This window comes from Suncus etruscus, chromosome 16 (assembly GCF_024139225.1).
Source record: "Suncus etruscus isolate mSunEtr1 chromosome 16, mSunEtr1.pri.cur, whole genome shotgun sequence".
NCBI classification, from domain to species: domain Eukaryota; kingdom Metazoa; phylum Chordata; class Mammalia; order Eulipotyphla; family Soricidae; genus Suncus; species Suncus etruscus.
The window spans coordinates 33,110,411-33,232,306 of record NC_064863.1 but is presented as its reverse complement, the minus strand read 5'-3'; the positions used below and the strand labels follow the sequence as shown (position 1 = coordinate 33,232,306).

The window sequence follows — 121,896 nt, the reverse complement described above, 5'->3', positions numbered from 1 at the left end:
TTTTTTTCTGCTCAGAGAGCCAACAGGCAAGACTTCTTGCAGTTGAAGGGGTGCTGATTGTACTCTGAAACAGGATTGTTCAATAGAAACTCCTCTGGAATAAGTGCAGAAAGCACAGGCGTGCCCACTGGCAAAGCTTCTGGTGGCTGCAGGTTCTTCTCTACAAGCTGTCCCGGATCAATGCACCAGTGAAATCATCCAGCTGTTGAGTCTGCATGGTGCAATAACAGCCACAGTGTGATATGCCACTAGCAAGTGTGATTCCTGTTCAGCTCAACACTATAGACCGAAAATACAGTCCAGGATGTGCTGACCTTCCCTATCTGAATTTATCTGAATTACATGCTCTGTAATTATGCAATGATGTACTATGAAGGTCACCGAGGTTCTATTTTTCATCTGCTTTGCCTACTGCTATAGTTGTGGATGCTACACTTTGTGATGCTCAGGGGCCACTAGGATGCTGGTGATGGGAGAGGGTGGATTATATATTGTGCTAGTGGTGAAACTCGGGGCCTTGGCACATGCAATGTCTGTGCTCATCCACTTGAACTACTCTCTTTCCAGTTTGAACTTTCAACTAGAGTTTCACCCCATATCATAAGTTTGGGGTTCAAACAAAAAACAGTACAAGGCATACAGAAAAAAGACAACACAGGGTCAGAGATAGTATAGAAGTTTGGGGACAGGCTGAGCATGGAGCCAACCTAGGTTCTATCCCCAGTACCATTGGGTTGCAGTAGCTGCACTGGATGCCATCTCTGTGGTGTTCTCAGCATTCCAGCACTGCAGGGCCAAGTATCACTGCACCCTCAGGCTTTTGCACTGAACCACCATTCCAGCTGGCTGAAACTTGCCAATGCATCCCCAATCCCCTGCCAGCCTCCTGAATACCACTTGGGATGCCAGGCTCCCCCTCAAAGCAAATGACAATCTACTGAATCATTCATTGAATGGCAGAACATTTAAGAAGTTACCAGTTTACTTCGTTCTTCAAAACTGTGAAGGTTTAGAATAACCGCAAAGATTTTAAGCATATTAAGAAATAGAAATTGTCTTTTACAATATCTGTCATAATTGGGGTGCAGTCATGTTTCTCAACTATGAGCACAGGAAATCCTCAATACATGCTTGTTTTAAGAAGAAATGAGTACAGACACTTAGATTTATCCTTTACCATAACAAGAAGAACCTGTAAGTAGTGTTATTTATTTTGGGGGGAAGCACACCCCATAGTGTGCTCAGGCTTTGCACTCAGGAATCACTTTGGAAGCCATATGGGGTGCCGGGGATCGAATTTAGGGGGCCATGTACAAGGACTCTAACCAGTGTACTATTTCTCAATCCCAGTAGTGTTATCTTTTGCTCATGACAAGGATGTAACAAAATTAAGTTCAGGATAAAATGATGTGCTAGAAGAACAAGAACATTGAAGGTGAATATTTAAAGGATTAAAATTCAAATATCTGGGGTCTGCATATGAATTTCTAAAATTAGCAGGCTTGGCTGGCAAAATAAAAAAGAAAAAATGACTTTCAGATGACAGGGAAATATCACCAAGTGGTGAACATTTAAATTAACACAAAGGGACACAATCATGTGTGAAAACAACCATCCTTGCTGAAGTGGAAAGATGGACTTGTTACAGTCTGGTGCAAAAGAGCTCAGAGTTTCTCCCATGGTGTGGATAGCATGCCTTCAGGGAAGGATCAGAGCTGTAGGGCCTTTCCCAGATCATGGATGGGTTCTGGAGCTGTTGTGAAGGTGGGAAAACTGCAGCACGGGCAGCAGCAGCTGGAGGGCGTCCTGGATGTAGGTGGTGCTGTTGCAGCCCTGCACCAGAAGACAAGGGGCCATGGTTAGTTCCTAGCTCAGTCTCATCATGACCACTATTGCCTGGGCTTCCCTTCCTTGGCCTCAAGCTCTACTGAAGACCTTGCATGTTCCTCTTGTCCTGTGGGTGTTGAGGGCAAGTGTCTTGCTCTTCACTTCCTTTGCTCACAAGAGGGATGTCATTCAAGCTAGGGAAGAATTTCCTTAGACTTAGGGTGCACAGGGTGGGTGTGTCCTTCTCACCCATCCATCTGTTCTATCTTTGCTTTTTGTTTTGGGGTCTCACCTGCAGTGCTCAAAGCTTACTTCTAGTTCTGCACTCAGGGATCACTCCTGGAGATGCTCAGGGGACCATATGAGGTACCAGGGATTGAACCCAGGCCAGCTGCATACAAGGCACATATCCTACCTGCTGTACCATTAATCTAGCTCTATCTAACTGTCCTGCTTTATCGACCCTCCAATAGAGTTCAGGCTCTACTGCCCTGAACACAAAAGTACAGTCCAAAGACCAAGACTTGCTTTAGCCCATAACAGCAGAAGTATAAGGGCCCATCTCTAGCTATGTAAGGAAGTGACAATGCAATTGAAATTACCCCAAGAATCTGGTCATTCTTCCATGCATGTGGGCTCCTTATACTTGGGCTGGATATTGTTATTTCTGCTCTGTGAAGTATACTAATAGCACTGGAAAGGTCATTTAAATTTTAGGGTGACCAAAACATGAGAAAACATCTATTGAGAGACTGAATAAGCATGTAACCTCTTTATGCTTGAGCTGGTGCCTGAGAATAGCAGAAAGGATATTTTCTTGAGATGGGTTCAGTACAGTGGCTTAAACTGCTTGTCTTGCACACAGCTGACCCAGGTTTGATTCTTGGCACAACACACCTTCACAACAGCTCTGTGTCCCACAGAGCCAGGACTATACGCTTGGATCACCTTAGGATGTGACCCCTAAATAAAGCAAAACCAAAAATATTTTCTTTGTTCTTTTTTTTTTTTTAAGACTCCTCCCTGTGGTGCTCAGGGACCAGCCTTGACTCAGTTCTTGGAAGTCGCTCCAGTTATGCAAGGGGACTATGTGTGTAGGAAATGGATCTAGGCCCTCTCTGGGCAAAATCTGCATTAGCCCACTGCCCCTACTCCTGGGCTCAGAAGAGATGTTTCCCATTCCATATCCTGCCCAACAGCTCTGATCCCTTCCCATTAGCCCTCTCCCACAGTGAGCTCTTCCCAAACATGAATGCTGGCTGCCACCATTTGCCATTTGGGTAGTTTTCCTTCATAGTTATTCTAAAACACACTGTCTGAGTGGCGTGAGCAATAGCACAGCAGATAGGGCTTTTACCTGCACACAGCCCTGTGGTTGGATCCCCAGCATCCCAGATGGTCCACCCAAGCCTGCCAGGAGAAATTTCTGAGTGCATAGCTAGGAGTAACTTCTGAGTGCCACTGGCTATGGTCCTCAAACAAACAACAACAATAACAGAAAGAAAGAAAGAAAGAAAAAAAGAAAGAAAGAAAGAAAGAAAGAAAGAAAGAAAGAGAGAGAGAGAGAGAGAGAGGGAGGGTGGGAGGGTGGGAGGGAGGGAGGGAGGGAGGGAGGAAGGAAGGAAGGAAGGAAGGAAGGGGAGAGAGAGAGGGAGGGAGGGAGGAAGGAAGAAAATAAAAAATACTTTACAAAACAAACACATAAAACCAAATAAACACTGCCTGGGAGATACAGGCACTTCACTACTGGGAACTTGGCTGAGTTCTAGCTGACTGTTCATAAAGTAAACCAGGAACATTCATAGAGTGCTGTGTTCTAACTCACTTCTCAGCACGCAGGGGCTTAGCTGGGTGCCCTGATGGCACAAAGCTTCTAGGAAAGGTTTACTTCACCCACATCTCCTGAGTTCTTTGACATTTTTGCTCTAGTTGCCCACTGTGGAGGTGGGCAGCTTCCGAGACAGAGGGCCACACCCTGGCGAGCAGACCCCAGGCACCTACAATGAGCACAAATTGGACATTCTTCTGGTCATTTCTGCCACTGGGAGCAGAAAACAGAAATTCCTATGAAACCAGAGATTCCTATGAATGGACAAGTGTGCTCACTTTCACAAAAGTCCCCACTCGGAACAAATCCCTTGTGGTAGCCAATAATGACAACATTAAATCTAGTGTCTCACTTACAGCAGGATCAGCTCCTGCTGAGGAAACAGTGACAGAAATAATATGCACGCTCAGTATTTCTCTTTAAAATTAAAGTAAAAATTAAGTATTTTTACTTGATTCCAAGGTTTATAGCTGGCTAAGAGACACAAAGGACTCAAAATAAGGGAGGGAAATGTGGTGTATAAGACTTAGCATTGCTAAAACACGCACACACACACACACACACACACAATTATACACATTTGCTTTGTTTCAGAAGCATTTCTATGGGGGCAGCACTTACCTCTGTGAGCACACTACTGATCATAGGGTTAAGGACCTCGGCCTTCTTGTTACTCTGTGGAATCAAAGGGATGAGATTAGCAGATTAGATGCTTAGATAACAGTTAAGGCTTGCCACAGGAAACTGAATCCTCTAGTTTTACGGAGCACGTGCTAAGAGGACTGTGTTCTGAAGGGCTCTGCAGCTGGTGTGTTAAGTTAAAACAATACCATTATGACCAGTGTAAGGCTGGGAGTGGGTTGGGGGTGGTAGAAGGCACAAAGGGGCGGACAAGTAATAGTTGCCTCAGCACCCAAGTTCTTATTGGGGAAGTGGAAAAACCTCCAGCATTTTGGGAAGATCATATCTGGCAATGCTTAGGAACTATTCTTGGCTTTGTACTTTGAATTACTTGTTAATGCTTGGGGGACCATGTGGGATTCCAGGGCTCAAACCTAGTTCTGTTGCATGCAAGGCAAACACCCTAACTATTGTACTATTGCTCTATCCCCCCATAAGCGTTTTTGATTAAAATTACAGCTCCAATGTACTCTACCAGAAGGAAAGTCATGGAATTTATTGCTTAGGATCCAGAACATGAATGGGAGGGGAGCCAGGGCCCAGGGCCCAAGGGCAAACAGGGAAGAGTGCAGGTATCAAGCCCCTGGTCTGTTTATGAATGCTCAGTTCCTTGTAGTTCTTGTATTAATTTTAATTTTTGAACCTAGGGCCTCAAACATGCCTCTCACAACTGTCTTCACAGGTACTTAGAGAAAGCATAGAAGGTACTTGTGGTGGCAACCCTATCTTGGGTCCTTTCTAAATGTCTAGACTGAGTATGAGTGGGTCAGTTTATACTATAAGATGCTCAGGTAGCAACTCAACATAGCTATTTCTTCATCACATGGAAGAAAAGTAGAATGTTGACTGTAGACTCTGCTTTTAATTTGGTGCTCCACATTTATTTGATCTCAGTTCATTGGAAATAAATCCTAGAGGGAGGTAGATACCATGATACCCAGTTTAAAAATAAAAAAGCAGGGTTTAGAAAGGTTGAGTTCCAGGTTTAAGGCTACATAGCAAAAAATTTGTGTTCAGACCTTTAATGAACAATTTGAAACTTGTAGAATGAAACTTGTGCTTTGTAATGCCATACACAAAACTTAACTAAAAATGAACTATGGACCTGAATAAAATATATGAAACTACAAAAGACATAGAAGAAAATCAAGGCAATAAGTTTTCTGACATTAACCTGAGTAACAACTCTAGGACTTAATTGCAAACAGAAGGGAAACAAAAGTGAACATAAACACATGATACTATGTCAAACAAAAAGTTTCTTCCCAGTGGAAAAAAATCATCTCTTAAAGTAAAAGACAACTATTGAGTTGGAGAATATTTGCAATTGTATACTGAACACAAGATTAACCTTCAAATGATATAAACAACTTGGACAACAGCAAGAAGAAACAATCAAAAATGGGTAAAAGATATAAAAAAAGGCAATTGACCCCACAAGACATATAGATGACCAACAAGCACATGGAAAGATGAAATATCACATATAATTTGGGAAATGGCAATCAAATAATCAAATCCACAGTGAGATGTCATCTACACTTATGAGAATGATTATTATATATAAAGATAAGCAATGAATCCAGGAAGATATGAGAGAAAAGGTGGATATCATGTGCATGAGGTGGATATTAACTGGGACAGCCAATCTGGAAAACAGTATAGACATTTCTAAAAATATTGAAGAATAGATACCTGATGATCCAGTGATTCTACTTCTGGGCATTTATCCTAATATAAAAATAATAATGTGAAAAGCTACATACACCCCTGTGTACACTGAGTCATTACAGTAGCCAAGAGATACAATATGAAGAGCCATCAAATGCCGTCTAGTCCAGCCTTATGGAAAACAATATGGAGATTCCAAAAAAACCCCAGGAAATTGAGCTCCCATATAACCCAGCTCTACCACGCCTAGGGATATGCCCTAGGTACACAAAAACACAATACAAAAATGCTTTCTGCACACCTATATTCATTGCAGTGCTATTTACAATAGGCAGACTCTGGAAACAACCCAGAAGCCCAACAACAGATGAATGGCTAAAGAAACTGTGCTACATATACACAATGGAATACTATGCAGCCATCAGAAAAAATGAAGTCCTGAAATTTTCCTATACATGGAAACTATTATGCTGAGTGAAGTCAGAAAGAGAGACAGACACAGAATAGTCTCACTCATCTATGGGTTTTAAGAAAAATAAAAAACATTATTGTAATAATACAGAGACAATAGAGATGAGGGCTGGAAGGACCGGCTCATGATACAAAGCTTACCACAAGAATGGTGAGTTCAATTAGAGCAATAACTACAGTGATAACTATCATGACAATGGTAATGAGTGAGAGAAATAGAATGTCTGTCTCGAATACAGGCAAGGGAGGGGTAAGGAGGGAGATAGGGGGCATTGGTGGTAGGAAGGTTGCACTGGTGAAGGGGTGTGTTCTTTTTTGTAACTGAAACTCAACTACAAACATGTTTGTAATCATGGAGTTGAAATAAAGATAGTAATTTTTAAAAAAGGGCCTATCAAAGGATGAGCAAATAACAAAAATGTAGATTATTCATGGTCAGCTATATGGAGTTTTGAATGTTGGCTTAGGGAGATGGCTCAAAGAACTGGGGTGCCTACTGTGGACACAGGAACCTAATTTCAATCCCTGGTAGCACATGGCCTCCAGAGCACTAATGGAAATGATTCACCCTTAAAAAAACTAATAAATCCTATCATTTTTAACTATTTAGATGGACCTTCAGGGCATTATACTTAGTCAAATAAGTGAGAAGGAGAAATGATAAATACTGCACAGGTTCACACAGATATAAAATAAGGAACAAAACAAACAAACCTTTGGGTTCTGGGAACAAAATGTGGTTACTAGAGGGGGCAGGGAGCAAGGTGAGGGGGCATAAATCAAGTAAAGGGGATGAAGTGTATGGTGGATAGAAACCAGATGTTCAATTTCTCTATATACTGTAGTATACAGAGATGATAAGAATAGAAAGCGGTATACCCAAACAACCACCATATTTATCAAATTCAGTTTATAAGAACAAAATGGTGGTTCTCAAAGGTGAAAAAGACTTGGACAAATTGGGCTAGGGGGTGATAATTTTCTGGTGGGATTGACTATACCTTTGGTGGAGAACACCATGCATCATACAGATGTTGAACTCTAGGGATGCACAGCTAAAACTATGCACTAGTATAAACAGTATAAACTATATGCTAGTATAAACAAGTTACTTCAATAGACACTTAAAATAATTATAAAGCTTATTGCAAGTGTGGGACTAGGGAGAAGTGGGTGAGGCAGAGTTGTACAAGATCAGTTTCAATCTTTACTCACCATTGAGAGAGAGAGAGAGAGAGAGAGAGAGAGAGAGAGAGAGAGAGAGAGAGAGAGAGAGAGAAGAAAAATGCATGTCACAGAGGAAGGTACAGGGGTGAGGGCGAGGGAAACTGGGAGGCATTGGTGGCAGGAAATGTGCATTGATGAAGTGTGTTGTACACTGTATGACTGAAACTCAATAATGAATAACTTTGTAACTGTGTATCTCAATTATTTATAAAAATAAATGAAGTACATTTCTATGAATAGGTGAATTGTGACCAGATTCTGCTCACCCACGTGTCTGTTTCTCTCTCTCTCTCATTCTCTCTCTCCCTCTCCCGCTCCCTCTCTCTCTCTCCCTCCCTCCCTCTCTGTCTCTGTCTCTGTCTGTCTCTGTCTCTCTGTCTCTGTCTCTGTCTCTCTCTGTCTCTCTCTGTCTCTCTCTCTCTCTCTCTCTCTCCCCCTCCAGAGCCTATTTATGAAGATTCTTTACCTTTAAAATTTAATGAAAATTGCTCTTTTCTTATTCATGAGAGTCAAAGGTAAAAGAAACCCTTTAAACAAGGAAAGAATTTCTTACATACTGTAACACTGATGATCATTGAGGACATTAGGATAAGTGAAATAAGTTTCCAGCCTCCACCGTCCCAATTAAACGAACAAGTACTGCCTGATTTCATTTATCTGAGATGCCTAGAATAGGTGAATTCATTGCAGCAGACAAGAGAAGGATGGCTGCTGGGGTGGAGGAAGGAAAGCACAGAGCAGCTGTTAAATGACTTCTGTGTTCCCAGTTGGGAAGATGAAAAGCCTAAAGAGTCGATATGTCAATATGTGAATATATATAATATACAGACCATTACTAAATTGCATATTTTAAAATGGCTAAGGGGCTAACTTTAATATTATGCATCTTTTACCAAAATAAAAACAAGGTTAAAAACTTATACTAAAAACCCCTGAGTGCCGCCAGGTGTGGCCCAAAAAACAAACAAACAAACAAACAAAAATTACACTAAAAAGAATCTATCTATGAGCCAGAGAGATGGTTCAGAGGGCTGAAGTGCGTGTTTACATATGTGAACTTGGGTTTAATCCCTGGCACCACTTCTAAGAGTTTCTGGGAGTGTTTTCCAAATTTATCAAAATGAAGAAAGTTCTTAGTATTTTTTGAGGGTTATGATTGAAAGTTTGCAGATGAGTTAGTAGGTATCTTACTTGTCTACTTTAGTTTCAGCCCACATCTTTAGTTTTGTTGTTGTTTTTACTTTTTCTTTCAAAGGCAAACTAGATACTTGGTTATAAGGTTTACCTTTAGATTAGTAGTAGAATGAAAACATGCTTCCTGGATTGCAAAACATGAATAAAATAAAGCACAGACTAGAGAGTCAATATAATATGGGTGCTTCAAAAGTGAGAGATAGTGTTAGGGGTGCTATTATGATGATTTGTACCACTGGTCTGTGAATCAATAGCCTTCTCTGTCTATAATGTTTAGACTTAGACCAGGGATGTGAATCAAGTGGAAAAACACATGCTTTGGATGTGTGAGGCCCTGGGTTTCATCACTAACACCTCATAGCCCCTTCCTACCACTACCCCAAGTACAGCACCCCTGGGAGTGGTCCTCATGACTCTCTGTGCACCACTACACTGAGTAGCACCACACCAACAAAAATGGTATTAGGTAATAAAATATGGGCTGGAGCTATAATACAGTGGGCAATGAGCTTGCCTTGCATGCAGCTGACTTGGGTTCAATCACCAGTATTTCAAAGGTCCCCGCAAGCCCCACCAGGAGTAATTCCTGAGCATAGAGTAGCTAGGAGTATGCACAGTGCACCAGAGTGTAAGCCCAAAAACAAACAAACGAAATCGAGGCTTGAGAGAGGAGTCTTGTAAGTGGTCAACCCCAGTTCCATCTCTAGTACAACATGGTTCCCTAAGCATTACCTGGTTACTATGGAAACCCTCAACATTGTTGGCATGACCTGGGCCATCCCAGTTCTATGAGGCATGAGAAGCATCATATCCTTGGCCATTATACTGAGCAACCAATCCAGCTGGCTCAGAATTTCTGGGAAGAGCCTCCACCAAATAAAATAAAAATAAAATGTTCAATCTATGAGTAGATTGAACATAAATCTATGAGTAGGGAGAACTGATAAATAATGAAAAGAACTGGAGAGTGGGCAATCTAGTTTCCCTCACTGTACCCAGAAGGCTTTATGGGAAACACAGCACATAAATGAAATACATCTTCACAGACAGCTTACTTTCATCGACATTATTCCACTGAGACCCACGTAATATCTTGCTATGGGAAACCATAATGGAGTCTTGGGGAAAAGCTCTTTAAAAACCCAGTCATTTTAGTAAGTAACCAGAAAATCCATTATGGTATTTGCTTTCATGTTTATTTGATTATCAATAAACCTCTAAAATATAATCAAAATGAGGGCAATAAAATGACATTGGTTTTCAGAATCAATGAGATGTGCAAGCAATTTAAATAGAGTCTGGAGAGCAATATACATTCATTAACTTCAAGTTATGAATAATGGCTGTTTTGGAGAACAGAAAATAATGACTTGATGTAAATGATTTATCATAGCACAAGATAAGGGCTATTGTGGTGGGGAGGTGACATTTAGTAAACTACTTAGAGTGAACCTTCTCTTTTATTTTTTTTTAAAAAAAAGTAATGTGGCTTAATTTTGTGAATGCAAACATTGGTATAGGTCTACAAAACAATGCATGTACATACATATTCTATATAATATATAGTCTATAAATTCAAAGGCACAGCCATTATGCTAAAACCTTACTTCGTAAATGTAGGTTGTGAGATGCAAGAAAGATAGTCAGGGGTTAAGGCACTTGCCTTGCATGTGGCCAACCTCAATTCAATCCCTGATATCTCATATGGTCCTGTAAGCATAGCCACAAATGACCCCTGAGCAAAGAGCCAAGAGTAAGCCCTGAGCACCACTGAGTAGGTCCAATTCCCCCAGATTCCCAAAATATATGTAGACTGCAGGCAGGAGGTAGCTCAAAAGGGCAGGAGCACATGCTTTTCATATGGGAATCCTAGATTTGATTCCTGGTACATGACTCTCTAGGCACTGTTGAGAGTGACCTACTGGGAATGGTCTCTGAGCATCACCTGGTATGATTCTAAAGCCAAATTTTTCCAAAATGTAGACTACAGATCAGAATATTGTTATCACCTGTAAGCTTAAATCTGAGCAATGCAGAATCTGAGTCAACCCAGATTTGCTAAATCAAAACTTGTATTTTTACAAGTTCTCCAGGCAATGATCTGAGAAGCACCATGCTCATGTGCAATATTTTAAGAATAAACAGAAAATAATAGGACTGTTGATGAATACAAGCCAAGGCTTACCATGTCTACTTACCAAGTCTACTGTTCATATACCTAAATGTGTCAGACCTAAATGATAAAGAACCAGAGAACCAAACTTTCAGCTCTCTTTCCATGGGATCTGATAGCATCTAGCTGATAGCTGGAATGAAAGGATGAGTGAAAAGTTTGTTCCTCCCCAAGGGAACCATACGAATATAGTGTGGGATAATCTTGGGAAGGTATATTACTGAGACAATCCATACCCTCTGATTATTACCTGGTTCCTCTGCACAAACTGGGGACTACAACAAAGATCCTGGGCATCAAGTCCCTTAGATAACATCAATGATATCAAGTGACTAATAATGGGTTATTCCCATCAATGGTCCCTCCCTACTCACTTTCTCTTTGCACAGAGTTCCTCTCATATTGTAGGTAGAAAAATGAGTCCTTTATATATTAAAAAAGAAAGAAGTCACAAGCAGAGTTTTGCACAGAATGACTATGAGATATGCAGCCCCCACTCCCTTTATTAACAATATCCACTACAGAAGCACAAGACATGCAAGAGATGTCTCTAGGCAGCATAGTAAGGTATCAAATAAATATTTTCTTTTTTTTTGGATGGGGGTGGCATACCTGGCAGTGTTCATGGGTTACTCCTGGCTCTGTGCTCAGAAATTGCTCCTGGCAGGCTCGAGGGACCATGTGGGATGCTGGGAATTGAATCTGGGTCCATCCCAGGTCGGCTACATGCAAGGCAAATGCCCTACCGCTGCGCAATTGCTCTGGCCTTAAATATTTTCTACTTGCTCCACCTTCCTACCAAGGTGAAGGTGTGTAATGTGTAATGTGACTGATTTCTAAGGAAAGAACCAGAAGTTACACTTTCAAAGGAACACTGAATCTTTCATAGCTAAGAATAGAAACACGCCAACTGGTAACATTTTTCTTTTGGTTAAAGATGAAGTGTGCTTTTGTATAGTATAAGAAAGTCATTATAATGAAAAGACATCCTACTGAATGGGAAAAAAATATTTGCACAACATCCATCTTACAAAGAGCTAATATTCAAGGCATATTAGGAACTTGAAAAACTCAACCATTAGAACAAAAACAATCTGGAAGTTGGTAGGTTTGAGGACACACGTCTACCATCTTCCAACCTGCTGACTGATGCCAATAAAGCTCTTTCTTGGCCATAAAAACAAAAATAGTGATAAATTATTTAATTAAAAAAATGGCAGAAGATATGAAAAAGCACTTCTCCAATGAAGATATACAGATGGCCAACAGGCCCATAAAAAAATAATCATCACCACGTTCTGTTAGGGAAATGCAAATCAAATATAATGAGCTATCATTTCACACCTGTGAGAATAGCCAGAAATGAGGGGCTGGTGAGGGTGTGAAGAGAAGAAACATTCTTGGCATGTAAACTCCTTCTGTCTCTAGGGAATGTAGCATGGAGAATTCTCAAAGTATTAGAAACAGATTGACCATTTGATCCAGCAATTTCACTCATAGATATCTAACTAAAGAATTAAAAAAAAACACTTTTGATTGGAAAAGATAAATGCATCATGATGTCAACTACAAATTTAATTAAAATAAATGTCTGGAACTAATTAACATGCTTAATTTCAGGTGATTAAATACAGATGTGTATAAACAGTGAAACAGTATACAATTATATAAAAAAGATGAGGTGTTTCCCTTTGCTACAGATGCATGGAATTGGAGGAGGTCATGCTAAGTAAAATAAGTCAGAAGGAGAAAGAGAATAAACATGAATAACCTCACTTGTGTGAAACAAAAAAAGCAAACCAGAGGAACAGATAAAATCAAAACAAGACAAACCGTTGTTCTCTGCATATGGAAGTTGCTCGAAGTGGATAAATGAGATCGGGAACAAAGGAAACACAACACAGTCTGTGGACGTGGAGAAGGGTGTTGATACTCAGGTAGAGGGCATGTGGTATGCCAACAGGCAATTGAAAAAGTGTGAATAAGTAAGTGTTCATAAAACATAGAGAATTATAGATACATGGTATTTTGATAAGGAAAACAGATCAATAGATGAAAAGCTAAGAGTATGATGAGCTGAAAGAACTTGGTATGTTTCAGAACATAAAGTAATTTTTCTATTTTTATCAGAGAAAATAAAGTCTAACCATAGAGCACAGAAACCTTGTGTAGATTATATAACAGTCTGTAAAGGCAACCGTGAATTCAAGTCTTGAAAAGAAATGATTTTAATAGAGGTTGTTGAATTACATAGTATAGATAACTAAGTAATATAAGGAACCTTTATTTGACACTTTCCAGTCAACATTTCCAGTCTGAGATGACTAGAATCTGGTCAGAGAAGAGACTTAAGTTTCCTGAAGTTGGAAAAATGCTCTTGACTTGGATTTGGTTATTAGCTACCAAAGAAGGTGTTGTATTCCCCCACTCCCCATTGTGTGTCACAACTCAGCTCCTCAGTTCCCCTACAAAGGTGAAACAAGGTGTGGAAGAAGAGCCTCAGTAGCAGAGCACATACCTTGCAGGCACAAGGCACTAAATCCCATGGCCGGAGCACTGAACCATCAAGCCCACACAACTGTGCCAAGTATCCCTAGGAACTGCCCTTGGACCCTCAAGCAATACAGAGAGCTTCCCTTCCTTGCCCCACCCACAAAAAAGTGAAAGGCTGGAGAGATAGTATAGCAGGTACAATGGCTGCCTTGTGTGTTGACAATGTGGGTTTGATCTTTGACATCTCATGTGGTCCCCTGAATCCCACTAGGAGTGAACCTTGAGTGCAGAGCCAAAAGTAACCTCTGAGCTTCGCTGTTGTTCCCCCCTCAAAAAAAGAAATTAAAGGGGGGGGGGGAAGAAGTGGAAAAAAAGAAGCTTTATCATCTCACCCCAACAGTGGTTAAACAATTCGTAAACTTCTTGGATAAGGAAGCAACTTCTTTGCACATTGCAGTAGTTAACCTGAAAGAAGAAATTTGGGGATTTTCAATAAAGTAATTCACTACCAATATTGACACGCCTATTAAATGTGGAAGAACAGCTTTCAAGTTTGAAGGCGCTCTGTTGGAATTTTTTTCTTCATAGTCTTCCATGATTCCTAGTTATTGTTCAAATGTAATTTTTTTTCTGCCTGCTTAATTAAAGAATAACCATTGAACTCATCTCGCCTCTTTTCTAGAATCAGAACAGGCAGGAAAATACCAGACTTGAGTGTCATGTATATCAATTCTTGCCAAGTGTTTTATTTCTCCTCTTTCAGCCACCTGCCTCCATACTCTGTCAAAGTTTCCTAAAAATTTATTATATCTGCTACCTACTTCTTTCCTAGGACTTTTAAGTACATTATTACATTTAACCCTCAGAGTGGCCTCATGGGTTTTATTATATTTTAGAGATAAAGAAACTAATATTTCATAAGGTTAAATAATTTGTTTAGAATATGAATTTTACATTGATGGTTGGATTGGGATATGAATGGCAGAATGTATTATGAGCAACTCTGTAGTATATGGCCTTTAAATAAAGTAATTTATTTTTTAAAATGATATATAGTACTGATAGTTCTAGGTTCAAAATCAGGTATCTCTTGATCTTTGGATTAACTTGACATATGCCTCAGAATAAAGGTCCTATAGGATATGTAATTAAGACATGGACATTCCACATTTTTTTCCATTTATGATTCCATTTCCAGTTATTCTACCCCAGAAAACAACCTAAGATCAGACACAGATATTTCACCAGTACAATTTTGCTTGTAACTAAACTATGATGGTGTCCAAATCTGAAAACCATCCAATAAGCAAAGAGTAGTTGTTAACAAAATTGAAAGAGCATGTTGAGACTTAGGCATCTTCTTATCTATCTATCTATCTATCTATCTATCTATCTATCTATCTATCTATCTATCTATCTATCTATCTATCTATCTTAATTTCTGAACCACAGACGGCAGTGAGCCAGCATTCCTTGCTCAGGGGACTATGGGATGCCAAGGATGGGACTAGGGTCAGCTGCATGCAAAGCAAATGTCTTAACCCCTCTCCTATCTCTCCAGACCAGAGACCATAAGATATAATATACATATGTCTGTATAATAAGGTATTTGAATCTGTCTTAATTTCCTATGCTTTAAAAAACAGGCAGCTATATAAAAGTTAATGGCTTTGTTTCTTTTATTTTTCTTTGTTTTTACTTTGTTGTTTAATTTGGGCCATACTCAGTGGTGCTCAGGGTTTACTCCTGCTCTACACTCAGTCATCACTTCTGAGGGGTTCAGAACCTGCAAGACAAGTGCTCCACCCACTGTACTATCACTCTGGCTCCTAATAGCTTATTTTCTGGCTCCATACCATTTATTTTCATGTATAAAAAGTTATCCACATGCACATTTTAATTCCAATCAATTACCTATTAATAATAGCTAGTATTTATTGAAGAACAAGTGACAGTAATTATGCATGCAAAGTCATCCTAGTGAAGAGGATTGCATTCATGACCATCATCCCCAGAATTTTGAACATACAGAGCTGTGTAATTCTCTAGAAAGTGTAGAGATGTAGGCATATTTTTGTTAAGCTGGCTGAGACAATGTATTAAGCGGTCCTTTTCCCACTCATGTGGTATGTTGACAATATAATTACCCTCAAAGGATGTACTTTCCAAGACAGGTCTCTTAAAATAAACATTCATTTAACTCTGAATGATTTAGGGTTGCTTTCCTTAAATCTCTTTATAAATAATTCCTGGGATGTCTAGTTAATTAATAATCTCACCAACATGGTTGATTTCTTGAGAAGAATTTCTTAAGATGATCAAAGAGGAATGGAATTACTTAATTTGAAGCCTCATTTTAAAATATTTTAAATTTAATTAAAGACCATGACTTACAAAGTTATTAATAGTTGACTTTTCAGCATGTCAGATTTCAACACCAATCCCAACACCAGTGTCAACTCCAATTACCAATGTTCCCAATCTGTAGCACCACACTTCCCACCCCCTGCCTGCCACCTTGGCAAGTACATTACAAAGTTTGGTGGTTGTAGCTTAGATCTCATGTTTTCAATGTTGTTGAGTTTGCTTTGGATGTATAGCTATAGCACTCTCCCATATCACCATAAAATAGAAGCCATTGACCTCTGTTCCCCCTTATTTCTCTTTCACATCTTCTTCCTTCTTGCCTTGATTTTTTTCCTTTTCTGTCATCCTCTCTCCTCTTTAAGCTATGGGATTAGGAGAGATCTAGATTCCACCCTTTTACTACATTACATTTCCTCATCCATTTATTTTATATGCCACAGATAAGTGAGATCATCCTATGTTTGACTTTCTTCTCGCTTACTTCACTTAATATGATATCTTCCAGTTCCAACCAAGTTGAGCAAATTATATGATTTCATTGTTCTGTGCAACTGCATAGTATTCCACTGTGTGTATTCACTATATCTACATAATCCATTCATCTGTTAGTTGAAAACCTAAGATGATTTCCATATTTAGCTATTATACTAAGTGCAACAATGAATAATGGTGTGCATTATTCATATTCATATTATACATCTTTTTGAATAAATGTTTATAACTTCTTGAGTGTTTATAATTTCAAAAAGTGGAATTGCTGGGTCATATGGCTACTCAATTCTAAGTTTACTGAGTACTCCATACTATTTCCCACAAGGGTTGAACCAAAGAACATTCCTACCAGCCATGGATGAGAGTTCCTTCTTCACCGGATGCCAACCAAATAGATTATTCCTATGATTTCAATATGTACCATTCTCACTGGTGTGAGATGATATCTCATTATTGTTTGATTTGTATTTCCCTAGTAAGTGATGCTGAACACTTTTTTCATGCGTCTAGTAATGTCTAAAAAAGCTTATGCCTAGTTTCTAGTAGCATAGTGAGTGCATGTGTACGTGTGCATGCATGTAAGTATCTAACTTACATTTATATGACATATAAACATAAAGCTGAAAAATAAGGATCAGAGAGATGATCAAGTGGGAAGGCTGCTTGCTCTGCACTCAGCTGACCTGGATTTGCTCCCTGGTACTGCATATTGTTCCCTCAGTACTACCAGGAGTGATTACTGGGTAAAGAGTATATCTTGAGTACTGCTGAATATAGTGCAAAAACTTTTTAAAATTTGGAAAAAAATTAAGAATTATAGTAATACTTACTTGATTAGAATTTTTGCTTGATCCTGAGCTGACTTTTCCTCCTCTTGTCCATGGAGAATTAATTCTGCTACTTTATGGAGCTGTTCAATACAGCGTGCAGTTACTTCTGCCAGACTCTCAATGGACCTATTGCAGACTTCCTAAAAGAAAGAAATATAATTCTTCACTGGACAGACATTTAAAGATATTTCAAAACACTAGATTAAACTATGTGACAACATTTCCACATCAAGGTAAAAAAAAATGTATCCATCACCTCCAAAGTTTTTAGAAGGTGCTCAAAAAATACTCTGTGATTTTTAAAAACGTATGTAATTCATGTAAAACCAAGACCTCAAAAACAAAAGATCCCAACCCAAAAACTATCTAAAACTTAACTGAAGCCAATGGCACATCTAAGATTTTTTGAATGGAAATGTGACTATAAAGTGAGGTGCCAGCTGAGCAATGCTCTCCACACAACAGGCAGTTCTCAAGAATGTGTGTAGAAGGCAAGTGAATGAATAGACTTCAATGGTCATTATTTTTCAGAGTGACCTAATTTTAAAAAGTTACTTTATCTAGGGGCTGGGTGATGGCGCTAGAGGTAAGGTGATCCCCCAGCATCCCATATGGTCCCCCAAGCCAGGAGCAACTTCTGAATGCATAGCCAGGAGTAATCCCTGAGCGTTACTGGGTGTGGCCCAAACCCCCCCCCCCAAAAAAAAGTTACTTTATCTAAAACTGAAATTCAAGTCAGTTCATATCAGATGAGCTAACACAAACTCATTCTTGAAAGTTTATAAATTATACACAGGAAATATATTAAACTACAGCATAAAAGCTGCAGCAATGAAAAAAAATTTTAAATAAACTTCAATTATCTCATTGGTTAAGGGGCATAAAAGACTTTTTATAGTTACAAATTTGCATACAAGATGGGAATTTTAGTCTAAAGATAAATCAACTCTGTTCTTAAAGATCCTTTCTTTTCTTTTAAATTTTAATTACAAGGCTATGGAGAAAAGCGATAATATCTATGCTAAGTCATAAATTGTCTTGGCATAGAGAAATGTTAGTGCATTAATACAGATTTATTTTTTTCTTGCTTATTTTGGGTAGTGGTTTGGGTTATCCCCAGAAGTGATCACTCCTGATTCTGTGCTTAGGGATCACTCCTGAGTGTTTGGGGGACTAGATGGGGTGTCAAGGTTCAAACCAGAGTCAGCCTTGTACAAGACAAGAACCTTATCTGCTGTATATCTCTAGCACTCAAATTTGTGTTTCACTTTGGTTTTTTTTTTTTTTTTTGGAAAACACACTCAGAAGTATTGGAAGGACTACTCTTAACACAGTACCCAGGGGACCAAGTGATATCTGGGGTTGAATTCAGGGCTTCTGCATGCAAGCATACAGTCTAGCTGACCTTTGATTCATCTTCCTGGCACTAATACCATATTTTTATAAAGTAGAACAGAGTACAAATGAAACCAAAATGCCTCCTGTCACTTAAAATTAGGTTGCTAACAACTACTAAGTCTCTTAGAGTGAGCCATCTACACATCTACATTTACCTCAATTGTCTTTGTTCTTTCTTCTTTTTTGCCTTCTTCTTTGGAGTTTTCAGATTTCTCTTCTGTTTCTTCCTTCTCAGTTTTTTCCTCTGATTCATCTGTCAAATTTATAGACCCAATGCATTGGTCTTCTTCTACCCACTCATGAGCTTTCTTCATGGCCTGCAGAGACACCCAAGACCCCAACCAAAGCTATGTATTTAGTAAACAAATAAGCAATGGGGAACTGAAACCCAAGGGACAGCTCAGTGGCAAAAGCACCTGTCCGTGAGTGTGAGGCCATGAGTTTAAATCTGGGGTTGCCTGCTAGTGCTGGGCACAATATCAGCAGCTTTGTTGTCCAGAGTCTCTGACCCTACTCTAAACTGTTACTAAAGTGTGTGATCATCATTGGACACCATAACTAAAAGGTGTGCAAGTATTGGTATCAGGGGTGTGACCCCAAGCAGTACCTATGTGCGCAGCCAGGGCCCCCTATCAAGCACCACAGCCAGAATGTGGGCTAGCACCACAATGAAAAGTGTCTGTCCATGGTAGGCAGCACAAACAAGTGTTGTGTGATGCCCATCTTCATAACAAGGAGGGAAGGGATGAGATAGGAAGAGAGTACAGTGGGTGGGGCACTTGCCTTGCATGTGGCCTATCCAGGTTCAATTCCCAGCACTCATATGGTCCCTTGAGCCTGCTAGGAGTATAAATCCCTGAAAGGCCCCACTTTAAAAAAAAGCAGCAGGGGAATTTCAATTTCAGAATTAGGATCAAGTTGACATAAACTTGAAACATGGCTCTTTATGCTCAAAGAGGGAGAATAATTCCTTCACTTCCTTCAAAAACTGTTGCAGGTGGGGTGGGAGGGAAACTGGGACGTTGGCAGAGAGAAGTTGACAATGGTGTTGGAACACTCTTTGCTTGAAACTGAACTCTGGGGCTGGAGTGAGGGCACAGCAGTAGGGCATTTGCCTTGCATGTGACTGACCTGGGTTCGATTCCTGGCATCCTATATGGTCCCCCGAGATTGCCAGGAGTGATTTCTGAGCACAGAGCTAGTAGTAGCCCCTGAGCACTGCTGGGTGTGGCCCAAAACCACACACACACACACACACACACACACACACACACACACACATACACACACACAATAAAGAAAAAGAAACTAAACTCTGAACATCAATTGTAAATTGCAGTGCCCTAATAAAAAATTAAAATGAAGAATAAAATTTCTTTTTGAGGATGGAGAGATAGAACAATAAATAGGGTGTTTGCTTTGCATGCAGCTGACCTGGGTTCAACCCCAGCATCACCCAAGATTCCCTGAACCCACCAGGAGTGAGTGATCTGTCCATTAGAGCCAAGAGTAAGCCCTGAGTATCACTGGATGTGGTCCTATCCCTGTTTTGTCCACTCACCCACCTTGTTGCTGAGCCTGAAGATGACTCACAGAGCTTTGCACTGTGCTCCGGGTTCATTCCCCAGTATTACATGGTCCCTTTAGCACTTCCAGGTGTGTCCTCCCAATGCCCCCAACAACAGAAGAATACCTGGCTGTAAATTTCTGGTAAATATAAAGAAAGAAAAGGGGAGAGACAGAGAAAGAGAAAACCAGAGCACTGAAGATCTGAAGGACATCTCAGAACCTAGGGTCTACAGAAATGAGTTTGTTTCTTGCTGAGGAGGAGAGATGGCAGTGGGGGAGTTGTAATAGGAGGAATTTCAGGGAGGAGGACCCTGAGACAATGGTGGGAGGAATTAGAAAGCTTGGTGGAGCATGTAGGGTTGGAAGATTGCATGCATGAAACCCTAATATTAACAGTCTTGTAAATATGGTAACTAAGAAGTCATTTTGAGGGGCCGGAGTGATGGTGCAAGCAGTAGGGCATTTGCCTTGCATGTGGCTAGCCCAGAACAGACCGGTTCGATCCCCCCAGCGTCCCATATGGTCCCCCAAGCCAGGAGCAATTTCTGAGCGCATAGCAAGGAGCAACAACCCCTGAGCATCACCAGGTGTGCCCCCCCAAAAAAACCCCAAAATAAACAAAACCATTTTGAAAAATGTACACTAAACTTCGATTCAGGTAGCAATCAAAACAAGTCACCTTCAAAGATCAATAGTCAAATTTTACTTTTCCTTGGCAGCTATAAACTAATAATGGGATTTGAGGCTAGAACTTAGGTAAGGCTGTAGGTGAGAAGCAGAAACAATAAAGAAAATACATTCTGATACAGCTCATGTACCTCTTAATGCTTCTCATGGATCTGAAGGAAGGCTGTGCTTTTTCTTAGCTCAAGGGGGAAGAGGGGAAGAGATGTTGGAAAGATCTGGAATGGCCCCTTGACTTGTTTAATTCACCCAAGTAAGGTTTGAGGGGAAGAGATGTTGGAAAGATCTGGAATGGCCCCTTGACTTGTTTAATTCACCCAAGTAAGGTTTGAGTTGTCTAAGAGAGAAAAAAAACCTCTGGCTCCACTGAATGAGCAGCCATCACCTTCTCAATTGGTTATTCTCAGACTTTGGCAAGGACAGACTTGCCTCATTTTATATACGAGCTCAAGAGCTGGTTTAAGAGATAGTTGTTTCTGCTCTTAATTCTCATGTTAAAGCTTTAATCTTGAAAGTTTCATGCATCAGGGAATTGATACCTTAGTTCAAAGGAGGAAGATTTGGGGAGACCAAACTCTCAGGGCGTCTCCTCTTTTCAGGACAAAGGTCTCCCTGACTAGAACATAAACTCAGAGGCAGCCTCCCTCACAGTGAAAGGAGCTGCTTGGAGATGAATGAGGCAATTTCCCTTTGTGCTCAACTCACTGACCTCCTGGAACGGGCGACCTCTAACTGAGATAAAGAAATTTCTCATCTGTCCACCTCACTGCCTCCTCCTGCCTGTCCCTTTCCCACCTTGATAAGTGAGGGTCAGGGTCAACTACAGCTGGCTAAGAAGAAAGGAAAAAAACAAAGGATAGGCAAGATTACATACTTTTAGTTTAATGACCAGTGTTCTTTTTTTAGCAACTCTACAACAAGACCTTCTATTCATTTGCAGAATATGAGGGCATCATCAAGGGGAGACACATCCCAGTTGAAAGTGGAATGTTTTTCTTTTCTTTTTTTTTTTATGATAATAGTTCACTTTAATTTTTGCTTTTGGAGGAAACAGATTTTATTTACTTTTGATTTTCAGGCCACGCCTGGTGGTGTTCAGAGATTACTCCTGACTCTGTGCTTAGTAACTACTCTCACTTTTGGTAGGACTTGGGGGGGGGCATAGAGATTCTGAGGACTGAAACAGAGTCAGCTGCTTGGAAGGCAGCTGCCCTACCTGCTGTGTTATCTCTCCAATACTGGAATGTTTTTAAATGTTAGTATTCTAGGTAGGAGGAAGGGACATCTGGTTAAATTGGCTGCAAGGGCTTCTGTCTAATTCTTATGAGATATTTTCACAGAAAGGGGAGATGGTATTTGGAAAAAAACACTGGGTAATTCTGCACCCCATGTTACTCCCCTAGGCTGAAGAAAACCACAGTTCTGACATAAAATTCAACTTTAAGAAGAAATGACTTCATCAAGGTATTTTAAAGTGTAGGTGTTGTGACAGAGGTGTATTTTTTGAAGGGAGCATCCCTGGTGGTGCTTGGGGACTACTCCCAACCCCAAGTAAAGTGCTTGGAGGAACCATGTGGTGCTGGGAATGGAACCCAGGCCTCCTACATGCAATACCAATGAACTATTTCCCTGGTCCCTCACGAGAGTTTTGCATATACTCGCATTTCATTAGGTTGCCTCCCTGAGTCTTAATTACTGAACTTCTACTCCCTCCCACTCCTGCTGTGCCATTTGAGCTTCAGGGCTTTTCCATTTCCAGAAGAGTGCTGGCATTTTAACTAGGTTTTTTTTTTCTTAAATAAATACAACGACGACGACGATGAAGAAGAAGTTGACAGACTCAGAGGGTGTTGAGACTCAGCTGACCTTATTGAGTTTGTCAGGTGTGGCCGCCACATGTAATTCGAAGAGAAGCTCTGTTAGCATGCTAGCAAATTCTTCTCCCTTTTCTTCTAGGCCTAGAAATGGGAAATGACAGAAGGAAAAAGCTAATTTAGCTTGCGTCTTTCAGAAAGTGGCGGCTCCCCTTACCTTACACCCAACCTGGTAGGGGTTTGTTCTCACAGAAGCACAGCTGTGGGACAGCTGGCTGCCATAGGTGAGGGTGACAGGAGCCCCACCATTCAAAGATGTAGTGATGATTCCCCCAGGCTGGCCAGAAGGCCAGATAAGAACAGAGAAGGGCTCTATTATGCTGACCAATGGCTTTTTGTTGAAAGAATAAGTGAATGGGTCCAGTCTTTCTGAAAAACAATATGGATATTCCTAAATAATCTAGGAATTGAGCTTCCACTTGACCCAGAAACTCTACTTCTTGGAATATAGCTCAAGGGTCCCAAAAAATGGAGAAAAGACATTTGTACCCCTGTTTTTCTATTTTCCTATTCAAGTGTCCATGAATAGATCAGGAAACTATAGTGTATATGGTGCATATACAAATGGAATATTACTCGGCCATTATAAAAGATAGAGTTGGGCCCGGAGAGATAGCACAGTGGTGTTTGCCATGCAAGCAGCTGATCCAGGACCAAAGGTGGTTGGTTCGAATCCTGGTGTCCCATATGGTCCCCTGCCAGGAGCTATTTCTGAGCAGACAGCCAGGAGTAACCCCTGAGCATCGCCGGGTGTGGCCCAAAACCCCCCCCCAAAAAAATAGAGTTAGGTAATTTACTGCTACATGTAGTGTCATATTGAGTGAAGTTAGTTAAAGGGAAAGAGGCCAACTCAGAATGATCTCTCTCATGTACAGGATATGCAGAAACACAATGGTGAAATTATTATTAAAGTCATGAGTGGGCTCTAACAGGAGAGATCATTAAATATGACCACCTTTTGTTACTTTATCTCTGATCTGAAGCCATGCTAAGTTTCGGATAGGTTCTAAATAACTGAGTACTATCAGATTCATTGAAGGTGATGGATGGAACTAAAAAAAAACAAAAATATCAACATTGTTGGGGAAACTGGTGGTGGGAAATGGACACTGGTGAAATGGACACTGGCACTGGAATATTGTATGACTGAAACTCAACCATCAACAACTTTTTAGCTCTATATGTCATTGCGATTCAAATTTGTTTTTTTTAAATCATGAATGGGGCCTTATCACATCTCATCCCTCCTCATCCCCCCTTAGTTCCCGGCCATCATCTTAGTTCTTGACTATAAGGGCAAGTGAAGGTGACCTTGGGGAAGGTTGGGGCTGAGTGAGACAGTGGCTACACTCATGGGCACACACACTTTTCTTCTTTATGGGGCAAAGCAGGGCAGCAGCCACCAGAGCAGAGAGTCGGGCCACTTAGGCTTTGTTCAAACCTTTCAACTTATCAGTTTATCATCCTGGAGAACTCCTATGTTTTCAGAGACAAATGGAGAAAGGAAATAGCAGTAAAGCAACCATGCCAGGTTTTATGGAGGCAGGAAGGAAGAGGAACAGGCACTCACAGGGGTGGAAGTTTCCAATAGGCCAGAAGCTGAGAGGTGACCTGTGAGTAATGCCTTGAACTGTTCTCGACAGGGTCAGGAGAGCAGCACAAAGTTCAGGAGGGACTGGGTTTATCGGTAGGGTGACCAGAGGGGGCAGGAAGGTGTGGTTGTGTATGTGTGTGGAAGTGAGAAAGAGAGAGAGACAAACAGAAACACAGAGAGAAAGGGACAGAGACAGACAGAAAAAGAGAAGACTTTATTCAAAATAATGCCAATGCCCACGGAGACAAGTGCACTGATTGAGGATTCAGCCACACTAATCCAGACCTCGGGTAGCATTCAAAGGATTTCTTGGAGGAGGTGATGTGTGAAGCATGCCTTCAGAAATAAGGAGGCATTAACTATTAATCACATGCACCGAGGGAGGAGCTGGTGTGAAGTGGGGGAGAGAGAGAGATGGACAGACAGAGAGACAGAGAGAGACAGAGACAAAGACAGAAACAGAGAGAGAGAAAAGAGAGAATTAGTTGTGATTTTTCTCTTCTCTCAGCAAAGATCTCACTTTCATCAGTAAGAGGGATCAGGGTTTCATTCCCAAGCTGCTTGACCTGCTACCATTTGAGGCTATTGTTACAAGAAAACCCCTGTACCGAGATGTGGAAAATGTGGTTCTAATTCAGCTCCTGCATTTAGTGGTTCTGCAACTTGGGGCCTGTTATAGCATGTCTTTGCTTCCATTTCTTGAAGTACAGGGTAAGAAGATCCACCTGTCCTTCTTTAGCAGTATTGTGGGAGTAAAGTAATACAGCAAATGTGAAAGCATTCTGTCAGTGCTCAAGCTTTAAGTCACTATTAGTATGTACTGCAAAGATGCAACAGAACGATTGAACACGTTAGGGAGTAGTCAACACTAAATTAGAACACAAGTACTTTGGGCAGCATCAGCTTCGAGATGTTCATTTGCTCTCCAAAGCAGGAAAACATACCAATAACTTCTGGCAAATGTGTTTTGAGAAAAGAATAAGAGTGAAAGAGAGAAGTACAAGGAAATGGATTATAAAGAATGTTGCAACCAAAAATATCTATTACTACAACTCTTAGTCTGTCCCTACGGCCAAGAAGATCTTCAACCAGGCAATAAAAATAGAAAACAGCCTTTTAAATTCTCTCCACAACAGTGGTAAACCACATCAGAGACCCATAGCAGCGTGATAAAATCACACTCTGTGGGAAAGATCAACATGCAAATCATTAACAAACACTGCTAAAGGCAGAGGAGCTCGCTCTTAAATTTATCTGAAAATGACGTTTTATTACATTTTCAGAGACAATCAAATAAATTATTTAAGTATTAGGGAGCATTTAGAAATGTGTGTGCTTGTGAGAAAGCACATTGAGGAAAATGCTCTGGTTTCTCCACAGTGTTCTGTTTTTGGATAGTGCTCATCTCCATGGATAAAATTCCTCTCGACATCTCTAACAGTTCATCATGAGGAGAACGACAGAACAGCAGCCTCAACAATTCTTTTCTCCCATTTCTTCTTTGAAGTGTTTGGATGACATTAATTTATCAAATAAAGTTAATGAAAATGAAGTGCTTGGATTATCTAGAGTGGCCCTTTGAGAAAATAGATCTATTGGGAGAGAGACAGAGTAATGCTGCAAGAAGAGAAAATCATCATTCCTTAAGCAGGGTCTTCATAACCTCATTTTGGTGTTGGCGGTGGTGAGTCCTATATCTCTATTCACAGAAACAACAGTGAGACTGGACTATCTCACAGTAGTAATATGTTCTGTTTAGCTCTATTAAATGTCCTCTGTAAGGACAAGCACCAGTTGGGGTACAATGCTATCCTAACATGTACTTGAGATGGGCTCAGTCTCTTTGATGGAAGAGGGAGTGAGGACTGGTCTCTCCTCTCCTCTTTTCTCTTCTCCTTTCCTCTCCTTTCCTCCCCCCTCTCTCTTTCTTTTTCTCTTGCATTTTTTGGGGCATACTTAATGATGCTCAGAGGTTATTCCTGGCTCTGTACTCAGGAATTACCCCGGTAGTGCTCTGGGTACCATAGGGAATGCCAAGGATTGAACCTGGGCTGGCTACATACAATGCAAACATCCTATTCATTGTTCTTTCTATCTGACCCATCTGCATCCTTTCTGAATGACAGACACTCCCACTGAGATCAAGGGCTAGCTCCGACATCATGAAATTGAGGAGAAAGAGCCTTGGTGATTATTAGTTTGGAAAGAGGCATTTATGTTAGTTGATCTTGGAACCACAACACTTCTGCATCATTTCTGACAGTGAATGTCTTACTTTCTTCCATCTTCAAACAAAGGCAAGGCTGTCATCTGGGATGATCCGGAGAATTCTACAAATGCTCTGAAGGAACATTATTCCCAACTATCTCTGGGGAGATTGACCTCTTTTTATGCTGCTGTATAATTTATTCTTCTATTTAGATGCAATGAGCATAAATCTTACTAAGCTGAGCACATAAAAGGTCAGGGTGTGGGAAGAGAGTGAAAGCAAGAGTGAGAGAGAGATGGTATTTAAATGACAGTTTGTAAATGCTTATAATTTTGCTCTGAGCATCCAGGCTGAATCCTTTGAGCTCATGGGTTCAGTTTTGATGAAAGGTATGTAACATGCCTGGGCACAAAGCTTTCAGTGACTTGATGGCAGGGGTGCACATTATCACCACTCTGGTGGGCATTAATACATGTAACCTTACATTACAGTTTTACCTTTATTATTTTTCAGGCATGTGTTAGAACCTTAAATAATAATGGCAGCCAATATCTTCAAGCAATTCTGCATGCCTAGTTGTGTTACAGATCTTTATATATACACATTCAGAAATTATTATAGGCATAATCTACTTTGATCTCACAACATCTATTAAAAATATGTATTACTGTTTCTATTTTACAGGGGCAGATACTGAACTTCAGAAATACAATAAGTTGAGTGGCAAAAGATGCTCCTGAAGAGACCAGTCAGATGGTACTGAAAAATGCCTGCTTTGTGTATCCATGTATAATTTCCAGGAAACAATTGAGGTTATTAGACTAACAACATCAATTAGAAATTGCTTTCCAAGAACTGAGCCAATGTGTCACTCATTCAATTCTGCTCCCACATGGCCATTTCCAAGTCATCACTGAGGAGATATGTTTTAATATGCTTTTTCCCCCTCTTAAATAAGTCTTGTTTCTGAACACAAAATTGGTCCTAGTGTCCCTGCAGTCACCTGGTGATGATCAGGAGCATATGCCTGGGCCAGATCAGTGAATGACAGCCTGATACATCACACCCACTGTGGAAAAATGGTCCAAACTTTTGCTGAAGTGTAAGATTTAGGTAGAATGTGGACCACTTGGGCATACACCCTAATTCCTAAAAACTGACATGAAAGGGAAGACAAATAGGAAAAGAAACCCACTGAATCTCCCAACCAACATCTGCATCAATCATATTAAACAACTTCCACATGCACATAAACAACTAGATGTTAGTGCAGATGCTTTAGTCGTCAGAACCCTATTCAGAGCACTGGATTCTGTCTTTCTTTGATCGAGCCCATTTTGGCATATCTTTGATGTGCTGGGGGACCCGGCAGGACCAGAGAGTAAAGAAACAGCCAGGAGTTCCCGCCAAGTAAAAGAGAGGATTATGAATCAATAGAACCCGCCCCACCATGTCAATCCCAATAGAATATTCAAGAAATAGAGAAACAGGGTGCCTAAGAAATGGGAGAGACATGCTTGAATTAAAAATACCCTCCCCTCCCCTGTTCAAAGGGCTATACTCACAGCCAAGTCATAAGGATTATATAAACAAGTTTGTCTTGCTATCTAATGAATGCATTATTTTCCTTTACCTTGTTCTTCTTGCTTCTCTTCATTCTCTAATTCTTTGGCTGCAAAGATGTCTTTAATGGAAATTAGGTCATGTTTTAAGAGCTCCAGTTTCTCTCCATTAAGTGAAGCTAAAAATGACTGAACCTGAAAAAAGAAATAGGTCAGCATAACTGTCATCTCTCCTCCTTGTTACTAATAAGTGTGTAGGTAAATTCAGATCCCACGGTACTCCCAAGACTAAGTGGTTGTGGAGAAAGCTAGGGGCCATGCTAGAGTTACTGCAATACTGGGTGACTTACAAAAGCAACCTAGGATTCAGTTTTTCTTATTTTTTGTTTTAGGTTTTGTTTGGGGATTATATCTGGCAGTGCTCAGGGGTTAGTCCTGGCTCTGCTCAGAAATTATTCCTGGCAGCCTTGGGGGGCCATATGGGATGCTGGGGGTTGAACCCGGATCAGTCCTGGGTTGGCTACGTGCAAGGCAAATGCCTTACTCGCTGTGCTATTGCTCTGGCACTAGTTTTTCTTTTTTTAAAGGGAGATCCACACCACTCCATGATCCTTTATGAGATAAGCAAAATACAGTGTATGATGTACACTACATGGTAGCACAGCATGTACTCCATAAATAGCAGCAATAATTCTTCTGTCTCTGATTTACAACACACTTGGGTGTTAACCTGTGATTCAAATATCACTTCCCCTGACACTAAGTGGAATAAGTCAGAAGGAGAAAGACAAGTACTGGATGATCTCACTGATAAGAGGAATATAATAAACCAAAACAAGGGAACAGATTGCCCCAACAAAGGCAGACTTTGGGATTCAGACAGCAGAAGTGGGGTTACTAAAGGAAAAGGTGTGAGAGCTGGAGGGGGCCTGATGGACAGTGTTGGAGAGTTACTGGTATTTGGGTGTCCAGTGTAGCTTGGCAACTCAGACTTTGAAGAGGTGTGGACCTTGATTTCTAAAGCATACAGTCTTATGAAACAATATTATTTTAACAAACAATAATAGCTATCACCTCCTTGCCTGTTGACATAGTCTTAAGTAATTTATTCAACATGTCTCTGTCTCAGTTTTCTTTTTCTTTGGTTTTCATTGGTTTTTGTTTTTGAGCCACATTGATGCTCAAAGATTACTCCTGGCTCAACACTCAAGAATTACTCCATGGGGCCGAAGAGATAGCATGGAGGTAAGGCGTTTGCCTTTCATACAGAAGGTCATTGGTTCGAATCCCGGCATCCTATATGGTCCCCCGTGCCTGCCAGGAGCGATTTCTGAGTGTGGAGCCAGGAGTAACCCCTGAGTGATGCCGGGTGTGACCCCCAAAAAAACCAAAAACAAACAAAATAAAAAGAATTACTCCATGGAGCCAGAGCAGTGGTGCAAGGGGTAACACATCTGCTTTGCCTGTGCTAGCCTGGGATGGACCACGGTTAGATCCCCCGGGTCCCATATGATCCCCCAATCCAGGAGCAATTTCTGAGTGCACAGCAAGAAATAACCCCTGACTGGCACAGAGTGTAGCCCCAAAAAAAACAAAAAACAAAAACAAAACAACAAAAAGAATTACTCCTGGTAGAAATTGAACCCAGGTTGGCCATGTGTAAGGCCAGAACCCTATCCAGCTCCCCTTTCTTTGTTTTTTTGAGCCACGTCTGGAGTTGCTCAGGAACTATTCCCATTTATGTGTGCAGGAGTGCTCCTGGCAGTGCTCAGGGGACCATGTGATGACAGAGATAAATCTGGGTCTCCTGCAGGCTAAGCATGAGCAGTAAGCACCAACAGGCCTACAGGATAGTTGCCCTTTTCCTGCCCTGACCATCTCTGAGTCTGTATTTCGGCTCCAATGCTCACATTCAGGCCTCAGGCTCGATGTGCATAGACCATTCCCTGTTCATCAGATCTGTTTCCTAAGCAGCAGTTGTCTAAGAGGTGAACAAATGCAATCACTGGACACATGGGTCAGAGTACAGCATGGTGAATACACACACACACATAACATTTTTGTTTCCTTATGGTTTTTACAGTGCAACCATTCTCTGAGGTTTTCATGCTTTGTTATCTGGGGAAAGTTTTTTGTTTTTGTTTTTGTTTTTGATTTTTTTTGCAGAGAGTGGGTTGTGCACATGGCCGTACTTAGGGTTTACTCCTGGCTCTGTGCCCAAGAATCACAGCTGGAGGAACTAAGGCACAGTTTGGAATGTTAGGGATTGATCCTCGTCAGAATACAAGCCATAACCCTGCACTGTCTCTCTTCTTGCCCCAAAGGGTTTTTCAGTGGTGTTCAGACATGTTCTTCAGTGGTTTTTCAGTGGTTTCAGAAAACAGAGTCACTGCTAGTGCGGTCCATGGAGTCAAATGGTGCCAGGGATGAAATCCTTCTCTCCTATAAGAGATGTGCTCTATCACTTGAGCTATATCCCTAGCCGCCATGATTTCACTTTTCAGAAAAATATCATCTAACTATGAACCACATAAAAGTCATGAATAGGGACTGAAGCAAGTGGGGTAGCTCTTTTGCCTTGCCTGCAGCTGGCCAAGATTCAATTCCTAGCACCCCATATGACCCCTCAGCACTGCTAGGAGTGATCCCTAAGTGCAGAATCAGAAGTAAGCCCTGAGCATTTCTGGGTGTTGCCCAAAACAAAAACAAACAAACAAACAACAAAAATAAGTGTACAGGAGCAAAATAAATAAACGGAGCAAAAAAATAAATGGACAGGAGCAAAAGTACAGCAGGTGAGGAGCTTGTTTGTATGTGACTGACCTGGGTTTGATTCCTAATATCCTTTATGAACCCCTGAACAAATTGCTAGGAGTGATCTCTGAGTACAGAGCCTAAACATAACCAAGTGTGCACCCCAAACAAACAATCTAAAAAAATTAAAAATATAAATGAAGATAAAATGTCATGGATAGCTCATGGACAATAAAAGATAAAAACAAAAGAAAAAAGAAAAAAGTTGCAGCAACATACAACATGCAACAATGATCTTCAGGAAGTGGTGAGATAACCCCAGCCTTTTTGGCTCTTGGTTACCTATTCTAAGGCACAGCTAACCCTCTCTGCTCATATGAGCATCAGGAATCTCTCAACTCCCTGAGAGGCCAATATGAGTCTAGAGAGTCAAACCACTTCTCCAGGCTAAGGTTCAAGTCCCTGTTCAGCTGTCCTAGGACTTGCCTATACTCCAGTGAATGTTGCTGGCATGGTCCACAGTCCCTCACAGGTGGTTGCTATGCTGGGCAAACTCCTCAGTGTACAGTCAGCCTGACTTTCACTACTACAAAGAGTCACAGGTATGCAGTGAAAAGAGTCAACCTAGGTGCCAGGTATTTGCTAGATAAGGCACACACATCTATCCATCTTTTTCTTTCTCCTTCCTTCCTTCCTTCCTTCCTTCCTTCCTTCCTTCCTTCCTTCCTTCCTTCCTTCCTTCCTTCCTTCCTTCCTTCCTTCCTTCCTTCCTTCCTTCCTTCCTTCCTTCCTTCCTTCCTTCCTTCCTTCCTCCCTCCCTCCCTCCCTCCCTCCCTCCCTCCCTCCCTCCCTCCCTCCTTTTTTTTCTTCTTTTCCACCCTCTCTCCCTTCCTTCTTTATTTTTTAATATTTTTTATTTAAACACCTTGGTTACAAACATGATTGTGGTTGGGTTTCAGTCATATCAGATGACACCCCCCCCCCATCACCAGTGCAACATCCCCTTCACCAATGACCCAAATATCCCTCCTCCCCTCCCCACCCCTACCTGTACTCTAGACAGGCTTTCCACTTCCCTCACATATTCTCATTGTTAGGATAGTTCGCAATGTGGTTATTTCTCTAACTAAACTCATCACTCTTTATGGTGAGATTCATGAGGTCGGCTGTAACGTCCAACCCTCCTCTCTTATGTCTCTGAAAATTGTTGAGAAATGTCTTTGAAAAACAATTTCATTAAACTTGCTGATGTCTGATATCCAGGTTTCCTTTTGGAATCCCAGTTGGTGTGTGGTGGTAGGGGGCATGAATGGGTAGGCCACCCCAGGTTTCTGTTTGGAAACATTTCCAAATAGAACTTTAACCCAAGATGGGATGGAGAGGATGTTCCCTACCATCAGAAGCCCAGGAGTTCTAGTAAGTGGGTGAATACATAATGTTTTAACCCATAAAATGAAATATCTTTTTTTTTTTGTTTTGTTTTTGGGTCACTCCTGGCGGTGCTCAGGGGTTACTCCTGGCTGTCTGCTCAGAAATAGCTCCTGGCAGGCATGGGGGACCATATGGGACACCGGGATTCTAACCAACCACCTTAGGTCCTGGATCGGCTGCTTGCAAGGCAAACGCCGCTGTGCTATCTCTCCGGGCCCAAAATGAAATATCTTAAAACCTGCAGTTTTTTCAATGCTGCTCTTACACTTTTATTTTGACAGGGTGACTTTTTTTTTTTTTTATCTTTCGATGTTCCTCCCAATGGTGCAAAAATGGTACAAGAGCCTTACAATTTTACAGACATTTGCTATTTAACATAGATGTCTTAACACCACCATTTTATTTATCACACATGAAAAAAAATCTCTGAAGAAAAAAAATGCCAGTGGCATCTACCAATGACTAAGATACGAAGTAATTGAGTTGCTCCTGTTTTACATGGCATATAAATAACTTTCATCTAGCTGTCTCAGAACTGCATATATTATAGTTGACATATAATTGACAGGAATAATTCTCTTCTCTTTGTTATTTAAAAAAAATCAAAGAAACTGTCTGAGCTACTATGATTTACAATCCTGCTAATGATGGTTTCTTGTGAACATAATACCAACAGGACACCCAGCCCCAGTATACACACCTCCCTCCCCTCAGCCCCCCACACTTTATCCCTTTCAAATCCTCCCCCACTCAACTTGATTGTGTAGATCAGTTCTCCCATTGTGTTGCCTCTGGCCCTTTGTTGCTACCTTGCTGTGTATGTTTAAATCCCCAGTAGGAGTGAGATCATTCTGTACCTATCCCCTGGCACACAGTGACTTCCCTCAGCACGAGACTTTCTAATTCTATCCATGTTGCTACAAATTGTATGATTTTTTCAGACCTGCAGTTTGGGAGAAACATGGGCTGCTTGATTTCCCTTGGGAAGCATGAGGACAAGGCCCTGGTGGGCATCTATGATGCTGCATCACCAAAAGGAGGAATGGAGGAGCCTCCCAACCTGAGATTCTCCACAGGCTTCCACACTGTGAAGTATGGGTGAAGGTGAGATCCACCTTCCTGGAGCTGGTCAGTGAGACAGCTTGATACTGGGCAGAAAGGAATTGATATGGATCAAGAGGGGTCATCAGGCTTCTCAGGATGTGTGACCTGGTACAAGCACATACAATGAGGGTCTAAAAACATGAGGTATTTGGGACCTAGTGCCACAGATTGGGCACTTTTCTTGCATGGGGCCAGCCTGGGTTTGATTTCTGGTGCCAATATGGTCTTGTGAGCCTTGTGAGGAGAGATCCCTAAGCACAGAGCCAGGAGTAAACTCTGAGCACTGCTGGATGTGATTCCCAAACCAAAATAAGTCAATAAATGAATAATTAGATATTTGGGGGGCCAGGCAAGCACAGTGGCTTAGAAAATCTGCTCTGCAAACATAAGGTAGTGAGTTCAATCCCTGGTCCTGCAACATGCACCCTATGAGCCAAGCAGCTCCTAGAAGCTCAGCTGTCTGTGGACCCAATGCTGCAGGAGATTCCACAGCCAGAGGTATAAGCAGCACAGTGATCCTCAGAGAGTGTCCCAGCCAATAAATCTGTGCAAGGGCCACAACCTGATGAAACTGGTGAGCACTGTAAGCAGGGGCACCAAACTCCATGGCCAGGCATGTGTGTGACCCCCACTCCCACAGTTATAGCAACAATAACAAGAGCAGTGACTAAGTGACTAGGGTGGATTTTAAAAATATGAAGCTGTCTAGGTAACACTATATCTTAAAATGTAAAGAAATCCAGTCTTGTAAACCAATCTTATTTTGATGGGAAAGAAGTTGAAAATATTTGAAAGGCTTGGACTGGCAAGATAGCACAGTGGTAGAGCATTTGCCTTGTAAGTGGCCGACCCAGGACAGATCTGGTTTTGATTCCTGGCATCCCATATGGTCCCCCAAACCTGCCAGGAGTGATTTCTGAGCGCAGAGCCAGGAGTAACCCCTGAGCACCACTGGGTGTGGCCCCAAAACCTAATAAATAAATAAATAAAGTTTAAAAAAATTTTGAAAGGCAGTGTCTTATATTATTTACTTTTTTTGGTTTGGGGGGCATACCTAGTGGTGCTCAGGTGTAACTCATGGCTCTGAGCTTAGAAATCACTCCTGGTTGGTTTGGGGAAAGTATATAGGATGTTGGAAATTGAATATGGGTTGGTTGTGTACAAAACAAACGCCCTACCTTCTGTACTATCTCTCTGTTCCTGAAAGAGTATTTTAGCGATGGATTTACAGTGACTTTCATGTTTTAGAAAACTCACACACAAATAGGTTATTTCAAAATGACAGGCTTTCATACCTTGCTTTCACTTTCATTGGACAGAATTTCCAGGGCTTCCAAGTGTGACAAACCTTGATACTCATCAAATAGCAGCCCGTAGTGCACAGTTCTCTCATCTGGGAGCTGCTGGGCCAGTCGCTGCTTTTCCTTTTCTTTGGCTTCCCTTATCAGCTGCAAAAAAAAAGACAGATTTGTAAACTTGAAAGATGCTTCTGAGCCTCATCTCACAATATGATATAGGGGGTGGAAGTACTGGAGACATAGTATAAAGGTCAGGGGCTTACGTAATTGAACCCAATTCAATTCCTTGTATTGTGTATGGTTTTCTGAGTCCCTCCAAAAGTGGGCCCTGAGCATTGACGAGTATGGCTCTCTCCCCCCATCTCCACCATATAAAAAAAGACAGGAAGCTGAGATAAATTCTCTATTTGGAATTCCTTCAAGCATGACTTTTTAAAAATTATTGGTGATTTTTTTCTTATAATATTGCATTTTGAATTGTGTATGTTCATTATGTACATGACAAAAACAAGGAAAAAAAATTCTACACTTGGGAATAGCATTGCAAAAATAGCTTCACAGTGCCTTGCAATGATGTACTTTCCATGTATGTGAAGAAACATCTTATTTTCTAAACTGCTCACTTTTCTTCAAAGCACACAGTTTATGTACAGTGGCAAGTCGAAACTACAGAGTGAGGTTTGACTTGCAATTTCTACACCAAGGCAGACTTCAAAGCAGAATTAAGCGGGCTTGATTTTATCTGAGTTTTATAATTTAAAAATCTGAGCCTGTATACTTACTAAACAGCTTTAATGAAAATATTAATAAAATATAAACTCATCACGTAATCCTAACCAGATACTCACTATCATGTTAGCTGATCAATTCTTAGATTAGTCTCCAGAACTGGGACTGTAAACTGAATTTCTATTCATGTTGATAATTTTTCCAGTTATTTTTGCAGGTTGAAAAATAAAAATAACAGAATGAACACAAATATGTCAGTCATTTCCAGTATCTTGTACTGTTTTCTTGATTTTGATCATCTTAAATTCACTTGACTATCAACTTATAGGGTTCTGTAGTGTCTGTGGAGAGTACAAGAAACAGATTGGCCACCCATTGGCCATAAGGAAAGCATGGAATAATAGATTTTTATTGTGTATTTTTATTGTGTCATTTTATTGTGTTTTAGTGTTTTTTATTGTTTTATTATATCATAAGACTGCCTCATTCTCTTTTTGGTACTTGAGGTCATTATATAAAAACCCATGGGTTTACAGGCCTATACTGGGTAAGGCACTTTCTTTACATGTGGCTAACACAGGTTCTGTTCCTGGCATTACATATGGACCTATGTCCCATAAGGAGTAATATGTAAGTGCAGGGTCAGGACTAATCCCTGAGCACACCTCAGTGATGCCACCCCAAAATCAAGAAAGTTAAAAGCTAATATTTATCTAATTTCCAAAGATAAAACTCTAGTTTTGAATTTGCTCTTCCAGGTGTCATATGCCCAACTCATACCCCTATCCTCTTTCTCTTTAAGAAAACTGATATACGGGCTGGAGAGATAGCATGGAGGTAAGGCGTTTGCATTTCAAGCAAAAGGATGGTGGTTCGAATCTCGGCATCCCATATGGTCCCCCAAGCCTGCCAGGAGCGATTTCTGAGCATAGAGCCAGGAGTAACCCCTGAGAGATGCCGGGTGTGACCCAAAAACCAAAACCAAAACAAACCAACCAAAAAAGAAATCTGATATACTAGGTCTCATTCCCATATTGAAATCAGGAGAGCTGTTGTCATATTTGAAACAGAACCTAGTGCAAGGCAAGCTCCCTACTTGCTATACTATTCTCCTAATTTTTTTGACTATTGTGAGTAAACAAAATATAGACAAAGTCCTCCACTTTCTTTCAAGTCCTCATTTCTTTCAAGAAGAGAAGAAAATTTTAGAGCTAAAAGTGTGAAATGAAGCTCATTCTTAAGATGTAGCTAAGAGAGTGTAGCATAAAGAAGCAGGGAGGGAAGGAACATGGAAGGGAGGAAGACAGGCAGGACATTATTTCATATATGAAGAAAATTGCAAACAGAAAAGTCAGACACTATTTTCCAACAAATGGTTACGTAATAATGACAGCACCTAACATTCCTGTGAGCTTAAGTACAAGTTGGATTTTATTCTAACTTATTTACTCTATACAACAAGGCTACCAGTTTCCTCCCAGTATACGGATAAGGAAACAGCAATACAGAGGGTTAAGTAACTGGCTTATTACTGTCCAGTGAGAAAATGGTAGAACTAAGTGGAATACTCACTAAAGACTAAATGTTTATAACCTCCCTTCCTCAAACTCAGACGTTAAAACCTACTCCCCAATGGAATATAGTTTTTTTGTTTTGTTTTGTTTTTGGGGCACACCTGGCGGTGCTCAGGGGTTACTCCTGGCTGTCTGCTCAGAAATAGCTTCTGGCAGGCACGGGGACCATGTGGGACACCGGGAATCGAACCAACCACCTTTGGTCCTGGATCGGCTGCTTGCAAGGCAAACGCCGCTGTGCTATCTCTCCGGGCCCGGGATATAGTTTTTAAACGTGATCATGTAACAAAGGTAGAGGTCCCCTCTCCCCTTGAACCATATCTGTGTCATTATACAGAGAATCAGAGGTCCTTTCATCCCTTCCAGCCAAGTGAAGACACAGAAAGAATAAAGATGTGTCTGAGAGGGCCCGGAGAGATAGCACAGCGGCGTTTGCCTTGCAAGCAGCCGATCCAGGACGTAAGGTGGTTGGTTTGAATCCCGGTGTCCCATATGGTCCCCCATGCCTGCCAGGAGCTATTTCTGAGCAGACAGCCAGGAGTAACCCCTGAGCATCGCCGGGTGTGGCCCAAAAACCAAAAAAAAAAAAAAAAAAAAAAAGATGTGTCTGAGAAAGATGGGGTCCTTACCAGGCACTGACACAGAATTCCCTGCCTCAAGAGCCATGAGAAATTCATGCTGCTAGCAAGTCACAAAGGCTATGGTAGTCTGTAAGGCAGCCTAGTTGGATCAAGTCAATATAAATAGACCATCTTTAAGAAATTACCCAAAGTCACTATGGACAAAAACTGAGTGCTGAAAGTCATGATAGGCATGATATCCCTCAGTAACAATATTGCAAATTACAGCATCTAAAAGGGAGGAGAACAAAGAAAAGGAGAGATAGTGAGTGAGCGGGAGAGAGAGAAAAAGAGGGAGAGAAGCAAAAGATTGGTCCCATAGGTGGGCAGGAGTAGGGTGGAAGGGAAACTGGGGACATTGGTTGTAGGAAATGTACAAAGGTGAAAGGTGTTGCACACTGTATGACTGAAACTTAATCATAAATAACTTTGTGCCTGTGAAAAATATCAACTGTATTATGTACAGCCTTATAACAACAAATAAAGTAAATTTAAAGTGTTTAAATAATGTAATTAATAGAATTTTTAAAAATACAATAAAAATAAAAAAATTACCCAGGAATTAAAAGAAACAAAGGTAGGAAATTTGGCTAGCATGCTACCATTTGGCTGAAAATATATAATATGTATGTGTTTATACTCTATACATCCATCTCTCCTCCTATATTTATATCCTGATGGTCTCCATAAGAAACCTATAACACTAATTATCCTCCATGAAGAATAAAGGGGCAAGGGAAGAGAGTGTATTGTTGAAACTCAATTTTCACTCTAGAACTTGCTATCAGTTGGATTTGAACCATGTACTTTCAACTGTCTATAAAAAAATACAATAAATATATTTATTTTACTGACTGGAAGGAAAAACTGCAGAAGTTTGCTATCAAACCTGAGATAAGGAAACAGTTCTCTCCATGAGGGTCTTGGTCCGTTTGAAGCCTGGGTCACTTTCTGCGAGGACATTCATGGTTTTCTTGCCAATAAATTCCAGAGCACCAAGGCCTCCTGTTAAGACACTTTTACCCTGTAGAGAAGATCACTGCATAAGGTTTGAGGTGCACCTTTGCTGTTTTCTGGAGCAGCAAATTCTTGATGGAAGGATTTCGAGTAGGAAAATCAATATAAAATCACAGTTTTTCCTCACTGGAAGTCATCATGCATTGGATCCCATATTATTCTCTCAGAAGAGCATTTATCATCATAGATTTTTGTAAGGCTTAAAATGCTATTTTCTTTTTTTTTTTTTTTTTTTTTGGTTTTTGGGCCACACCCTGTGAAGCTCAGGGGTTACTCCTGGCTATGCGCTCAGAAGTTGCTCCTGGCTTCTTGGGGGACCATATGGGACGCCGGGGGATCGAACCGCGGTCCGTCCTAGGTTAGCGCAGGCAAGGCAGGCACCTTACCTCCAGCGCCACCGCCCGGCCCCCTAAAATGCTATTTTCAAATGATGTTTAGAAAAATTCAAAGAGGACCAGAACAATAACACAGCAGTAGGGCATCTGTTTTGCATGCTGCCAACCTGGTAGGGACCAGGGTTTGATTCCTAACATCCCATATGGTCCCCTGAGCCTGCCATGAATGATTTCTGAATGTAGAGCCAGGAGTAACCCCTGAGCACGCCAGGTGTGGCCCAAAAATGAAAACAAAAACAATTCAAAGAATGTTTGGGATTAATTCACTGGTTCTTTGTTATGAATTAATCTGTATCAAAGACAAAAAAATGAAGAGGTGTCTCAGATGCTATCTTTACTTGAAGAAAAAAATTCTTTTTGTTTTTGGGCCATACCTGGCAATGCTCATAGCTTACAGCTAGCTCTGGACTCAGGGATTATTCCTGGTGGTGCTCAAAAGACCATATGTGAATTCAGGTTGAGACTGAATTCAGGTTGGCTGAAAGCAAGGAAAGTACTATACCCACTTTAATATCGCTCTGGACTTTGAAGAAATTCTTAACTAAGTAATAGATTTATTTGTATAATATATTCAAATGTCAAATATTCTTGCCAATTTAGAGAATTCTTTAATCTAGGGCCCTGATGTGTATGTAGATTCTGCAGTCTATTTCAGAAGGCTCATGCATACTTTCAGAAACTAACAAAACCACCTATAATTAGTTTTTTTCAGAAAACAAGACAGGTTGAGTTCCACAAACTACTGAATTTAGAGACGATTCTATCATACATTATCTCCCTGAAAATCCCTCTGTCAGTTATTATTTTCCTTTAAAAAAAAAAGATTCAAACCACCAAGACTTATATAGGTTGATCATATAAACAGAATTGCTTAATCTGTGTGGTTTATCTTGTACTACAACCACACAACTGCATGCATCTCTCCCTTCTAACTTACTGGAATTTTGAAACATTAAATTTTATTACCATATGCATATTCCAATCTCTGTAACGAGCACTTCAATCCCCACATTTGAATTCTCTGAATGAATCTGGTTCATTAGTTACTGTCACTTTGGACACTCAGAGTTTTTAGAGGCTCTAAAACAGGTCTTTTATTATAATTAATAATTGGTTTGGAGTCACAACTGGCAGTGTTAAGGGATTACTACTGACTCTATGCTCAGGAATCATTCCTTGTAGAGCTCAGGACCTCATATGGGGTACCAATGATTGAATTCTTGTTGGCTGCATGTAAGGCAAGAGCCTTACTTTCTGGAACATTTCTCCAGCCATATATACCAACCATCCATCTCACCATCATCCACCTCCATCCAGGACTCAATAATTAATATGTTTTTCAACAATTTATATATGTGCAATGTATGTATCTATATCTATATCTATCTATCTATCTATCTATCTATCTATCTATCTATCTATCTATCTATCTATCTATCTATCTATCTATAACTTTGTTCAGTTCAGTTACTGTGGTTTACAGATTTATTATTCGTAGGCTTTCATACATAAAACATTCCAGCACCATAACCTCCACCATACTGTCCACTTTCCCTCTACCTCTGTTCAAGTATGTCCCCCATCCCTCTGTGCTTACCAACATATTAGATTTTTTGGAATAGCTTTATTATTACTCAGGCTGAAGGTTACAGGACACAGATTATCTTAGAGGTTGGACAGATGGCTGTTGCAGCTCTATAAAAGCTTTCTCCTGTCCCCATCCAAGTCCTCCCTATCTCAGCTAGAAAGCATATTATATCTCTATCTCAGACTGGAAAAGGATCCTTCTCAGCAGTGCCTCTCTTTTCAACATAAAATATAATTCGTTGTGTTGAAAGCCTTTATTATATTGGTTGCAGGGTTACGCCTACTCTGCAGGAGAAAGGACAACAAAACCATCATCCAAAGTTATGATCTAGGCCATCTTTTCTTTGTTGTATCGAGGTCACCAGATAAACAGAGATGTGGAAAGAAGGCACTGGGAAGGCGAAGGAAGCTGCTCATGGCTTACTGTGTTTTGGACCGCGTTGGTGATGGCTGACAGCATGCCCCGAGACCCAGCTGAAGGGGAAGTGGGCAGGCTATCCACAGGGTTCTGAGTTGGTGCCGCATCTGCTGCAAAACATATAAACTGCTCTTCAGATCTCGTTTTGCTGCTGTGAACTTGAAAATCAAATTGTGCACACGGTGTACTAAAGACATCCAACTCCAAATACAAATACATAGCCCCTAAGAGCATCTCTGGTCCCCATAAAAATATTCATGACTCACTTTGAGAGACACGTTCAGCCTCAGGTTCAGTCCCCTCGGAGGAGCCAGCAGGGACAGTATGGGCCCCCAGGGTGGCCCCTGCCTTTTCCTTGACTGCTGAAAATCCATGACCTGTCAAGAAGTACAAATATGATGCATTGTTACCAGAGCAATAGTATAGTGGGTAGGGCATTTTCCTTGCACACTGTAGACCAGGGTTAGATCTTTGGTATCTTATATGGTCCCCAAAGCACGACAGGTGTAATTCTTGAATGCATAGTCAGGAGTATCCCTTGAGTACTGCCAGTTATAGCCTAAACCCCCCCCCCCCACACACACACACAAAACCCACACCAAAATAATACAATCCAGGGTCTGCAAATTCCAGCCTTGGGGATTTTGTTTTTCAGGTAATTTTTTTTTCTATGTTGAGGTCACACTTGCCTGTGCTCAAGAGGCAACTTTCAGTTCAGGAGTCACTTTAGGTGGTGTACACAGGGGATAATGTAATAACAGGGATTGAATCTAGAGCTCCTGTGTGGAAGACATACACCCTTGTTCTTTAAGTTATCTCCCTAGCCCATGCAAATTCCAGCCTGACCTTCAGATATAGTGTAAGCTTTAGATGTACCCAATCTATTAGAAAGACATTGTTGCAGGGGATTGAATGGTCCACAATCCTTCAGGTGAGGCTCCAATTGGTACCATTATCCCTGCTGCCTTTGCAGAAACTCCCAACCTCCGGTGATGTCACTGTTCACTAGGTGGCTAAGAGCACTAAGAGCACATGAGGTGCTTGTAGGGGTTACTTTTGGTCTCTCCTTATCTCTTTCACTTGTGAGTTCCAATCTAAGGCATCATCGGGAAATAGTGTCCCATTTTATTTTCTTTAGTCTTTCCTAAGCAACTCAAGATAGTACATATCATTAACTTTTCTGATTCCTTGCAGGTCTGACCTGTGGCAGATACTCAATTAATAGTTTCTTAAATCAATGGGACCTCAGTACACTCTTTCAAAGGTCCCAGCACTCCTGTAGTATACAAATTTCAGGGTCAGGAGTGAAGCTGTCAAACTCGAGAGGCTATGGTGAAAACCAGATGAGAGCTAGATGATCTGAGGGTTAGTTGTCTTATGCAGTCTTGGGGAATGCACCAGCTAAACCATGGTCAGCAGGAAAGAAGGGCAATTGGCTTACTGCATCTTAGGCAGGCAAGTCTTTATACTCAGAACCTACACTGTGACTAGTCCAAAACTCTTTGGAAAATCAGAACTGAGCTTCCTCTCTCTACTCTATCCACCTAATCACCCTGCACTTGATAGAGAAATAGTCTTGTGTACACTTTATTCTTCGTTTCTTCATAGAGGCCCTAAATGGTGGCTGGTGTCCTGCAGACCAATTCCCAATGGGAATGTGGGTAGAATGCCCACCCAAGAGGGCCACTGGGTGTGGCCCCAAAACAAAAAGAAGCATATATTTCCCACCTACATTTCTCATCTAGATTTCTATGAACTGAGATCAAAGAATTTTCTTTTTTCTTTGTGCTTGAGAAAGCTGGGCTACACCATCCACTCCATCTTCTTTGCTTGAAGTCACATAAGAAAAATGATCCACATCCTATAGAGACCATTTGTGGTGTATTGAATCTTATTATATCCTTTTTTCCTCATCTTGACCCCCTCATACATTAGGTCCTTGTCTGTACCTCCCAAGGGAAAGTGCTTTTTCCATTTCAAAACACAAATGATCACTGACTTGTTTTCCTAAACTGCCTCTAGAAAAATCACTTTGCCTATAGAAGAAACCCCCCCCTTTTTAATATTCCTGTAAATAGGGGGGGTATTTATCTTAAAGATAAGACAATCAACTATTCCTAACACACGCACGCACGCACATGCACGCGAACACACACACACGTGCGCGCATGCACAAAGGCACACACACAGTTTTACTGAGGTCTGTAATAGATATGAAAGAATTACATATGGGGCATGGAGGTAAGGCGTTTGCCTTGCATGCAGAAGGACGGTGGTTCGAATCCCGGCATCCCATATGGTCCCCCGAGCCTGCCAGGAGTGATTTCTGAGCATAGAGCCAGGAGTAACCCCTGACGGCAGCTGGGTGTGACCCAAAACAAACAAACAAAAAAGAATTACATATACTTAAAACTCTTCCTATTATATATTTTAATTTAAAAGTTTTTCCTTGAACTTTTTTGTTAATAAAAGTACATTTCTGCTGCATTCCATTAAAAGTATGCAGCTGTGATTTTTCATAAAAAATTTTTCATAAAATGCCATTCCTTGCTTTGAAGAAACTTCTAAAACTTTACTTAGTCTGACATCTAGTGCCCAAAGCAAGGAAGTTGCAACACAGAGTCATTGTTATTTTTCTGACCTGGAGCAATTTATTCCCAGAGATTAACAGGGACATACCAATAAAAGAGCAAAAACGACCAACATACACATTAATATAAAATATAGTTCATGAATTATTTTCTCCATATAAATGAAAAATCCTAAGAATTCTCAAAGAAATGAAACCCTCCAAACCACTCTCTTAAAACCAAGTTTATTCTAAAAATGGGCTATTCTTTATCCTTGATTTATTGCAGTAAAATGAAGGTAAAGAACTTCAAAAAAGCAGGGGCTGGGGACAGAGTACAATGGGTAGAGCACCTGCCTTGCATGCAACCGACCTGGGTTCAATCTCTGGCATCCCATATGGTTCCCTGAGCAATTCCCTGAGCAGTTTCAGGAGCAATTCCTGAGTGCAGAGCCAGGAATTGGCTGAACACCACCAAGAGGGAACACTTCCCATCAAAACAAAAACAAAAGCAAAAAACCTAAAACAAAAGAAATGGCAAAGAAGCTAAAAATGCTTAAATATGGTATACTGTGTGATTTATATCAGTACAAATGTGAAATAATTAGCTGGTGTTTATCACTTATTCTAGTGAAAATCATCCTAAAGCTAGCAGACAGGAAGAACTTGGTTCCATCAGTTACTAGCTGTGGGGACTTGGTGAGTTACTTCAACTCTCTGAATTTCTGATGTGTCTTCTCTGAGCTTGGGATTACTATACCCAACTTTAGGGATCTGTAAGATCTTTATGGAGAAATACATAAAACGTTTGGTATGGTAATACTCACTGAATACTTAATAAGTCCTGGGTACTGAACTGAGTATTTCTAGTAAATTAACTCATTTAGTTTTTTTCAACAACTTTGGAAGACAACAGTCTATTCCATTTTACAAATGAAAAATGGAGACCTAGTGACAGAAACATCTTGTTCATAGTCCCAAAGACATCATAGGGCAAAGATAAGACCTGAACCCAGTCCTTTCTTTTTTCTTTTATTTTTGGTTGTTGGTTTTTGGGCTACACCTGGCTAGGAATCAGTCCTGGAAGGCTTGGGGGACCATATGGGATACTGGGAATCAAGCCTGGGTCTGCAAGGTAAATGCTCTTCCCACTGTGCTATCACTCCACATACCCCCAGTCCTCTTTTAATGAAAGTACATGCTCAATCACTGTGTAATATCCAATCATTGTGCAATAACCAGAGGGTTTTGTATGTCACTTAGAGCTGATTAAATTTAATGTTCATTGCAGCGCTATTTACAACAGCCAGAACTTGGAGATAACCCAGATGCCGGACAACAGATGACTGGTTAAAGAAACTGTAGTACTGGGGCTGGAGAGATAGCACAGTGGTAGGGCATTTCATGTGGTTGACCTGGGAGGGACCCTGCTCGATTCCTGGCATCCTATATGGTCTCCCAGCCTATCAGGGGTGATTTCTGAGTGCAGTGCCATGAGTAACCCCTGAGTGCTGCTGGGTGTGGCCCAGAAACCAATCAATCAATCAATCAATAAAAGTTAAAGAAATTTTAAAAAAGAAACTGGTACATTTATATAATGAAATATTATCAGAATACTGTCAGAAAAAAAATAAAGTCATGAAATTTTCCTATACATGGATAGACATGGAAACTATTATGCTTAGTGAAATAAGTCAGAGAGAGAGAGAGAGAGAGAGAGAGAGAGAGAGAGAGAGAGAGAGAGAGAGAGAGAGATGACAGACACAGAATAGTCCCACTCATTTAGAGATTTTTTTTTTTGGTTTTTGGGCCACACCCGTTTGACGCTCAGGGGTTACTCCTGGCTATGTGCTCAGAAATCGCCCCTAGCTTGGGGGGACCATATGGGACGCCGGGGGATCGAACCGCGGTCCTTCCTTGGCTAGCGCTTGCAAGGCAGACACCTTACCTCCAGCGCCACCTACTCGGCCCCTCATTTAGAGATTTTAAGAAAAATAAAAGACATTATTGTAATGTTACCCAGAGACAATAGAGATGAGAGCTGAAAGGACCAGCTCATGCTATGAAGCATACCACAAAGGGTGGTGAGTGCAGTTAAAGATATAACTACATTAAAACTATCATAACAAGGATCTGGAGAGATAACACAAGGGACTGGAGAGATAGCATGGAGATAAGGTGTTTGTCTTGCAGAAGGTCGGTGGTTCAAATCCCTGCATCCCATATGGTCCCCTGAGCCTGCCAGGAGCAATATCTGAGCATAGAACCAGAAGTAACCTCTGAGCACTGCCAGGTGTAACCCAAAAACCAAAAACCAAAAAAAAAAAAAAACAACAACAACCAAAACCTATCATAACAATGGTAATGAGTGAGAGAAGTACAATACCTGTCTTGAATATAAGCAGAGGGTTGGGAAGGAAAAAGATGGGGGGCATTGGTGGTGGGAATGTTGCACAGGTCAAGGGGGATGTTCTTTTTATGACTGAGGCCCAATTGCAAACATGTTTGTAATTTTGAAGAATGAAGTATTATTAAATTATAAAAAGTATAAAAATATTAAATATTATTAGGTCAATAAAAGTTTTTATTATATGACAGTCTGAATCTAGCAAAATGACTGTCATTAAAATAAAGATAAAAGGGTGGAAAGAAATTTTCATGTTAGTTCTTTTCTATAATGCCTTAGAAACCAGCTGCTTTATCAAGAGCTTTCTCATTTTAAAAATAATGGTTTATTTATTTGGACTGACCTCAGCTTGACCAAATAGCTAGATGAAGGACATCTCTGATATGGAGCTTGTTCCCTAATATGCCCCTAGCCAGCTTGGGTCAGCATAGCTTGAATGCTTTTAGAATCCTCCCTCTTCTTTCCAGGCAGCTATCCTAATATACCACATACTACTATTTCCGTTCCCTTGGCTGGGGACCCCGGAATTGTGGGTGGTCAGCACTGGGAATTAAGCTCCCAACATCACTTGTCTTTTTTTTTTCTTTCTTAAGTTTTGTTTTTTGGGCAACACCCGGCAGAAGTTACTCCTAGCTCTACACTCAGAAATCGCTCCTGGCAGGTTTGGGAGACCATATGTGCCAGGCAAGTGCTTTCAGTCATCGACCTATCTTCCGGAACTGTATATGATACTTTTTATACCCCAATTATCTTTTTTCAGAAATCATTGAAATTTCACAAAGGTCAAAACATCACTAAATGATGGTTGCCCTGATCTCAAGATAATGAAAGAGGTTTGCTGGTGGTGCTTGATCCTTTCTTACCAAATTATGTCTCAGGGGAGCAATAACAAACAGTTCTATGGGAAACCCCTGGACAACTGAGTTGCTCAAGGGGTACCTTCTGTTTCAAGGTCCCTCCCATATGCTAACAGGTGTGGCAAACAAGAAAAAGAGCCAAAATTTTAAACTGTGAGAGTCAGAGAGCCACACCACACAGTGACCTGCCAAAACAGACAAAACACTCACACAAAAGCATTTAATTTTAACAATAATCTATTAAACACATATTGCATTTTGCCATTTTGAGTGAGGGTCAAAATCCTGCAGTGATGGTGAGGGTGTGCTGCGTCCTCCACACTAAGAACTAACGGCCAGATGTGACCCAACGTGTGACACACGGGTCCCCCCACTCGCTGGCCCGAGCAGTTGTTTCCGTCGGACGGGAGACAGGAGGACGCAGCCTGGGGGTGGGACTCCGCACTCGGAGATCTCTCCTCAGAGGTCCCTCCTCAGAAGCAGCAGAACCAAATCCAAACTTGGCAAGGAGCCACAGTGTACAAAATAGTGATAAGAGGCAAAGAGCCGCATTCATTGCATTCATTTTGGCCGGGAGCCGCATGTGGCTCGAGAGCCGCGTGTTTGCCACCCTGTGCTAAAGGATCCCACAACAGAGCACTGGTGAACTCATTCTAAGGACCTTCTTCTCCCTTGATGACTTGAACTTTAAAGATATTTGAGTATTCTAATTTACAAGTCTCACCACCAAGGTACCCACTTCCCTCCACCTACGTTCCAAATACCCCTCTGGCTCCAATCCCCCACCAGACCCATAAGCTAAGTTCTGTGGACCAACTCTCCAGTTCAGCTGCCTTTGATCACTGTTTTGTCCCTTACTATATGTCTTTAGGTTCCAAATATGAATAGTCCAACAGATATGTCTATCCCCTTTCTTTTGACTTATTTCACACATGATGTCCACTAGTTCTACCCTTGCCACAGAAAATCACATGCTTTTAGTCTGTTCTATTCTTTGTTATATATTAACACAATTTCTAGATCCATGCATCTGTTGTTGAGCATTTAGGTTGTTTCCATATTTGACTATTATATTAAGTACTACAATAGACATAGGTGTACATAAATTCTATCAAATTCATTTTTGTGTTTGGGAGATAGATGCCAAGAAGTGGTATCATAGTGTCATGTGGCTCTATTTCTACATTTTTGAAAAATTCCATATTGTTTTTCATTAAGGCTGAACTAAATGGTATTTCCACCAGAAGTGAAAGAGGGTTCCTTTCTCACCACAACCCCACGAACACTGGCTGTTTCCAGACCTGTTGATATATGACATTCTCAGTGCTGTGAGAAACCATTTCCCTAATCGAAAGTAATAATGAGCAATTTTTTTTTTTTGCTCCTGCCTATGCACTCAGAAATCGCTCCTGGATTGGAGGACCATATGAGATGCCAGGGAGCGAACCCAGGTCTGTCCTGGGTCAGCCATGTGCAAAGAAAATGCTCTTCCAGTGCGCTATTGCTTAGGCTCCAGATGAGCAATTTTTAATAATGCCTATTGGCCATCAGTATGTCTTCTTTGGGGAAGTGTTTATTCATCTCTCCCCATTTTGGGGTGGGATTGTATGACTACTTGTCATTGAGCTTAGTGGGTGTTTTGAAGATGTTTGTAGCCCTTTATCTGAGGTACTGTGTGAAAAATTGTTTTTTAATTTAGTGTCTTTTCATTTTATCTAGAGTTTCTTTTGGTGTGAAGATAATTTTTAGTTTGATGTACTCACATTTTTTTGTTTTTGAGTTACACCCTGCAGCTTAGGGGTTACTCCTGGCTCTATGCTCAGAAACCGCTCCTGGCAGGCTCGGGGGACCATATGGGATGCCGGGATTCGAACCACCGACCTTCTGCATGCAAAACAAATGCCTTACCTCCATGCTATCTCTCCAGCCCCCGAATTACTCACATTTTTTATTCTATTCTGTTGTCTTTGTTTCTAAGATCATCTCTGGTTGATTATACCTCTGAGGTCTGTTTCCTGGAGAGTTCTGCCAATGTTTCCTTCAATATATTTTATGGACTCTAGTTTAACCTCAAGGTCTTTAATTCACTTTGTATTTATTTTTGTGAGTGGTATGAGTTACAGTACAGTTTCATTTTATTACACGTAGATATCCAATTTTCTCAGCACCATTTGCTGAGAAGACCTTCTTTTATCTGCTTCATGTATTTAAGTCATTTGTTGTAGATTAACTGCCTATAAACTTGATGTTTAACTTAGGACTCTCAATTCTGTTCCACTGGTTTGTGAGCCTTTATTATAGCACCATGCAGTTTTGATTATTATAACTTTGCAGTACAATTTACAGCTGGGAAACAATAGCTTTCATTTTCTTTTTTTTTTTTTTTTTAGTATTACTTTGGCTATTTGGGATTTTTATCATTCTAATAAAATTTTAGTAGACTTTGTTGTGAAGAATATCTTTAGAATTATAATGTATCACCCTGAATCTCTATAATACTCTGGGTAGGAAGGCTATTTTAACAATAACAATTCTTCCAACCCATTAGTTGTGAATATATTTCTATTTCCTCAAGTCATCTTCTGGTTACTTTTTTAGCAATGATTTTTAGTTTTCACTGATTAGGTCTTTTACCTCCTTTGTTAGCTTAATTCTTAGATACACAATGCCTTTGGACACCATTTTAAAATGAGCTGTCTTTTAAATTTCTTTTTCTTCCAGTTTATTATTAATATACAGAAATACCACACTTTTAAAATTAATTTTAGAACCTGCTACCTTACTCTACTCAGGGGTCTCAAACTCAATTTACCTGGGGGCCGCAGGAGGCAAAGTCAGGGTGATCCTTGAGTGCAAAGTCAGTAGTAAGCCTTGAACATTGGGGGATGTGGCCCAAACAACTAAAACAAAACAAAACAAAACAAAAAAAGATTTCTCTAGGGCAGGGCCACAAAATGTTGTACAAGAGCTGCAAACAGCCTGCAGGCCTCGAGTTTGAGACCCCTGCTCTACTGGTTTGTTAACTGAGATTTTGATTTTTTTTCTTTTTTTTTATATCTTTATTTAAGCACCTTGATTACAGACATAATTGTAGTTGGGTTCCAGTCATATAAAGAACAACCCCCTTCACAAGTGCAACATTCCCATCACCAATGCCCCCCATCTCTCTCCTTTCCCTCCCAGAGCAAAGAACAACTTCCAGTGGGCAGATCCCTTCTAAGGATCTCTGGGTTTTTGGGGGAAGGGGTTTCTACCAAGTGCTCATATTTTTAACACATACCTCTTCTCATCATCCTCTTTGCTCAACTATCCTTACCTCAACATTTTTTTAAAACTTTAACCTAATCCCATAGTAATCACCAAATAAAATCTATAATAGAGATATGAAGCATAAAAAAGGAGAAACAGAGAAAAATCACATAGAAACCTTTCAAAACAAAATGACAGATCAAAACATCAGGAGAAGGAAGCAAAGGAACGAATAACCAGAAAACAAAAGCTTAAGTGGTAACAGCCAGCCCTCATATATCAATAATCATCTTGAATAAAACTGGAAATAATCAAAAGATACAAAATGGTAGGAAAGATGAAAACACAAAAATCAACTGCTACCTACAGGAAAATCATGCCATAGAGACCAAAAGACTTAAAGTAAAGGGTAGAAAATGGTCTTTAAAGCCAATGGGAAACTAAATATTTTACACTATACTCTCACCCTCCTTATCTTGTTCCACATAAATTTTACATGAACTCGCCTCTGTGTGATCACTTCTATATGATCCTTCTATTCACAACAGGTCTGACTTGTTGGCACTCTCTTCTTAAGCTCCAAGCATTAACCCTGCTGTTTTCTATACTGATGATCCTTGAGACATTTCACACATCAGCTATGCTGCTTTCAGGAATGAGTGTAGCAGCTAAGCTGACTAGGGCCAGGATTCATGTCCCCTGTTCAATACTTTGTCTAATTGCCTTGATGGTGTCTGCCTGATAAGAATTTGCAGAGTGAATTCTATATTTTGAACATCTCAATACAAATATATAAGTAGGGCCCAGAGAGATAGCACAGCGGCGTTTGCCTTGCAAGCAGCCAATCCAGGACCAAAGGTGGTTGGTTCGAATCCTGGTGTCCCATATGGTCCCCCGTGCCTGCCAGGAGCTATTTCTGAGCAGACAGCCAGGAGTAACCCCTGAGCACCGCCGGGTGTGGCCCAAAAACCAAAAAAAAAAAAAAAAACAAAAAACAAACAAACAAAAAAAACCAAACAAATATATAAGTAAACTTTTGCAAAAGTTCAACAATTACTTGACTAGACAACACAAGTAATTAAAATTTTTTACAGAGATTGCTAATGGCACTTTTCAATTTGCTACCAATTCACACTCTTATTTGAGTAAAATTTGAGAACATAAGACAGATGAAAAATACTGACTGCCTTTTAGAGAGTTTTCTACCAATGAATACAAGAGATAAAAAGGGTTAAGATACAAAAACAAAACAAAAGGGCCGGAGAAATAGCATGAAGGTAGGGCGTTTGTCATGCATGCAGAAGGATGATGGTTTGAATCCTGGCATCCCATATGGTCCTCCCAGGCTTGCCAGGAGCGATTTCTGAGCCTGAAGCCAGGAGTAACCCCTGAGCACTATCGGGTGTGACCCAAAAGCAAAAAAACAAAAAAACCAAACAAAACCATAAAAGAGGTTAAGATAGAGGGCTGGGCAATTATACAGCTGTTAGGGTGCTTGCCTAGCACACAGCTAACCAAGGTTTGATCCCTTGTTACCATATATGGTAGCTTGAATCCTTTCAGGAGTAATTCCTGAGTGCAGAATTAAAAGCTCTGTATACTGCTGGTATGGCAACCAAACAAACAAAATAGTAGTTAAGAGCAGTTGTTGATGATGTTGTTGTTCCCCACCACCAGTGAAAGTATAATGCAGAGCACCAAAAATAGAAAAAAAAATCCACCTTTATTTTATAAAACTCTTCCTTCTCTGTAACAAAAGTTGGTGTCCTGTCTGCAGCCAGACACTCTCATTTCTTTAAATTGCTAAGAATTGCTATTCAACTGACAGAAGTTCCCTAGCTCTGAGGTCTAGGTAAGGCATTAATCTTTCTCTTAGCCAACCTGGGTTTGATTTATAGCACCCCGTATGGTCCCCCAATATAATCCCTGAATGTAGAGCCAGGAGTAAGATCTGAGCACTGCCAGGTATGGCCCCAAAACAAAAGCAATTTGCTGACCTATTATGGATTTCATTAACCCTCTGTGTGTGCCTTACACATTTTTGTTGTTATTTTTTAATTAATAATTTTTAAATGGAATCACTGTGAGATGCAGTTGCAAAGATGATAGTTTCAGTTATATGTTATCAATCCTTCACCCAGTGCACATTTGCCACCACCAATATCCCAGTTTCCCTCCTGCTTCCCACCCCTCCAAGCCTGCCTCTCTGTCAAACATTTTTCTTCTTTCTTCCTTTTTTCCTTTTTTACATGAAGTTTTAAGGACTGTGGACAAGCTCCCAGCATTAACCCTGCTATTTTCTATACTGATGATCCTTGAGACATTTCACACATCAGCAATGCTGCTTTCAGGAATGAATGTATGTGATAATTGATTGTGATTTATACTGTTAATAATTCTCACTATAGTGTCATTTTGACAGGTCTGACAGTCTCCATAATCAACACTGTCATTATTTCTGACAGGGCTGCTATATGAGTTTTATTAAAATGTGCAGAAGGAAAAAACTGTGTTACTAAGAGAAGATGGGGAATGGAGAACAATTGCAGATGGTAGATAAAGATAAACATATAGCTCAGATAAATCTAACCTTCTTAGAAACTGCTAGAGTAAGTGTTTGGGTTTATAACACTGTCAAAACTAAAAGAGTAAAATACTTTTGTTGTGTCTACAAATAAGTTGCTCTGTTTATCTATGAATCTTTTCGTTGGTGACTTTACTTTGTAAATGTACAAATTGGCTATTGTCTTCTACTTTTACCTTAGCGATATATTACAGAAAAACATCAGGCTAAGATAATATAAAATATCATATCTGGTTCTCACAACATCACTTTGAAAATAATATAAAATAATATCCCATACACTTTCCTTAAATAATAACTGTTTTTACTGCATTTTATGAACTCATCAAGACTTGGTGACAGATTGGATCTTCTTAAAATGTGATGCTAATGTAACTCCCAATGAAGCAACACAAGAGACTATGGTTTTTCCAAAATGAATAGTTGACTGAGAAACATCTAATGTCACATTGAGAAAGTCACTTTTTTTTTTCATTTTATCTCAACCTCTCAATCTCCATTAAAGCAGAAAGACAAAAGATATAACAGGAAGAAAACAGAGCAGCAAAGGGTCAATAAATATTATGTACATTTCTATATAGCACAATTAGTTACAACCCTTTTTTCCTCATATTCCCTGACTATGGAGCATCACATTGGAATTGCTTTCAAAAGGCAGTGCATGGGGGCTACACGCGTGTCGTGCTTGGGGGACAATGCATGCCTTGGGAAAAGATTTGGGTGGAGTCTGCAGAGTCATCTTTCTGGCCTTAGAAAGCTGGAATTTCTCATAATATCCCACTCTCACTTTTCCAAATTAAATTTGTATTTAGGGGCTGGAGAGATAGCATGGAGGTAGGGCATTTGCCTTGCATTCAGAAGGATGGTGGTTCGAATCCCAGCATCCCGTATGGTCCACTGAGCCTATCAGGAGTGATTTCTGAGCATAGAGCCAAGAGTAATCCCTGAGTGCTGCTAGGTGTGACCCAAAAAACAAAACAAAACAAAAAAGTGCTTGGTTAAATTTGTATTTAAACTCTTACTTAGGAAACCAGAGGAGATAGGGTGTTTGCTTGCATGTGGCCAACCCTGAGTCAATCGTTGGCACTGCATATAGTTCCCTGGGTATTTCCAGAAGTAATCCCTGTGCACAGAGCAAGGAGTAGTCTCTGACTACTACTACTACTACTACTACTACTACTACTACTACTACTACTACTACTACTACTACTACTACTAGACACACACACACACACACACACACACACACACACACACACACACACACACACACACCCCACAGTGAGAAAACAAATGTTTTGTCTAACATGAACCTTCTGGAGCACTAACTTTATTATAAATTAAAGCAGTTTGGGGCTCTAGGCAATATATCTTAATTATAACTGGAAGTATCCAAAATACTTGGCTATTTTACTCACATAAAAAGAGCTTCCTGATTTGGGCGCCTATATTCTTTTTTGTTTGTTTGTTTGGTAACTGTTGCTGATGTTCAGGCTCTTTGCTCAAAGATTAATCCTGTCTCAGGGGGTGATGAAAATTGAACCTAGACTAGCTGTATGCAAGGCAAGTGTCCTACCCACTGTACTATCTCTCTAATCCCAAATTTTGATGACTGCATTCTTTGCCTTATTTTAACTTTGTAACTTTAGGGTCTGCATTTTTAGTTCAGAAAGCTTAACAGTCTTTCATACAGACCAATGAAAGAGTCTCTCAAAAAACTCGAAAGATTTTTTCCTAGGAATTAGAGTGTCTGCAGGTATTGATCAGAAAACGTTGGGGGCCAGGGCAATGGCACAGTGATAGAGCACTTGCCTTGCATGTGGCTGACATAGGTTCGATTCCTGGCATCTCATATGGTCCCAAGCCTACCAGGAACAATTCCTGAGTATGAGCCAGGAATAACTTCTGAAGGCTACAGCTAGGTGTGGCCTCAAACACAAACACAAAAACAAAACAAAAACAGACCATAACAGATTCCTCTGTATCCTTCTCACCTGCAGGTGTGTTCTCCACCACAAAACTGACCCGTTAAATGCAATGAAAAAGATTCACTTTGTAGGCTTTCATTAGAGAGGTCAGAATTTATATGGCCACCATCTACTTCCTGACAGTTAACTCCTGATATTTGACAGACAGGGAATTAGGATTCCTATCCTTCTAATATTAACCCTATTTAATTATACAGCTGGTTCTTAAAATTCAAGAGGTCATGATCTATTGAAATAGGGAAGTAAAGGCCTTCTTATGTGTCTGGTTTTGACAATGGCTGGGACCAATATATGACTTATCACAAGATTCTCATGGACAAAACACTGTAGCTAAACATAGAAAAACTATATTACTATGGTTCCCTTGTCCTGATCCTCATCTTTCTCCACCTTCAAGATAAAATGGCTTTGCAAAATTAGGCATTTTGAGGTTAAGAAATAATACAGTAATACAGTGGTTAAACATCAGTCTATTTTATTCATACCAGTCTATTTTATTCAATCTAGGAGATAAGATTTAGGAATAAACTTTGGCCTTTTTGTAATTCTGCTTTCTTATCTCTAAAGTGGAGAAAATAAGAATATCCCCTTAGGGTACTGGGGTTATTCTGAGGAATAAATGTGTTAATATATATGAATGTAGCACTTAGAAAAGGAAGCACTAAAAGTGATTTGCTTTAATTATCTTATGAGCTATGTTCAACTATCAGCAGATGATATGATCAAATGTCTTATCCTATCAGGCTTCTGAACTTTATCCAGATGCAGAATGCTTACCTACTGTGGCAGATGCTGAAGAGAGCAGAGATTTGCCCCAGGAGCCCCACCCAGTCCATTTTCCACCATGTGAAGTAGAATCGGAAGCCTGTAGAAAAATAAATTAGCTAAAGGTCAGAAATGTTGTATAATCCTAAGGGGGGGGGACACTCATTGGTTTGAAACAAAGAAAAGACTTTTTAAAAAAACAATCACCAGCAAGCATATCTTATGAACTTTTAGTTTATAAGGCCCATAAAAGATGCTACCAACCTACAGTGCAACAACCATGTACTTTGGAACCAAATTGGTTAGTGTTAGTTTGTAAGAGTTTAGCTTCAAGTTAGAGGAGTTTACTGTGAAACAAGACCCAAATCTCCCATTATTTGGAGAACAGAAACAAAGACTGGAAGGAAAGGAGTTAATAAATTAAGATAACACCAGTGACTTGAAAAGGTTGACTAAAGATAATTTTTATTTTTATTTATTTATTGTATTTATTTTTATTTATTTATTGTGTTTATTTTTATTTATTTATTGTATTTATCTCTGATGAAGCACAATAATTTTTACTGAAACTTAAGAGAGATGTGAGGGAAGAGAAAGAGAGGAAATATGTGAAAACACAGACTTGAAGAGCAAGCCTCAGGAAATTTTTAGAGGACTAAACATGTGCTTCAACCCTGTCTGGGTACTGTCAGGTCACTGTCTAGAGAGCTTTCAAATTCTTGGAGTAGTAGGAGAGAATATGGGTCTGGAGGATAGTCAGAATGTCTAGGAAAACACTGTAAGTCAAGAGATAGTAACAGCAACCAGGGACTGCTGCTGAAGTAGACACCTTTTATAACCACCCACGCCATTTCCAGTAACTCCTGTAACTCTCTTTTCCTATCTCCAGGCTCAGTAGATTCAACACTGTTTGTGTAGGTATTTAGACTGGTTCTGAGAGATTTTGATTCAGCCTAAGCTGGTCGGGTATTAACTGGTGGCCATATTCTACCCACTGACTTGACTGATCATTAGGATGAAGCTAGTGATGAGGGAACAGAGATGCTACATCAGAAAATCTGTGTGCAGTCTTGATAACTTCTCAGCCCTGCTTCCTCTTTAGGGTTCTACTGCCTTCCTTTCTTTGGGCTTCATGAAACTTTATGTTTCATGAAATTGTTGCATAAACCTGTGTGTCTCTTTATCTTAAATGCTTTTCTCACAGATAACCATGACCTGGAGCAGTATGTGGCACAGAATAAAGACTTGAGATAATTTCTTTATAGAACAAATGACTGAAATTCATTAATTTGGGGCCGGAGAGATAGCATGGAAGTAAGGCATTTGCCTTTCATGCTGAAGGATGGTGGTTCGAATCCCGGCATCCATATGGTCCCCTGTGCCTGCCAGGGGCAATTTCTGAGCATAGAGCCAGGAGTAACCTCTGAGCACTGGCGGGTGTGACCCAAAAACAAAAACAAAAACAAAAGAAATTCATTAATTTGTTCTAGGTGTGCCATAGTTCTTGTTACTTGCAGCCAATGCTTCCTGATTCAATGACTGGAACCCTTCCTTTACAATTTATACAAAGAATTTAGGAAATACATTTTACAAAGTAAGACCTGAAGACTCATGGAGAGGGTGGTGCTGGGAGAAAGAGAAAGAAGTATTGGTAAGGAAAAAGTATATTTCAACAAGTTTATATACTCTCAAAACTGTAGAGAACCTATCTCCATTAATCACCCTCAACTTCCTTTAGCTTGCTATCCATGTTGATAAGGGTAGCCATTTGAAATAATTTTTATTAATGAGGTATAACTAGGAAAGTTTTTTCTTTTGTGATTGATTATAAACTATGGTTTGGTCCAACTCTTTGCTGAATCCTTTTCCCTGTGCCTAAATGACATTATGCTTGAAACTGAAGTTAGCCCCTTTTGCTGCCATGGGGAAAAGGCCAGATCAGCAGCAGTGGTTTGGACACTTGTGAGCTGCAAACCAATGGATGCATATTCCTATTGTCATTATTTCCGTTCAGTTTATTACATGCTGAGCTGTAGTACAGTGAGTAGGGAGGATGCTTGCTAGCACATGACTGACCTGGTTTCAATTGCTGGCACCACATATAGTTAGTTCCCTGAACCTGCCAGGAGTAAACCCTGAGCACTGCTGGGTATGCTTGCACCCCCCCCCAAATTTTTATTACATAAATTTAGTAAACATGAAACTCTATCAATGGATATTTATTACTGATCAAAGGAAGAAGTTATGGGATTAAATTGCTTGAGTTTGACTTAAGCTCTGTCATTTGTGCAACAAGTTACTCAACTTTTTAAACCACTTATTCATTACAAAATGCAAGTTATGGGTGGTGATGGGATAGTTCAGTGGGCTGGTGAGCATGATTTGCATGCTGGAGGCCTGGGTTTGATACTTGATATCACATGAATCCTTGAGCATCAACAGGAATGATCCTGAGCACTAAAACTGAGAGTAGTGCCATTGCATGTGGGCACTAAAAGAAAAAAAGAAACAAGACGCAAACTATGGTAGAATTATAATAAATAGCTTATGGGGTTAGTGTAATGATTAGTATAATGCTTTATAAATCTGTTAACACAGTCCTGGCACACAATCAATACTCCATAAATGTTAATGATAATATTATTAATAATAATAAACTGTATTTAAAATACCAAAAGCAAAAAGCTTTGAAAATTGGTTGCTCTTTTTTACTGTCTGGGAAAAATAAGAAGCTTGTTAACATGAATGGAAATACTCATAATTCATGACTGTCTGCTTTCATTTTTGGTGTCTACATTGATTTACTTCACTTTGGAAATGGAAGCCAGTGGCAATTTTATACCATCATGCAGACAGATGTAAGTTGGTGATTAATATCATTCTTTCAGAGGACAAATCACTACCTATAGTGATTAGAGAAAGTTAATACACTTAGGGGTGACAGCTTCTGACTCAAATTTACAATACTTAATATGCTCTGACAGCTGGTAATTGACTAGCAAATGGAAATAAATGTTAAATGAGTTTAGAACTTTTGCAGGGTAATGAATGACTCCTTCATTCGCTTTATGAATAAGGCTCCTTTGACATTGAGCTGTGACCTCATCATCTGCAAAGTATATTTGTTATCAGAGGCATATACTCAAATGACTAAATGCACACATTTAACATAAAAATCATACTAGCTCCAATTTCAACATGAATTATATAAATATATTTCATCATGACTCTTTTTTTATGTTTTTGTTTTTTCGGGCCACACCCAGCACTCAGAAATTGCCCCTGGCTTGGGGAGACCATATGGGACGCCGGGGAATCGAACTGTGGTCCTTCCTTGGCAAGCGCTTGCAAGGCAGACACCTTACCTCTAGCGCCACCTCGCCGGCCCCTCATCATGACTCTCGTACTCATTTGTAATGGCTTTTACATCACACAGATATGCAGCTACAAAGTAGGCAGCCTGAATCAACTCAGATCTTCCACGATCAAATGTGATCATTTAAGGCTTGCTCTCTTTTCCTCACCCCACATAACTTCTACTTCCTTACTATAGAAATTGACATCCTAATTCGGATAGAAAACAGAAACCATTGGAGAACTCTCAACTTCCTGGTTCTCTCCTTGGACTCTCAAGGGTAATGACCTCATCTTGTTTGCTATAAACAGCAAACCAGACTCAGCTTGATCAAAAAGATATCAAAAGTGCAACTGAAGAACAAATCTTGGAAGGCACACTAAGCCAATGAAACTCCCAGCCAGGTACACTGGCTGGATTGAAAACTCTGGTGCCTTGTCAGTATGTGAATGGACAGCCTCCAAATTCCATAATCCTGGCAGCCCAGTAGGAGCACAGCAAATTAGATGGGGAAAAAAAGCATAGAAACCCACTAAGCTCAAGGAGTGAAAACAGTAACAGAGAATATTCAACTCACATCAGCTCAACAAATCCTCAGGCAAGGACAAATACCACTATCATAATATAACAATTTTCATAAATTGTCTTTTACTGAATTTGATAATTCCAATTACCATTTGGATGTAGCAATAGAAGAAATACAAAATAAATTATTTTGTGCTGGCTTAGAGGGTGGGTAGGAAACTGGGAACAATGATGGAAGGAAGATCAACCTGGTGGATGAATTGTTGCTGGAATACTGAATGCCTGAATAAATAATATTAAGGCAAAATTAACTAATTTTGTAAACCATAATGTTTAAGTAAAGCTAGGAAAATAATAACCTCAACTGCTGATCACATCAACAGCTATAACTGTATGGTTCTCTGCATAGGAAAGAGCAACATTCCATCAAGTTTAAATTTCTTAAAATAGAACTTTTAAGAACAATTTCAAATTCTTTAAAATAGAATATATTTGCATGTCTGATATGCCATTTAAGGAATTAAATAGGAGATATGTCTATTTTAGGCTAGAGCAAGCAAAGGCATTATGCGACAGAAATTTTCTATTACAGAAGATTTTAATACTTAGAAAAAGTATTCATACTTATAAAAATCAAAGATGAAGCTGGTTGTCCTATTTACTTGAGTAGATCAAGAATCAGATACTGGGGCCGGCGAGGTAGTGCTAGAGGTAAGGCCTTGCAAGTGCTAGCCAAGGAAAGACCGCGGTTCAATCCCCCAGCATCCCATATGGTCCCCCCCAAGCCAGGTGCAATTTCTGAGTGCTTAGCCAGGAGTAACCCCTGAGCATCAAATGGGTGTGGCCTCAAAAACCAAAAAAAAAAAAAAAAGAATCAGATACTATGTACGAAGTTCATTTAGAGACATGAATGATGGAACTGGAAAACTGGTACTTGACAATTTTTTTTTTTTTTTGGTTTTTCAACAGCACCTGGTAATGCTCAGGGGTTACTCCTGGCTATGCACTCAGAAATCACTCCTGGCTGGGGGACCATATAGGACGCCAAGGGATCGAACCATAGTCCACCCTAGGTTAGTGTGCACAAGGCAGATGCCTTACTGCTTGCGCCACCACTTCGGATCCTTGAAAAGTAAATTTTAAGGGCCCGGAGAGATAGCACAGCGGCGTTTGCCTTGCAAGCAGCCGATCCAGGACCAAAGGTGGTTGGTTTGAATCCCGGTGTCCCATATGGTCCCCCGTGCCTGCCAGGAGCTATTTCTGAGCAGACAGCCAGGAGTAACCCCTGAGCACCGCTGAGTGTGACCCAAAAACTAAAAAAAAAAAAAAAAAAAAAAGAAAAAAAAAAGAAAAGTAAAATTTAAGCTTAGTAACTCATGGAATAATTGTTCAAAAAAAGGGTCCCATATCTGGAGTTTAGAGTCTTGTCTTATATGCAGCTAATCCCAGCACCACGTTCCCTGAGCACCACTAGCTGTGACCCACTCTGATAAAAATGGGTTCAGTGGTTGGATTGCCTGCATCTCTGTTAAAATATTTGCTTGAAAAATGCCTTAGTCAATTCCAGATCATATTCTACCTTTGAAAGGATGAATCATTCGACACTGGAAATACTAAAATATAATATACAGAGATTGAAATGGCTAAAGTCACTCTATGAATATGTTTGTAAATAGTTGGTCTTTTCTACACTACTGTTTAACCAATACAATTTATTATGGTAAGTAAATAATTTTGAAAATCAATTTTAAATGAATAATTGAATTGTTAGACTTCTGGTTTAAGTTCAAATATTACCAATAATAAGCTTAATTCAATAATGTAAAACAATTTTTCAGGCATCAGCAAGTCTTTGAGTAAGTAAAAAAAAAAAAGGCCTCTAAATGAAATAGATCAAATTTACAGATGCAATTTGAAAATATTTGAAATGTATTTATTTTGATGAAAAAGAACAGATATTAATTAAAAGCACATTGAAAGTACATGTTTAATTTTGCTAGACTTCCAAAGTCTATACTTTAGTAGGATTTGGGACATGAGTATAACAGAGAATGTGAAATGAATTTGTGAATTTGTAATCTTATGAAATTGAACACTTTCAGGTTAGTGAGATAGTACAGGGGTAATGGCACTTGCTTTGCAATGAGGCTGACCCTGGTTTCATCCCTGGAAAAGCATATAGTTTCTTGAGCATTTTAGGGTTATTCATGAACAGGGAACCAGCAATATAGCCTGAACACAGCTGGGTATGGCTCAAATGGAAGAAGAAGGAGGAGGAGGAGGAGGAGGAGGAGAAGGAGGAGGAGGAGGAAGAGGAAGAAGAAGAAGAAGAAGAAGAAGAAGAAGAAGAAGAAGAAGAAGAAGAAGAAGAAGAGGAGGAGGAGGAGGAGGAGAAAAGGAGAAGAAGAAGTAAGAAGTAGAAGAGGAGGAGGAGGAAAAAAAGCAATTGAACATTGGTTAATTTGGTTTATTTTAATCAAACTAAAAGTATAGGTAGTTCTTTTACTGCACAAAACATACTCTTACCTATATGAAAACCTACCTAAAAACATATCCAACTTTCCTGCATCCAATTAATCTTTTCTTCTTTCTCTCCAATATGGAAATATCTTCATCTTCCCTATAGTTATCACCTTCAACTGAACTCTGGACCCAAGAGGTTGGTTTTCTTTTCTTTCCTGGCTTTCAAATTTACTCTCTTTAACAGATACTGCCCCATATTAAATTCTTCACCTCAAATAAATGAAAATCACAGCTGTAAAATGTTTCTTTCAATCTCATTCAGTTTCTGCTCCCAACCTGTCTTCTTCACCTTTCAGAAAAGGTGAATTCTTTATTCGCCTGCTCCCTTTGCCCCATTCACTCGATCCAGCACAGTAATTCTCCAATGTCACTGGCTCAGACTTCTGGAAATCATTTGCATGGTGGTCACAGTGGCATCCTTGAGGACTCACAGTAATCATTTTATTTTTTGATCTCTTGGTACTATCTGAAGCTTAACCACAATGATAGTCTAAAAATACTCCCTTCGCTTGACTTTCCTGCCCTAACTTATAAGCCTAATATTTTGCTCCCCAGCAGTCAAATCATGACTTGACTTCAGCAAGTTTCTATAAACATATTGCAATATTGTCAAAGCTCCTTAGAGTTAGCTAGTCACATGCAGCAGCATTCCAATAAAATATGCATGGTACAAGGTGGTCAGGACATTCTAATCAGGAAAGTCCCGAGACAGTTATTAAGCACTTGTATTATCTATTTCTCCATTAACACCAGATATTTTGCAAATTAGAATATTGCATTGCAGAAATGTGTTCTAATTGATTCGAGTTAGACTGTTAACTAGCATTCTAAATATTTCCAAGAGCTAGATTAAAAGGTATTCAAGATCTGGTGAGCAGAGAGATGGTATAGTGGGCATGGCACTTGCCTTTCATGAGGCCAGCATGAGTTCCACCCCCAGTATCACAGCACTCAGTACCCTGAGCACCATCAACTGTGATCCCTAAGTAAGAGCCAGGAGAAAGTCCTAAGAATCACTAAATAGTTCCAAAAACAAAAACAAACAAACAAACAAACAAAAACAAAACTGTTCAGAATCTGTAAGTAGCAAATAAATTTTAGAACTTCTTCCTATCTTTACATAATACAAAGAATGTTGCTTTGTGTTAAATGGATTATGTTTAACTCTGAACTTGGAGGAACTATTATGGTTTCCTGATACCAGACTTAAAGCAAGAAAATTTTATCTCTGGTGGGCTGGGGAGATAGCTCAATTGGCTGGAGTGCAAATTTCTTATGTAGGCATCATAGATTTAGTCCCAGGCACCACATTTCCCATTGGGAAAGATTCCTGAGCACTGTGTACCCCCTGAACTTTGCTGGGTGTGCCTCCCAGAAAAACATCTAAATTGAGTCAATCCTTTCGTGCTTTCTTAGGGCTGATTTAAGAGGGCCATCTAAAGTTGTACTGAACTTGTCCAATCTAGTACTATTGGATGTACCATAACTGCTGCCATGCAACACTGCTTTCCCTAAATAGACTATAGACATACTAGATTATACAATGATGGGCATCATGGGTCTTTGGAATATCTGGGCCAAACTCCAACATTCAAGTCAGGCTAGAGGCCATTTTACATGGATGTTGTAGGGTTCATTCTGCAAAAAGGCTCAACTCAAAGGTTTTCAGACTGTATGTTAGAAAGAATGCAAATACAAGCAGGGGTGGGAAGAAGGGAGATGAGGGGAGGTGGTGGGAATGTTGCACTGGTAAAAGGGGGTGTTCTTTTCATGACTGAAACTCAACTACAAACATGTTTGTAATCATGTTTGTAATTAAATGTATTATTAAAATAAAACAGTAAGGATGCAATAGAAACAGTTCCCCAGACCAACAATGCCTGAGCATCTCATCCCTTAAAGCACAGGTATCAATTGAGCATAGGGAGTGCCTCTGACTTCTATCTCCTGCTTTCTGGCTTTCTCCTTGTCACCCAGCCTATCTGCCAAATTGCAGCTACCATGCTGACCGGGGACAGAGGTGATGTTTTCAGTGTGGGTTTTCAGGAATTAGATAAATAGAAATCGTGTATATATAAGTCACTTAGAGAAACACAGATATACCTAAATACATTATCACAAAATCAATTATGTCTTTGAAGATTCTAATTTATAGTTTCTCAAAGGCTTTTCTGTCAGTATTTTGGGGGGTTGAGGATTTGCTGTTGTGGAAATAACATTGCATTATGACATGCATGTTTCAGGGGCTGGTAGGTTTTTAAATCATAGATATTGTCCCACAGAAATTATAAAAGAGGCAAAATTCCTTGTAAGTTTAGATGTGCCTGAAGTCAAAAAGACTTTTCAGTTATGCTGTCTGCCCTACAACCTTTCATTCCTCAAACCTGTTAGTTATTCATGAGTCTTCAAAGAATCTGTTCTATTTTGAAGCAACAGGAAGGGACTTGTTCTCATCACTGCAAAAGGGATCTTCTAAGTATCCCCACACAGTAAATAACACAGAACAAATGAGTAAGACTCAAAGATGAAGCACTAACTTTAGATGATAGGGTACCAAATTTGTTTGTGTGGGCTTTGGGGCAAGGGATGAAGGAATAGACTAGCTGACTGGAAATAACATAAGAACATAGTTTGGAGTGTCTGGAATAAAAGGATGCTGGGAAAGGAGATAACAGTATGTACCCAAACCGTAACTGTCGATCAAAATTTGATGGGGACAGGACAGGAGAGAAGGAACATTGAGCTGGAGGTGACACAGGAATAGGGAACTGGGTCATGGGCATTTTGATGATGGAGATATACGGTAACTTTGTACATCAATACCAGAAACCTGAATACTATTATTGCCTAAAGTATAATAGAAAAAAAAAAGAGGTTACCAAGAAAGTGAGTAGAATTCCATTTCAATTCATCCACAGAAAGAGAGCAGGAGTCAAAGCAATAGTACAGCGGATAAGGCACTTGCTTTGTATGCAGCTACCCTAGGATTGAACCCAAGCATACCATATGTTCCCTTGAACACCCCTTCATATCACTAGATGTGGCTCCAAAATAAAAACGAAAACAAATAAAAATAAAGAGAGACCATATTAGCCCATGTTGGAAGAGTTTGACTATGACCTAGCTGAAAGAGACAACTCTTCCTCCATGATCCTTGTGGGACATGGGGAGTGTGTGTGTGTGGGGGGGGGGGTTCAAGACAGATACTCAGAATTCTCAGGACAGACACTTGCCAATGTGGCTCTCATACCTTGACTCTGGTTGGGTTCCTGGCCAATATCCTAATTCTATGTCCACATTTGTCATTTTATCCAGACTCTATAGTAGTGCTTGGTTAGTGGAAATATTAGCATTATCACAGCACTTGAAAAGCTATCAGTATTGTTTTAATTGGTTTTACCCCTGTAGCTTTACAGAATTTAATCAAGCGCTTTCAAGTACCAGGTTCATTCAATATGCTTGAAAAATTGAAGAAAGCAGATGTGGTGAAAACATGCTGACTTCTTATTGTATTGACATTATTAACCATCTGGTCCTAATTATTAAGAGTCTGAAATTGGACTGCTGATCTGTGCTTCAGGAGTAAATTCACTTGGAATAGATAGACTTGTGTGGTTTGAAAAAGTATTTTAGATCAGAATGTGTGACTAAGAGAATTTTTTTTGATGAACACAGGTATTTATTAACAAGAGTATTTCTAACAAAAATCGAAAGTCATGGCTCCTTGAATAGAGAAGTAGCAAGTTCTAAATGTTTCTGAAGTAATATCTTAGCATCACAAAATTTCAGAGCCAGAGAGATACAGAAAGAGCCCAAGACAGAGCAACTAAATGGGAATCTGATGATGCTTTAGTCTGGAGCAGTTATTCTCAATCTACTTGATCTGGAACTGCCTGGGTAGCTTTAAAAAACAAAACAAAACAAAAACAAAAAATAAAAAAGCACTGTGCCTGAATATTAAAATTCTTGGTTCTAGGACAATGTCACATCATAGCTAATGTCATGTCAACTTGACTGGGTTACAAAAAGTCCAGTTATTGTTCAAATATCATTTTGGTTGTGTCTGGAAAGGCACTTTTGTTTGCTTGTTTGTTTATTCGCTTTTGGGCCACACTCAGATGTGCACAGGGGTTAGTTCGAACTCTGCACTGGGGAATGGGATACTGGAGATCAAAACCAGGTCAGCTGCATGCAAGTGCCCTATCTGCTGTGCTCTCTCTGGCCATTTGAATTTGTGTAGCGCAAAACAACTGTCCTCAATTGGGGTTGGGGGGGGGGGTGGAGTGGTGACATTCAATCCAATCAGCTAAAGGAATGGTTACATTTAAAAAAAAAAAGCTGCCTAAATAAGAAGGAAAATCTTCTGCCTGTCTGCTGTGAGCTGAGACATTGGTCTTCTCTTGAACTTGGATTAGAATTTAAATCCTAAACAACTGTGGTTCTTAGGCCAGTGTATCTGGACCAGAACTACACGACTTGACTGCCTTAAATCTCTATCTTCCAATGGTGGCTGTCTGGACATCTCAGCTTTCATAATTATGCAAGCCAAGTTCACTCCTCCCTTCTCTCTCTCTCTCTCTCTCTCTCTCTCTCTCTCTCTCTCTCTCTCTCTCTCTCTCTCTCTCTCTCTCTCCAATGGTGGCTGTCTGGACATCTCAGCTTTCATAATTATGCAAGCCAAGTTCACTCCTCCCTTCTCTCTCTCTCTCTCTCTCTCTCTCTCTCTCTCTCTCTCTCTCCTTTCCTCACTCCCTCCCTTTCTTCCTTCCTATTTTTGGGTCACACCCTGTGATGCTCAGAGGTCATTCCTGGCTTTGTGCTTAGGAATCACTCCTGTACATATGAAACGCAGGGAATGAACCAGGGTCAGCCTAGTCAAGGCAAGTAAGTACCTTGCCTTGTAAGTACACACTGTATACTATCATTCCAGCCTCCCAAGTTCTTATTATATACATAATGGTTCTCTGGAGAATCCAGAGAATATAGACCCTGGCATCAATATTTTTAAATGCTCTTCTGGTGGTTGAAATATTTAACTAAAGTTGAGAGCCTCTGTTCTAGTTCTTAACTCCAGAGAGGGTCCCTAGAGGGCTCTGTGAACTCCAGGACTTACAAACAAATTTAAGTGTGTATGTTTAGCATGTCTGATTCAGATTCCCCGCTGGTCCTTAAAGACTTTTCACAACATCCCTGAAAAATAAGTGTTTATTTTATTCCAACACAGCTCCTTTCTCATCTTATCTTTTTTTTCTTATTGATATTTTGGTTATACTTTCAAGGGGTAGGTAACACAATCTCCTTCTCATCTTATCTTTTGTTTTTGTTTTTTCAACTATACCTGGAGGTGTTTGGGATTTAATTCTGGCTTTGCATTCAGCAATTATTCCTGGTGGATTTGGAGGATCATATGGGATGCCAAGGATTGAAATCAGGTCAGCTGCTTGCAAGGAAATGTTGGATCTGCCATTCTATAACCCTACCCCCTCCCCATCTTATCTTACAACATTCCCAGCACCCTTTCCAGGAAATGGTACACAAGAAAACTGCTTTTGGGGCTGGAGCGATGATGCAGTGGTAGGGCGTTTGTCTTACACATGGCTGACCCAGGATGGGTCAGAATCTCCTGGCATTACATATGGTCCCCCAAGTCGGGAGCGCATAGCCAGGAGTGTCACCAGGTATGGCCCCAAATTTCCAAAAATTAAAAAAAGGAGAATGAGAAAATTGCTTTGCAATGAAAGAGTCAGAAGGATAGCTGGTGGTCATGATGTGCAAATTCTTTGTTTTTATTTTTTTTTGAGGTGGTGGTGATGGTGGTGGGTGTCTCCCAAGTGACCTGAGAACTCTCAAGCAGTTCTCAGGTGGCTGCAGGGAACAGTCCTGGAGATATCTGCCAATTGCACCACATAGTTCAATGCAAGGGCTCAGGGATATGGTTCTGGAACCACCATGACCACCATCGCAGTGCTGGGGGCCTTCTAGAGCTTTGGAGTTTGTGCAATGCAAGGATCAAATGCTATATTTGTTCATGCAGGGCATGTGCCCTTGTCTCCAATGTAATATCCCTGACCACAATTCTTTATTTGACTTGATTTGAGATCACAGCTGGTTATGCTTAGGGGTTATTTCTGGCTCTGTGCTCAGGGGTCACTCCTAGTGGTTTTTAGGGGATCATGTTGCTGGGGACCAAACAAGGGTCTGCTGCATATATAGTATTTCCTGACCTTTTTCTCCAGCCCAAAAACTACTGTAAGGAGTGAATTATATAACATAAAGTTCTAACAGAATGTCTGGATACAGAATAAATGTATTATACACATTATGTGTTATAATTAATGCATCAATAATTGTTATTGTTAAGAAAGCAATGATCAAAGTGAGGATACTATAAAGACTAATTACTCTCAACAAGCCTTCTCACCATACAACACATGTGGATGACAGCAGTGATGTTACTATATTCTAAAACCACATCCTCACCTTCAATGCTGGATATAAAGCTGTGTATATAAATATTAGAAAGAATAAGATTGAATGGACAAGAATGAACTACTCCTACCAGATTATTCTGTTCTTTCAGGGGTATTTCAGATCCTGGTTCTGTCTCCAGGCTGACGGAGTCAATGCACTCAACCAGGTCATCCTCAGGCTCTTCTCCATTGTAGGGGGGCTCCCTGGCACCAGGGTCTCTGGGTTGCTTAGCATTCACAGAGTCAGCAAGTTCAGCACCCTCTGTAGCTGCATTGTCAAGTGCGACTCCAGGGTCAGCCAACATTGGTTCACTTTCAGTTACAGCCGAATCACTATGCTCTCCTGCCTCTTGAGCAGAAGAATTACTACTGGGCATCTTGGTCGTTTCTGTTTTGTCTTCTGTGGCTAGGGTGTCACTGGCATCGTCAGACATTTTAATATCTGTCAAGATAATAACCATGAACACATTATGCTTTAATTTGAATTGTTACACTTAAGTCAAACTCCTACATTAAATCTGATCATCTTCCTTTATACAGTAAGAAATTTCATGTGACTTTAGAGGGGCTGAATAATGATCCACCAAGATATTTGTTTCCCAGACACCTGTGAATGTTACCTTATATGGTAACTATGAGATATGGTGAAAGTGATTAAATTCAAGGCTGCAGAGAGGAAGATTATTTTGGATTATCTTGGTGGACATTCAATGAAATCACAAATGCTTTTATCAGACAGAAATATGGAGAGATTTGGTTAAAACAGGGAAATGTGTATGAAGACTGAGGCAGAAATTGAGTGACAGACTTTAAAGATAAAGGGAGGAACTATATAAGTCAAAGAATACACATGGCCGCTAGATATAAAAAAAGATCAAGAAAAAATCATCCTCCCTTCAGATTTAAGGAAACAGCCCTGCAAACACCTAAATTTCTGGCTTCCAGAGCTATAGGAAAATAAATATGCATTGTCATAAATCACCAAGTTTGTTGTAATTTCTTAAAGTAGCAATTAGAAATGAATACAAACCTATAGTATCTTTAAATTTCCATGGATCTCTTACTTGGCATGTAGAGAGCTAGATATCCATATGGGAACTAAGAAAATTATTTTATTTGTGAAATTAACCTAATTTTCTAATTATAACAATATGAACATGTGCATAGAAAATGCCCGAGAACTTTATATGTATGCTTTATTGGGTATTAACTACTAATTAGTTTATAGTTTACAGAGAAAAATATAAGGGTGAAGTGTAAAAAAGAAAGAAGTGAAGTATTAAGTCAACTGAGGTGTGTAGTCACTAGGAAGCTATACAACAGAAAACAATTATTTTAAAATCACTGATATCATGTAGAATGGCAAATGCTGAACTGAAAGAAAATTGAAAAGCTAGGGGGCCAGAGAGATAGCATAGAGGTAGGGCATTTGCTTTGCATGCAGACGGACGGTGATTCAAATCCCGGCATCCCAAATGGTCCCCCAAGCCTGCCAGGAGCAATTTCTGAGCACAGAGCCAGGAGTAACCCCTTAGTGCTGCCGGCTGTAACCCAACTCCCCCCTGCCCCAGAAAAAGCTAATCTCCTCAAAGTAGATTTCAAGAGCATCAACAACCTAGGAATCAGAAAGGAAGTAAAATACTGAAAATTATAAATCACTGCTAAAAGAAATAGAAGTCACCAGGAAATAGAAAAATATTCCCTGTTCATGGGTTGGAAGAATGCACATGTTGAAATGATCTTTGTATCCAAAGCTTTATACAAATTCAATGCCATGCCTATTAAAATTCCAAATTTATTTCTCAAAAACTCGGAACAATGGGCCCGGAGAGATAGCACAGCGGCATTTGCCCTGCAAGCAGCCGATCCAGGACCAAAGGTGGTTGATTCAAATCCCGGTGTCCCATATGGTCCCCCGTGCCTGCCAGAAGCTATTTCTGAGCAGACAGCCAGGAGTAACCCTTGAGCACTGCCGGGTGTGGCCCAAAAACCAAAAAAGAAAAAAAAGAAAAAAAAAACTTTGAACAAATTCTATTAAAACTTATATGAAACCATAAAACTCAAATAGACAAAGCAATTCTAAGGAAAGAAAAGACAAAAGGGTGAGTGGCATTGCATATCCCACTAAACTATAATAATCAAAACTGCATGGTACTACAATAAAGACAGACCTGCAGATTCATAGTATAGACTAAGGATTCATTACTAATTCCCCAGATTTATGGGCAGTACTTCTATAACAAAGTAGTTCAGTACAGAAAGTAAAGAAAAGGAAGTCTCTTTAGCAAATGGTACTGGGAAATCTGAATAGCCACATGTGAAAAAGTGAAATTTGAAATGTATCTTGTATCTTACATCATTCACACACACACACACACACACACACATTAAAGTGGATTAATGACATCAAGAGTATACAAGAGTCTCTGAAAACAACCAAGATGACCTTCAACAGATGAATGGCTAAAGAAACTGTGGTACATATACACAATGGAATATTATGCAGCTGTCAAGAGAGATGAAGTCATGAAATTTTCCTATACATGGATGTACATGGAATCTATTATGCTGAGTGAAATAAGTCAGAGAGAGAGAAAGACAAAGAATAGTCTCACTCATCTATGAGTTTTAAGAAAAATGAAAGACATTCTTGCAATAATAATTTTCAGAGACAAAAGAGAGGAGGGCTGAAGTTACAGCTCACCTCATGAAGCTCACCACAAAGAGTGATGAGTTTAGTTAGAGAAATAACTACATTGTGAACTATCCTAACAATGAGAATGTATGAGGGAAATAGAAAGCCTGTCTAGAGTACAGGCAGGGGTGGGGTGGGGAGGAGGGAGATTCGGGACACTGTTATTGGGAATGTTGCACTGGTGATGGGGGGTGTTCTTTACATGATTGAAACCAAACCACATTCATGTTTGTAATCAAGGTGTTTTAATAAAACACAAAACAAAAAAAAAGTAATAATAAAAAAAGAGTATACAGGAGTCCATAAAATACACCAGGGAAAACACTGGCAGAATATTCCAGGAAATAGAGGCATTTTCAATTAGACAATCCCAGAAGATAAAAAACAAAAACAAAAATAAACAAGTGAGATTACATCTAATTAAAAAGTTTCTACCCAGCAAAAGAAACTCAAGCTTAAGTAAAAAGACACCCTACAGAATGGGACAAAATACTTGCACATAATACCTCAGATAAAGGGCTAATATCTAAAATCTACAGAGCATCAACAACAACAACAAATTCAATAAACCCATCCAAAAATGGGGAGACAAACAGTTCCCCAAAGAAGACATACAAATAACCAATAGACAAATGAAAAAGTGTTCACAGTCACCTGTGATTAGAGAAATGATAATAATAACTAAGCTATTATCTCACAACAATGAGAATGACATATAATAAAAAGTATGGAAACAGCCAGTGTTGTGGTTGTGATGAGAAAGAAATTTACTATTAATGGGAATCAAAATGGCTTACCCTCTATGGAAAGCAATATGGAGATCTCTCAAAGAAAAAAAGGAATAGAACTCTTATAAGATCCAGTGATACCACTAAATGTCATCTCTGCTAACACGAAAAAAGTTAATTTGAAAGGATATATACAAAACCTATGTTCACAGTAGCACTTAGTAGTAGTCAAGATAAGGAAATAGCCCAAATGCTCAACCACAAATGAATCAAAAAGTTGTGAGACTGGAGCGGTGGTGCAAGCAGTAGGGCATTTGCCTTGCACACAGCTAACCTAGGACGGACCGCGGTTCGATCCCCTGATGTCCTATATGATCTCCCAAGCCAGGCACAATTTCTGAGCACATAACCAGGAGTAACTCCTGGGTGTCACTGGGTGTGGCCCAAAAAGCAAAAAAAAAAAAAAAAAAAAAAAGTTATGAGACTGATTTATCTACCTACCTACCTACCTACCTACCTACCTACCTACCTACATACATACATACATACATACATTCATACATACATACAATGGGATATTATTCAGCTATAATAAAGGACACAATCATGCAATGTGCCATGACATGGATGGGACTAATGGGTATCATTCTGAATACAGTCAGAGGAAGATTCTCTCATATATGGGATTTAAAGGTGCACAGTGGGTGAACAACAAACGACCAAGTACAGCAGAACTTACAAGTTGGCCCCAGAACCAAATTTGGGAAGAAGATGTAATGAGAGGTACCTTGGAGACACTGGTGGAGGCAAGTGAATTCTTTGGGAGAGGCAAGTGAATTCTCTGGGAGTGGATGTAGTATTGAAATCATGTAAACGTGAAACCAGCATAGATAGTATTATAAATCACAGTACCCCGATAAACATTACCAAAACAATTTCTAGATCAAGATCTGTGCCCTGACTTTAACTTACCATCACAATCGATCAATTGCTCAGTGTAGCAAATGCTGATTTCAATACCAGATATCTCCTCTTTTATGCTCTCCTTCTCACTTCCCATTTTTCCCATCAGTGTGTTAATAAAATTGTTTTCTGCTCACACAGCCTCAGGAATGTCCATGGACTCCTCAGGAGTCCACACTCTTCGGCTGGTATCCAAAGACCTTGGTGCTCTGATCTTACCAGGCTTATCTCTTGTGTTGCCTTTCTAGACCTCCGGAGTATGTGGTAAGAGATCAAACCCAAGGTTCACACATGGAAGGGAAGTGCTCTACTGCTGAAGTACAATCACTTTCAAAACCTTCAAGGATATGTTAGTATCTCTACAATGCTCAATATGCATAAAAGATTCTCAGGGAAGGCCCGGAGAGATAGTACAGTGGCGTTTGCCTTGCAAGCAGCCAATTCAGGACCAAAGGTGGTTGGTTCGAATCCCGGTGTCCCATATGGTCCCCCGTGCCTGCCGGGAGCTATTTCTGAGCAGACAGCCAGGAGTAACCCCTGAGCAACGCCGGGTATGGCCCAAAAACCAAAAACCAAAAAAAAAAAAAAAAAAAAAAAAAGATTCTCAGGGAGTATTTGGCAATCTATTGCTTTGGGGGGGTTGTTATTTGTTAGTTTGGGGGCCACATCTAGTAGTGTTTAAATGTCTACTCCTGGCTCTGTGCTCAGTAATCACTTTTGGTACTTGAGGGACCATGTGGAGTGGTGAGGATCAAACCCTGATTGGCCATTGGCACCCTACCCACTGTACTAGCTCTCCTGCCACAATATGCTGCTTTTTACATATTTCAACTGAGGCCCAGTTGAAATAACTACCTTCTCCACTCTTTGTTCTTCCCAACTGGATAGAATTTTTTTTTCTGAACTTCCAGAGTATTTTGCATTTCTCCTCTTGACAGTAATAATACATACACTTTGATACAAGCTGAGTGTTTTCTTGTTTTCTAATAAATTCTTTGATGTTACAGAGGCTCTTCCTTGCTTTATTTTCATATTTTACATAACACCTAATAGTTTCTTGAGCAAGGTGGAAAGTTCAAGAAATATGTGTCTTTTTTTTTTTTGGATTTTTGGGTCGCATGCGGCAGCACTCAGGGTTTACTCTGGCTCTACACTCAGAAATTGCTCCTGGCAGGCTCAGGGGACCATATGGGATGCCGGGATTCGAACCACCGTCCTTCTGCATGTAAGGCAAATGCCCTACCTCCATGCTATCTCTCCAGCCCCAAGAAATACATGTCTTGAACTTAAACTAGTTTATAGAGATTTAAAATTTAAATGCAATTTGAGATGAAAGCAAATAGAAACTGCCATAATACTATTCACTGTTCAAGAGCTACCTGACAGCAAGTACTTCCAAATAATGCCCATTGTGTGTGTGTGTGTGTGTGTGTGTGTGTGTGTGTGTGTGTGTGTGTGTGTTATGTGCATTGTGTGTGTGGGGCAAGCCCAGAGCTCTTTCTCCTGACTCTCTGCTCAGGAATCACTCCTGGAAGTATCAAGGTACCATATATAGTGACAGAGATCAACCTGGGTTGATTGTGTGCAATCCCTTATTAGCTCTTGTACTAGCTCTTTATGGTTTGTTTTTATTCCTCCATCTCCTAGTTAACTGAAGTAGAATAATTTTTTAAACAAAAATCTGTAAAAATAGAGTTTAGTGATAACATTCCTGCAAACAAGTATACAGGTGAAAAAAAACAAAACACCAAGCCAAACAAACAAAATCCCAGAAAAGCCCAAGCATACTTTTCTAGGTGTAACTTATTAAGTTTCAATATTCAGGTTTGGAGATGATTTGTTAATTAATATAGTCCAACCTAGTTAAAACAGTAGAGAATATTAGAGGGTCGTAGGAATAAAGGGTAAGCAGTTATGGATTATGGGGGAGATATGGGTTGGAGGGAGGGTATTTAAAGCAATTGGCATTTGGATGCATATGTAATGTTTGTGCAAACCTCTGTATCAGAACTGGTAAAGATGAAAGGTGGTGAACTTTATCCAAGTTTGTTTTGATACATAAAATGCAAGTGGGACATTTTGCTGGGCCTATGCAAACAACAATTGCCACTCTAACATCATTTTTACTGTATTTCTTTAATTTTATCCTTAAAAAAAAGAAGAAAATCTTATTAAACCTTCTGTCAGGCCTTTAATGAGTTAATTGGTGAGTCAACGATTTTCAAAAATATACTTGCTACTGAACCTTTTCTTTCTCTTCCATCTCGTTAGTTTCTCTATTTTTAAAATAGCTTTGATTTTGTTCTTCCTGAAACAAATGTATTATGACCAATTATCTCAATTATATGATATATTTTATTTAAATAAATAAAAAATATATGAAAAAATGTAAGTGGGACATGGACATGCTTATCTGTTTATGTATCACCAGTGGCTTCTCTTGAATCCTACCAGAGCTAGAAAAGTTGTGTTAGAGGTTATATGGCCATAGAAAATGCAGAGTCTCAAATATTTACTGTGGAGCCCTTTTCTAAAACAATTTTTGATTCACAGAGATAATATAAGGGTTAATGTGCTTGCCTTGCATATGACTGACCCTGGTTCAATCCCTGATACTGCATAAGGTCCCCTGAGGACTGACAGGAGTAGCCTGTGAGAACTGCTGAATGTGGGTCAATCCACCCCTGCAAAAACAAAAACAAAAACAAAAACACTATTTGCTGGGTTTTGGCTTAGAAGGTTGCTCGATTACTAAGCAGAAAGAGTTCTCTGTCTCCCTTTATTCTATCCTTGCCTGGGACTTAGAGCGGATGGAACATGGGTTCATGAATGCAAAATACTTCAACATCATTTATTCCCAGGTTTGCTTATCAGTAGCTGGCACTGGCACTCTGATATCTCTCTTTTTTTGAAAGTAATAAGAAAATCTTATATCACTAATTTGGATAAGATGTTCCAAACAATTTCCCTTTTCTATGTGTAGGAATATGAGATTAAAAACCTGTGAGCAAATCAAAAGCACGAAGGCCACTAAACTATATGCTCTTCACCCTGGATGTGATGTGGTATTGTTTCCACATTGCTCAATGCTACAAACAAGGGACCATGTATAAGCCAGCTGTGCTCTAACTTAGGATCTAGGAGGGCTGGTGCACCTGAAGTGCCCTTTTGAGGAATATTCTTTGCAAAGGTCTTCGGTTAGCATTTTAGACATCTCTAACTGGTTATGCTCTTCTAAGTTTTTTTGGGGGGACTACATCTGGCAGTACTTAGGGGTTACCCTTAGCTCTGTGCTCAAGAATCTCTACTGGCATTGTCCAGGGAACTGATTGCAGTGCCAGGGATTGAACCTGTTTGGCCACAGGAAAGCAAGTGCCCTATCCTTTATTAATTCTCCAGCTACTCTTTTTATATTTTAGGATCACAAACCCAGCAGTGTTGGGGACCCAAAGCCACTCCCAGAGGTGCTCTAAGAGAGTCTACCACTTGAGCGTTTCAATTCTCATCTTCTCTGATTAGCACTCCAGATTAGCATAAGTGATATTAAAATCATTTTCATTAATATCATGAAAGTAGGGTGTTTAATATGTGTGGACTAGACAAAACTAACATAGCACTGCTACTGTCTTTCAATGAGCAGGGTGTACAATTACATTGAATTTAGCAATTTATGGGCCATTGGAATAGATTTTTCTTCTGATTCTTCTAGCTGGTAGCTGGCGCGTGCTAAAGCCTCACTGGAATGTTAGAAGGGTCCTGCCTCTAGAACCTTTATTCTCTCCTAGCCTGGGTCTTCGAGCATATGGAACATGGGTTCCTTAATAGAAGCTGAGAAAGAGCGAGGGCTTCATCAAGCTTATATGAACAAGTTGTGTAACTGAACCGGTGGTGGCTCATCTGCAAGTGGGATGTGGCAGGTCTCCACCTGAGAGCTGTCATTTGAGACAGGGAGGTTCTCTTCGAGGAAACCTACACCCATCTCAAAGCCAAATTGGCTGGGTCTGTCCATTTTAGCTGCCACAAGACCTCCCTTTTTTTGTGGTTGCTGAGCATTTGAAGCATACGAAGTCACGAGTTGAAATACTCAAAAAAGCCAGCTGTAAGGTACCGAGCTGACACTTAAATGTATTTATGGGCAACTTAGGACTTTACTAAAAGTCCTATTAGGACAGTAAAAAAAAAAATCAGCATAATATTTAACTCTATTTTTAACCCATTGAACATCTCTAATTGACAGTAACTTCTACCTGGTACAAGACTGAACTTTAAAATTAAAAAAAAAATGATCTCCTTGTTCCAGGAGACCTGATCTACTTTGGGTGTTATTATGGTGAGAGAGAGAGAGAGGTAGTACTTTGGGGAAAGGCTGCTGCCAAGCTGTGCTCAGGGATGCGGAAGACTTTCCTGGTGATGCTAGAGGGATGGCTTAATGCTAGGACCCAGCGATGTGGGGTCCTTATGCATGCAAAGCATGTGTCCCCAGCCCCTAGAGAGAGGCATTTTGTCTTTTTTAATCAAAAGCTGAGTCCTAATATCTAGAAGCTCTCTGTGCCCTAGCAGAGCTAGGACAGTACTGTGTTGCCCCAGAACACCCCTTCTCTACCTGCATGTTCCACAGTTGATCTAACTTAGAAACCTTTCCTCATTGATGGTGTAGACCATGGACCACTGCAGCACCATTCTGTGACTTTGAAGCTAAAGAGGCTCTGCCCCCCGAACAAGGCGGCTTCTTTAGGCAACCCCAAGGAGAGAAAGGGGGTATATAAAGGAGCCTTTGTAGGCTGGGAATAAGTTAGTTTTTCATGAGTAAATTCATTCATCACCTCCAAGGCTCCTAGAACGAGGCTAGGTATTGGTACAGCCACGTATCACACTTCCAAAAATAAGTCTAAACTAGAAAACACGGCTGCTCCACTGCAGAAAAATCAATCATCTGTTTTCATTTGATTCCGGATCAGTGAAGGTGCAGGAAACGATTCCCGCTACCATGAAACAGTTAAATGGTGATGTAAGTACATCGGGGAAGATGAAAGCTGTGTCTGAACTAGACTGGGCTCCATGCAAAGGAGAACCATGAAAGTGGCTTTGATTCAATTCCTGGGCCTAGCGGGACAGGAGTGGGTCTGTGCAAATGCCCAATGACAGGAATAAACTCTCCGTGGGCATGTCCATGTGGCAGAGCCAAGAGCTGCCTGGAGAAAGAAAATAGCTGGTAGCATAGGTATCGAGATGGTAAGAGCCAACTCTGAACCACTGTCTCTTCCTTCACTCAACCTTGCTGGCATTCTCGTCTCATCCTCTGTAATGTCAGGCTGACCAAAGACTCTAAATACTTGGCCTGCAGGACTGACTTGGACCAGTCCGTAATGACAGAGAATAAAGAGGACAAGAGAGCGAGTTGTTCACCAATCTAAATTTATTCAATGTTAAGGCCAGAAAGATAGTACAGTGGGTAGGGCACTTGCTTTGCTTTCAGCTGACCCAGGTTTGATCCCTGGCATCCATGTAGTCCCCCGAGCACTTCCAGCAGTGATCCCTGAGCAAGAGCCAGGAGTAAGCCCTGAGCTGAGTGTGCCCCCCCCAAACCATAACCAATAAAGATATTCAAAAGAAAGAACTATCTTCAACTGACAGGGTGAGCCCCTAACCTTAATCTTAATAGTGAAATGTCCTTCAGTTTATTAAGGAATGATGGAGTGGCTGAAGTTTAGGTTTGAATGGCCTTCCCTGACAAAGGAAGGCGGTGAAAACTCTGAATTATATCAATTCCCCCTCATTTGAAAGAACCTGTTTATCCAGGAAAGGCCAGGACCAAAAATATTCTGAAAAAAAGGGGAGGAGCGGAGAGATAGCATGGAGGTAGGGCATTTGCCTTGCATGCAGAAGGATGGTGGTTCAAATCCCGGCATCCCATATGGTCCCCCGAGCCTGCCAGGAGCGATTTCTGAGCGTAGAGCCAGGAGTAACCCCTGAGCGCTGCCGGATGTGACTCAAAAATAAAACAAAAAAACAAAAACAAAAAAAATTTGTTCTTATGGACCATGACGAATACATGCACCCAGACCCTACGCTCTTTTTTATTTTTCCCTGGGTGATATTCACAGTCCACTGGGTATTTTTCTAAAATACAGATGGGCTCTATTTGCTCCTTGGTCTAAAAACCTTGACATTTAAATACGTTTGCCTGCTCCTTTGCCAGAGCTCCACTCTCAAGCCACCTCCCTGCAGCTTTTAACACACCAACACTCCCTCTAGACTTGACAGCGCTGCCCACACTCTTCCTACCTCCTTGCCTTTTTCTCAACCTGGCTCCTCTGCCCAGGCCGCCCTGTCTCAAGCAGCCTGTCTGCACAGTCCCGCTTTGCTCCTTGACGTCTGATATTACATTTGACTCTGAAACTTTCCCTAAATTGCTTCTATTCCTTCCAATAAACTGCTTCTTCTTCAATTTTTATGGAATATTTTGTATGGCTTTCTACTGCATTTGAAAGGAATATTTATCTATATGTCACTCTTTCCTCCAGGACTCATGACCAAGAAGTATCTAGCTGGTTTACAAACCTCAGATGTTTTGGGGACTAAACTATATTGTTCAAAATTAATTTTAGTGGAAAAAATATTTACCATAAGCCAGTCTTATAAACAGCTGGCCCAAATTACCAGGATTTAGAAAGGCCTAGCTAGTTCTAACCTCCAAGTCTTTTTGTACTGGCTCACTTGTACCTCGGGTTCCAGAGTCAAAGTTTCCCTTTTCCCCCTTCAAGCTTACAGTGGAAGAAGCTTATCTGATTCTTTCCCTAGGCTTTGATAAAGGAAAAGAAAGATCTTTCAGGCCTGGAATGGATCTGGGTGAAGCAGGAAAAGAACCACTTGTGGAAGAGAGAGCAGAAAGGAGGGGAAGGGGGAGAAAACTGGTTTCACTGCCAGCTATCAGAGGTTGGTCGAGGTCTTTTGGTGCTGGAAAGAGGCAGATTTTTCAAAGGCTACCTGTTTGCATGCCCCCAGTTGTCTAGGAAGCGAGGATGAGACTGAGACGGAGAGGGTGTAGGGTGGTCTGGCAGACATACAGATGCCAGTTCACATGGTGGGAGGCAGAGGGGAGGCAGCCAAGCTCAGGTGCACCTCTGATGATAGATAGGGGTTGGAAATACCAGATTTGGGGAAGACGGGTGGGCAAGCAGGGAGCAAAGATCAAGGTGATGCCAAGTAAGCCTGCAGGCCAGGCAGAAGTAACAGAACAGAGCGGGTCAGACTGATGAGCTGGCACGGGGTGGGTAGGATGGGGGGGGGGGTTTACAGATCCTGAACTAAGCTTACTCCCCCCCCAGGCGAAAAGTGGGGGGGGGATCTCTGGTTTGGAGGCCTCTCTCTGCTTAACAGAGACCTGCTCCCTCCGCGTTCCCCGTCGGTGGGGGACCCCTGCAGCCTGCAACCTGCGCTCCGAGGACGCAGCGGTCACTTGCAAGGTGCCCCGACGGGCTACTTTGCTTTTGGGGGGGCTCCTGGCGCGGGCCGAGGGCAGCAGAGCCGGCGTGCGGGCGTGTGGGTGTGTGCATGAGCGTGGACCCGGAGCAGCGCACACTCACACACACACACTCAAACGCCCGCACACAAACGGGGCCCTCGGCCGAGCCCCGCACGGACCCCCGATCCGACCCACCCCAGCGCGCCCTGGTTCTTGCAGCGTGCGGCTGCGAGGCAGGGGGTTCGACCGGGAGCGGGCCAAGGCGCGACGGCGGAGTCCCCCCCACACCCCGCGCGGCTAGCCCGGGGGCAAGCAAGGGCCGGGGAGAGGAGAGGAGAGGGCGCCGGGTCTTACCGCTCGGGCGGGCTTGTGCGCGCGGGAGCGCAGGGCGCGGGCGGGTCCCGGGTCCCGCCCCGCCACGTCGGCAGGCCGGCGGGGACGCGGCCGGAGGGCGGGCCGGAGTGGGGGACCCGGGGGCGGGCGGCCTGGCTGTCCCGCCCCGTCCTGCAGCCGGCCACTGAGGGTCCCCGCCTCCCTGCGCGCCCCGCTCCGCCCCAAGCGATCGCCTTCGCTTTGGGGGCGCTCCCGGCCCCCTTCTGTCCCCCACTTGGAATGAAGTCGAATCCCTAACAGGCTTGCAAACTTGGCTTCTTTCGCCTCCATGGAGCTGCAGAGGTGTCCATCCCCACCCTGGGAGGATCTCGGGGTTCCCCCCTCAGTCCTATCCCTTTTCTTTTTTTGGGGGGGGGGGTCACACCCGGTGGCTCTCGGATTACTCCTGGCTCTGCGCTCAGAAATTGCTCCTGGCAGGCACGGGGTGGGGCCTTCTGGGATGCTGGGATTCGAACCACCGTCCTCCGGGGGTTGCTCTTGCAAGGCAAACGCCCTACTGTGGTGCTATCTCTCCGCCCCCCCCCCCCTTCTTCCTTTAATAAAGAAGAACATCCCCTTTGGAGTCGCCCAAGTTCTCCAAGTTTGCGCCCCTGGGATTCTGCGCGACGCTGCTCTCAGTGTTTTGGGGGAGCTTTAACGGATGCCAAAAAGCAAGCAAGCAATTGCAAGCAAGCAAGCCAGCCGGCCAAAGCGCTTTCTAGGAGTTCAGCTTGGAGCTAGGGAGTTGGGTGCACATGCATTCTCTTGCTAGCCCAGGAATTCCACCTTCCACGGATTTGTTCCCCAAACAAGGTTTAAAAAGTACGTACGGCGCCAGATGTTTTTTGTCTTTGCGTTGCATAGCTTGGGGGAGCCCAACTCTACGTGGCTTGTGACACAAAGCGACTGTTGAAGTCAGCTAGAGTGAACTTCACAGAAAGGCTCTGCCGTGGTCTTTGGAGAGAAAAAAAAATGTGATCCCCCCAAGAGGACTCGTGTGCCTGCTTTTCATGCTGGCTGGAGAAAGGCCTGGTTGGTTCATCTCTTGCATTCAAGACCCCTAAGCAGCGTTCCCACAAGCCAAAACAAGCACAGTTTCCACTGTAAGTCTGATTTGTTGATCTAGAAGTTGTTCAGGGCTTCGTGGATATTAAGTCGGGGGAGGAGGAAGCTCATAAATGTAGGCATAACGTAGCACTACTCTTATAAAAGTAGGTGTGTGTGAGATAGTATGACATGATAGGATAACCTTAGGGGAAATGTCGCTTGCAAGGCAAATCGCCCTACTGCTGTGTTATCTCTGCGACCCTTTAAAAGTCTTGCTTCTGAGCTCTGCTGCTGTGCTTGCTTGTTAACTCGTCTTCCGGTGCTGCTGCTATGTTTTGTTGTACTGAGTGAATCACAGGCTGCCCAGGTACTTTGCCCACATTCCCAGTCTCTCCCTGCTGCCCGCAGAATGACAACAATCCAGCCCAGATGTGCCCATTAAAGGACCTTGACCCACCCCATACCATGCCAACAAAAGTGAATCACCCTAACAGTCCTACAGCAGGTTGTGTGCCAGCTACAGATTACGCCCTTTTAATCTGCCTCCAGAGCCTACCAGCTTTGCTTTCAAAACTTTTATTTTTAATCACTTAAGATTAATAAAAAATAATTATGGTGGAAGAGAAAGTACAAGTTAGCTCATGATCAACCCTGGTTCCATCTCCTATAATGTAGATGGTTCCCTTGTACTCCCCCACAACCCATCAGGAGTGATCCCTAAGCTCAGAGCCTGAAGTAAACTTTGATCACTGCTTGGCCCATAAATAGTAACAACAAAACTTCTTATTCATTAAAAATAAAATTGGAAGTTTTAATTTAAAACACGAAAAAGTCAGAGATGAGTTAGTCAAATATTTATATATGTAAAACAAGTAGAGAATACTGTGATGCTACTTTGATACACTTTTAAATTTTTGCTTTTATTTATTTTAAGAACTTTTTAATTAAGTTTTTGGAGACGTGAGTACTATATCTATTGGTGTGCTCAGAGGCTATTTCAGGCTCTGAGGGGGTTTCTGGTAGTGCTGGGGGATCTTCTGGTGTTGGAGATGGAACCTGGGGTTCCAGCATGCAAAGCACATACTCCAATCCTTTGCACTATCTTCCTGACTAAGGATCCTCTTGAAAAGGAAAAAGGAGTGATATCAGTATTTATAAGACTCTGTTCCTTCTATCCCCCTTCTGCCTAAAGGATGCTATGTCTCCTTCCCATTTATATTTCGACACTTTACTGAAAATATCCTGACACTTTACTGAAAATATCGGTGTTACAAATAGAATTGTTTTTCAAAGTTTTAAACTTTTGGGGCCAGAAAGATAGCAGAGCAGTAGGGCATTTGCCTTCCACTTAGCCAGCCCGGGTTGGATCTGGGTTCAATTCCCGGCATCCCAGATGGTCTCCTGAGCCTGCCAGAAGCCTGCCAGAGACAGGAGTAACCCCTGTGCACTGCTAGGTGTGGCCCCCAAACCAAAAATAAATAAATAAAATTCAGCTAATTAAAATTTAAAAATAAAAACAAAGTTTTTAAACTTTTATAAAATAGTATCCTATTTGCTTATTTACTCAACATTGTAGGAATGATGTTTATATGAGATTTTGGAATCATTGCTATTTCTTCATGTCTAAAGAACATTCATGTCAAGGTTTTTATGTTTCATAATTTAATTTTTTTAATGAAAGCATATGTATGTGGTTTCTTTTTGTTTTATCTTTATTTTGGTTTAGGGACCACACTACCTGGTGTTCAGGGGGTGCTCCCACCTTTGTTCTAGAGGACCATATGTTGGGCCAGAAAGAGAACACAGTGTGGTAGGGCCTTTGCCTTACACGTGGCAGACCCAGGATGTAAACTGGTTCGATTCCTGGCATCCCATATGGTCCCCGAGCTGCCAGGAGCGTTTTCTGAGCGCAGAACCAGGAGTAATCCCTGAGTACCACTGGGTGTGACCCCAAAACAGAAAACAATAAAAGAGGACCGTATGTTGCCAGATATTGCATCCAGGCCTCCCACATACAAAGCCTTTGAGTTCTCTCTCCTGCTTATTTATTTTGTAATGCTAGGGATCAAATCCAGGGCCATACACATGCAAGTCACATTCTCTATCACTGAGCCACTCCCCCAACTCTCAAGCTACATACATGTGTATTTTAATTGTGGCAACATGGCTTTAGGGATAAAGTTTCATAAACCCTCAAATATATATTCCCATATAGTGCTTCTATCAAAGTACCATGCTCCCATCAGTGTAATCCTTTGGACCTCCCCACTTTCTGATAATCTCAGTTCTTTGCTCAGAATCCAGGGCTTGTTTATATCTTCTCATATTCTTTAGCTGTGTTTCTTTATATTTTATATCAAAGAATCATGTGTCTTTCTCCTTCTGACTAGTTTGGAAGCCATTGCAATGACCTATATGAGACCAATGTGCTTCTGACCACCCAGAGACTTTAAAGATAAATCTAACACCATTTGTTCATAGCCTGGATGTAGAGTTTAAGCTAAAGGATAAAGCTACAAACCTCATGAATAGAAATTTCCTGAGGTAAGGAAGAATGCTAATGAGCAGGTCTGGGATTTGAGTTAGTGAAAAATCCAGCATTTGGTTCCAACAAGGATACTGTAGCAGATGTTTAGCAGGCAGTTTGATAGTTTGATACAGGATACTGGAGTTTAGGGCACATGTCTAGACTGAAGCTAGAAACTGGGAGGGGAGCATCAGAAAATAGTTTCAAAGCCATGGACCAGAATGGAAGTGACCATAGTGGAAGGAGAGCAAGAGTTCAAGACTGAGTGTTCTATGCCCCAAACACAAAACTCTGATTTAGCAGAAAAACTGAGAGGGGAGTGTGTGAGACTAGAAATGGAATGTGGGAGTGTGGAGTACCAGAAGTCAGATAAGAAATGAAGAAATGCAGTGATCTAAATGAAAGTTGTCTCGAACACCTTTGACCCCAGAGTATAGTGAGGAGAAGGAAAAAAATTGAGTGGAAGAGGAGAAACACAAATATGATAGGATGGGGGCCAGGTGCCAAGTAGCCTCAGATGCACTAGTACTGTTAAAAAAGGACAAAACTGGGGCCAAAGTGGTGGTGCAAGTGGTAGAGCGTTTGCCTTGCATGCACTAACCTAGGACGGACCTCGGTTTGATCCCCTGGTGTCCCATATGGTTCCCCAGCCAGGAGTGATTTCTGAGAGCATTGCCAGGAATAACTCCTGAGCATCACCGGGTGTGGCCCAAAAGGAAAAAAAAATTAAAATAAAGGACAAAACTAAATAATCCAAGCCAATAAAGGCAACAATAATGAAATCAAGGGACCCAAACTTTAACAATCTAAACTTAAAATGGGTCTGTTATTCTAGCACACTGGGGGTCAGGGGGGGTATGGGTTGTGCTTGGGGAATATTGGTAAAAAGAGGTGGACACTGGTGGTGAGATTGGCCCTGATTCAGTGTATGTCTGAAACCTAACTATGGAGAACTTTGTTAATTACAATGGTTTCAATAATATTAAAAGTTAAAAATATATTAATAGCATAGATAATCTGTTGAGCAGGATGGTATCTTAGAAACAGTAGAGAATTAGTTTCAAGTCCTATATAAAATTTAAGGGTAGAATTAAAAAAAACAGACTATCTTAGCTCTAAGACCATGTTCTTTCATTAATCTATTTTTGGCTATTTGGTTTAATAAAGGTACCTGCTGGTATATGCCATAGGAAAAAAAAAAAAAAGAAAAAGGTTTTAGTGCTGGAGAGATAATACAGGCATTAAGGCACTTAATTGAATGCAGTTGATCTCTGTTCCATCCCTGATGTTGCCAAGAAAGATGCCTAAGCACAAAATCAGGAGTAGACTAAAACTTCCCAGGTGTGACCCCACCCAATACCCCCAAATTAAAAGGGATTGGAGATATAGTCCAGGAAACAAGGCACTTTCCCTGCATTTGGTTATGTCCCTGCAATGCTGATTGAATCCATGACACCACAAATGGTCATCTGAGCAAGGCCAGCAGTCAGTCCTGGGCACCAAGTTATAAATAACCCTTTGCACTGTCAGGTATTACCCAAATACCCCCCACCTTAGTAAAACATAATTAAAATAAGAAAATATTTCCTTTCATAATACTAATACTGATTATTATCTAAGCTGACAATAACTAACTAAGCTAAAAATTGAGACCTGAGCATTGAATTCAACAAGATGGAGGTCACTGGGGACCTTGACAAGAATGCTTTTTCTGTAGTGATTGCACTGGGTTTGAGAAAAGGGGAAAACACTTGGAGGAGGATAAAAAGTCCTTCAAGGACTTCTGATGTAAGAAGAGAAAGGAAGAGGAAGTCAATGATGGCATTTTATTTGTTGTTAAATATGAGAGACTTGGGCCAGAGAGATAGCATGGAGGTAATGTGTTTGCCTTGCATGCAGAAGATCGGTGGTTCGAATCCTGGCATCCCATATGGTCCCCCTAGCCTGCCAGGAGTGATTTCTGAGCATAGAGCCAGGAGTAACCCTTGAGCATTGCTGGGTGTGACCCAAAAACCAAAAGACAACCAAACCCCCCCCCAAAAAAAAAAACAAATATGAGATACTTGTAGCATCATAAGCTAGTTGAGACCATGTAGAAGCAACTATATTGGATGTGAGCCCTGGTGAGCATCACAGATGTGCACAAGCATCATCATTAAAGTGTGTGCATTATAGCCACAATCTGTGCTCAACCCCTGCTTATAGAAGTACCACCATGAAGGGATGGAAGGGGGTGGAAAGAAAGAAAAATGAAATGTTCCCAAAGAAGAACAAGGAAGGGAAGGAGGCACTGGAGGTGACAGGTAGGAGGAGAGGGGTACAAAAGTAAGTAGAAAGGGTTGTTCAACTGTGGGATCCAGTCTTGAATTTCAAATGAGATTTTCCCAATTCTATTTAGCTGCTCAGACTCAGCTGAGTCCATATGAAAGGCAGTTTTAACCTAGATTGAGAAGAGAGGAGTTGGTAGCTGAGGATTAATATTGAGAGACTGATTTTGAAGATTGAAGGTTGAAACCTGATCTGCAGTGTAGTGAGTGGGCCTTGAGGATTTTCTGTGATAGAGAAGAAAGAGTTGGAGGTGGTGGCTGGAAAGTGGAATTCTGGCTATGGGAAGATGAGCAGGGTTCAGCAATTGGGAAAAAAACGTTGAGTCTAATGAGGATATACATGACTAAGGGAGGTAGCAGGACAGGATCATTAAAAGAACTAAGAGCTAAAATGTCAGGGGGAATGAGAGAATATCTTCATGAGCAAACAATATGTTTGCCCTTATGAGAGGGGTAGTGCTGGATTGAGACAGTGAGCAGTTCTAAGACATTTAGGGAATTACTTTGGGTTACTGGGCTCTTTGGATGAGGATTAGGGTTAGGGCTAGGGCTAGTTTATGAAGCCAAGAGGGACAGGTTTTAAGGACTGGAAGAAAGAACAGGAATCTAAAACAGGGATTAGTGTGGGTCAAGGATTATTTATCACCTTTGGGCCAGGAACCACTAGGGGACAATGTGTTTAGGCTTGAGCATTCCCATCCTCAACAGATTGAAGTGGAGAAAATAGAGCTTTTAGAAGAATTCTAAAGGTTCCAGAGTGAGTTACAGTGAATAGTTTGCCTTGCACGTAGTTGACCTCAATTCGATCCTCAGCGTCTCATATAGTTCCCTGAGCCCACCAAGAGTGATTTTTAAAGCAGAACTTGGAGTAACCTTTAAACATTGTCAGTTGTGACCCCAAAACAAAAACAAACAAAAAAGCATATTGATGTCTGGCCTCACTCAGACCTTCTTTTAAATTTGATTTTACTATTATTGAAGTAACAAAGTAGACAGTGGTATTAATACATATGCATCCTATATGAAAACTGTCTCTCTGGTACCATCAAAGTGTATAACTGAATTATGTTCCATCATTAATATACTACAGGTGCTTCTTATACTTAACTGCTGTTGGATGTTTGGGTTGTTTCCAGACCTTGGCTGTTGTGAATAGTACTACAATATATATGGACATGGATGTATATTTCCAAATAAATGTTTTTGTGTTCTTGGCACATAGTAGGCCTTTTAATCCACTATCTCTGGCCACATATTAGAACTCCTCTGTGTTCTATACAACATTTGATATTACTAAATGTTCTGATTTCTGTATATCCATTGGATATATGTTAATATCTTCTGGGATATTAATATATTATATATATTACATATAATATTAACACCTCTGGTTGTCTTAATTTGTATTTCCCTTAGTCCAATAAGGATGTGTTCCTTTGTATTTATTTGAGATATTTCTATTTCCTTTGCCATTGTTTTTTTTTCTTTCTTCTTTTTTTAAATTTGGTTTTATTGAAACCATTGTGATCTATAAAGTCCTTCATAGTTGAATTGCAGATATACAGTGAATCAGGGCCATTTTTACCATCAGTGTCCACTTTCCTCCACCAATGAACTTGGAGTGCATCCTATATCACCACCTATTGTCCCTGGCCTTCCAGTATAACAGGCCCATTTAAGTTAGATTGTTAAAGTTTAGGTCTCTTGATTCTATTGTTGTTGACTTTGGCTTGGTTATTTAATTCTGTCCTCATTTTTTCTCCACCAATGCATCTGAGACCACTTGACCCCTGACCTTCAGCCTTTCTCTTTTCCTTACTTCTTAGTTTTATAGAAAAATGCAGAAATATGTGGTAAAACAGAGTAATCCATGTCCCAAAGTTCTACATTGTTTCTTTTTCAACACCCTCCTTTGCCACCCTCTGTAGAACCCACCATGGAATTTCTTAGTTATTTTTAATTTGAAGGGATTTTTAAAAACTATATTTTAGATATAAATTCTCTTATAATTATGTTGAAAATATATCCTCCAAGACTGTTTTAGTAACATCATCCTTTATTTTTAATTTAGAAGAATATTTTGAGGTTAATAATAGTGATTTAATGCTTAGTGGTTTTATTTCTTGTCATTTGTGTATTTTATATTGAGACTTTTTATATAACTGGTTTTAGAAACACTTCTAGACATGCATATTTTTGAATTATCAGAGAAAGAGAACATTTTTAAAGTAAAAATGATTAAAATAATGATTTATATCTTTCTGTATTGGAGCAGTTAATTTGCTGGATTTGTACTATTTTATTTCTCTCTAGGGAATTATTTTGTTAAAAATTAATGCATGTTTTGGGGGCAGGAGCAATAGCACAGCATAGGGCGTTTGAGTTACATGCATCTGACCTGGGATGGACCCAGGTTCAGTCCCCGACATCCTATATAGACCCCCGAGCCTGCCAGGAGTAATTTCTGAGCACAGAGCCAGGAGTAAACCCTGAGGGCTAACAAGTGTGGCCCCAAAACAAAAACAAAATTATTGCATGTTCATAGTAAAAATATTCTAAGTAGGTCAAAAGAAAATAAAAAATGGTGAATAAAAATCTACCTCTTGAGGCTAGAGTGATAGCATAGCAGGCAAGGTGCCATCCCCAGCATCTACATGATCCCGTGAGCCCTGTCATGAGTATTTGTTGAATGCAGAGCCAAGAATGCTTCCTGAGTACTGCCCAGTATGGCCCCAACTTCTCTTCCTCCAATGTAAGGTTTTCACAGAAACTTCTTGCTGAAAAAAAAAACTCTTCCCTGCCAATCACAGTTCAAGGCATTTTGTATCCTTACATATCACGAGAATTCCCATTTTCTGCAAGAATTCATGATGTGTACATGCCTTGAGTCAGGTGCAACTCCTGCCTATCCATCTGTTCCTATCTTCTGACCTCTACATTCCCTGATATTTCTGCATTGTCATCTTTGTAAAAAAACAGTTCTCGGAATTATAACCATCTCAACAGAAATAGTCTCCTTGTTCCCAACACTATGTTATGATGCAATGCCCTCATGAGCATTTTTCTATATTGAGCTACACCCAGCAGTGCTAGGGGACTGTGGGTGCCTGGAAGCTAACCCACATCCACCTATGCAAGAAAAGTGCCCCAACCTTCTGAGATGGTACTAATGAGCATTAAAATAGTGTCACTGTGCATCTGTTTTTAAAGACATCTGTCCCACATTGCTTGCAATTCCCTCCAGGTTTCTGCTGGTCTACGTTCTCTTCTACCTGTGTTAGTTCCTGCATCATGAGTACCCATGGCCAACTCTCTGTCTCCTGGTCCCGCAGAGATGTCATTTATTCTTATGCACACTCTGCAGCTGTAGACCACTGCTTGTCCCATTTGACCAGTAAGAACAAATAGCATGAAGCTGCCTTTTCTGCTCATCTAAAAGCAGAAGTGATTTTTTTCAGTGTTTCATTTCATTTTTTACATTTTTTCTTTTTAAAAAATTGCTTTATTTATACACTGTAGTTGTTCATAATAGTTTTTTTTCCAGTTACAAAGTTGTTCATGATTGCTTTTCAGTCATACAATGTATAACACCCAAAATATTTTAAAAAATGTTAATTGATTGCAATACTATGTTTTACAATACTCTTTTTTTTTTTTTCCTTCTGCTTTTTGGGCCACATCCTGTGACACTCAAGGGTTAGTCTTAGCTGTGTGCTCAGAAATTGCTCCTGGCATGGGGGACCACATGGGATGCTAGGGATCAAACTGAGATACGTCCTAGGTCAGCAAGGCAAATGCCCTATCGCTGTGCTATTGTTTTGGCCCCCTACAATACTCCTAATAGTGGTTTCTCACACACATAATTTCTTTTCTTTATTATTTTTTTCTTTTTTCTTTTTGTGCCACACTCAGTGGAGTTCAGGGCTCTGCATTCAGAAATTACTCCTGGAAGTGCACGGGGAACCATATGGGATGCTGGGATTGAACCTGGGTTGACCATGTGCAAGGCAAGTGCCCTACCTTTTGTACTAACATTCCGCCTTCATGCATATACTCTCAACACCACTGATATATCCACCACCCTTTCCCAAGGCCCTCATCCTCCTTCCTCTCAAACACCACTCCAACCGAGTTGAATGGATCTGTTCTCTCATTAGCTACTTTTAGGCCTTTGTTGCTACTCCACTGTGTATCTTTAAGCAGAAGTGATCTATCCAGCAGACAAACTTCACCATGGCCTAAACAGCTGGCTTAACCTGCTTTGTTTTGTTTTTGTAAAGATAAAACACCACAGAGATTGGCACACATCACAAAGAATGAGAACAAGTAGTGTTGGCAGGGATGTGGAGAGAACGGAACTCTTATCCACTGCTGATGGGAATGACATCTAGTACAACCTTTATGGAAAGCGATATGGAGATTCCTCCAAAAACTGGAAATTGAGCTCCCATACGATCCAGCTATACCATTCCTAGGAATATACCCTAGGAACACAAAAATACAATACAAAAACCCCTTCCTTACACCTATATTCATTGCAGCACTATTTACCATAGCAAGACTCTGGACACAACCAAGATGCCCTTCAACAGATGAATGGCTAAAGAAACTGTGGTACATATGCACAATGGAATATTATGCAGCCTTCAGGAGAGATGAAGTCATGAAATTTTTCTATTCATGGATGTACATGGAATCTATCATGCTGAGTGAAATAAGTCAGAGAGAGAGAGAGAGAGATGCAGAATGGTCTCACTCATCTATCAGTTTTAAGAAAAATGAAAGACATTATTGCAATAATTTTTAGAGACAAAAGAGAGGGGGGCTGGAAGTTACAGCCCACTTCATGAACCTCACCACAAAGAGTGATGAGTTTAGTTAGAGAAATAACTACATTGCGAACTATCCTAACAATGAGAAGGTATGAGGGAAATGAAAGCCTGTCTAGAGTATAGGTGGGGCGGGGTGGGGAGGAGGAAGATTTGGGACATTGGTGGTGGGAATGTTTGCACTGGTAATGGGGGGTGTCCTCTTATATGACTGAAACCCAAACAGAATCATGTTTGTAACCAAGGTGTTTAAATAAAATATTATTTTAAAAAAGTAACAGCATTAATCATAAAATAGAATTTCAATTTACATATTACAGTTCTTAATTACATTATGGAGTCTTAATTAAGTGGAAATTTCTTGAGATTAGATGTATCTTGATTACCTGAAATATTTGATTCACCAGATACTTTCTTTTTCTATGATGTTGTCATCATTCTAAAACTATTCTGTATAATGCTCACTTTTCCATTTAGCTTTGCAGGATCTCAATGTTACTTATTATCTGAGAAAAAAAACTTCAGGGGCAAAAACGATCCTATAGCAGGGGTGCAGTGGGTGGGCCAACCTGGGTTCAATCCTCCACACCCTATATGATCTCCCAAGCCCTGCTAGGAGTGATCTCTGAGCACAGAATCGAGTGAACTCTGAGCACTGCTAGGGATGACCTCAAAAAACAAACAACAAAAAAATCTTTCCCCAAATCCCCAATATTGGGGGTATAGCTCAGTAGTAAAGCATTTGACTGCAAAATCCCCAAATGTTGGTCAGAATGTGAGAAAAAAATGATATAGTTTCTCATAATTGTGACTAAACAAGCGAACTACCAAGTTACCTTGCAGATACATTTTATTTTTTTTTGGTTTTTGGGTCACACCCAGCAGCACTCAAGGGGTCACTCCTGATTTATGCTCAGAAATCACTCCTGGAAGGCTCAGGGAACCATATGGGATGCCGGGATTCGAACCACTGACCTTCTGCATGCAAGGCAAATGCCCTACCTCCATGCTATCTCTTTATATATATATATAAATATATATATTTAAATCTTGAACTTACAGACTGGAACAATGGTACAGTGGGTATGGCATTTTCTTTGCATGCAGCCAACCCAAGTTTAATTCCTGGCATCCCATATGATCCCCCCAGCACCATTAGAAGTGATTCATGAGCGCAGAGTTAAGTAACCCCTGAGCACTAGCACGTGTGATCTATAAACCTGTGTGTGTGTGTGTGTGTGTGTGTGTATCTTAGACTTAAATTTATTTTATTTTGAAGTAGCTCATTCAATTTAAATGATGTTACTGAAGTGTTAAATAATGTCATTATTTAGTTATGCAATTACTTTCTAAGTATTAAATATGATGGAAACAGAAAAGGGAAGAGGCAAGAAACTTTATAGCTGATGACAACTTAACAATTAGGCTTCAATCTCTTAAATATAAGTTTAATTTTAGCAAAACGAAAATGTTATCACATTGAAATTGTCCGAAATCCTGGCTCCTATGAACTGAAAAACTGACCACTATTTTAGTCTGTGCTGAGAAAAACCTGTTAAGCCACATGCTTTGTACAAAACCTCAGAACGGAAATGCAGACTTAAGAGTAATTCCGGGGAGTTCCAACAGATGTCAGGAGACTGTCTCTGCTGTTGCTTTGTTTAACCGAAGGCCCTGCATTTTATCATACACTTAGAAGTTACTTCTTCAAAAAAGAAATCTTGGTAAGTAAAAAGAAATTTGTGCTTTTTTTTAAAAATAATATCAATACTTTGAAAAGCAAGAAAATGCTAATTATTTTATAGAAAATAGGTAATGATGTTTCTTTGGAATTTTTTTTTCAAGGTTCTTTCCTATCTCTTTGGGAAACTTTGAAAATGTCCTTTTAATTATACAAGATAACCGGCCCAGAGAGATAGCACAGCGGCCTTTGCCTTGCAATCAGCCCATCCAGGACCTAAGGTGATTGGTTTGAATCCCAGTGTCCCATATGGTCCCATATGGTCTCCCCGTGCCTGCCAGGAGCTATTTCTGAGCAGACAGCCAGTAGTAACCCCTGAGCACCGCCGGGTGTGGCCCAAAAACCAAAAAAAAAAAAAATTATACAAGATAACAAGTGTTTTGTCTTTCTGACCATTTTAAAAAGGTAACTATGGCACTTGTTGCCATACTTAAAAAAAACAAAACTAAACTAAACATGTTTTATTCCTTCTACTTTCATGGACTATCTTTCCTCTTTCATCTTTAGCTGCTCTATTTCCCTTATCATTTGCAGTTTCTGTCATTGATGAGTGATTATTCTGTGTTATATATTTGATCTAGAGGACATAAATATTTGATTTCTTCCTTCACATGGTGCTATAATTGTTTGTGTCTGTCACTAATTTATAAGAATTTTGAAAGTAGGGATTTTATCAGTGTAATTTGGTTTTATGCCTTCTAATAGCCAGCAGTGCTGGCACATAGCTGGTTCTGAATAAACATTTATTTACTGGGGGAAGTGGCAGCCTGACCTAGAGCTTGCGTTTCTCTAACATTTAACAAATAAAACATTTCTCTTACATAGTTGTTGGCTTGACTATGGAATCTCTTTTACTTCCTTTAATGTTTTTTTAGTTCTTTGTTTCTTGTAGTTTAACTTGCATATATCCTGTCCATTTTCTTTCTTTTTCGTGGGGGAAGTTGTACGGACAAATCGGAGATTCTTTTGATTGTCTTTTCCTTCCTCTTTATAGTTGCTGAATTAAAGGCACAACTTTCACTTTTAATCTTCTTTTTTACCTTCATCAAATAAAAGCCTGTGCTCTGGGAATGAGATGTGGTTCAGTGATAAATCTGTAAAGCCTATCTGCTAAGACATGAGTTTTATTCCCAGTAAAACACACACAAAAGCACATACACACATGCACACATGCATGAACACACACACACACACACCAACACACTTATTTTCTTTAAAGTTCTTTATGAACTCTGGCTGGAGATGTAGTTCAGTGGTGGAAAACTTGTATTTATAGGTATGAGGCCCTGCATCAATTACCTGAAGCAGGGAAGGCAGGGGATGGATGGGTGGGGAGTACAGAAAAGACAAGGGAAGGGGAGAAAAGAGAAGGGAGAGAAAGGGAAGGGAGGGGAGAAGCCTGTCAGTTCTAGCTAATCTTCTGCTTGCTTTCATTTCACTTTTTTTCTTGTTTTGTTTATTTGTTTGTTTGGTTGGTTTTGAGCCACACCCAGCAGTGCTCAGGGAATGCTCCTGGCTCTGCACTCAGAAATCACTCCTGGTCGGCTCAGAGGACTGTATGGGATGCCGAAGATTGAACTTGAGTTGGTCCCAGGTCGGCTGTATGCAAAGCAAAAGCTTGCTCCTTGTTTCACTTGTTTTGTCCTTTTTTAAATTTTTTTATTTTATTTTTTTAATAAATATATTTTATAGTGTTGGGTTTTTCTTCTTTCTTCTTTTACAAATTTTTAATTTATTTAAATAAAAAGCACCACATAGTTGACATAGTCGAGCACAGTGTATTTTTCCAGATAAGAGAAAGTTATTAAGAATAAAGAAAGAATAAAATATAAAATGGAAGAGAAGAAAGAGAATTAAAACAAAACAAAAGAAAAAATCACAATAGCAAGTGCATTTGTGAAAATTATTGCATCTCCAATGAAGTCATAATACAATGGCAGAAGGTTTAGTATATTCTGGTTTTTAGCTGTCCATTCTGTTAAATTGGTATGTTCCTATAGGAATAATAGCATTAAAAATTGAATTTGTCGAGAGATTCACAGCACCATTGCTGATACTATGAATTTTAGGGAGCTGCCAAGGCTTCTGGAAGAAGGAAGATGCGGGGAGGGTGCCTACACTCTGTCCAAGCCCTGGTGATGATATCAGCCCCAGAACTGGCATATCTGAAGTTTGGTTAGATTGGGATCCCAGAAGGAAATTGTAGAGGGTCAATGTTGAGGCAGGGCCATCAGGATAAAGGCCAATAAATAAGTTTTTAATTGAATTACCATGAGGTAGACAGTTATAAAGCTGTTCATAATTGAGTTTTGGTCATACAATGTATAATACCCTTCACTAGGGCACATTTCCCATACTTATGTCCCTAGTTTACCTCCTACTCTCCCCTCTGCCATCCCCACTGTCTGCCTTTGCCTTTCTGTGGCAGACACATTTTTCTTCTCTCTCTCTCTCTCTCTCTCTCTCTCTCTCTCTCTCTCTCTCTCTCTCTCTCTCTCTCTCTCTCTCTCTCTCTCTCCCCCCCTCCCTCCATATTTTTAGATATTGTGGTTTGTAATATTGTTACTAAAGGGGTATCATACTTATCTCTTTATCTCCTTTCAAGTCATAGTTTTTGTCTGGAGCAATCATTTCCAACTATCATTGTCACAGTTGACCTTTCTCTACCCTAATTGCACTGCTCCACTGTATATGGAAAGCTTCCTACCATGACTGGTCCTCCTGGCCCTTATCTCTGTTGTCTCTGGATATTATTATCATACTGTCTTTTTAAATATATCCCATAAATGAATGCATCATGTGGCAAAGTTAGTTTGTCCTTCTAGGCACCTGCAAACACAAATACTCACTATAAGGTATTTATACCTCCAGCTGGTTTTAGTATAAAAAAGAGACCAGGAGCTTTTATATTCAAGAAAGACCCATTTTGTCTTAGAAGGACAACTTAACTTTCCCACATCATGGCTAACTCTCAGTGTCCTGGCCGAAATTACAGACCTCAAAGGTGATTCATGAATTTTCACCTATGAATATAAACTATTTAGTGTGGAAGAAATTATCTCTAAATGTAATACCTACAAAATATATTGTTAATTAGTGACATTTATAATTATACAAATATATTTTCTTGAAGGTAAACTACTATTATGTTAATTACATATTTTTCCTTTTTGTTGTTATGTTTTTTGTTTATTTGTTTTTGGTTCAAACCTGGCGGGAATCAGGGATTACTCATGGCTCTGCACTCAGAAATTACTTCAGGCAAGCTCAGGGACCATGTGGGATGCCAGGGATCAAATCCAGATAGCTCACATGCAGACAAGTGTCCTTCCTGCTCCTGCAGTGCTGTTACTCTAGCCCCAGTGTTAGCTATATTTTAAGACAACACTTTCTCTTTATTTTATATTAATTATTTTGTTTGTTTTTGGTTTTTGGGTCACACCCAGCTGTGCTCAGGGGTTCCTCCTGGCTCTACACTCAGAAATCACTCCTGGCAGGCTCGGGGGACCACATGGGATGCCGGGATTCAAACCACTGTCCTTCTGCATGCAAGGCAAACATCTTACCTTCATGCTATCTCTTTGGCCCCTATATTAATTTTTTAATATCTTTATTTAAGCACCATGATTACAAACATGTTTGTAGTTGGTTTTTAGTTATAAAAGAAAATACCCCCATTAACAGTGCAACATTCTCACCATCAGTGTCCTCCATCTCTCTTCCCATCCCTTGCCTGTATTCAAGACACACATTCTATTTCTCTCACTCATTCCCATTGTCATGTTAGTTGTCATTGTAGTTACTTCTCTAACTAAACTCACCCCTTTTTTTAAATTTTTTTTAAATTTATTTTTTATTTTTTTAAATAGATTAAGGACTGAGGGTGAAGAGTGTTAATACAGTGGGAAGTATGGATGGGAATGAGGGATGAGGGGGTAGTTGGATTTCCAAAGGGGGGAAAGGGGAAGGTATATGGTAGGGGTAGGAAGGGAGAAAAGAGAAAATACATTAGAAAGGAAGGGAAAAGAGGAAAGAAAAAAAGTAGAGAGAAGAGTGGAGAAGAAATGATAAAAAAAAGAAAGTAGTGAGAAGAGAGGAGAGAATAACAAGGGAATGTTAGTTTGCTTGAGTGTGTTCGATGAGTATAGTCTGTAGTTTAAGTCCGTATGTCACGGGTACTGCTTCGGTGGTCTGACTGGCCACGTGCTTCGATTCCTAAAAGAAGGTATAACCTTGAAATAAAGTGTATGTTAAAGAGTTTTCTCGGGACCATCTCGTAGTGCCAGCTAGGTATGATATCTCATGTGGTATCCCGAGCTGCCATCTTGGTTTATCCACCCTTTGTATCCAAGGATGCCTGTGGACAGAAAAGCTGAGAGGTTATTTTAAATATAGTAAGATAAGGCATTAAAACATGATGTTATGGGATGATTCCATTGGAGTCAGTGATTTCCAGTGGTATTCTTTACCTGTGATCCTGATTACGATCTCCAAGGGATTATTGTGGGCCTTTGTCGTAGAAGGCTGATTACATACCTGTTCTCCCTATGCTGTTATTTCTGGTGTTGCTGTTTTCTTTGTGGTATAATGAGGTCAAGAGTTTGCGTTGTTCCTTTTGTCATGTATTTTGGGCACTGCACTCGAGTATATGTTGGCTATTACAGTGTTTAGAGTTTCTACCCTATTAAACCCTATTATTTGATTGTTGAGTGTTAGTTGTGCATAAGATGTATGATCTGGGTGCTTCAGAATAGTGCTATCATTCTGTGTTTATCTTTGGTCTTCTGACTTACTTCGTTTAACATAACATGTTCTAGATCCATCCATGTTGCTGCAAAGTCTGTGATTGTATCATTTCTGACTGCCATGTAATATTCCATTGTGTATAGATACCACATCTTAATGATCCATTCATCTGTTGTTGGACATCGAGGTTGGTTCCAAGACCTGGCTATTATACTGAGTGCTGCTATAAATAGTGGGGTGCACACATATTTTGGAATGAATGTCCTTCCAAGTTGGGGGTATATACCTAGGAGAGCAATTGCTGGGTCAAATGGCAACTCAATTCTGAGTTCTTTGAGCACTCTCCAGACTGTTCTCCATAGGTGTTGGACTAGGGGCATTCCCACCAGCAGTGGATGAGAGTTCCTTTCATACCGCATCCCCGCCAACAGAGATTGTCCCCATTATTTTTGATGTGAGCCATCCTTACTGGTGTAAGGTGGTATCTCATTGTTGTCTTGATTTGGATCTCTCTGATGATGAGTGAAGGTGAGCATGTTTTCATGTGTTTGTTGGCCATCCTTCTGTCTTCCTCAGAGAAGTGTCTATTCATTTCCTCTCCCCATTTTTAATGGCTTTATTTGGTTTTGGGGGCTCAGCTTTCTGAGTGCTTTGTATGTTCTAGATATCAGCCCTTTATCTGATATGTCGAGTGAAAAAAAATTTTCCCATTCTGTTAACTGTCTTCTTGCATTAAGTAAGGTTTCTTTCACCATGCAGAAGCTTTTTAGTTTGATGTAATCCCATTTGTTTATGTTTGATGCTAAAGTTCTTGCCATTGGTGCTCCATTCTCGAAGACCTTTTTGATATATAGGTCTTCAAGTGTTCTACCTATTTTGTTCTCGATAAACTTTATAGATTCGGGTCTGATTTCAAGGTCTTTGATCCATTTTGAGTTGACTTTTGTATAAGGAGTGAGGTATGGGTCAATTTTCACTTTCGTACATGTGGTTTTCCAGTTGTACCAACACCATTTGTTGAAGAGGCTTTCTTTGTTCCATTTCAAGTTCCTGCCTCTTTTATCAAATATTAGTTGGCTGTATATCTGGGGGTTTATGTCTGGGAATTCTGTCCTGACCCATTGGTCTGAGGTCCTGTCTCTGTTCCATTACCATGCTGTTTTGATTACTATGGCTTTATAGTATAGTTTCAAGTTAGGTAAGGAGATGCCTCCCAGCTTCTTGTTTTTCAGTATTTGTTTGGCTATCCTGGGTCTTTTGTGGTTCAAGATGAATTTTGTGATGGATTGTTCTATTTCTTTAAAGAATGGTGTTTGAATTTGGATAGGGATTGCATTAAATCTATATAGTAGTTTGGGTAGGATAGTCATTTTGACTATGTTAATTCTACCTATCCATGAGCATGGGATATTCTTCCATTTCTTTAGATCCTCTTCAATTTCTTTCTGAAGTGTTTTGAAGTTTCCCTGGTATAGGTCTTTCACTTCTCTTGTGAGGTTGATTCCTAGGTATCTGATATTTTTTGATACTATTTTAAATGGAATTGTATTTATAATCTCTCTCTCCTCGGCCTCATTGTTTGTATATAAAAACGTTCTGCTTCATACTGTGGGCTGGTCCTTCCAGTCCTCATCTCTATTGTCTCTGGGTATCATCACAATGTCCTTTATTTTTCTTAAAACACATAGATGAGTGAGACTGTTCTGTTTCTATCTCTCTTCCTCTGACTTATTTCACCCAGCTTAAGTTTCCATGTTAAGAAAACACTTTCCAATTTTAACAGATGTTCAAAAACAAGAGACTTTGGAAATATTTAAAAATATAAAAAAGGAGGCAGGAGTGATAACACAGCGTAGAGCATTTGCCTTGTATGTAGCTGACAGCTGTTCAATCCCTGATATCCCTTATGGTTCCCCAAGCTGCCAAAAGTGATTTATGAGCACAGAGCAAGGAGTAATTCCCAAGCATTGCAGATTGTGTCCCAAACAAACAAATATATATGTATATATATAAATATTCACAAAGCAAATATAGAGACTGACCAGTCTTCACTTCTCCAAATGACTGCAGTATAATTATTTGTGGGGAATAAAACAACAACAACAGTCAAAACAATGCCAATTCTTAACTGGGGCTGGAGCTATAGTACAGCAGGGAAGATATTTGCCTTGCACATTGCTAATCTAGGTTTGATTCCCAACATTTTATATTATTCCCCTAGCACCACCAGGAGTAATTCCCAAATGTAGAGCTGCCGGTAACCCCTGAATATTGCCAAAAGTGAAATACAAAAATTAATAAATAAGAAAACAGAGAACTTAAGGGCCAGGTTAGTGCACATGTTTAGTCTGTACCAACCTGATTTACTCTCTGGCATCGGATGACCCTCCAAGCATCACAGGGAGAGCTCTGTAGACAGACACCTGTGCACTGCCCATGTGGCTTGGATAATCCCTGAACTGTAGGACCTAAGTAGTACTCTATCCTCAGGCCTTGCATTGAACCTCTGTCTTGCCAGGTTGGCCCTTAATCTATTGGTAGAGCCAGGAAAATTACATGCTTGAAGACAAAATTGGTTTTTTTTCCCTAATTTTTATTATAACACCATGATTAATTGAATTGTTCACAATACAGTCATTTCAGGCATTAAATGATCATACAACAGTCCCACCACTAGTGTGACCTTCCCTTCATCAGTGACCCCAATTTCCAACTATCATAGTCTGCTTCCAGGCAAGTACACATAAATTTACTTTATATTGTTTGTTACAACACAAAGACAAATGAAATTGTCAAAATTAGATTAACAAGGACCAAGTTGAAATGATTGTTTTATCTTTCTGTGGTGTTACTAAAGTCAGTGTCTAAGGATTTATACTGGGTTAGGATTGGTGCTCGTGAGCCTTCTTTATTACTGTTTTGGCTCATTGAGGTCGGTGGATTCTTATGAAACTTTCCCATCAGATTTTCTGTGATACCACTGGGCTGACATTACTATAAACTATAGTAGTGTTGAGGTGTTGAAGCTGCTTGTAGCCACGTGATCCAAAATCCATAGATCTGAAACAAATTTGGTGACTTTGAAATTTTATAAGATTAAGTAATGAAGCTGGGCCATTTTTCTTTTTGGGGGAGAGAGGGGTTGGGTCACACCCAGCTGTGCTCAGAGTTACTCCTGGCTCTGTGCTCAGAAATATCCCCTGGCAGGCTCTGGAGACCATATAGGATGCTAGTAGTCAAACCCGGGTCTGTCCCGGGTTGGCCACATGCCCTATCATTGTGCTATCTCTCCAGTCCCATTTGGGGGGGGGCAGTGAAAGTCACACCCAGCACTCAGGGGTTATTTCTGGCTCTGCACTCAGGAATTGTTTCTAGCAGGCTCAGGGGACAATATGGGATGCCAGAAATGGAACCATGCCCGTCTTGGATCTGCTGCATGCAAGGCAAAAGTTTGCCACTGTGCTATCTCTCCGGCCCCACTGAGCCATTTTTATGAGACGGTGACCTGGTGAGTTTTTAAGTTTCTGTATTTTTATGACTCTTTGCTTGACAGCTTGAAAAGACTGTCTAAGGGACACCATGAGGCACTTTTCATGTCTGGTAATGCAAGTTCCCCAACTCAATGGAATTTTTAATCTTTCAAAAATAAATACATAATCAAAACCCAATTAAATCAAACAGCTCTTGACTATTTTACAATGTTCGAGACAGCCTTTGGTTCTGAATAGTGGATCTTTTTATTTGCAAAACTGAACAAGAACGAGAAGTAAAAATCTGCTCTCAATTATTCCTGAGACACAAGGCCCTGCTTAGGAAGTGCAGTTGTTTGCTTCTATCTCCTGGGAAATCCTAGATGCTTTCCCGGGCAGATCATATCCTGAAGTAAGCGAAGGAGCCACAATACTGTGAACTTTGTCCTACTTACAAATATGAGATCACTGGGGGTCAAGAACAAGTTTCTGCCCAGAGTCAGGAGCTCTGTTTTTTCCCCCAGCACCATTGCCATCACCTGTGCGAAGCTGTGTGGACCTAGAGCAAAATGGAGTCTTTGAGACCATTTTGTCTTGCCTACGTGTCCATTGGACACAAGCTCAGGGCACAAAGGAAATAGCTCACCACAAAAGTTAAATATACACAAAATTATTTCACCAGATGGCCTGGAGAAGTAGAAAGCTAAGAGAGATAACATCTACTGAACCCTAGCAACTACTCGCAAGAGCCAATCAGCTTCAAGGCCATTAAGCTCCACTAACTCCCCTCTCTCCCCCTCCCCATTTCCTGCCATTAAGCTCTGTAGAAAAAAAAATGTACGGTTAAGATGAAGCAACGGAAAAATTTAGACATATGCTGTTAGACCTTGCCTTATTTGGATTAAGCCGTTGTTTCAAGCCTGATTGACAGGCTGGACACATCCCCTTTGTGCGCTCTCTATATAAGCAATATACGCCCCAATAAACTTGCTCTTGATCAGCATAAGTTGTCCTGAGCCTGTTCCTATTAACTTCTTACAGTTTTGTTACAGCAAAAAACCGGAGCTGCTCGAGAAACCTACGAATAACTAGCGACCCCCTTTTCCAACAACTCCCGTGGGTCGGGGGTCCCCTCCCGGGGGTCGCAAGTGGCGCCCAACGTGGGGTTTGAGTTACAGACCACTGGTCGGACGGCAGACGGAGACGAGTCTGGAGCTTACTCATAAGACGCCAGGTAAGCCCCCTGGGTGGCGCGGAGTAGAGTCAGTCCAATAGTTGCAACTAATAACTGCCATATCATCAATCTCCCCACTATGGGGACTAGTTTGAGTAAAGAAGCCAAATTTATTAAAGACATACAGGAGGAGTTACAAGATAGGAACATAAAGGTTAAAAAGAAAGATCTTGTAAATTTTTTGCTCTTTGTTCATGAAGTGTGTCCATGGTTTGTTGTTACCTGCCCCAAGATAGTCCGTAGTACTTGGGACCAGGTGGGAACTGAGTTTACTGAATATTTTGAAACTCATGGGGATGAAACTGACAAAAGGACTATTAGCCAATATTGGGAACTTTTAAAAGGTATTATAGTTAATGCAAATGTTAATCCTCAAAGTGAAAGTATTCTCCAAGAAGCCCAAAGTCACTTACAGCTTGCCTCCCGTGAGTGCTCTCGCACTTGCTCGTGGTCTAGTTCCTTTGCCAACCTTTCTAAAAATAGCCCTGATCAGTCCTTCAATTCTGCTTCTTCCCCCTCGGTAGCTCCCAAGGCTCCCTTTCTGTCCAAAAAAGTTCGGTCCTTTGCTTCAAGCATTTATCCGTCTCTTTGCGCAGTTGCATCTGCACCCCCACAGGAACCCCTAGACCCCACAGATGCCCAAGAGTTGGAGGACGAGGCTGCCGCCTACCAACACCAAAACTATCCCCCCATCTCTGAACCCCCTCCCTACAACCCGTCCCTATTACCAGCCCCCCTGCAATCTATTCCTGAACCTTGCCCAGCCTCTGCTGAACTGTGCAAGCAAAAATTAGTGCTTCGATCACAATTACAAGATTTAAGGGTGATTAAGAGTCTTGAACAACAGATTGCCCAGCTTCAAGCCGCGGATGAGCCCAAATTTCAGTTCCCTCTTTTTTGTGGCACGGAAGAAGAGGGGGAAGAGGAGCCTCCCTGCGGTGCTCCAGCCCCACAGCCCAGATGTCTTCCTCGACCTCGAACCAGGCAACAGGCTAGGCAGAACCCTGACCCCAATGCAATTGAAGAAGAGCCCACCGCAACTGAGGGTGCGGCTGCTGCGCCCCAGCCCCTAGCGGCTCCACAGACAATATAGACAAAAGTCCGCTTTTAAACCAACTTAGGGAATATAAAACCCTTAGTAAGAAAGATCTGCATGACCTTTTTAAAGCCGTAAACACCTACGGCACTTCAGCCCCCTATACCCTTTCCTGCTTAGAAGCCATGGTAGGTGGCGGTCTTGTCATGCCTTTTGAGTGGAGAGAAATCATTAAAACCTGCCCTTAAATATGAAAGCTACTTTCTTTGGGAAGTTGAATTCATGAACCGCTGCAAAGAAATAGCAGGCGGTGATCAGGACCTCTTTGCAAAAGTATCAGGCTCCGTCCCTTACAATCGCGTATCCCAACAACAAAAACTCTCTCGCCCCATTTTAACCAGCACAGCCATGGCTGCCCTACAGGCGTGGAAGTCCCTGCCTCGCACCGGTGCCTCTACAGCACCGCTAGCAAAAATTATTCAGGAATCTGATGAACCCTATCACAGCTTTATATATCGTCTTCTAGAAGCTGTGGAAAGAATTTTAGGGGTCCCTGCCTCAGATACTGATAATGCCCTAGTAAAACAACTTGCTTTTGAAAATGCAAACGATGCCTGTAAAAGCATCCTTCGAGACAACTTAAGAGGAAAAACCCGGGGCCCGGAGAGATAGCACAGCAGCGTTCGCCTTGCAAGCAGCCGATCCAGGACCAAAGGTGGTTGGTTCGAATCCCGGTGTCACATATGGTCCTCCGTGCCTGCCAGGAGCTATTTCTGAGCAGACAGCCAGGAGTAACCCCTGAGCACCACCGAGTGTGGCCCAAAAACCAAAAAAAAAAAAGAGGAAAAATCCTACATGATATAATCTCCCTGTGTAGAGATGCTGATCTCTTTGTCCATAAAATAACTAAAGCCCTCGTGGCCTTTTAAGGACAAAATCAAGGAAAAATTTGCTTTCAAAGTGGTAAGCCTGGTCATTTTGCCTCTCGCTGTCCTGAAAGACAGGCTCCAGTAATTCAAACCATTTCTTAAAATCCCCGCCCTGCTCTTTGTTCGCGCTGTCGCTGTGGCCGCCACTGGTCTTCTACTTGCCGTTCCACCCACGATATTGCCGGTAACCCCCTCCCTCGGTTCAGGGAAACGGACAGCGGGGCCAGCCCCGGGTCCCTGCCCCAGTAGCTTTTCAACCGGCCTCAGGGAACAGCCAGCCTCTCCGCAATATGGAACAATGCGCTCAGCAGCAAAGTCCTCAAACTCTTCAAACTCAATTTGCGGCCCTCTCACAAACCCCTCAAATTCAAGCCCCTCCCAATTGGACACTGGTCCCCCGCCACTTGTTGCCACCTCAACAGCCTCCCTTGTCCGGGCCACCACAGGCAGCGCAGGACTGGACCTGCGCCTCCCCAAGAATATTGACTCCGGAGGATGGTGTACAGCCGATTCCCACCAACGTTTTTGGCCCTCCTCCTCCAAACACCTTCTTTATGATCATTGGCAGAGCTTCCACTACCATTAAAGGCTTAACTGTGCAACCCTCCCTTGTGGATAATGATTATACAGGCGAAATTATCCTTCTTGCTGTGGCCCCCTTTTATCCTGTGCAAATTGTTCCTGGTCAAAGAATTGCCCAAGTGTTGCCTCTTCCCCTAACTATCCAATTTCCCGCACTTACAGAAAACCGCGGAGTCACCTCTCCTGGCTCCTCTGAAATATTTTGGATTCAAGCCATGTGTCGTATTAGACCCCCTCTAAACCTAACCATCCAAGGCAAACAATTTACTGGGCTATTGGATACAGGAGCAGATACTACTTGTTTTTCTCCCTTAGATTGGCGCCGATTGGCCTACCACTTCCTCTTTTGACAGTGTTTCAGGCATTGCAGGTTCAGTTAAGAAGATCCTTATCAGTGCTAATAAGCTCCTGTGGCAAGATGAAGACGGAGACATGGGCCTTGTTCGCCCTTATATTATACCAGATCTCCCAATCAATTTGTGGGGTCGCGATGTCATGGAGCAAATGGACATATATGTAATGAAATGTAAAAATCCTGCTGTTATCCAACTAATGCTTAATCAGGGCTTTACCCCAACTAAGGGTCTAGGCAAGAACTTACAGGGCATTACTCAGCCCATCCAACCTATACCCAAATTAAATAGAACAGGCCTTGGCTTCCATGAACCCCTTCAAAATTTTCAGTAAAGGTCACTGCCTCCCCTGCACACCCAACCTGGCCTCCCCTGTCCTTCAGCTATCCCTAAAGACACCTTTAAAATTGTTTTAGATCTTAAAATTGCTTTCTTTTCTCATTCCTTTACATCCTAACGATTGCAAACGTTTTGTCTTCTCTGTACCTCTTACTGATTGTGCAGGCCCCAACCCCCGTTATCAATGGAAGGTTTTACCTCAAGGCATGGCCTACAGCCCGACCCTGTGTCAAAAATAAGTTGCTTCTATAATTGACCCCTTCAGAAACCTTTATCCCTCCCTTTATATCATTCATTATATGGATGATATCCTATTAGCAGGGCCCCAAAAAGTACCCCTTCAAAATGCTGCCCAACATATGGTTTCTACTCTGCAACAAAAGGGATTCACTATTTCCCCAGATAAAATTCAAACTCACCCCCCTCAGTTATTTCTGGGTTTTGAATTTCTTCCTAATCAAGTCAAAACTCAGAAAGTGCAAATTCGCACCCACCATCTTAAAACCCTTAATGATTTCCAACGCCTTCTTGGCGACATTAATTGGCTTAGGCCTTATCTCAAGCTTTCTGCAGGAGACCTTAAACCTCTTTTTGATATCCTTAAAGGAGATGCTAACCCCTGCAGCACACGACAGCTCACCCCACAAGCTTTAAATTCCCTTTCTTTAGTCAATACCGCAATTCAAGCCCAATTTATAACTAATTTTGATCCTTCTCTACCTCTCCTCCTTGTTATTTGTCCTACTATTTTAACACCTACTGGCATCTTGTGGCAGTCCGCACCCTTATATTGGATTCACCTTACCTCCACACCCTCCAAGATTTTAGCTACCTATCCACACCTAGTAGTGCAGTTGTTGCAACAAGGCTGTGACGCCTCTGTTAAACTTTTTGGCTGCCAACTGACTAAAGCCATCATACTCTATACCAAACCTGAACTTCAGTGGCTTCTACAACACCAACAAGAATGGGCTATTTTTATCTCTGCGTTTCAAGGATAGCTCGATAATCACTATCCCCCTGACAAATTGCTGCAATTTTTAAAAATTCATCCAATAGTCTTTTCAAAGCTTACCAAACTTCAGCCTATCCCTAATACCTCCCTTGTGTTTTTGGCTTGGCCGCCTTCACTGTTGATGGCACCTTGCATCAAATTCCTACTGACTATCAGTCTGCCCAACTTGTTGAGCTTTCCGCTATTGCTCATATTTTTCAGCAAGTTCCTCAGGCCTTTAACTTGTACACTGATAGTTGTTATATTGCTGCCTCCCTTCCCGTTCTGGAAACAGTTCCCTTTATTAAACCTTCCACCCCTGCCGCTGTGCTCTTTTCAGAAATCCAACAACTTCTTTTACATCGAACCCAGCCGTTTTTTGTCTCTCATATTAGAGCTCATTCTAATCTCCCTGGACCCCTATCTGAAGGCAATTCTAAAGTAGATTTAGCTACATGGCTTTTACCCGTGTTTAATCAACCCAATGCTCTTCAGCTTGCTCGGCAAGCCCATTCTTTGCATCATTTAAATGTCCAAACACTAAGGCTTAAATTTTCTATTACCAGAGAACAAGCTAGAGAAATTGTCAAATCTTGCAAGGCTTGCCTTTCGCTCCTACCTGAACCTCATACTGGTGTTAACCCCCGTGGTCTTGTGCCTGGTGAACTTTGGCAAATGAATGTTACTCACTTTGCCCCCTTTGGCAATCTAAAATACATTCATGTCACCATTGATACATACAGTGGATTTCTCTGTGCCTCCCTCCATTCTGGGGAAGCCACACGCAATGTTGTTGCTCACATTTTGCATGGTCTTACCATCCTGCCTACTCCCTCATCAATTTAAACGGACAATGGTCCTGGCTATAGCAGTTCTAAATTTAAAGACTTTTGTGCAAAACTTGGCATCGCTCACAACACTGGAATTCCTTTAAACCCCCAGGGCCTAGGCATAATTGAGCGTGCTCATCTGACTCTTAAAAATATGCTTTTTAAACTATCGTCCGAAAGCAAAACCTTGTACGCTCGCAAAGGCAAATATTGCCTCCTCCTCAATCATGCCCTTTTTGTGCTTAATTTTCTTTCTTTGGATACTGCCGGCTGATCCACAGCTGATCGGTTATGGCACCTCTCCACACAAACAAACTTCCAACAAGTTCTTTGGAAAGATGTTTATACCGGCCGTTGGCTGGGCTCTCACCCTGTTCTTATTTGGGGTAAAGGACATGCCTGTGTTCACAATACATACAATAATGAAACGCACTGGCTTCCAGAAAGACTGGTTAAGCTATATAACCCACCCAGGGAAAGCACCCCCGAAGATTTTTCTGCTTTCCTCACAGAAGCTGCTAACTCACCTGGCTCACTCAATTGTCTAATTGCGCTGGATGGTGATTCGGTGACCCCTGCCTTGCAAGACGATGACATCCTGGCAAACACCATTTTTCCTTTCCCTTTTGATTATTAATTTTTGTACCCTGCCTGTGTCCCTTCAAGGCTCCCCTTATCAAATTTTTAATTATACCTGGCGATGTTAATTATAGCTGGCAACGTTCCCAATGACACCTCCCAAGTTGCCGCTTCCTTCCCCTGGCCTAATCTACTGGTAGATATCTGTGCCCTGGCCTTAGGAGCCAGCAAAAGCTGGGGTACACCTGATCATTTTATGCCCCAAACCAAACCAGTTAACACCGCCTTCATAAGCCGTCACAAAGGTCATTTCGCAGGCTGCCACAACCCTTCTGCCCGCACAGAGTTAAGCCTCCATCCCATCTACATTTGCCCTGGTGGGCACAGAGATTGCTCTCTTGGTAGCAAGTGCGGCTATGGCACTGACTATTTTTGCGCCTCATGGTGTTGTGAAACAACTGGTGATGGTGATTGGAATCCATCTTCCTCCTGGGATTTCATCATGGTTAAAGGCGGCCCCTGCCCATCGCCTCCCCATTGCTACCACTGGTGCAACCCACTCATCATCTCCTTCACCCCTGTGGGAAGACAACATTCCTGGACACGCCAAATTACTTGGGGACTCCGCTTATACGTGTCAGGCACCAATCCAGGACTCCTTTTCTCCATCAAGCTTTTAAAGGAACCTCCCCATTTTAAACCTCTTGCTATTGGACCCAATCCTCTCCTTTTTCCTCACAGCAATCCTAAACCTAAGCCCACCCTGTCCTCTTCTATGCACCAACTTTCTCTCAGTTCACAGGCCATGTTCCAGCCCACCATCCTGTCTGGACCAGTCTCTTCCTCGCAGCTGATCTTCAATATGATCAACGCGTCTGCATCCACCATCACTGACCCTGCATACGAACAATGCTGGATCTGCTATTCCTCGCAGCCACTATTCTATGAAGGAGTCACTGTCCTTGGCAGTCCTATCCTTGTCGACTCTGAACCCTCCACTTCCTGGGACCTTGACCCCAATCAGGGTATTACTCTGGGACAGGTGGTGGGCGTTGGACTCTGCCTTTTGGGCTTGCGTATGCTTCCCCCTGTACCATTGTTGGAAACTTGTAATCAAACCTACATTGTCTCAAATCGTACCCAGTTCCTTGTTTCCCCAAATGCCACTTATTTTGCTTGTTCTACTGGCTTAACACCCATTCTTGTTACTGATTTGTTTTTACACAACAAGGACTATTGAGTCTTGGTTCTATTATTACTCTGCCTTTCTATTAGACCCAAAGAGGATTTGCTTTTTTCCTCTACGGGTTCCCTCCTCCGCTATAAGCGCGAACCTATCACCCCAGTCACTATTGCAGTGCTGCTTGGGCTGGGCGCCGCTGGCTCCGGCACAGGAATCTATTCCTTTGTTAGCTCCCAACATAACTTTAATCAACTTTCTCGTGCCGTAGATACTTATATTCGAGAACTTAAGCAAGGACTTAAACATCTCAAGGAAACAGTCAGTTCCCTTGCTGAGGTAGTTCTCCAAAATCACCGTGGCTTAGATCTTGCCTTTTAGAGGGAGGGAGGAGTGTGCGCTGCCCTGAAAGAAGAGTGTTGCTTTTTTAAAGATAAGTTAGGTCTTGTAGAAGATAGCATTAGAAGAGTAGAAGAAAGTTTGGAGGATAGACAAAAACAAAGAGAAAAGGATGAATCCTGGTATCAAAACTGGTTCTCCACTTCCCCCTGGCTATCTACATTATTGCCCTCGCTTTTAGGGCCCTTCATTGGATTTATACTGGTGGTTTCCTTTGGCCCCTGGGCATTCAGGCGGGTAATCAGTTTTGTTAAGAGCTAGATTGATGAGGCTACCAAACGCTCTGTAAGTGTCCATTATCAGCATCTTTCCCAACATGACCCCGAAGACAACATGGAACATCCACCACTCCAACCTCTGAGTTTTTTAGAGTTCGAGGCAATGGCTAACCGCCCTCGTTCTCTATGCTCCCAGCTGTGGAAGTGCTTAAGGCGGGGATAGCTTGATGCCAGTCTCTGGAGGCAGCATGGCTACCTTAACAAATTAAACTTTCTGGCCAGAACAAATCAGTGTCTTTTATGCCATGCCCAGAATTGGAAGCACATCAAGTAACCTAAGACAGGCACCCCACCCGATGGCTCCTTCTTCTATTTACTATACAGAAAAGGGGGATCTGTGGGGAGCTGTGTGGACCTAGAGCAAAATGGAGTCTTTGAGACCATTTTGTCTTGCCTACGTGTCCATTGGACACAAGCTCAGGGTACAAAGGAAATAGCCCACCACAAAAGTTAAATATACACAAAATTATTTCACCAGATGGCCTGGAGAAGTGGAAAGCTAAGAGAGGTAACATCTACTGAACCCTAGCAACTACTCGCAAGAGCCAATCAGCTTCAAGGCCATTTCCTGCTGTTAAGCTCCACTAACTCCCCTCTCTCCCCCTCCCCATTTCCATTAAGCTCTGTAGAAAAAAAATGTACGGTTAAGATGAAGCAACGGAAAAATTTAGAGATATGCTGCTAGACCTTGCCTTATTTAGATTAAGCCGTTGTTTCAATCCTGATTGACAGGCTGGACACATCCCCTTTGTGAGCTCTCTATATAAGCAATATACGCCCCAATAAACTTGCTCTTGATCAGCATAAGTTGTCCTGAGCCTGTTCCTATTAACTTCTTACAGTTTTGTTACAGCAAAAGACCGGAGCTGCTCGAGAAACCTACAAATAACTAGCGACCCCCTTTTCCAACAACTCCCATGGGTTGGGGGTCCCCCTCTGGGGGTCGCAATCACCATCTAAGTCTCATATATTGAAACCTCTTGCATTATGAGAACACTTTTTGTTTATGTTTAGTGTCTTCTCTTGCTATGCCTTCTGACACCTTCCATTTCCCTTTTCAGGAGGGAGGCCTACATTGAAAGGAAGTTCTGAATGGATCACCCAGGGATCTCACTGGCTAAGACACACACTCCACAATTCTTGGAGGAGAAAGTCTAAATTTACTGGGGAAAATATCACATTCAATGACAGGAACAGAAATGACTTGGATAGAGAACCAAGAATTCATGAAGATTGTGACTAGCAAGTGGACGTATGAAAGCAATAGTCTGACATTGAAATGCCCAACTGTCTATTTCTAGCATATAAAGTCTTCTCAAGAATAGTGAACACTGTATGGGGCATCCTTTTCAACATCATGACAAAAGGCAATGAATTGATCTTCAGAAACTTTGTTTTACTGGCCACGTTCACAGGTGGAGTAATAACTCAGTTCTCCAATGAAAATATATTTGTGGTTGACATGTCCAAAGTAGGCCTTACTCATGTTCCAAAGGATTTGTCACCCAAGATGGAAGTCTTAGATATGTCTCAAAATTACATAACTGAACTCTACCTCTCTGATCTCAGATATCTTCCAGGACTGAAAGTTTTGAAGCTTTCCCATAACAAAATCTGGTGCCTTGATTTCAGTATTTTTAAGTTCAACCGGAAGTTGGAATATTTGGATTTGTCTCATAATCAGTTGAAGAACATCTCTTGCCATCTCATCCCAAATCTCAAGCACTTAGATCTCTCATTCAATGACTTTGAGGCCCCTCCCATCTGTGAGGAATTGGGCAACTTGACAGAACTGACTTTTTTAGGATTGAGTGCTTCAAGGTTACAATTAGATCTGATGCCAATTGCTTTTTTGCATCTTGAGTGCCTCTTTCTGGAGTTGGGACATTATTATATGAAAGAAAATGAGAGAAAAAGTCTTCAAATTTTGAATACGAAAGCACTTCATTTTGTTTTTCATCCAAATAGTTTATTCTCTATTCAAGCCAACATATCAGTTAAGGCTTTAGAGTGCTTACAACTAACCAATATTAAACTGAATGATATCAACTGTCAAGTTTTAATGGAATTTTTATCAGAACTTACTAGAGGTCCAAACTTTTTGAATTTTACCATTACCCATATAGAAATAACTTGGAAGTGTTTAGTTAGAGTATTTGAGTTCCTTTGGTCCAAACCTATAGAATATTTAAATATTTACAACTTAACAATAGTTGAAAAAATAAGTAAAGAACATATTATTTATCCTCGGACAGCATTGAAAGCAGTGAAAATAGAACTTGTTACAAACAGAGTTTTCCTTTTCTCCCAGACAGCATTGTACACAGTGTTTTCTGAAATGAATGTCATGAGTCTCACCATATCTGATACACATTTTATCCACATGCTTTGTCCTAAAGTACCTAGCACATTCACATTTTTGAATTTTACCCATAATGTTTTCACAGACAGTGTTTTTCAAAACTGTTACACATTAGTTAAGTTGGAGACTCTTATCTTGAAAAAGAATAAATTAAAAGGCCTTTTAAAAGTAGGACTCATGACTAAGGGTATGCTCTCTTTAAAAACACTGGATGTTAGTGGGAATTCTATAGAATATAATAGACAAGATGGAAATTGCACTTGGGTTGGGAGCATTATGCTGTTAAATTTGTCTTCAAATATGCTCACTGACTCTGTTTTCAGATGTTTGCCTCTCAACATCAAGGTTCTTGATCTTCACAAGAACAGAATAAGGAGTATCCCAAATGATGTCAATAATCTGGAAGCTTTGGAAGAACTCAATGTGGCTTCCAATGCTTTAACCATCTTGCCCGGATGTGGTACCTTTAGCAGTCTTTCTGTACTGACCATTGACTCTAATTCCATTTCCAAACCAGCAGCCGATTTCTTCCAGACCTGCCCAAAGATCAGGTCAATTAAAGCTGGGAACAACCCATTCCAATGTACATGTGAGCTAAGAGAATTTATCCAAAGGGTAGACCAAGCATCAAGGACAGTGGTAGAGGGCTGGCCAGATTCCTACAAGTGTGACTATCCAGAAAGTTCCAAGGGAACTCCACTCAAGGACTTTCATGTGTCTCAACTCTCCTGCAACCCAGCTCTGCTGATGGCCACCATTGTGGGCATAATGCTTGTGGTGGCCATTGCCATGACCATCCTCTGTGTCTATTTTGATGTGCCCTGGTACCTCAGGATGGTATTCCAGTGGACCCAGACCCGGCACAGAGCTAGGAATATACACTTGGAAGAGCTGCAAAGAAATCTCCAGTTCCATGCTTTTATTTCCTACAGTGAGCATGATTCTGCCTGGGTGAAGAATGAATTGCTACCAAACTTGGAGAAAGAAGATATCCAGGTTTGTCTTCATGAGCGCAATTTTGTTCCAGGCAAGAGCATTGTGGAAAACATCATCAACTGCATAGAGAAGAGCTACAAGTCCATCTTTGTTTTGTCTCCACACTTTGTCCAGAGCGAGTGGTGCCATTATGAGCTCTACTTTGCTCATCACAATCTTTTTCATGAAGGATCTGACAACTTAATCCTGATCTTGCTGGAGCCCATTCTTCAGGACTGCATTCCTAACAAGTATCACAAGTTGAGATCTCTCATGGCACAGAGGACTTATTTGGAATGGCCTAAGGAAAAGAACAAACATGGACTATTCTGGGCTAACATTAGAGCTGTTTTCAATGTGAAATTAACACTAGAGACTGAAAGAGATATGGAAATACAGATTTAAAAAAAATAGGAAAGGGAGTCATCACTTTCCCCAACTTAAATTGTATTACAAAGCAATAGTCATCAAAACAACATGGTATTGAATAAAGACAGACCCTCAGATCAGTGAAATAGACTTGAGTTTTTCAGACAATCAACTAATCTTTGATAAAGGGGCAAAAACGCAAAATGGAGCAACAAGTTGTGTTGGGACAGCTGGTTAGCCACATGCAAAAAAGTGTACTCAGACCTCCATATAACACCATGCATAAAGGTCAAATCGAAGTGGATTAAAGACATTGATATCACACCCCAAACCATAACATATATAGATGACAATAAAGGCAAAATACTCTATGACATTGAGAATAGATGCATCTTTAAGGAGAAAATACTGTCTAAACAAGTGGAAGCAGAGATAAACAAATGGGACTAAATAAACTGAGAAACTTCTGCATCTCAATGGAAACATGATACAAAGGCCACCCACAGAATGGGAGAAACTAATCACCCATGAGATAAGGGGTTAATATCCAAGATATACAAGGTACTGACAGAATTTAACAGGATAAACTATATAACCCCATCAAAAATGGGGAGAAGAAATGAACAGACATTTCCTCAAAGAAAAAATACAGATGACCAAAAGGCACATGATAAAATGCTCCACATCACTAATCATCAGAGAAATGCAAATCAAAAAAAAATTGAGGTATCATCTCATACCACAGAGACTGGCACACATCAGAAAGAATGGGAACAATCAGTGCTTGGGAAGATGTGGGGAGAAAGCACTCTCATTAACTGCTGGTGGGAATGTCATATAGTCCAGTCTTTCAGGAAACAATATGGATATTCCTCAAAAAAACTGGAAATTGAACTCCCATATGATCTAGCAATACCACTCTTAGGAATATACCCTAGGAACACAAAAACACAATACAAAAATGCCCTCTGCATGTCTATATTCATTGCAGCTCTACTTACAATAGCCAGAATCTGGAAACAACCCAGATGCCTGACAACAGATGAGTGGCTAAAGAAACTGTGGTACATATACACAATGGAATATTATACAGACATCAGGAAAAATGAAGTCATGAAATTTTCCTATACATGGATGATGAATGAAATAAGACAGAGGGAGAGAGATAGACACAGAAGAGTCTCACTCATCTGTGGGATTTAAGAAAAATAAAAGAGTATGTATAGTAATAATATCTAGAGACAATAGAGATGAGGGCTGGAAGGACCTATCCATCACAAAGAGTAGTGAGTGCAGTTAGAGAAATAACTACACTACTATCATTACAATGATAAGTTAGAGAGTGAAATAGAATGCTGTCTCAAAGACAAGAATAGGAGGGGAAAGGAGGACATTGGTGGCAGGGAAGTAACACTGGTGAAGGAAGTATGACTGAAACTCAACTATGAAAATGTTTGTAACCATGGTGTTTAAATACATTATTTAAAAAAATCGGAAAAGCTAACTCTACTTGGAAACCATTTTTTAACTCCAGTGAACAGTATGGTTTCCTATGTTATTTGCATTTGACCTCTGCAACATTTGCAAACATTGAGGAACATTTTTCATGGCAGCAATGTTACAACTGAACCTGACTGAAGATGAAGGCAGTACTCCAATTTCCCTTTAGAGATAGCTTAATCTCTTCTTGATTAATCCCCTGTTCCAAATAAATAGTCTTGCTGGAAAGAAAGCACAGTAAAGCACTTGTTTTGCACACAGCTGATCTAGGTTCAATCTTTAGCCCACCCTTAGCACCACAGAAGTGATCCCTAAACACAGAGCCAGTAATAAGTACTGAGCACTGCCAGCTATGAATCCAAAAAACAAATGAAAACAGTCTGGAATCAGAGAGATAGTACAAAAATGAAAGTGCTTGCTTTGTATCCCACCGCTTCTGGTTCCATCCCCAGCACTGTGAATAGTTTCTGGAGATTAGGACTCAATCCCCTCCCCTCAAAGAACTAGTAGCATATTAAATATTTAAAATATGGACATGGACTTATTTATTAAATTTATTTTTTATTTTATTTTACTTTATTTTATTTTATTGGTTTTTGGACCACACCAGCAGCTCTCAGGGGTTACTCTTGGCTCTGCACTCAGAAATCACTCCTAGTAGGCTCTAAGAACCATATTGGATGCTGGGGATTGAACTCAGGTCCATTCCTGGTTGTCTGCATGCAAGGCAAAATGCGACCACTGTGCTATTGCTCCAGCCCCATAAATTAATTTTTTAAATGAAATCAGTCTCATTTGAGTAAAATGTTCAGTTATTCATAGACCTTTCTTATTTCTCTCTCCTGCATGGTTTCTTTTTCTTTTGGGGGGTGTGGATCACACCTGGTGGCATTCAGGGGTTACTCCTGGCTCTGCACTCAGAAATCACTCCTGGCAGGCTCAGAGGACCATATGGGATGCCAGCATTAGAATTCCCTGCATGGTTTCTGTATTAGCAGGAGTTCAGAGTTCAAGGATAATTTAACACTGAACTGTATGCGATGGTACTGAGTGTCTTCTGGTGCCTCATTGTCTTCTGGGTAGACATTGCCATTCTGTTCAATTGAGTAGTTCAGGAAAAAAATAAGACAAGCTATAGATTGTTCTATTCTCACCTGAGTACCATAACTTAGTTAGTTAGGATCCTGCTACACATAAAAGTGATTAGTGAGGGAGGGAATCAAGGCAGTGATGTAAAGTGCAGACTTTCATCATAGTCTCTTGAAGTTAAAGAAATGGATTTATCTGTTTGCTCAGGAAACGAAGAGCCAAGCTTATTTGTAACCCATGATTAAATAAGACTTTTCTAATTACCTTAGATTTTTCTCTAATGCCTTCAAGCTGACAAAAGTAGTAAATGCTGCAGTGATTGGTTGATTTTATTTGCCCCTCCCCTTCTTTCCTTTGCTGTTGATGATATCTCTGTGCCTGCATCCATATCTACCCACCTTGCTCACACATTTCTCTGTGGTGCTCATTGGAGACTGCACCTCTAGTCATGGTACTTGCACACAACCATAGAGCTCACTGAGATTTGTGCTCCTTATTTTTGTGGCCACAATGGTGCTTGAGCCCCTTCTGGGTAGGTGCTTAAATGGGGGACCATGGAGTGCCAGGGATCGAATCTGGAATTTCACATACGAATCCTGAATTTCAGTCCCAGCCCCATCTTAGTTGTGTTGCCTGAAGCACTGCTCATCAGGGCAAATACCTGTTGTATTAAATATTAAATATAAAGTCCTGGCACTGCAGATGTATGGATGGAGCCTTTAGCCCCGACGGCAGGTCTGTAGGTATGAGGGTGATGACAAAGAAATGATCCACAGTCAGTCAGTAGAAGTCAGGAGACATGCAGCTTTATTATAAGGCCCTAACCACCATGTGCATATCTTACATGGCTTCTAAGCTAAGCAGCTTCTCTGCACCCAACCTGTCTCTCATTCTCTCCACGCTGCTCTTCCTGCTCCTTCTGTTCAGCTCTCTCCCTGAGGTAACCCCTTTGTTACCAATTAGACCCCTCCATTCCAGGTAAGATAGGAAGTTGGGGGAGGGGGTTACAAATGCCTTTTATGGTTACATTCGGTAGTGCTCAAGGATTACTCCTGGCTCTGTGCTCAGAAATCACTCCTGGCAGGTTCAGGGGACCATATGGGATGCTGAGAATCGAACCCAGGTCCATCTGGGTCAGCACTGTGCTCTCTCTCTGGCTCAGGCAAATGCTTTTTGTGGAGAAACATAAGTGATGAGGGTGATGCTGGTGGGAATCCCTGCACTGCTTGCAAAAGGTTGCACTTTGGGGTCAGGGTGCCTACATGTATTTTCGGTTGCTGCCCTTATTGCAGGTCACACTCCTTTCTGAGGTGCTTACACACGCCTGGCTATAATGGGGCTGGAAATAGTAGAGCTGTTGAGCAAACAGCACAGTCAGCAGAATGGTATTGGGTGCCACTGTGGCACCAGGGATCTCAAGCGACTATGCACTCGCTTGCAAGGCAAATGCCTTAGGCAATATGACTATGAAAAGGCTACAATTGAAAAAGAAATTTTAGATACGGCCAGTCTGGATTTAGTGGGAAATTGCAGAAAAAGATGAGTAACTATCACCCTTATCACCCATTTCCAGGAGACCCCTATGTGATTGTTGAGGACAAATTATAGGACGCCATTCGCAGCTTAAGCCCTGACAATGGCCTCCTTTTCCAATTAGAACAAAGGCTGATCTCTGCAGCATATCAACTGTCATAAAAAGGTGACAAATGTCTGCCTTTCTTCTCTAAAGACCTGAACTCTGACCTTTGCACCTATTTCCTCTCCACTTCCTCTGTGCTTTGCACCAATCCCCACCTAAAGTCACCACTTCAGCCACAATCACCTCTGGCTGTTTTCTGGATGCATCTCATTGATTCCTCCTCAGGTCCCTCTGCCCCTACCTCTGCAAAGACCTCTTTGTCTCCGGAGCTGAGCTTTTCTTGTTCCTGTCTCAGCTCAAATGTCATGGGGGGGGGGGGGGGCGGAGAGATAGCACAGCGGCGTTTGCCTTGCAAGCAGCTGATCCAGGACCAAAGGTGGTTGGTTCGAATCTGGTGTCTTATATGGTCCCCCGTGCCTGCCAGGAGCTATTTCTGAGCAGACAGCCAGGAGTAACCCCTGAGCACTGCTGGGTGTGACTCAAAAACAAAACAAAACAAAACAAAACAAAACAAAACAAAAATGTCATCGGGATGCTAAGGGAGCATTGCTCACTCTGTCTCTTACTTCCTTGATTTGAAGTTCTTTTGTGTTTGTTTACTTTTTCTCTGCTAAAATATAAGCTCCTGGAGGACCCTCATGTCTTATGGACTGTCTCTTTTCAGAGCTGAAACCAGTATGTGTCCCACTGGGAACACTTAATGAAAACTTGCTGGTGAGAAGGCAGGGGATGGTTCCAAGGGCTCAGAGCCCATGCTGTGCATGTGGGAGTCCTGAGTTGGATTCCTGGCCTTTGAACATAGAGCCAGGAGTAGATTCTAAGCACCACCCGAAGTAGCTCCTAAATCTGAAAGCAAACAAATAAACACCAAACCCACCAGCATGGCCACATACTGGTAAAAAACATTCAGAAATAGGGGCCGGAGAGATAGCACAGCAGTAGGGCGTTTGCCTTGCATATGGCCAACCTGGGATGGACCTGGGTTCGATTCCCGGCATCCCATATCGTCCCCTAAGCCTTCCAGGATTGATTTCTGAGTGCAGAGCCAGAAGTAACCCTTGAGAGCCTCTGGGTATGACCGAAAACAACAACCACAACAACAAGCCTTCAGAAATCCTCCCAGAAAGATCTGTCATTCCTGGGGCCGGAGAGATAGCATGGAGGTACGGTGTTTGCCTTTCATGCAGGAGGTCATCGGTTCGAATCCCGGCATCCCATATGGTCCCCTGTGCCTGCCAGGAGCAATTTCTGAGCCTGGAGCCAGGAATAACCCCTGAGCACTACCGGGTGTGACCCAAAAACCACAAAAAAAAAAAAAAAAAAAAAAAAAAAAGATCTGCCATTCCTGAACATTACCTCCTTTACTGTGCCAGTGTAGACAGCAGTGAACTGCCATGAGAAGCAGATTAGAGGTATTATTTTGAACCCATAAACTTCTATTATTGCTGTTTTTCTTTTGGCAGCTCTGGGACTTACTCTTGAATTTATGCTTGCTCCTGGTGGTGCTCAATCTGTGGGATGCCAGGGAATCGAACCTAGGTTGGCTGTGAGCAAGGCAAGTGTATACTATCTCTCCAACCCCTAAACCTGTCAATGTAGCCAACACTTTTTTCACCTCTTTATAAGAGAAAATAGATTTACAATTAGTTACTAAAGTAATTTCAACAGAATTCAGTAGGTGGCAGAAAAGAGCTTCCTTTCCTAACTTGCAGCATAGAGTGCTGTAAATGTTAAAGGAAGTACTTGAATTTCCTACAGTCAGCAGGTCATAAATGTTCAAAGTAGTACTTGAATTTCCTACAAACTGCGAGGAGGATAGATGGGAAATTTGTCCTGGTAAGCAATATCTTTATTTTATTTAAAAAACAGTGGTGTGGTTAGCTACGGGGTGCAAAAAATTTCCAAAAGTCCCTATGATAAAACCCTAGGTGTTTTTCAAAATTATTTAGTTCTGTCTACTGCATGTGTTGGACTAGCATTTGTTTATTTGTTTCTTGTTTTTTTGGGGGGGAAGGGAGGACCACACGTGGTGGTGCTCAGGGATTACTCCTGGCAGGTTTAGGGAACCTGGATCCGCCACATGTGCAAGGCAATAGCCCTGCTAGCTGTGCTGTTGTTGCTCCAGCCCCAGTACTTGTTTATTGGCTTTCTCTTCCCTTGTTGGCTCTTTCTCTTTTTCCCTCCCTCCTACCCTCTATCCCTCCTTCCTTCTCTCCTTTTCCTTCTCTATCTTTCGCTTTCCTTCTCTCTTGGTCTCCTCTCTCCCCCTTTTTTTTTCTCTCTCCTTTCTCTCTCACACTCATTATTTTTTCTTGAAAGCATGATTTTCTTTCAAGAGTTGTATTTGCACTGGGAAATGCTTACTTGAGCCATCAATGTCTTTTCACAAAGACAAATTTCTTTCTGAATTTGTTTATTTATTTATTTAGTAACTGGAGGATTCTCTTTCTTGGCTGTATGTTTGGGTGTGTTCAGAGGCCCAGGTATTGCTGAGGACAGCACCCAGGCCTCCTGCACATAAAGCATCCTTCAGCCCCTGGAGATCGCTCTCCAGCCCAACACTTACTCTCTTTTCATGGGCAGGTTTATTCCAGTGTTCCCTTGTGGCTGACCTCAGGAGTAAGTCTTTTCTCTTTCCTTAGATCAATGAAACTGTTCTCTATTAAGGAGATGGCACTGGAGTTTTTGAAAATCTTTCCCTGCCTATACTTAATGTGATCAAAGGAGTTGAAAGTGTGTCTTTACAAGAAGCTAAAGTTCTCAAAACCACTTAGAAACCAAAACACTGAAGCTTGTGAACTCATCCAATCCTTTCCAGCTGTGGTTGACAGCCTGATAGAGAGAAGATTCTCAATATGTAATTGTGGGGCTAAATTTAATGGGCCAGACTGATGGTGCGAAGATGACCCAGTAGTCCTGATTTGTTGCCCTGAAACCTGCAAAGTGAATCCAGCTGTATCAAAGAAAGTAAAAGCATGAAAATGGACATAAACTTAGAAGTATTTCATTCATTCCAATAGCAGATTGGAATGCCGGTAAGTTTATATTATTAAAAGTATAAATAGACATCAACATTAAATTAAATTATACTATTATTTAACTTAATTTAGTATATTATTGAATTAATATTAAATAAAATGGTATCTCTTTATTTAACATTATTAAAATAAATTAATTTCTCGCATCTCTATTAATTGGTCTTAAATAATACATCAATATTAAAATAAAATACTAATATATAGGGGCCGAAAAGATAGCACAGTGGTAGGGCATTTGCCTTGCACAAAGCTGATTCAGGACAATGGTGGTCCAAATCCCAGCATTCCATATAGTCCCCCATGCCTGTCATGTACTCTCTGAGCACAGAGCCAGAAGTAACCACTGAGTGCCACCGGGTATGACTCCCCCAAAATACTAATATATTCTTTAAATATATAAAAAGAATTATTAGTTTCTCTCTCTCTCTTTTTTTTTTTTTTTTTGGTTTTTGGGTCACACCCAGCAGTGCTCAAGGGTTTCTCCTGGCTCTATGCTCAGAAATTGCTTCTGGCAGGCACAGGGAACCATATGGGATGCTGGGATTCGAACCATCATCCTTCTGCATGAAAGGCAAATGCCTTACCTCCATGCTATCTCTCTGGCCCCAGAAAATTTTTATTAGTTTCTTAGCTAATGAATATTTTTATTATTAAAATGGTTTTATAAATAAAATTTATGAATAAAATGGTTTTGAGATTCTCATATATGAGTTAGAGATGGTCATTACTGAGGACTTAAATAAGCAATATTGATTTATCATTGTTTTTAGCAAATTTGGTTTCTAAAATGTAAAGGTCCCAAAGTACCTAAAATTAAAGCACTAATGTCCCTGGATTCACTATGTTTCAAGCACTCAAGTTTTTTTGTTTGCTATGCTTTAAACAATTGTGACCAAGTTTACTGGGTTTTAAACACTC

General features: G+C 40.9%; 2 protein-coding genes across 3 annotated transcripts; one reads left to right on the top strand and one right to left on the bottom strand.

Annotated features, from left to right (window-relative positions):
• Positions 1-1,651: 1,651 nt before the first annotated feature.
• FAM114A1 (family with sequence similarity 114 member A1) lies at positions 1,652-80,613 on the bottom strand. 2 transcript variants are annotated; one of them, XM_049790146.1, is made up of 14 exons: positions 80,569-80,613; positions 68,453-68,805; positions 55,503-55,590; positions 41,338-41,448; positions 41,078-41,181; positions 38,544-38,678; positions 34,729-34,881; positions 28,216-28,339; positions 22,772-22,863; positions 18,808-18,969; positions 17,255-17,394; positions 13,958-14,030; positions 4,277-4,330; positions 1,652-1,833 (listed from the first exon to the last, which is right to left on the bottom strand). In XM_049790146.1, the coding sequence occupies exons 2-14, from the start codon at positions 68,795-68,797 to the stop codon at positions 1,735-1,737; spliced, it is 1,680 nt and encodes a 559-aa protein (XP_049646103.1). In that variant the 5' UTR covers positions 68,798-68,805; positions 80,569-80,613; the 3' UTR covers positions 1,652-1,734. The 2 variants fall into 2 exon arrangements, with proteins under 2 accessions (XP_049646103.1, XP_049646104.1); XM_049790147.1 differs by lacking the exons at positions 41,338-41,448; positions 55,503-55,590; positions 68,453-68,805; positions 80,569-80,613 and having other exon boundaries at positions 41,116-41,178.
• Positions 80,614-111,363: 30,750 nt separating this feature from the next.
• TLR6 (toll like receptor 6) lies at positions 111,364-113,748 on the top strand. The gene has a single exon (XM_049789822.1). It carries the CDS (start codon positions 111,364-111,366, stop codon positions 113,746-113,748), a length of 2,385 nt encoding a protein of 794 aa, XP_049645779.1.
• Positions 113,749-121,896: the final 8,148 nt, after the last annotated feature.

Bases quoted from the DNA above. Each gene is read 5' to 3' on its own strand.
- FAM114A1 (XM_049790146.1), bottom strand. From the start codon at position 68,797: ATGTCTGACGATGCCAGTGACACCCTAGCCACAGAAGACAAAACAGAA. The intron at 28,340-34,728 runs GTATGAAAGCCT...TTCTTTTTTCAG, and splicing joins CCAATGAAAGTGAAAGCAAG to GTTCAGTCATTTTTAGCTTC. The intron at 14,031-17,254 runs GTAAGTATTACT...TTCTTCTTTCAG, and splicing joins CAAGCAAAAATTCTAATCAA to GTTAACTACTGCAATGTGCA.
- TLR6 (XM_049789822.1), top strand. From the start codon at position 111,364: ATGACAAAAGGCAATGAATTGATCTTCAGAAACTTTGTTTTACTGGCC.